Below are 144,179 nucleotides of genomic sequence, written 5' to 3'. Positions count from 1 at the left end.
TGTAAAAGAATGAAACTAGAACATTCTGTAAAACTATATACAAAAATAAACTCAGAATGGATTAAAGACCTAAATATAAGACCAGATCCTGTAAAACTCCTAGATGAAAACAAAGGCAGAACACTCTTTGACATAAATCACAGCAGTATCCTTTTGGATCCATCTCCTAGAGTCATGGAAGTAAAAACAAAAATAAACAAATTGGCCCTACTTAAACTTAAAAGCTTTTGCACAGAGAAGGAAACCATCAGCAAAACAAAAAGATAACCTATGGAATGAGATAAAATATTTGCAGATGATGCAACCAATAAGGGATTAATTTCCAAAGTATATGAACAGCCCATACAGCCAAATATCAAAAAAAAAACAAGCAACCCAATCAAAAAATGGTTAGAAGACCTAAGTAGATATCTCTCCAAAGAAGACATACAGATGGCCAGCAGGCATATGAGAAGATGCTCAACATCATAATTATTAAAGAAATGCAAATCAAAACTACAATGAGGTATCACCTCACACTGGTCAGAATGACCATCATCGAAAAGTCTACAGATCAGAAAGAAGATGGCAGAGTAGAAGATGTGCTCTCACTTCCTCTTGCGAGAACACCTGAATCACAACTAGCTGCTGGACAGTCATCGATAGGAGGACACTAAAACTCACCAGAAAAGATACCCCACATCCAAAGACAACAGAGAAGCCACAGTGAGACGTTAGGAGGGGCGCAATCACAGTAAAATCAAATCCCATGACTGCTAGGTGTGTGACTCACAGACTGGAGAACGCTTATACCACAGAAGCCAACACACTGGATTGAAGGTTCTGAGCCCCCCGTCAGGCTTCCCAACCTGGGGGTCCAGCAACGGTCGGAGGAATTCCTGGAGAATCAGACTTTGAAGTCTAGTGCGATTTGATTGCAGGACTTCAACAGAACTGGGGGAAACAGAGACTCCACTCTTGGAGGGCACACACAAAATAGTGTGTGCATTGAGACCCAGGGGAAGGAGCAGTGACCCCAGGGGAGACTGAGCCAGACCTACCTGCTAGTGTTGGAGGGTCTCCTTCAGAGGCTGGGGGTGGCTGTGGCTCACCGTGGGGACAAGGACACTGACATCAGAAGTTCCGGGAAGTACTCCTTGGCGTGAGCCCTCCCAGAGTCTGCCATTAGCCCCACCAGAGAGCCCAGGTAGTCTCCAGTGTTGGGTTACCTCAGGCCAAACAACCAACAGGGAGAGAACCCAGGCCCATCCATCAGCAGTCAAACAGATTAAAGTTTTACTCAACTCTGCCCACAAGAAAAACAGTCAGCTCTACCCACCACCAATCCCTCCCATCAGGAAACTTGCACAAGCCTCTTAGATAGCCTCATCCACCAGAGGGCAGACAGCAGAAGCAAGAAGAACTACAATCCTGCAGCCTGTAGAACAAAAACCACATTCACAGAAAGATAGACAAGATGAAAAGGCAGAGGGCTATGTACCAGATGAAAGAACAAGATAAAACCCCAGAAAAACAACTAGATGAAGTGGAGATAGGCAACCTTGCAGAAAAAGAATTCAGAATAATGATAGTGAAGATGATCCAGGACCTCGGAAAAAGAATGGAGGCAAAGACCAAGAAGATGCAAGAAATGTTTAACAAAGATCTCGAAGAATTAAAGAACAAACAAACAGAGATGAACAATACAATAAGTGAAATGAAGACTACATTAGAAGGAATCGATAGCAGAATGACTGAGGCAGAAGAACGGATAAGTGACCTGGAAGACAGAATAGTGGAATTCACTGCTGCAGAACAGAATAAAGAAAAAAGAATGAAAAGAAATGAAGACAGCCTAAGAGACCTCTGGGACAACATTAAAAGCAAAACCATTCATATTATAGGGGTCCCAGAAGGAGAAGAGAGAGAGAAAGGACCTGAGAAAATATTTGAAGAGATTATAGTCGAAAACTTCCCTAACATGGGAAAGGAAACAGCCACGCAAGTCTAGGAAGCACAGAGAGTCACATACAGGATAAACCCAAGGAGAAATACACCAAGACACATAGTAATCAAATTGGCAAAAATTAAAGACAAAGAAAACTTATTGAAAGCAGCAAGGGAAAAAAACAACAAATCACATACAAGGGAACTCCCATAAGGTTAACAGCTGATTTCTCAGCAGAAACTCTACAAGCCAGAAGGGAGTGGCATGATATACTTAAAATGATGAAAGGGAAGAACCTACAACCAAGATTACCTGGCAAGGATCTCATTCAGATTCGATGGAGAAATCAAAAGCTTTACAGACAAGCAAAAGCGAAGAGAATTCAGCACCACCAAACCAGCTCTACAACAAATGCTAAAGGAACTTCTCTAAGTGGGAAACACAAGAGAAGAAAAAGACCTACAAAAACAAACCAAAACAATTAAGAAAACGGTCATAGGAACATACATATCGATAAGAACCTTAAATATGAATGTACTAAATGCTCCAACCAAAAGACACAGGCTTGCTGAATGGATACAAAAACAAGACCCATATATATTCTGTCTACAAGAGACCCACTTCAGACCTAGGGACACATAGAGACTGAAAGTGAGGGGATGGAAAAACATATTCCAAGCAAATGAAAATCAAAACAAAGCTGGAGTAGCAATAATCATATCAGATAAAATAGACTTTAAAATAAAGAATGTTACAAGAGACAAGGACACTATATAATGATCAAGGGATCAATCCAAGAAGAAGATATAACAATTATAAATATATATGCACCCAACATAGGAGTACCTCAATACATAAGGCAACTGCTAACAGCTCTAAAAGAGGAAATCAACAGTAACACAATAAGAGTGGGGGACTTTAACACCTCACTTACACCAATGGACAGATCATCCAAAATGAAAATAAATAAGGAAACAGAAAGTTTAAATGACACAATAGACCAGTAGGTTTAATTGATATTTATAGGGCATTCCATCCAAAAACAGCACATTACACTTTCTTCTCAAGTGCACATGGAACATTCTCCAGGATAGATCACATCTTGGGTCACAAATCAAGCCTCAGTAAATTTAAGAAAATTGAAATCCTATCAAGCATCTTTTCTGACCACAACACTATGAGTTTAGAAATGAATTATAGGGAAAAAAACATAAAAAAACACAAACACATGGAGGCTAAACAATACGTTACTAAATAACCAAGAGATCACTGAAGAAATCAAAGAAGAAATCAAAAAACATCTAGAGACAAATGACAATGAAAACACGACAATCCAAAACCTATGGGATGCAGCAAAAGCAGTTCTAAGAGAGAAGTTTATAGCTATACAAGCCTACCTCAAGAAACAAGAAAAATGTCAAACAATCTAACCTTGCACCTAAAGGAACTAGAGAAAGAAGAACAAATAAAATTCAAAGTTAGCAGAAGGAAAGAAATCATAAAGATCAGAGCAGAAATAAATGAAATAGAAACAAAGAAAACAGTAGCAAAGATCAATAAAACTAAAAGCTGGTTCTTTCTGAAGGTAAACAAAATTGATAAACCATTAGCCAAACTCATCAAGAAAAAGAGGGAGAGGACTCAAATCAATAAAATTAGACATGAAAAAGGAGAAGTTACAACAGACACTACAAAAATACAAAGCATCCTAAGAGACTACTATAAGCAACTCTATGCCAATAAAATGGACAACTTGGAAGAAATGGACAAATTCTTAGAAAGGTGTAACCTTCCAAGACTGAACCAGGAATAGAAAATATGAACAGATCAATCACAAGTAATGAAATTAAAACTATGATTAATAATCTTCCAACACACAAAAGTTCCAGAACCGGATGGCTTCACATGTGAATTCTATCAAACATTTAGAGAAGAGCTAACACCCATCCTTCTCAAAGTCTTCCAAAAAATTGCAGAGGAAGGAACACTCCCAAACTCATTCTATGAGGCCACCATCATCCTGATACCAAAACCAGACAAAAATACTACAAAAAAAAGAAAATTACAGGCCAGTATCACTGATGAATATAGATGCAAAAATCCTCAACAGAATACTAGCAAACAGAATCTAACAACACATTAAAAGGATCATACACCATGATCAAGTGGGATTTATTCCAGGGATGCAAGGATTCTTCAATATACGCAAATCAATCAATGTGATACACCATATTAACAAACTGAAGAATAAAAACCATATGATCATCTCAATAGATGCAGAAAAAGCTTTTGACAAAATTCAACACCAATTTATGATAAAAACTCTCCAAAAAGTGGGCATAGAGGGAACCTACCTCAACATAATAAAGGCCATATATGACAAACCCACAGCAAACATCATTCTCAGTAGTGAAAAACTGAAAGTATTTCCTCTAAGATCAGGAAATAGACAAGGATGTCCACCCTCGCCACTATTATTCAACAGAGTATTGGAAGTCCTAACCACAGCAATCAGACAAGAAAAATAAATAAAAGGAATACAGATTGGAAAAGAAGAAGTAAAACTGTCACTATTTGCAGATGACATGATACTGTACGTAGAGAATCCTAACGACACCCCAGAAAACTACTAGAACTAATCAATGAATTTGGTAAAGTTGCAGGATACAAAATTAATGCACAGAAATCTCTTGCAGTCCTATACACTAATGATGAAAAATCTGAAAGAGAAATTAAAGAAACACTCCCGTTTACCACTGCAACAAAAAGAATAAAATACCTAGGAGTAAACTTACCTAGGGAGACAAAACACCTGTATGCAGAAAACTATAAGACACTGATGAAAGAATTTAAAGTTGATACCAACAGATGGTACAATGTTCTTAGATTGGAAGAATCAGTATTGTGAAAATGACTATACTACCCAAAGCAAGCTACAGGTTCAATGCAATCCCTATCAAATTACCAATGGCATTTTTTTACAGGACTAGAACAAAAAATCTTAAAATTTGTATGGAGACAAAAAAGACCCCGAATAGCCAAAGCAGTCTTGTGGGAAAAAGACAGAGCTGGAAGAATCAGACTCCCTGACTTCAGACTATACTCAAAGCTACAGTAATCAAGACAATATGGTACTGGCACAAAAACAGAAACATAGATCAATGCAACAAGATAGAAAGCCGAGAGATAAAACCATGCACCTATGTTTAACTAATCTGTGACAAAGGAGGCAAGGACATACAATGGAGAAAAGGCAGTCTCTTCCATAAGTGGTGCTGGGAAAACTGGACAGCTACATGTAAAAGAATGAAATTAGAACACTCCCTAACACCATACACAAAAGTAAACTCAAAATGGATTAGAGACCTAAATGTAAGACCGGACACTGTAAAACTCTCGGAGGAAAACATAGGAAGAACACTCTTTGACATAAATCATAGCAAGATCTTTTTTGATCCACCTCCTAGAGTAATGGAAATAAAAACAAAAATAAACAAATGGAACCTAATGAAACATAAAACTTTTGCACAGCAAAGGAAACCATAAACAAGACCAAAATACAACCCTCAGAATGGGAGAAAATATTTGCAAACGAATCAATAGACAAAGGATTAATCTCCAAAATATATAAACAGCTCATGCAGCTCAATATTAAAAAAACAAACAACCCAGTCCAAAAATAGACAGAAGACCTAAATAGACATTTCTCCAAAGAAGACATACAGATGGCCAAGAAGCACATCAAAAGCTGCTCAACATCACCACTTATTAGAGAAATGCAAATCAAAACTATAATGAGGTACCACCTCACACCAGTTAGAATGGGTGTCATCAGAAAATCTGCAAACAACAAATGCTGGAGAGGGTGTGGAGAAACGGGAACCCTCTTGCACTGTTGGTGGGAATGTAAATTGATACAGCCCCTATGGAGAACAGTATGGAGGTTCCTTAAAAAACTAAAAATAAAATTACCATATGATCCAGCATTCCCACTACTGGGCATATACCCAGAGAAAACCATAATTCAAAAAGACACCTGCACCCCAATGTTCATTGCAGCACGATTTACAATACCCAGGTCATGGAAGTGACCTAAATGCCCATCAACAGACAAATGGATAAAGAAGATGTGGTATATATATACAATGAAATATTACTCAGCCATAGAAAGAAACAAAATTGCGTCATTTGTTGAGATGCTGATGGATCTAGAGACTGTCATACAGAGTGAAGTAAGTCAGAAAGAGAAAAACAAATATCGTATATTAACGCATATATGTGGAACCTAGAACAATGGTACAGATGAACCAGTTTGCAGGGCAGAAATTGAGATACAGAAGTAGTGAACAAACGTATAGACACCAAGGGGGGAAAGTGGCAGGGGTGGGGGGCAGGGTGGTGGTGTGATGAATTGGGTGATTGGGATTGACATGTATACACTGATGTGTATAAAATGGATGATTAATAAGAACCTGCTGTATAAAAAAATTTTTTTAATTTTAAAAACACTATCAAAACAACAACAACCAAAATATCTACAAATAAAAAATGCTGGAGAGAGTGTGGAGAAAAATGAACCCTCCTACACTGTTGGTGAGAATGTAAATTGGTTCAGCCACTATGGAGATTCCTTAAAAAACTAAAAATAGAGTTACCATATGATCCAACATTCCCATTCCTGGGCATATATATGGAAAAGAGAAAAACTCTACTTTGAAAAGATACATGCACCCCAGTGTTCATACCAGCAATATTTACAATAGCTGAAACATGGAAGCAACTTAGTTGTCCATTGATATGTGAAAGGATAAAGAAGATGTGGTACATATATACAATGGAATACTACTCAGCCATAAAAAAAGAATGGAATAATGCCATTTGCAGCAACATGGATGGACCTAGAGATTATCATACTAAGTGAAGTAAGTCAGACAGAGAAAGTCAAATATATATATTATCACTTATATGTAGAATCTAGAAAAAAAGATACAAATGAACTTATGTACAAAACAGAAATAGTCTCACAGACATAGAAAACAAACTTATGGTTACCAAAGGGAGAGGGGGGTTTGTGGTGGGGAATAAATTAGGAGTTTGGGATTAATAGGTACACACCACTATATATAAAATAGATAGCAATAACCTATTGTATGGCACAATATCGAGTATTACAAGATACACAATATCTTGTAATAACCTATAATGGAAAAGAATCTGAAAAAGAATAGATAGATAGATAGATAGATATAACTGAATCACTTTGCTCTACACCTGAAACTAACACAACATTGTAAATCAGCTATACTTTAATAAAAAGTTGTTGAGGGAAAAAGGACATGTAATATGGACCAAGGTAGAATAAGTGTATGGAAAAAAGAATTAAGTAGGGTCAGGGGTGAGGATGAAGGGACCATTTGTGGGATGGTCATGGAAGGCCTCTCAGATGACGTTGCAGCAGAGACTGACCCCAAGTGCAGGAGGAACCTCCATCAAGTTCAGAAACCCTGAGGGATGAGCCTGCCTGGTGTGTAGGAAGAACAATGTGGAAGCCAGTGTGGCTGGACCAGAGTGGTGGTGGGGAGGGGAAGAAATGAGGTCAGAGGAAAGGTCAATGGCATTGCTAAGACTTAGGCTTTTGCTCTAAGTGAACCAGAAGTCCTAGAGAGTTTTGAGAGGAGAAGTAACCTGTTATCATATGTTTAAAATCATCTTTCTCTGAACGATATTTCTGCCCCCTATTTTTAAGCCTTCTGGGAAATTCCATTGTGTCTCAGTCCACCCCAGACTCTGATTTAATACTTCTTTTTTCTGGGCCACCCAGGCAGAGTTAGGTCTGAGGACCTCAATCCCAAATCCATTTCCCCTGGGCCCACCAGCCTCATATCCTCTCAGTCCACCTTTTGCTCTAGTGGTTGCTGCAGAAATCAGCCACAGAGAGAAGTAACCAGACAGCACCTGCACTCCACATTTTTTCTCATTCTGACCCCACCTTCTCTGTCACAGCCATGTGGGAAGACTGTGAGGACCACACAGCCCTTCTGTCATGCACACTCCTGCCACGGGAGCAGGTTAACATCCCAAGAGACAGGTACCCTTTGACTAATGAGAGACAGAGCCAATGGGTAGATTTTTCCCTCTTCTGAGCCTTGGAAGGACAATAAGATACATTCTGCCTTGCTCCTCCAAGGATCCTTATTGAGACTGCATCCCAATTGTCCACAGTGGTGATCAGCTCAGTAACATATGCTTGGATGTTCTTTCTCTCCTTCACTTTTCACACTTTCCAGTCCCCTACACCTGTTCCCTGAAATCATCTCCACAATAAACTACCTATGTTTAAGCCATGTCTCAGCCTGCTTTGGGGGGAAAAACAGGGTTAAAACATCCCCTCGCCTTTCACCTTCCTTACTCTGCTCCTGCTTCTTCATTCAAAAAGAAAACAAATCAAATAATCTCAGAGTCAGAAAGACCTTTAGAGAACATTCATTTCCACAACTTTTGGTCACAGATAAGGAAACGGAAGTCCAAAGAGATTAATATGCCTCTACTGTAACTTGTCTTTGTGAAAAAGATAAGAGCAAGTGGAAAATCAGAAACAAGTAAGGGACAACAGAGCTTGGCAGACAGTTCCAAACTTAAGAATAAAACCTTTTTAACAGAGAAAAAAGAGAGCTAACCTTGGGCATGGCATAAAAGGAATCGGTGCCTTGGAGTTGAAGTGGAGAAGTAATTTGTACAATTTTGTAATAAATAATAAGTGTTTAAGAATATTCAAAGTTTGTTGTCAGTTGCATCTTTCTGGAGAGTTTAGTTTTTTAGTAAGTTAATCTGTATGTTTTCATTGAGCATTATTTCATTGAGGTTCGCAGTGGTGCTGTGGGAGTCAAAGGGCATTCTGAAATAGCTCCCAGCAGGCTAGAGATCAGGAAATTGAACTTCTAATTATATTTCGGCCATTAATTGATTCTGTGAACCTGAGCAAGTCATTTTCTCTCTCTGGGCTGTGGGTTGGTTCCTCCTTTGTAAAACGACTATTGGTCTTACCACGGAGTCATAGAATGTTGACTTCTGAAGTGGCTTGGAGCTCACCCTCATTTTGCAGGTCCAAAGAAGTGAAGTCATTGAGTTAGAATCAGATCTGGCACTGTAACCCTGGTCTTCCTGGTCCTCAATCTATGATTGAGTTTTGAGATTCTTCACAACCATGAAATCTTGTAATTCCATGATTGAAATATAAGATAGTATTTCTGCTCTGAAGAATCCCATAACCAAGTTGAGGGGACACTTGGCACACGGAAATAGTTATTATAAGACGACAGATGAAATCCCTTAAGCAGAACAACAACCTCCACTTCTTTGGCCACTCAGAGAAGCAAGTTGGCAGGAAAATCGCTGAGATTTGAGCTGATCTTTGAAAAAATGGTTGGATGGAAAAAATCATTATGGATGTAAGAAAGTAGCCAGAGAAAAGTCATGGACCTGGGATCAGCCAGGACAGTGACTGCACCTGTCCAGCAGGAGTGATGGGTGAATGGGGTGGGTGAGGTATGGTCCTGGGAGAGAAGGAGTTTTTGGTGTCGCTCTTCTGTTCCTTGAGGCTGATCTGAAATTATATGTAGTGAGGAGATCTGACTTATTTCAGTCTGTAGCAGAAGGAAGTAAAATATGGAAACTGTGACCAAGATCTCTTGTGGTAATTAAGCAGAGAGTTAAATCTGCTAATTTCTGATTTGTCCTCAAGCAGTTTTATTTTTAAATGACACTTTAAGCATAATTGATACACAGTGTCCCTGGCACCAGGGCTAGTTAGAAAATTCAGTTAGTAGAATAATGAAGAACAATTGACATTTTTTGCTGGTAGCTCTTTGGAAGAGATTGTTTAAATAAGTACAATTATTTAGAAACAGAAATGGGTGAGACCCACTCAGCTTGATAAATTCCTGTTTTAAGTGGGATTGGTAGAAAGGTAAGGGAAAGATTCAGAGTTTCATATTTGACATGGATAATTAGAGAAACGTAATTATTGAAGGACAGTAACAGTTTATATACTTTAAAAATAAAGAAACAAGTGAGGAAACATCAAAACAATAAAATAGAAATCATAAAGCAAAGTGAGAGAAATAAGGCCTAAAATTTATGTGAAGAAATGTAACTAAAATCCCTTATTAGGTGACAAAGACTTTCATCTAAAAAAAATATAGCTAATGTGCTCCATTAACCTAAAACAAAATGACACAAAAGATTGGTAAATATAAAGATAGAGAAAAATCAGCCAAAAATAAAGCAGAAATATATTTTAAGTCAAAAAAGCAAATAAAGAGGCAGAATGACACAGGAGTGGCAATATTGATACTGACTGGAATAAAACAAGTGGGTAAAGTTTTGGATGAAGAGGATTGCTTTATAAAAGGTGTGATCCACAATGAATGCATAATGTACTACAACTAGAACAGAAATATAGAGAGTAAAAGCTATTAGAAGACAAAAACTGGAAAGAAACACAATTGTAGGAAAATTGCCATGCCATATTTTCAGTAAATCATGGAGTCAAAAATAAATAGGATATAAATATGCTTAATAATAGTTTATGTATCAAACTTTGTACTCTACAGATGATATAAGCTTTTCAAATATTCATGGATCACTTATAAAAAATTATTCTACACTGGACCAAAAATTTTTTTAACTCAGTAAATTCAAAAAAGTAAATTTTCTCCTTGTGCAACAAAAACTAGGGTTAGAAATTTTAAAAATAAAAATTTAAACCAAAATCTCACAGCTGTTAAAGCAAACATCCTAAATAATATTAGATATTAGAGAAATTGAATATTTCAAATATAGATTGCATAGAAAATAGGAGCACAAAAATTGTATGTCAAAGTTTATGGCTGAAAGGTGATTAAAATATATCATTTTATGGAAATAGTCAAGCATATGTAACGGTTGAAGGAAGGTGGGTTTGTAATAAATTTTGAATGCAAAAGCAAAAAAAAAAAAGTCCTTAATTCTCAATTCAGACAAATCCATAGCCTTGAAAGCTTTCATCACTTAATGAGGAAGAATGAAGATAAGTTACCTATGAGTTCAGCTAAAATTTTTTTAAAAAACAACAAAATATACTTAAAGAAAGTATGAAGAGGAAAATAAAAAGGAAGCAAAATTGTAAATTAGAAAAATAGTCACACTTGTGAATATATTCAAAAGTTGATTATTTGAAAAAATAAAATGTGTGCCTTTGACAAGCCTATTAAAAAAGGGAAAACAAACAAACTATAAGAAATATATAACAGGTGAGGAACTTTTTAAGCAAGGCTACACCTTGTGCTATGTGTTTAGTGTGAAAATTTCAACAAAATTTACAATTTACTAGAAAAATACAAGTAACCAAAATTATATAGCAAACCAGGTAGAACTGTAAGCATAGAAAGTATTTTTAAACTGTCAAAGTTTTAGGTTGTTAAGTTGTTAAAGAATTATGTCCAAAAGGGGGTTTTTACTGTTTTACAAATAGGCAAAAAAAAAAAAGAAAAAAGAAAGGTCAATGAACAAATATTTGACATGCTATATAAAGTTGCCCATGTCACAGAAAACACTTAAAGCCTCTCAATTTGTATTACACAGCTCATGTAACCCAGTTGCCAAAACCTAATCTGGTGCCTTAAACATCTCAAACTTACAGACAGATATTAATCATAAATACAGATATAACAATCTGAAACAAAGTTCTGTCAAGATCAAATGAGGGTTATTCAAAGAATGTACAGATGGATTGCTATTAGTACCTATTAGTGTAGACTGTGAAGTCTAAGGAGAGTAGTTGAATGACCAGCTCAATAGATTATAGAAGAAAACCAATGAGTCAATGAAGAAATTAAAGGGGAAATCAGAAAATAACTCAAGACAAATGAAAATGGAAACACAACACTCCAAAATCTATGGGATGCAGCAAAAGCAGTTCTAAGAGGGAAGTTTATAGCAATACAGGCCTTCCTCAAGAAATAAGAAAAATCTCAAATAACCTAATCTACCACCTAAAAGAATTAGAAAAAGAATGAACAAAGCCCAACATCAGCAGAAGAAAGGAAATAAAGATCAGAGAGAAAATAACTAAAATACAAATTTAAAAAAATAATAGAAAATATCAAGGAAACCAAGAGCTATTTTTAAATTTTATTTATTTTTATTTATTTACTTATTTATCTGGTTGCACCAGGTCTTAGTTGTGGCAGGTGGGCTCCTTAGTTGCAGCTCACAGGCTCCTTAGTTGAGGCTTACCAGTTCCTTAGTTGCGGCATGTGAACTCTTAGTTGCAGCATGCATGTGGAATTTAGTTCCCTGACCAGGGATCGAACCTGGGCCCCCTACATTGGGAGCATGGAGTCTTAACCACTGTGCCACCAGGGAAGTCCCCCGTAAGAGCTATTTTTTTGAAAAGATAAACAAAACTGATAAACCTTTAGCCAGGCTCACCAAAAAGAAAAGAGAGAGGACCAAAATAAACAAAATAAGAAGTGAAAGAGGATAAATAATAACTGACGCTGCAGAGATACAAAAAAAGAATCATAGGAAAATACTATGAACAGTTACATGCCATCAAATTGGACAACCTAGAAGAAGTGGACAAATTTCTAGAAACATACAGCCTGACAAGACCTAACCAAGAAGAAAGAGACAATTTGAACAGACTGATCACTAGTAGAAAAATTGAATTTGTTATTTAAAAAAAAAAACTTCCAGAAAACAAAAGTCAAGGACCAGATGGCTTCACAGGGGTATTCTACCAAACATATAAAGAAGAAGTAATACCTGTCCTTCTCAAACTATTCCAAAAAGTTGAAGAAGACAGGACACTTCCAAATTCATTCTATGAAGCCACCGTTACCCTGATACCAAAACCAGACAAAGACACTACCAAAAAAAAAAAAAAACAGAAAAATTATAGGCCAATATCTTTGATGAATATAAATGCAAAAATTCTCAACAAAATATTAGCAAACTGAATCCAGCAATATATAAAAAGGATCATACACCATGATCAAGTGAGATTTATTCCAGGGTCACAAGGATGGCTCAACGTTTGCAAATCAATCAATGTGATATACCACGTTAACAAAAGGAAGGAAAAAATCACATGATCTTCTCAGACACAGAAAAAGCATTTCACAAAATTCAATATCTATTCATGGTAAAAACTGTCATCAAAGTGAGTATAGAGGGAACACGTCTTTACATAATAAAGGCAATTTATGACAGACCTACAGCCAGCATCATACTCAGTGGTGAAAAGCTAAAAGCCTTTCCTCTAAATTCAGGAAGAAGACAAGGATCTCCACTCCCACCTCTGATATTTAACATAGTATTGGAAGTCCTAGCCACAGCAATCACACAAGAAAAAGAAATAAAAGTCATCCAAGTAGGGAAGAAGTAAAACTGTCCCTGTTTGCAGATGACATGATACTCTCTATAGAGAACCCTAAAGTCTCCACACAAGAATTATTAGAAGTAATAAGTGAATTCGGCAAGGTAGAAGGATACAAGATTAATATAGAGAATTCTGTTGTGTTTCTATACACTAATAATGAACTATCAGAAAGAGAAAATTTTTTAAAAATCTGTTTAAAATCACATCAACAAAAATAAAATACCTAGGAATAAACTTAACCAAGGAGGTGAAACACCTATACTCTGAAAACTATAAAACATTGATGAAGGAAACTGAAGATGTTACAAAGAAATGGAAAGATATTCTGTGCTCTTGGATTGGAAGAATTAATATTGTTAAAATGACCATACTACCCAAGGCAATCTACAGATTCAATGCAGTCCCTATCAAAATACCCATGCCATTTTTCACAGAACTAGAAAATAATCCTAAAATTCATGTGGAACAACAAAAGACCCCAAATTGGCAAAGCAATCTTGAATAAAAAGAAAAAAGCTGGAGGTATCACCCACCCAGACTTCAACTATACTATAAAGCTACAGTAATCAAAATAACATAGTGCTGGCACAAAAACAGACACATAGATCAATGGAATGGAATAGAAAGCCCAGAAATAATCCCACGCATATATGGTCAGTTAATCCACAACAAAGGAGGCAAGAATATACAACAGGGCTTCCCTGGTGGCGCAGTGGTTGGGAGTCCGCCTGCTGATGCAGGGGACACGGGTTCGTGCCCCGGTCCGGGAGGATCCCACGTGCCGTGGAGCGGCTGGGCCCGTGAGCCATGGCCGCTGAGTCTGTGTGTCCGGAGCCTGTGCTCCGCAACAGGAGGGGCCACGGCAGTGAGAGACCCACGTACCGCCAAAAACAAAACAAAAAACAAACAAACAAAAAAAAAGAATGTACAACAGAGAAAAGACAGCCTCTTCAACAAGTGGTGCCCGGAAAACTGGACAGCTACATGTAAAACAATGAGATTAGAACATTACCTCATACCATATACAAAAATAAACTGAAAATGGATTAAAGACCTCAATGTAAGACCTGAAACCCTAAAACTCCTACAGGAGAACATAGGCAGAATACTCTTTGACATAAATCATAGCAATATTTTTTGATTCTGTCTCCTAAGGCAAAAGAAATACAAGCAAAAATAAACAAATGGGGCCTAATTAAACTTAAGAGTTTTGCACAGCAAAGGAAACCATTGGCAAAACAAAAAGACAACCTACAGAACGGGAGCAAATGATATGACCAACAAGGGATTAATATCCAAAATATGTAAACAGCTCATACTATTCAATATCAAAAGAACAAACAACCCAATCAAAAAATGGACAGAATAGACATTTTTCAAAGAAGACATACAAATGGCTACAGGCACATGAAAAGATGCTCAACGTTGCTAATTGTTAGGGAAAAGTAAATCAAAACAACAAGACATCACCTCACACCTATCAGAATGGCTATCATCAAAAAGTCCACAAATTACAAATGTGGAGAGGATGTGGAGAAAAGGGAACCCTCTACACTGTTGGTGGATATGTAAATTGGTACAGCCACTGTGGAATACAGTATGGAGGTCTCTCAAAGCACTATAAATAGAACCACCATATGATCCAAGAATTCCACTCCTGGGTGTATATCCGAGGAAAACAAAAACATTAATTTGAAAAGATATATGCACCCCAATGTTCATAGCAGCATTATTTACAATAGCCAAGATATGGAAGCAATCTAAATGTCCATCAACAGATCAATGGATAAGAAAGATGTGAGAGAGGGAGAGAGAGAGACAGAGAGATATATACACATACCTACATACATACATATGTACATACATAAACACACACATACACAATGGAACATTACTCAGCCATAAAAAAAGAATGAAATTCTGCCATTTGCAGCAAAGTAGGTAGACCTAGAGAATATTATGCTTAGTGAAATAAGTCAGAGAAAGACAAATACTGTATAATATCACTTATATGTGGAATCTAAAAAATAATACAAATGAATGTGAATGCAAAACAGAAGCAGATTCACATAGAAAACAAACCAGTGCTTATATTGTAGATCAGCTACACTTCAATTAAAAAATAAAATAAAATGTGTGTTATTGTATATAAATTGGAATCATATAGCCTTGGCACCTTCCTTTGGCCAGGGAAATTCCAGGAGAGGGATTCTGCTGTGAGCAGCCAACACTACCTATTTGGGGGAGGACAGCCTCAGTCTTGAAGGGGAGATCTGAGTGGCATACATATTCTCTACATGAGTAAATGTAAAAGATGAAATTATAAAACAAATGGAGTAAAATATTTATAAATAGTCCAAAAATAGGATTGAAAATGACTTTTTTGTGTGATATTTTCCAAATCAGATAAAAAGAGATGTAAAATAACTATTATAACAATAGGTTTTATAAAGGTGGGGAGTGTAAGTGGGAAGAGAAAGCAGTAGGAAAAGCCACCAGCATCACTGTGGTCCAGGTGGGACCTCCCTTGCCTGAAAGGCTGAACATCTGGAGGAATAGATTTTCTTTCCAGTGCTGACAAAGCCCTGACAAATAGAGCATATCAGCTTTGGTTTGCAGCCTGAGCTATTTGCTCCTATGGGACCCTCAGGATTACTTCACATTTGTGTATGGTGGGGAGGGGCTGATTTTCAGTCACCCAGAGGGTCCTGCTTGCTTCAAACTCAACATGCTTGTAAGAAAGCATGGTCTCCAGGGAATATTCTCCCACTGGCTCCTACCTCCCCCAGCAACTTGCACTTCCCTGGCTAACCTCACCCCACATTTGTGTGCCTGTTATAGAAAGTCAAAGCCATAGGAGGTGCTGAACATCCAGCATGGTGGGCTTTTTCTGGACATACCATGTTCTCACTTACTGCTTTGTTCTGAACCCTTGGGAAGGCCGATGGGTGGTTAGAGACTATGATGCTCTAGGAAGGAAGAAGAAACCTTCCGGGTTAATATTATAATATTATAATAATATAATAATAGCAGCCACAGTGACTGTACCAGACACTGTGAGAAGCACTTTCATATATTATCTCACCAAACTTCATAAGTCTCCATTTTACATGTGGAGGAAATGAGGCTTAGAGTGATCAATTGCCCAAGATCACACAGCTGAAAGCACTTTCTTGAGCCACCTGAATGTGAGTGAAGATCTGTCTGATTCCAAAGACCTCAGTGTTTTTGCCAGCTCAGTTCCTCTCAGTGAGGTGGGCTATGGAGACTACAGGCAGGAGACTTAGTGTGCAGCTATTATTACATCAGTGATTCTCAGTCTTGGCTTCGCATTAGATTCACCTAGGGAGTTTCTTAAAATCCCATTGGTTCCAGTGAGAAGCCAAGGTTAAGAACTACTTATTAGAGGCATGCCAAAAATATCCTAGAACACAAAGTTGGTGTCATCTTAAAAGCTAATGTTACCTCCTCCTTATGCTTTAAGGAGATTGCATCATTGGGTGAAACTGTGACTATTTTGAGCATTTTATTTACAACTTTATTTTCATATTAACCTAACAGAAATGGTAACTAAACAAAAACACAGAACCCAGCAGCTTCAGTAAGCTTAGAAACTTTAGGTACTGCAGTGCATCCTCATGTGTGGTGGGGAGTCATAGCTCTGAACAGAGTTAGAAAACCTAGGTTCAAGTTTCAGCCCTGCCACTTACCACCTATGTGATTTGATCTTGAAATTTCTCCTTAATCTGAAGGAAGCCAACTAGATTTTTGAGCAGCAGAATGACATGCTGGGTTGTCCTTTGCTGTGCAAAAGCTTTTAAGTTTAATTAAGTCCCATTCGCTTATTTTTGTTTTTATTTTCATTACTCTAGGCGGTGGGTCATAAAAGATCTTGCTGTGATTTATGTCGAAGAGTTTTTTTTCCTTTGTTTTCCTCTAAGAGTTTTATAGTGTCCAGTCTTGCATTTAGGTCTTTAATCCATTTTGAGTTTATTTTTGTGTATGGTATTAGTGTTCTAACTTCATTCTTTTACATGTAGTTTTCCAGTTTTCCCAGAACCATTTATTGAAGAGGCTGCCTTGTCTCCATTGTATATTCTTGCCTTCTTTGTCATAGATTAGATGACCATAGGTGCGTGGGTTTATCTCTGGGCTTTCTATCCTGTACCATTGATCTATATTTCTGTTTTTGTGCCAGTACCATACTGTCTTGATTACTGTAGCTTTGTAGTATAGTCTGAAGTCAGGGAGCCTGATTCCTCCTGCTCTGTTTTTCTTTCTCAAGATTGCTTTGGCTATTTGGGGTCTTTTGTGTTTCCATACAAATTGTATAATTTTTTGTTCTAATTCTGTGAAAAATGCCATTGGTAATTTGATAGGGATTGCATTGAACCTGAAGATTGCTTTGGGTAGTGTAGTCATTTTTACAATATTGATTCTTCCAATCCAGGAGCATGGTATATCTCTCTATCTGTTTCTGTCATCTTTGATTTCTTTCATCAGTGTTTTATAGTTTTCTGAGTACAGGTTTTTTGCCTCCTTAGGTAGGTTTATTCCTAGGTATCTTATTCTTTTTGTTGTGATGGTAAATGGGATTGTTTCCTTCATTTCTCTTTCTGATCTTTCGTTGTTAGTGTATAGGAATGCAAGAGATTATCCTGCAACCTTACCAAATTCATTGATTAGCTCTAGTAGTTCTCTGGCGGCATCTTTAGGATTTTCTATGTATAGTGTCATGTCATCTGCAAACAGTGACAGTTTTACTTCTTCTTTTCCAATTTGTATTCCTTTTATTTCTTTTTCTTCTCTGATTGCCATGGCTAGGACTTCCAATACTATGTTGAATAATAGTGGCAAGAGTGGACATCCTTGTCTTGTTCCTGATCTTTGAGGAAATTCTTTCAGTTTTTCACCATTGAGAATGATGTTTGCTGTGGGTTTGTCATATATGACCTTTATTATGTTGAGGTAGTTCCCTCTATGCCCACATTCTGGAGAGTTTTTATCATAAATGGGTGTTGAATTTTGCCAAAAGCTTTTTCTGCATCTGTGGAAATGATCATATGGTTTTTATTCTTTAATTTGTTAATATGGTGTATCACATTGATTGTTTTGCGTATACTGAAGAATCCTTGCATACCTGGGATAAATCCCATTTGATCATGGTGTATGATCTTTTTAATGTGTTGCTGGATTCTTTTTGCTAGTATTTTGTTGAGGATTTTTGCGTCTGTGTTCATCAGTGATATTGGTCTATAGTTTTCTTTTTTTGTGACATCTTTGTCTCGTTTTGGTATCAGGGCAATGGCGACCTCATAGAACGAGTTTGGGAGTGTTCCTTCCTCTGCAATTTTTTAGAAGAGTTTGAGGATAGGTGTTAACTCTTCTCTAAATGTTTGATAGAATTTCCCTGTGAAACCATCTGGTCCTGGACTTTTGTTTGTTGGAAGACTTTTAATTACAGTTTCAATTTCATTACTTGTGATTGGTCTGTTTATATTTTCTATTTCTTCCCGGTTCAGTCTTGGAAATTTGTACCCAGATGAATGGATGAAGAAGATGTGGTACATATATATAATGGAATATTATTCAACCATAAAAAGAAATGAAATTGGGTCATTTGTAGAGATGTGGATGGACCTAGAGTCTGTCATACAGAGTGAAGTTAAGTGAGAAAGAGAAAAACAAATATCGTATATATGTGGAATCTAGAAAAATGGTACAGATGAACCTATTTGCAGGGCAGGAATAGAAAGGCAGATGTAGAGAATGGACGTGTGGACACAGCGGGGTAAGGGGAGGGTGGGATGAATTGGGAGATTAGGTTTGACATAAATACACTACCATGTGTAAAATGGATAGCTAGTGGGAACGTGCTGTATAGCACAGGGAGCTCAGCTCGGTGCTCTGTGATGACCTAGATGGGTGGGATGCAGGGGGAGGGAGGAGATATATGTATACATATAGCTGATTCACTTCATTGTACAGCGGAAACTGACACAACATTGTAAAGCAATTATACTCCAATAAGAAAAAAAAAAAGAATGACATGCTGGGATGGAGATGGGGAGCACCTCTTTCCAGAATACCAGAAGGCCGAGGACAAAGATGTTGCTCAAGGGATACCAGGGTATTGATAATTCTGCCTTCACCACCCACTTCCATGAAGTTAAAGTTATGGGAAGCAGTCTGATGTTGATTGTGGCTCAAGAGTTAGGAGAGCCTGTTTTTGTAAGGATTCCTTAAATGGAACCACATATATTGTTAGTCTTAGTTCTTCCAAAATGAAGATGTAAAACCCAAGCCTACCAGAGCAGTGACATAGCAAGAATCTGGTGTGACTTCAGACATCCTAAGGATCCTATCCATCAGGGAAACGGCAGCCAGGTGTCCCATGCGCAGGATTGCCAGATCTGCTTCTGCCCTGTGCAGTCTCCTCATCTCTGGCAAATCAGGACCTTAGATTATCTGACTCAGAGTGGGCATGTGGGGTCTGCCCCAACTCTTACTGCCCTCCTGCTTCTAGATTGACAGAAAAGTACTAGGTGTGAGATGTGAACTGGGAGAAAGGTGGTGCAGTGGGAAGAAATAATCATCTCTTACACACATGGAGGCAGCTTAAGAGCCAGCCAAGAACCTTGTTGCTTCCCCAGTTGCTATGTTCAGGTCCTCCCTTTCAGAGAAAGAATAGTGTTTTGTCTTGCCTACTATCCGTTTTAATCATACAGCCCATTTCCCAATCTTTCCTTCCCAAGCACCAAGCAGGCACATGATTTCTCCCAGATATGGTTCCTTGACATTTGGGAGAAGCAGCGATTTGCTTGTATTCTTTAAGGTTGCTTAACAATTAGACCACAGGAAGCAGGGCGAGGAGCATGGTATTTCACAGGTGGCTCTTTCTTCCCCTATTGCCTTTGTTTCCACCCTCTGTTTCGCCTCATTTTAGTCTTCTTACTCCTCTGTAAAGTTTTGATCTCAGTTTTTATGTTACAGAGGCTTATGTTTGTGCCCATCCTGTTGTAAACAACCTTGAAGCCTTTTTGAAAGTGTAAAAGACATACGTCAGAAGCAAATTTTATCATTTCAGACTTCCACGTCTGTGATAGGAGTGCGGCATACCCCACATCTGGTGTGTGCCAGTGAGGCTCTGAGCTGGGGACACATCCGGAGATTGACTCGCATGGAGGCACCCAAGACACCTGTCAGGCATCTGACAGACCCCTGCCGTGCTAGAGGAGCACGGAAGGATGAGCTGGTCCCCATAACATCATGTCACCCAGCCTCATCTCCAGGGGACAGTGGCCAGGAAGCTTGTTTACTACATTGGGTTGTGCAGAATAGAAATATTAGGGTTTTGATGTTGGATTCTAGCAGCACATTTGTGAAACAACATAAGGTGGAAAGAATAGGAGATTGGGTTAGAGAGACCTGAGTCTGAATCTCAGGCAGGAGAGAGACACAAGATCCATAACCAAGAGAAGAGACCCACAGTACAGCATGTGCTTTCCTCACCACACCAGCAAGCACCCACGCCTCCCTAGATCCCTGCACCCCCTCCCCACCAAACAGAACCTGGCAGGCCCAGCTCGGAGAAGGGCTTAAAGGAGCCAAACAGCCTCCTTAACTGTAGCAGTAGTTGTCAGATCTTACTTTAAATGTCATATAACCATTTTTTACACAGATATAAATTTCTAATTTGGCTTTTTCCTTTACACATTTCTTTGGCATATGTGCTAAGCACATGTTGGGGAAAAAAACTAGTTTAATTCTGATTTTCTTCCTTTAAAATGATCAGCGCTTCACACTCCTTTGCACAATTCATTATGTAAACCAGAAGATTTTTTTTGAGCTCACAGGGCGGGAGGAGGGCAAGTGTGAAGATACAGTTTTTGTGGGTCATTTCAAGTTAGCACCAGCATGAATTCCGTAGTTAGACCTGTTTCCATCCAGGTGACTTCCAGGGCACAGATATTCGGCTAAAGTATCTGAATATCACTGTGCAGCATTTGGAAATGGTTGCAAAGAAGGAAGATGCTACAACATGCTGCTTCAAGGCAGTTGGTTTTTTTCTTTACCTCCTAAAGTTTGAAAGTAGGACTTTGTTTAAGCACACATCTTCCTCTAGGTTTATATTGTTCATTTTAACACCTCTGTGACTGGGATGCATCTTAGGGTCACTGTCAGCCAGACAGCGATCACAGACCACGCAGGCGAGTGTTGGCTGTAGTTGTTCACCTCGTCATCTCTCCGTTTGAGGCACATGCATCATTGGTACTATGCATCTTTAACTGCTATTTTCAAAATTCTTCAAAAAGATTCACTGTGACTCAGCATTGACTCAGAAGGTTGCTGTGTGTGCAGAGGGCATCAAATCAGAACAGCAGGGCAGAAATTTGATATTTCTGGAACAAGTGTTCATCATTGTAAGAATAGTCTCCATTCCATATTCCAGAGCAACAACCAAGTTCTAAATGGGACTAAAGGAAAAAAAACCCTCACAGGGCAGTTGAAACTGGGTTGTGTTTTGTTGCTGAAATGCTTGCAGAAGGATTGACAATTATGTACTGCATGATGTAAGTGAAGGGATGCATGATGAAAGTGTCTGGATAAGTCTAAAGGAGCTCTCTCAATGGTATAGAATAAAAATTGTAAATTTAAGAAAGCATTGTGTTCTAGTGTAATTGGCAGTATTTTTTCTTTCTTACTGGTACATAAAACAATAGTATGTTGCTACTTATGTTTGATAAAATATGGTACTTAAAACAGAAGAGCTAGAATTTCCTTAGATAAGTATTGTATCTATTGCCTGGTTGTTAGCATGAGAAAACTTATAAAATTCACTCCCAGAATCACACGTCTGGCCATAAGCTGACACATCCTCAGATGGTTTCAATGTGAGCAACAAAGATTTCGTGGAATCCTGGAATAAGTAAGCTGTAAAGGAGTCTTGGGGATTCTATGGTCTTACACATGGAGCTGCTGAAGCCCAGAATCCAGAAGCCTCCATTCAGTCACTGGACATTTATCTAATCAAGTGGACCATGAGAATGTGAAGCATGCATGCCCTTTTCCCAGTGCTCCAGGTGGACATTTTGGGCTTAGAAGGGAGGGGAGGAGAGGGCAGAAGTGGGAAGGGATGAGGTTTCAGGTTGGGTGGCTGTTCATTCAGCGCTTACAGGGTTTGTTTTCTATGGACGCCTTCTCAACAATTCCCCTCTCACCTTTCCCTCTCCCTACACCCCCATCTTCTTTCTTTGCTTTTGTCCACTCCTCTCCTTCCTTCCTGCCCTCCTTCTAAACCTTGAGGAGGCAGATTAGTTGGTGTGGGGAAGGGAATGCGGCGTGTATGGAGAAAGCAGCACAAACAGGAGGCCTTGAAGAAACACTTTAAAAACTTAACTGGGGGAATTCCCTGGCGGTCCAGGGGTTAGGACTCCACACTTTCACTGCCAAGGGCCTGGGTTCAATTGCTGTTCGGGGAACTAAGATCCTACAAGCCGTTCAGCACAGCCAAAAAAAAAAAAAGTTAACTGGAAACTTTCATCTCAAGTCCTACTGTACTCTAGAGCAGGAGTTGGCAAACTACAGTCTTCTGCCTCTTTTTGTAAATAAAGTTTTATTGAATCACAGCTACACCTGTTCATTTACATCTTGTCTGTGTCTGCTTTCACATGGCAATAGCTGGATTGGGTGTCCTCAAAGCCCAAAATGTTTACTAGTTTGGTCTAGACAAATGCTTCCCCAAGAGTTTTCTGCAGAATTCTACTTCTGCAAAATGTTAAATAGGTATTGCTGGAAAGAAAGATTCTCAGGTCAAATCATTATGGAAACTCTGCTTTTTAATCAGAGGACTTCTTAGAGCCTTTAATAAGCTAACATGCACTGTGAATTTCTGAGAGGTAGCTGAAGTATACAGCATTTTCCCAAGTTTATTTAGGAACCCTTTTCTTAGAGAGCACCTAATGGGTATAGAGTTCCTCAGGAAACTGGAAAATGACTCTCTAACAGTATCCAAGGTATATTATTAAGTGAAAAATCAAGGTGTATGCATTACCCACCCATCAGTATAAAGAGTGAAAAGGGAAGATGTAGTTAAGTGTTTGCTTGTGAATGTTTCAATCATCTCTTGAAAGATCCGTCATGAACTGGTAACACCATTCAGCTTGAGGTGCCTTGGAACTGGGAGGCAGACTCTTCACTGTATTGATTATCCGCATTTTGATTTTGGGATCATGCCAGTGTACTTCATTACCTAAACAATCAGTCTGTCAATGAACATCATTACATTTTAAAACAAAAATGTAAAATGGTAAACCCTTTGGAAAACAGTTTAGCAGTTTTTAACAAAGTTAAATATACACTTACCATATGTCCCAGCAGTTCTACTCCTAGGTATTTACCCAAGAGAAATGAAAACATATGTCCATGCAAAGACTTGTAAACAAGTGTTCATAGCATCTTTATTTATGATCGTCCGAAACTGGAAACAACCCAAATGTTTATCAGCAAATGAATGAAGATACGAATTGGGGCATAGCCATGTGATGGAATACTACTCAGCAATGAAGAAGGAGAAAACCACTGAGACAGGCAGCAAGTGGATACATTTCACAGAAGTTACACCAAGTGAAAGCCAGACACAAAAGATTCTATCTAAATTCACATATGTGAAAATCTAGAACAGATGAAACAAACCTATAGTGATGGAAATCAGATCGTTGGTTGCCTGGAGTGGGTGTAGGGGAGATCTGACTGCAAAGGGACAGGAGGGAACTTTCTAGAGAGATGGGAATGTTCTATATCTTGATTATGGTAGTGGCTAAACAAGGGTGTACACTTGTCAAAACTCATCCATCTGTACACTTAAAATGTGTGGGTTTTATTGCATATAAATCATACTTTAATAAAGTTAATTTTAAACAGAAAGAAACAAATGTCTCCCTGAATCAGTCCAAAGGGGGCAGTGAAAGAGGAAAGAGTATTTGATAATGAGAAGATAGAGTCAAGTTAGCCCTCCAGGGCGGTTGTAAACAGGATAAGTCTCCATCCTATAGTGCAGGAACCCTGGAGAAATGGAGACAATAGAACACACTCTGCCTGCCCCAGTTCTTTGTTTGCCAGCTGTGGGTTCTGGTCTGGAAACCAGACCAAACTTATTACAGGTCACCTTTGGAACTCATAGTGGAACTTAGAACTCATAGTGTCACGGGTCTGCCCAGATGCAGGGAGAGGGAACATAGATGGTATCTCTAAATGAATGTCAATATGACATTGTAGGAAGAACCTGTGGGGTGAGATATTTTGGTGTAGTCATGTTTGGAAGATATAATCTAGCACAGTAGTAAAATACATAACCTAGTAGCTGGAACATCGTAAGACCAAATAAACAATACCTATCTGAGCATTACTACCACCACCAGCACTGTTACTGCTATCACTTTTACTGTTAATATTATAGGTTACTGCCAGTAAACCTGATGTACCTGTCACTGTTGGTGTTCTGGTGCTTGCCCTTCCCATGGTGGTTGAGAGCCCCAGAACCAAAGCTATTTCCAGGAAATTGTTTAATGGAAACCCAGCTGCTGGCCCAAAACTTCTGCATCGTAATTCACAGTGAGTGAAGGTGGTATCGTCATTGTGAGATGGCTGTGAGTACACAAGCTGTAAATAAAATGAAACCTGGGGGGCAGAGAGCAAAGACAGGCTTCCATATAAAGATGTGTTTGTTATACACCTGCAGCCTCCTGCACAGTGACGCTGCCCCATGGAGCCCCTTCTTCCCAGCTCTCCCATCCCACTCTCCTAGGGAAAGAAGTGTGGCATGAGCTTGGCAAGTCCTTTAATTCACAGTGGGTCCTACCCACACCACAATCATGGACATCTCTGGACTGGCAACCCTCTGTACAACCCCACTGAAGACTAATAGCAGAATTTGGACTTCATCAATTAAAAGGCATTCATTTGGTAGGAGCCCGGGAGAAAATAAAGACCACAAATCCAAAGTGTAAAATCATGAAGTCAGCGTAGAATATTTTCCTAATGGAAAAGGATCTCTGCACCCACCCCTAATCCTCCACTGGCTTATGGTGCTCTCGGGAAGTGGCTGTATTTAGAAGCTGACCCACTTGTTACGGGCTGACTCTGGAGCTGCTGCTTCTCTCTTGCAGTCTGTTTCTGAACCTGGGCTACGCAGTTGGCTCCACATCCATAACCCAGGGAAGAACAACCACCGTTTGAGGTTGTGCTTTACAAATGCAAATTAATTTCACTGCTGGCAGACAGCTCAGATTCCATTTGCTCTTGGCTCACTTTATGTTAAAAAGCTGCATAGCACAGAGAGATCAGCTAGGTGCTTTGTGACCACCTAGAGGGGTGGGATAGGGAGGGTGGGAGGGAGGGAGACGCAAGAGGGAAGGGATATGGGGATATATGTATATGTATAGCTGATCCACTTTGTTATAAAGCAGAAACTAACACACCATTGTAAAGCAATTATACTCCAATAAAGATGTTAAAAAAAAAAGAGGGGATATATGTATATGTATAATTGATTCATTTTGCTGTACAGCAGTAACTAACACAACATTGTAAAACAATTATACTCCAATGAAATTAATTTAAAAAAAAAAAAAAGGTACAGAGGACGAGGAACCCAGCCAGGCCAGAGGGAATTGTTTCCAGAAAAAGCAGCATCTGAAGGAGCCAAGCAGAGCGGAATGAAGCATTGCTGTAGCTCACCTGACATTTTTATTTCAAATTTACTAACTTCCTGGACCATTTTCTGGGTGGCATCTGCACCTATCTTTTCTCCCTTACTATCCTGTGGACGACATGGTCTCCTCCACTGATTCCTCTGCACTCCCTCGGGCAGTACCTTTCAAAAACGTTGGTGATATTGGAATCACCTGGAGGTTTTAGTTAAAAGAAAAAAAAAAAAAAAAACAGGTTGCCTAGCCTGTTCCCTGAGTTTCTGATTCAGTAGGTCTGGAATGGAGACCCAAGAGTCTCTATTTCTAGCAAGTTCCCAGGTGATGCTGATGCTGCTGGTGGTCCATACTTAGAGTAGCTCTTCTGGCGGCATCTATACCTCTATCATGGTACCTGTTATATTCTGCTTTCATTGTTATTTTTACAGGAAAGACTTAGATCACTATTGTCCAGTAGAAATGTGACCTACATATACAATTTTCAATTTTATACTAGCTACATTAATAAAAATGATGAAATTAATTTTAACGGTGTATTTTATTTAACCAAATATATCCAAAATATTATCATTTCAGCATGTAATCAATACCAAAATAAATATTAATGGGATAGTCTACATTTTTTGTACTCAGTTTTCAAAATTACGTATGTATTTTACACTTATAGCATGTTTCAACTTGAACTAACCACACGTGGGGTGCTCAGTAGCCACATGTAGCCAGTGGCTACCATATTGGGCGGTGTAGACTTAGAGCGTGCTTACTGTGTACTAGACAAGGCTATAAACCCTTATATATTAACTCGTTTAATCCTCGCAATCATCCTAAGAGGTAGACAGTGTTATTAATCTCATTTTACAGGTAAGGAAGCTAAGGCGCAGAGAGCTTAAGTAACTTGCCCATGGCCACTGAGCTAGAAAATGGGGACAGCGGGGCTGAAGCTTGGTAGTCTGGCTTCAGGGTCAGTTACATTTCCACAGGGCCCTCCTGCTCACCCACAATGTAGGGAGGAAACATTATCTTTGTGCGTCCCCATAACACAGATCATGCTTAGCTCTGATAGGACACCCAGTAAATGTGTGCTGAATGAATTAAATGAGACAGAGAGGAAGGTTTTGTCAAACATCCAGCCAGTAGGATCAAGTAGCCTCTAACCACCACTGTATGCAAGTGAGTGAGAGGGAATATTTTAAAATTAAATTTGAAGTTGTCTATTCTCAGGTTACTCCCAGGCTAATAGAAAGGTGTGAGAAAATACACAATGACAAGAATAAAGGTCTTACATACTGTCATTTATAATGGCATTCACGATTAGGGTGACTGAAACCAGGAAGTGGTACACTGAGAGAGACTACCCAGAATCGGTGAATCTAAAGGGGTGTCACGTGAAATGGAAAGAGTATGGTGGAGTAAGGCACAGGAAAGCGATGATAAAAAGGAAGAATCGTCATCAGCATTGATTGGATACTGTTTGCTGCAGACCTAGATCCCAGGAAACAGACTATGAGCTGCAGATTTGCATACAACATCTTTTGGAGGGCTTCCCGGGTGGCACAGTGGTTAGGAGTCTGCTTGCCAATGCAGGGGACATGGGTTCGATTCCTGGTCCGGGAGAATCCCACATGCCACAGAGCAACTGGGCCCATGTGCCACAACTACTGAGCCTGTGCTCTGGAGCCCATGAGCCACAACTACTGAAGCCAGCGAGCCACAACTACTGAGGCCCGCACGACTGGAACCCATGCTCCATGGCGGGGGAAGCCACCACAGTGGGAAACCCACGTGCAGCAACAAAGACCCAGTGGAGCCAAAAATAAATTAATTAATTAATTAATGGAAAAAAAAAAACCACCTTTAGGAGAGTAAGGGCATGGAAAGAAGTGGGGCTGTGATGTAGTCACACCAAAGGCCTCAGCCAACCCCAAGGAGAACTCCCAAGCTGGGGTGGTCCTCCCAAATTGAGGCAAGGGGACCAGTCCTTTTAACCCCACATGAACAAGTCACTGGATACAGGTTTCCCAGGAAGGAGGTGTCACCTTGACCTGAGAGCAATTCCTAAAGAGAAACTCGGCTGTGTATCCTCAGCTGCTAACACTCCTAGCAGCGATGGAATGAAGACCTCCTTGTTGGGGGGCAGAGGAGGAATCTGGGTGGTGGACCACAGTGTTCACTATACCAACTCAGTGCAAAATCTAAAGAACCAACAAGAGAGCACCATGGTGAATGGAAGTCATGGGACAGAATCCCAACATAGCCAGCTTGTGTGGGAAACTGATGCAAGGCCATACAATTAGTGAGTTTACACATAGTTCTGTTTGGTTCCAGTGTCTGTGTTCTCTCCATACCTCTCCAGGAAAGAGGAGAGAGGTAAAGAATAGAACTTAAACACCCTTGATTACCAAGTGTCCTGTTTCTAGATCTGTAGTATTCAAACACTGTCTGTTCTAGATTCTAAAATCTGGACTACGTTTGGGGGCCACATTTCCCTGTGTGCCTTGGGTACCTGGCTTGTTGGCTGCAGTGAGGGAGAGAACAGCTAAGGAAATTTCAGTGGCAAGAAACTATCTCCCCTTCTCCCCCTGCCTAGGAGGTAGGGGCAGTTTCCTCTCTCCTACTAAGCAGGGTGTCTACAAAAGACAACATCCCAAGTGGGGCTTTGATGGCGGTCCCCACACCACCCCCAGTATTGACCTGGGGATCGGAGCCTTTGAGAGATGTACCTCAGTTTCGTTCCTGACCTTATTTTCTCGGGTTCAGATCAGAGGCAGGGTTTGAACTGTGTGCCTGGAGTGGAGCTGGACCAGAGTGGAACAGCTTTTGAGAGTCCAATGCAACATAATCACCCACTTGTCCTCTCCAAGGCCTGCTGAAGCTAGGAGTCCTTTGATAAGGTGGTGAGCTCGCTGGGAGCAAAAGTAAGCAAGTGTTACCACTAAAGGGCTTTTGCAGCTGGCAGTGTCCACTGAAAATAGAAAAAGAGAAGGAAGGTATAGAAAAACAGAAATATTATGTGTGTATCATGGGTCCCCCTTGAATGTGTGACCTTGAATAAATCCTTTAACCTCTCTGAACCTCAGTTTTAGAGAATGAGACCCACCTCGCAAAATTTAATGAGTACTAAATTAGTTTGCAGGCGTGAAATACTCACAAATATAATACGCTTAATAAATATATGTTCTTATTCGGAACATTAGCACCCTATAAAGTGGTTCCCACCTGTAGATAAACTTACCTTTTCAGAATTTGCCAGAATTTTCTCTGCCAAGATGCACTTTATTACCCATGGTGGGGAATGGGTAATGACAGCCATCTCCATGGCTGAGACCAGGATGCCAGTTTACCCAAGAAACACAAAGCCACACTCAGCCCTCAGTAGATGTTTGCTGAACATGTGAATGAAGAAATGGATGAATGGTGGAATGATAGTAAGAGGCTTGGGGTTTTCCTCCAGGAAGCCTTCCTGGGTTCCTCCAGCTTTTGTGGGTTCCCTGCTTTCCCTGCAAGCTGCTGCCCATAAAATCTGCTCTATCCAACATAGCCCTGGATTACAGCCCACCTTCCGTTCTCTACTTGTTCTGTGTTCTCATCTCATTGGCTTGATGTGGACAAGATGATTTTATTATTTTTTCCTCCAAAAAACTACCTCCAAGTCCACACTGAACTATTCAGTTACCTAAATTCACAAATTTATAGTCCAAAAGAGAATAATAAAGATGTGGAGGGCGAGTAGCAAGTACCCTTATAATTATATAGGACATGAGTTGAGATTTGTTCTTTTTTATCTCATAGGGTTTTGTGAAGTTTGAGTAAGATGACATATAAAAATTTCTTAGTAGAGTGCCTGGCACATAGTATGTGCTCAATAAATGGAGATTTAGGATTAGTGACAGTATCAGTATTGGTATTGGGGAGAAGGAGGGACGAGGTAGGAGGAAAGCTTTCATCCCCAAGCATGCACAGCCTGGAGGGCTGACTTTCAGAATTCAATTGTGACATCTAACTCGTGCCCCAAACCTAAATTATACATTGTAGTATGGGCATCCTGCCTTGAAATGGGAAATTAGACAGTTTCACAAGGATGCACAACTGTGTTGCCTGAGCCGTTTTGTTCCAGGCAAACTGGAAAAGGTGGTGAACCTTTGGCAACCGAGGAGAGCAGTGCCAGCCAGCCTGCAGCCTGCCCAACAGGACCGGGGCCAGAATACCGAGCAGCCATGGGCTCAGGAGCAGCAGAGCCAGTGCCGGAGACAGCAGGCACTCTTCTTGACGTCAGCCCCTCCCCAGTCGCCCCAGCCTGCCTGCCCCTGCCCCCAGGCACCTTGCCACCGTCCCTGCTACCTCCCTGCCAGCCTCCTCTCTCCTCCTGTCCTCTTCTTTCCTCACAAACTCTTTTGTGAGGAGGGGCACGTGCTGAGAGATGATACTTCAGACTGTTAGCAAGCCCAAGAGAATGTCAGGTCGAAAGCCCCAGTGCCCTTTTTAGGTAAGTGACTCTTAGGCGTGATCAGGCCTGGACTCTTTCTTCTCCTCCTGGCTTTGGAGAATTCTGAGCTGAGGATAGGAAGATGCCCATGTGCTCAGGCAGGTACCTCAGCCTCTTTAGGCAGGACCTGGGACTCCCCAAGGCTTCCTCAGGGTCCGAGAGATCCTATTATAGTTGCTGAGGCGCCCACTGGACCAGACCCCAGGCTGTGGGGCTAAAGGCTCTGGGGGAGTTATTTTATTGGGTTTGTAGGAGCCACAGGTTCGGAGACACCATGGCTGTCTAGGGCACACCGGGCCCTCCATGGGCTGCCCTGCCAGCAGCTGCCCTATACAAGTCCTCCTGTTTGTCCTGCTTCCTTTCTGGTTTCATCCAAACCTCCCGAGAGCACACGCCTTGAGTTAGCAAGCCAAATCTGGGACTTGTCTGTAAAACCCAAATCCTGACAAATGCTCTCACACAACCCGTTAGAACTTTGGAAGGACGGTGAAGGCCGATTTGCTTAGGTAATGAGGAATGGAACTGGCAGTGGCGGGTGTGGTTGTGAGAGGGGTCATGGCAGGGATCTGCAGGAAGCTGGTTTCATCCACCTTAACCTTCTCCTGCCTCCCTGTCTTATGGGGTTTGTGTTCATTTGGACCTATTAATGTTAATCATTAAAACAGGCAAAATGAAAACAAGATGCACACACACACACACACACACACACACACACACAGGACTCACGTTGCTTACTGTATTCTTTTGTTGATGTTGTCTTCAAAATAAACATCTATCATTTTGTGGCAAGGATTCAGCTGCAAATACCTCAAATGCATGGAATTCTCTAAGTCTTCTTTCATCCTCACATCTTTTTCAGAAAACATTATTGTGCTTCTAGTACGAGTCAGACAGTGCACTATGTTCCGGGGCTCCAGATGCTGAAGAAGCTCACGGCCCCAGGGGACTGACCTAAATGTAGCAGAAGCTAAAGCAACAGTTTCCACCTGTTGCATCCAGCCCCTGTGTGGGGCCTCTGTGCCTCTTCGTGTCCTGTTCCCACCCCTGAAAGCACCCTGAAGTTAGGCATTATCTTCCTTACGTACAGTCGGGAGAACAAAGCTGAACTAATCTGCCTGAGGTCCCACGACTAGGAAGTTCCAGAGCCAGAATGGACCTAAATCCCACTGACCCCAGGTTCATCCCTGCCCTCCCACCACGTCCTTGGCTGAAGGGCTGTGTGGGGAGAAGGGCCACGTATGAACGGGAGCAGAGTGCCCTGGGAGCACTGGTCAGGGAGCCACCACTTCTAACTGGACGAATTGAGGAACTATGATCTCGTCAAGACAAGGTGACAGTCAGGTTGGGTTTTTGGAGATGGATACATGGTCACCCAGCAGGAAAGGGGTATGGGCAGAACTTTGATAGGTTGGGTATCCGTCTGTATCCAACACCTCATACCTTTCATGTTTAGACGGTGGGACAGTGTAGCCCCGTGGTAATGATACATAAGCTTTGATTTTCATGCAGCCTGCTTCCTTGGTCAAGAGTGTTTATATTACATGTGTGGCATGTAACATAAACTGAATCCTCAGTTGTAATTTGAACGGGTTAAAAAACTATGTGTTCAAGCTGTCAGTCTCCCTGACGATTTCACCTCCAAACTCCACACTGTGAATGAGAACACTTTAAATGGTGAGAGCCAGAGGGAACATAAACAGATGCAGCAATAGTCATTCCCCTCTCTCTAAGTGGACTCCAAAATGTGTCTGTGGGCACGTGATCTCACACCAGGGTGCTGGGAAAGTTGCCCACAAACCTCCTTCCAGGACCCACCCTTACACTGTCCCTGCTATCTGACCTCCGTGAAACTTTTTTTTAATCTCACAGTAGTTTTGAACTTACAGGAAAATTGCAAAGGTAAAGCAGAGAGCTCCTATATAGCCTGCACCCAGTTCCCTCTGTAATCAGCATCTTACATTACTAGTGTCCACTGTCACAATTAATGAGCTAGTATTGATACATTATTATTAACTGAAGTCCATACTTTATTCACATTTCCTTCATTTTTCCCCAATGTCCTTTTTCTGTTCCAGAACCTCAGCCAGGATTCCACATTATGTTTAGTTGTCATGTCTCCTTAGGTACTTTTGGCTGTGAGTTTCTCAGACTTTCCTTATTTTTGATGACCTTGATGAGGAGTACTGGTCAGCTATTTTGTGGAATGTCCCTCAATTGGGATTTTTCAGATGTTTTTCTTATGGTTAGACTGGGGATATAGGTTTGGGCAAGGAAAGCTACAGAGGTAATGTGCTATCTTTATACCCAGGGTGCATACTATCACCATGACTTGATCACCTGGCTGAGGTAATGTCCGTCAGGTTCTCTCCTGTAAAGCAGGGAACATTTTTATGAGTCTTTTCCATTTAGTTTGGGAGAGTACAAAGCAGTCTGGACTAGTGCATTTGTGTTCTTTCGCATGATGTCAGCGAGATGTTACCTGAATATAAATGATCCTGTTATTTTATTAGAAGCTGAACTGACCTTTTCATCCATCTAATTCTGATTTTCATTGTTGTTTGGAGAAAGTCTTTGAGAGAACATCTTTGGTGTGTAGGTTTGTTCCCCTGTCACAGCTGATTTTCTTCCCTTCTAGAATGGCAGCGCCTTGAAGGAAATGGTCATGTCTTCAATATGTAGGCACCATATACCACATACATAGCATATTGAGCTCATGTCTTCAATATGTGGTCACCTTATGCTAGTCTCCACCTTTATTCCATCTGTGCCCCCAGCCCACAAAGTACATGCGTGCCAGGAGCTTCATGCCACTGCTAGTATGCATTTATTCATTCCTTTCTTTAGGGGAACTTGTAGCTGTAGATTAGAGAAATCATAATGCTGTAGAAAGAGCCTAGAAGTGAGATGTTTCCCTTTCCTTGAGTCTGGGCAGGAGAGGACAGTAAGGGAACCCAGGTCAAGATCAGCCTGTTGAGCTCCAGCACTTAAAAACCCTGATGTTTAAATCCAGAATGGTCACGGAAAGAACTTTAATTTCACTTCGACAAAGATGATATTCAAGTTACTATTACTGCCTAACAAACCACCTCAAAACTTAAAACAACAGTCATCATTTTGCTCGTAAATCTTTAGTTCGGGCAGGGATCCCTTGTCTCTGCTCCACCCAGGCTCGGCTGGGGTAGCTCGAGTGGGGCTGAAGAAGGCTCACTCCCCTGGCTAGCAGGTTGCTGCTGGCTTCGTCTGGAAGTTCAGCTGGGACTGAAGGCCTGGGGCCTCAGCTCCTTTCCACAGGGGCCCCTCGGTGGACAACTCAGACTTCCTCACAGCATGGTGGCTCACTTCTGAGAGTAACACCCAAGAGCAAGGACTAGGAAGAAGTTGTACCATCTTTTATGACCTGGCCTCAGAAGTCACGTAGCATCACTTCAGCCATAGTCACAAACCCACCCAGATTCCAGCGGGTGGAACACAGACCTCACCTTTCAGTAGGAGTGTTGAAGCCACATTTAGAAAAAGAGTAAGCTGGTTGGGGTGTGTTACGGTGGTTATTTTTGGAAATACAAGCTGGCTAGTGATTGATTTAGAAGAGGTTTTTTTTCCAGTTTTATTTAGATATAATTGACATATAACATTGTATTACATCATAATGATTTGCTATGTATGTATATTGTGAAATGATCACCACAACAAGTTTAGTTAACATCAGTCACCTCACATAGGTATAAATTTTTTGTGTGATTAAAACTTTAAGATCTGCTCTCTTAGCAACTTTCAAATATATAATAAGTATTGTGAACTGTAGGCACCATGCTGTGCATTATGCCCAGAGCTTATTTATTGTAACTGGAACTTTGTACATTTTGACCACCTTTTGACCCCCATTTCCCCCACCATCTATTCCCCACCTCTGGTAACCACCAATGTGTTCTCTGTTTCTGTGAGTTTGATTTTTATTTTAGAGTCCACATATAAGTGAGATCATATGGTATTTGCCTTTCTCTGTCTGACTTATGTCAGTTAGCATTAATGCCCTCAAGGTCCATCCACGTTGTTGAAAATGGGAGCATTTCCTTCTTTTTTGTGGCTGAGTAATATTTTTCTCTGTGTGTGTGTGTAATACCACATTTTCTTTATCCATTCATCCATCAGTAGAAACTTAGCTTGTTTCCATGGCTTGGCTATTGTAAATAATGCTGCAGTGAACATGGGGATGCAAATATCTCTTCAAGATAGTGATTTTTGTTTCCTTCAGAAATGTGCTCAGAAGTGGAATTGCTAAATAATATATGAGTTCTATTTTTAATTTTTTGAGAAACCTCCATCCTGGTTTCCATATTGGCTGCACCAACTTACATTTCCGCCAACAGTGCACAAGGGTTTCCTTTTCTCCACATCCTCACTAACACTTGTTATCTCTTATCTTTTTGATAACAGTCATTCTAATGGGTGTGAGGTGATATCTCATTGTGGTTTTGATTTGCATGTCTCTGATGATTAGTGATATTGAGCACCTTTTCATGTACCTGTTGGCCGTCTGGATGTCTTCTTTGGGAAAATATCTATTCAGCACCTCTACCAAGTTTTTAATCAGATTATTTGGGGGTGTTGCTAATTGAGTTGTATGAGTTCTTCTATTTTGGATATTTAGGAAGGTTTCTTATTCTTCAGCAAAGATTTGTTGTGGCTAAGGTGCTGGACTAGATATGGGGAAATATCATTGATCCAGACACAGTCTGTCCTCTGGCAGCTTAGAGTTCAGACACGGAAACAGATATTTAGACATTTAGAGAGATGGGGTCCAAAACAGGGGTAGGCTTAGTGGTTACAGGCACAGAAGGAGGGGCTCCTAACAATGGCTTCAAGGCCCAGGAGGAGTTCTAGTTGGAAAATGCTTGTCCCAAATGGAACTGAATGACTAAGGCAGAGAAGCAAAAGCTGAGGATAAAAGGTGGTGTGGTTACCAAGTGTTTCCGCTTTGGAGGAAATTTTTGTTTTTTAATTGTGGTCATCACAGCCGTTACTATTGTTATATCATTGCCTGTCTTCATAAAGCATTCTCCTGCTCACAGAGGACATTTTCCGGGATCAAAACTTTCTCAGTACCTAGGTTCTGGAGCAGCCAGGGTCAGAGAAACCTGGGTTTAAATCCTGGTACTGCTACATGGTGGCCGTTCTGACCTTAGATGAATGACTTAACTGTATGTTAGCATGGAGATGATGGGAGGACTCACATTTGTCATTCTTCCCAAGTTCCTGCTACCAGGAGAGGACCTGTACAGTGCTTGTCTCTGTGTGCGTGTGTGTGTGAGTACACACGTGCACGAACTCACACATGCGTGCACATGTTTTTGTTAGGAAGCTGTGATCTGTCAGCCTCCCAGAATTGCGACACGAGGTGAGTTCATAGGTGTGTCTGGGGCACTCAGGCCCATCTCGCGTGGTTTTCTTACGCACATGTGTTCTAGAGATTGTATTCTGAGTAATAATTCCCAGTGGAGTCATGGACCTCATCAGCCCAACTCTGAAACCAGTGATCTCCAGACATTTCTGGAACACACCAGGTGATGGCCTCAGCTATCTCTAAGAACTAAGCAGAACCCTCTGTGCTTTAGCCCTGTGACCTGAGGCATGTCCGCAGCAGGACTTGATGGGAGGGAACATTTGGAATGTGGCTGCTTGGAAAGAGGGTAGCAGCAAAGCTATGTACCCAAAACTCCTTTTTTTCTTTGTGGAAAAAAATCTCCCTTTCATAAAGAAGGCCAAGGTCACAGGCATGAGTACCTCTTCCGAGCAGTCACCCAGCTCACCCTAAAGTCAATGATGCATATTTATTTCTGAGTGAGGGAAACCATGCTCTTAGGCATGAGGAGGTTTTTGATCTTTAAAACAAAAGGGATCACTGAAGTACAGAGGATGGAGCATCAGAATACCGGGACCACAGTGATATAAAAAGAACCCTGTGGGTTGGTGCATCATAGTGGGGCTGGCCGGGCAGTGTGTGGCCCAGGGCAAGGATTCCACTTTGTTGGGGCTCAGCCTTCTCACTGTAAAGTGAATTAGATACCAGAGAACCCTAGCGCCCCTTCCAATTAAAAGACAATAATCTTGAAATGAAAAGAGCCTGTTTCCTGGCAAGATGGTATGTTATTGCCCACATAGAAAACAGACTCCCTAATGGTCAGACTTGGTGTACATGGGTTCTCTTTCTTTTTGTCATTGAAACACTGGATGCAGAAGCTAAATTCCCAAGTATTCGATTACTTATTGATGCAAAACAAACCCCACCCAAACGTGGAGTAAGGCAGTAACAATTGTTTATTTTGTTCATGAATGTCCGGGTTGACTGGGCTCAGATAGGTGGCTCTGTCTTGGGGTCTGTGTGGTCGAGGTCCAGTAGTGGCTGGACCAGGCTCATCTCCTGGGCTCCGCCTCTCTCATGCCCAGTGCCTGGATGGGGCTGGAACAGCTGGGGCCCCTCAGGCCTTTCAGTTGCTCTTCACACGGTCTCTCCACATGCTGGCCTCGAGGTGGCTAGACTTTTTACATGGGCCTGAAGGCCCCCAAGAGAAACCTGCAGAGGCTGAATGACTTTTCTTCCCTGGCCTCAGAAACCACGTGGTGTCACTTCTTCCCCATTCTGTTCATCAAGGAGGTCACAAAGGCCAAGCTAGGTTCAGATTCCACCTCTTGGTGGGAGCAGTTTTGGAGAACTTGCAGACCCAGTTTTAAATCACCACACCAAGCATCTGGGATGGCCATGCTGACATCTTGCTTAGTGATGGGGGATGGCTTAGAAGACTTCTCAGACTCCTGTGGTTCTGTCACAGGATTTAGAGGCAATGGAAGAATATCTGGTGGTGGAAACCTAATTTAACTGGGAGGGAAGCTCTACTTAGCAGATATTTTAAATCATAAGGAAAATGAGATAGGATTCTATTTATATGTGCAAGGGAAAATGTATACATGTAATAAATGTGCATGTGTGTAAGCAATTTTAAGATAAAAATTATACAATTAATTTAATTAGTTAAACAATGGTGTGCATGAAATGCCAGGATTGGAAAAAAGGAGAGAATTAAAGCAGGGATGTCCAGCTTTTGTATTGTCCTACTACAAGTTCCCCCTAGTTACTTGCAAAATAAAGTTAATTGACTAACTTGTTAAAAGAACAAAAATGTTAATATAGAGCCCTGAAATGGAGCTAGAAGAAAACAGGTAAGAGGAAAGAAAAGTCAAAAGAGCAGTAATAGAAAATCAATTCCCAAAAGATAGTGGACCATTGCTTTTGAATGTGCAGAGCAGAGCGATGAGTGAACGCAGTTGAGAGTGTGGACTCCGGGGCCTGGCTGCCAGGTTCAAATCGCAGCTTGCCGTTCCTGGCTGTGTGGAAGGAGGCAGCTTCCTGTGCCTCTCTGTGCTGCTTTTCTTCAGTTGCAGTGGGGAACTAATGATAGTACCTGCCTCATCAGGTTGTTATGAGGATTAAATGTGTCAGGACAGGCTCAGCCTTGGAGCAGCATGTGGCATGAAGGAAGCACTCAGTACAGATTAGCCATTTCTCTCTTCACCAAATCCCTCCTCGCATTTGCCAGATGCAAATATCATGCCCAATATGGACTGTGGGCAGCCAACCAAATAAACAGAAGGAGGAAGGCCTTTCCTTCCCTTGGATCCTGGGATCGTGTATGCACTGGAATTCTAGGTAGGGGGAGGCCTTCCTGTGATATCAGGGCACCCATCAATCTGCAAGTTTCCACCCCCTACACTTGTCCTTATTCTGACATGCATTAAAAACATGTTCCACATTTAAAACACGTCAAGTTAGATTTTAGTTATGGTCTCTCCTATATATTTGGAATTAGAGCCTCCAGAGCCTATTATGCAAATCTATGCAAATGATATGCAAAGAGGCGGTAGCCCCAGATTGTGGGGAGGGGAGTGAGCAGGCCAGCACAAAGGGCCTGGAGTGGAAATTTGCATCTGTTAGGGTAGCCCTGTGTTGAAGGCCTTGCACAGTTATTGTGACAGTATGCGCCCTTGCATTCAGTCCTTAACCTTTTGTGCCAGAGAGGAGAGACGATTTCCATAGTGAAGGTGACAGTGGATGTTGAAGGAGGCATTTGGACAGTGCAGTGTTGTAGCAATTTTTATGATACAAATGAAGAGTTGCTCTGAAATAATGGCCATGATCCAGGCTGTGTCCCTAACCAGCTGGGTTCCTGGACAAGTCAGTTCACTCCTTCCGTTGCCCCCTCTGTGAAATGAGGGGATTGAACTAAGTAAGTTACCTCTAGTGCCCTTCTCACTGTGAGAGCTAAATGTCATCCTCCAGGTGAAAGCCCTCTGCACCCAGGATGGCAGTATTCATTCATTATACCAAAGTTTTAAAGCCTAAAGAAGAAAGGGCTGGGAGGTAATTTGCCCTAACAGGCCTCCTAGAGAGAAGAATAACTTCAGGGGATGCTGGCAACTAAAAAGAGCCGCAGCAAGGGCAAACATGTTTACTTCCACTGTTAGTCTTGCAGGAAGCACTCCTGTCATATACTTCCCAGCTGGGAGGATTTTAGCCCCTGAAATGCTCGTGGTGGGAAAGTCAGGGGAATTTCTTTCCCTGAGTATTTTAAGAACCAGGATGCATTAAGCCCTCTGCCTCTAGAGGCTGCAGAAGATCTCCTGGAGGCCAAGCTGCTCCTCTCCCACCCCCGGCCTGTCCCTGGGGTCCGTCAGATCCTCTCTGAAAGCTTTGCGCTGCCCCTGACGCTACTGCCAGAAGGCGGCAGTGTCCTTGGTCTTGGGCCTTGGATTGTATGGGACACATCTGTGCTCCACCCCAGAAATCCTCTGGGCTCTTAATTTTAACTCCAGCAGCCTCCAGCCAGGCACAGGTGTGAGCTGACAGCCCCCGCCCGGGGTGTCTCTGACTCAGCCACTTGGGCCTCGAGGAGGAGGCAGGAGGTGGGGTGGAGCAGTGCTGGGCCGTGGGAAGGAGAGCTGCTGGTGAGAGGCGCTCCTCTCACAGTTTGACATGCGTCTGCTCAGCTCCTCAGAGACCCCCAGTGGATCTGAGTTGCACGCTGATAAACTGCCCTGGGATTGACTTTCCCTGTTTCACTCATCTCATTCCCCCACCGCTGTCCACTACGGTCACTTCCCAAAATAAACCACCTGCACACGAGCCCCAGTGTCCGCCTCTCCTTTTTCAGGAATCGCTAAGGTATGACAGGTATATCAGTCTGGTCAGTCTGCCATACAAAGTCCCACAGGCTGCGGGGCTTAAACAACAAACAGAAAGTTTTCTCCTTCCAGTTCTGGAGACTGGAAGCCCAAGATCCAGGTGCCAGCAGGGTTGGAGTCCCCTGATGCCTCTCTTCTTGGGTTGCAGGTGGCCAACCTTTCATGTGTCCTGCCTGTGTACAGGCATTCCTGGCACCTCTGTGCCCTGAGCTCCTTTTCTTATAAGGATACCAGTCAGATTGGGTTAGGACCTACTCCGACGGCTTCATTTTGCCTTCATCAGCTCTTCAAAGGCCCTGTCTAACGTACAGTCCCATTCTGAGGTGCTAGGGTCAGGGCTTCAACATACGGATTTGAGGGGGATGTGTTCAACACTTACAGTTAACCAGGGTGCTTGTGAGCCAAACAGAGGCTTATAAGAGCATGTCCCTTAAAACCTCAGTAGTCACGACCACCAGCTCTAGGAGTAGATTGTCCCTGTGGTGCTAAAATGCCAGGAAGGAGCTGGAATAACCCTGAACCAGTCAGAGCACAAGCACGTTGTTCCGTCCTCTTCTCCTGCCTCACTGCTGGTGGGCGACCAGGAACGCCTGGGTGTTATATACCCCTTCTGCTACTGAGGGGCTTTGAACACGTTACTTAATCTCCCTCAGCCTCAACTTCCTGCCCCATCAAGTGGTTGTGAGGGTTAAATCGAGAGGGAAAGACGGGGCCAGAGCCGGTGCTCAGCGTTAAACAGATTTTAGGATTGACCCGGAGAAGGAGAAAACACTGTTGGTGTGTGGGCTAGACTATGAATGAAAGTTTAGAGAAACTAGGTCGCTTAGGGCAAAGTGTTGGTCCTGGAAATGTGGGTGCTGCCGTCTCTGCTCAGTCTGCAGTCCCTCAGCCTCCCCCACCCACTAAGTTAGACATGCAGGGTGAGGGGACACTGGTCCTCCCCTAGTTGGAGGAGGCCTCAGTGGTGATCCTTGTTTAAAGGAGTGTCAGGAGGTTTCCTCCTCCTCTCTGCTTCCAGAAACTCACCAGGGCCCCAGATGTCTCCTGTCAGCTTTGCTGACCACCCCAGGCTCCCAGGAATCACTGCCAGGGCCCCTGCTTTGACCATTCATCCTGCTGGAATCTGGTGGGGGAGGGAGGCGACAAGAGAGTTACCAGGCAGAGGCCCATCTCTACCATTGTCTGGGTGGCTAGCAGGGCTGAAGGAAGGGCATGCGAGTGACCAAGCAGGGGGCTCATATGAACAGGGCGAGTGCTCAGGACAGAATCAGGCCTTAGAGGTTTGTCAGGCGCTCCTCGGCAATACGGAGCAGCTCTTCCCAGCCTGTGTGTTGTACGGGGTGGTCAGTCTTCCCGTCTATAATCTGGATAGATCCTGTGTCTCACATTGATATGAGGTGTTATTTTTAAAGATAGGCATATGCTGTTGTGATTAATAAAATCCATGCATATTTAGAAGAGTTTTTAAATGTATAGGTTTTTGTCCTTGTGCATTTTTTCTCAGTGAACTAAAAGCATACACGCTCACCATCACGCAAAGTCCATGATTTCCTTCTAATGCTCAGAAGGGCTCCTCCTCCTCTAAAAGGCTGGACACCACCAGTGGTTTTCCACAGAGTTCAGCCTCATGAGCACATAGGACAAGCAGTTAACACGACAACAACCATACAACCAGCTGGCATTCATGGAATGCACTTCTCCTGCAGGCTCTGTGCTAAGTGCTTAATAGGCACCAGATCTGGTCACCCTCTGAACCCCTGTCCCCTCCTGCCTATCAGTCTCCGATGGCACTGAGACGTCTCTGCCTTGTTTTAGGATTGTTTGTGGATTTGTACGAGCTCACCCAGGGCCAGAGACTGCCATGTTCATTCTTGTGTCTCCAGGGTCAAGGAGGGGCTAGACCCTCCTTAATCGTTTGGTGGGTGGGCCTGAATGAACAGAGGTCTGTCGTTTGTGCCTTTGTCTAGTTCATAAGTGGAAGAGTCAGAAGAGGTGTGGCAGCTGGTCTGCTCTGCCCACCCAAGCCCCGCTCAGTGGCTCAAGGCAGCCCACACAGAGCTGCTGGTGTCCTTGTGGCTGCACTGGCCTTGACTGCTCCCTGGTGCAGAGGGCCAGCAGGCACTCAGAGGCCACAAGGCTTCTTCCATGCCCCTACCCCCAGCCTGTTGTGAGCAGCTGCCCTTGGGCGGAGGGTCATGGCATTTCAGAGCTGTTTGGGAAAGGATGGGCCTGGCTGGTTTAGCCAGCTCTGCTTCCCCTGTGGCTGGGTTCTCTCTGGGACAGGTGCTGGGTGGCACCCACCTGCTGAAGCTTCCCCACATCCCCATGGTCCTGTGTCTGATGGGTGTGGACCTCAGGGATACTCCCGATGTTTCCCTTGAGTTCCCAGGCGTTTCAGTTTCGTGGGTAAGGAAGGCCCAGGGCCAAGCTGCTCCTGGGCATTTCACCTCTCTGCTCTCTGTCTCCCTCGCAAGGCTTCCTCCTGACCTTGGCACTGACTGAAGCACTGGTATTTGCTGCCCAGGAACCATCTCCCAGGGAATCTCTTCAAGTCTTCCCCTCAGGCACCACCCCAGACACCATGGTGACAGCACCCCTCAGTTCTACCACACACTCCTCCGTGGTGGCTGCCCCCTCTTCCACGGTGGCACTGACCCCTCATCCCGACGGACCCTCCTCACAGGCTGCAGCTTCCATGGCAACGACAACGCCCCATCCAAGTGGTCACCCTCCTAAAAACGCCATCTCCACCATCATGGCGACGGCAACCACCCCCCATTCTGAAGGCCCCCTGTCCACAGGGCCACTTCCTGCTGCCGTGGCAACCACGTCCTCCCATTCAGAGGGCCACCCCCCGGGCCAGGCTGTGCCCACCATCCTGCTGACAAAGCCAAGGGATGCTACCAGCCGTCCCCTCACAGCCCCCTCCCAGGCTACCCCACGCAGGCCCCCCAGGCCCCCTGGCTCCTCCCGAAAGGCAGCCAGCAGTTCATCACACCCTGTCCTGCCTGCACCCAGCGGTCACTCCAGAAGGAAGGAAGGCCAGCGGGGACGAAATCAGAGCTCCACGCATCTGGGGCAGAAGCGGCCCCTGGGGAAGATATTTCAGATTTACAAAGGCAACTTCACAGGGTCTGTGGAGCCTGACCCCTCCACCGTCACCCCCAGGAACCCGATCTGGGGTTACTCCTTGTCTCCACAGCCCCAGATAGTGGCCGCAACCTCAGCGCCCAGCAGGACCTCGTGGGTACGACCCAACACGACCCTGGTGTCTGCGGAGGACAAGCCCGGCCTTAACAGAGCAGACCAGGGGGGTGGTCCCACCTTCACCAGCCAAGGAGGGGAGCCGGCCACCACAGCAGCCTCAGGCACCCCCGCCAGTCCACATCCTGCCCCAGTGCCTTCTCAGCACCCCCACGGTGACCCACAGGATGGCCCCAGCCACAGTGACTCCTGGCTTACTGTCACCCCTGCCACCAGCAGACCTCCATCTGCCAGCTCTGGGGTCTTCACGGCCACCATGGGGCCCATTCAGGCTGCCTTCGATGCCAGTGTCTCAGCCCCTTCCAAGGGGCTTCCTCAGGGAACATCCTCAGCCCCGCAGGCCCCGGCCCGCCCCCCCGGGGTTTCAGAAAGCACTGTTTCCCTAGCCAAGGAGGAAGCTGCGGCCACCCCTACGCCCACCATGACTGGCAGGGTGCCCAGTCCTCTCTCCACAGTGGTGTCCACAGCCACAGGAAACTTCCTCAACCGTCTGGTCCCTGCTGGGACCTGGAAGCCTGGAACAGCAGGGAACATCTCCCATGTGGCCGAAGGGGACAAACCCCAGCACAGAGCCACCATCTGCCTGAGCAAGATGGACATCGCCTGGGTGATCCTGGCCATCAGCGTGCCCATCTCCTCCTGCTGTAAGTGCCTCACCCTCTCCCTTCTCCCCCCACCCACCCACCCTAGAATCCCTTTGCCCCACACGTGGGCAGCCCCCACCAAGTGGGCTGCAAACTTCCCAGAATCCTGGGAAAGGAGGTAGTAGAACAAGAATCATGGATTATCCCCACATCTGGTCCTTGGCCGGTCAGGCCATGGCTCACATGCCCACTGATGGTAAATGCACAACTCCCAGGAGCTGTGGAGTCCAATCCGACTCTGCATGTGCAGAAAGAAACACCAAGCTGGGGAGGGGACATGGTTCCCCCAGGACCCCAGAGTTACTGAGCGGCAGGGCTGGGATGTGAGCTCCAAGCACCTGTCTTCCAGCCCAGGGCTCTTGTCGTGACACCACCCTGCCTGCTCTCTCCTGTAGCAACATGGCACCAATACACTGCAGGTTGAAAACTGGTGCTTCCAAACTTACAGGCTCTGAGTAGCAGAGCCCTCGCCTTCCTCCCCACCTCCCTTCCATCGCCCTTCCTGCTGTTCTTCTCCTCTCTCACCTCTTTTCCTCCCCCTCCTCTGTCTTCCCCTGAGAAAGAAGAAAAACTGAAGCTTTGATCTTGCGGGAGTTCTTGTAGCTAAATTGAGGCTTGAGAGTTACATGTGAATGTAGCAGTCCCTCCCCCGTGTTTGGTTTGTTCACGGGTGGTGTGAGCTGATGCTTTGTGGACCTTGTCGTTGTCTTTTGCTCTCACTGGTATGTGGGGAAGGGCTCCCCCACGCCACCAGCACCTCCTTGCTGCTGCCCATCACTCCTTTAATGAAGAGTCGAGGGGATTCCCCACTGACGGCTCCATAAAGAACCTGATGCAATCACTCAGGACCCAGGGTTTCCTTTACGTCTTCCCTGAGTATTCGATTCTCAGTTCTTAGCATTCCTCTGATGGCCCCACAGGAATCCTCACTGTACCCGCCACTCCCCAACCCACACGGCCATCATCCAGGCACCCCCTCAGCCCTTCCAGGGGTGAGAAACCCCCTGTGCTACCCACTCATCAGCCCCTTCTCCTGTGACCCCTTGGGTTGTTTCCAGCTCTCCTGGGGGCCTGAAATTCACCTCTTTGTAATTCCCACTCTTTGGTCCTAACCTGTGCGCTCTGAAACCATACATGAAACAAGTCCATCCACCAACCCCTGAGATACGTGAAATGGCTCTCAAGGGCAGGTTTTCCTTTTCCAAGCTGCTTATCCCTGTTCCATCCAGTCTCTTCATAGGGCCGCCTGGCCCTGGCCCTGGCCCTGCCCCAATCTGCCCCTCTGACAGCCTCCAGTTTACGCCTGCTTCCCCAGAGGGAGCACAGCGTTGCACATGCCCTGCTGTGACAAAGGAGAGCAGGTGGCAGTTGCTCTCTTCTGGACACTTTGGTCACATCCGGGCATCCTGTCCTGCATCAGCTCCGTTGATTGTAATGCTTCGCGTCACACCATGGGCTCAGCCCAATCTCAAGGGGAACGAAGCCCCAGAAGCTTTCCACAGAGGAGGCTGTTAAGCCAGGTCTCCCAGCCTTTCCTGTTGTGGGTCGATCAAACGTCAGCACAGGAGGTGTGTGCCTTTAACATTAAGCTGATGTCTGCTTGGCACTGTACTCTGGCAAGATCCTCTTTAATCTGGAGTCTGGACTCTTTCCAGGAGCCACATCTCTCCCAGCTCCCTGTCTCCTTCTAGTTGATAAGCAAAACAAACTTTCCATGTCAGGGGTAGGCGGCCTACATCTGCTCAAGGCCCCAGTGCAGGAGAAGTGAAAATGTTTGCAGGTTGCATATTTCATTCTTTCATTAAGCAGCTGTATTGTCACTCATGGAAGCACAGAGGTATTCATAAAACTGTAATTGCCCACGTCTAAAACAGAAGAATGATAATGAGAAAATGTAGCGCTGTTAGCCAATAAATTATTAATAATGGTCATATTTGAGAAGTAATCACATTAGAGACAGATTTCTAATTTTCCATTCTTTCCATGTGTCTAGAGGCTCTAGTTTACAAAGGGAGTTCCCATTATTTTGAATCATTCATCCTTAAAACAGACTAACCAGAGGAATAAAACAAAACAGAAAAAGCAAACATACCATACAGGTGGGGAGTAAATCATCAAGTGAAGTGACTTGCCCAGGGTCCCAGTCACACATGAGTCAGCCCAGATCTGGTGGTGGAATCCGTTTGACTCAGCACAGCATTTCCTGAGCGCCCGCTGTGTGCCAAGCACCGTTCCAGCACTAGGGACCTGGAGGTGGCTGCTGTGGCTCCCCACACCCCCGGCTGCCAGAGCCCTCTCCCCACCTGCACCCCCACGGGCCACACCCACCTGCGTTTGCAGCTCTAAAAAGACTTCTCCAGCCCTTTTGCTATGTCTGAGGTTGAGATTAGATCAGGTTTTACTGCAAAGTGGAAAACCCATGGGCTGCCTAAACCATGCATAGTAACATCAGCCAAGACAGGAGCAAGGACACAGCCTGGAACTGCACCGTGAGAATGCTTCTGGCCCTGACAGGAGCCTTCAGCTGCGGGGATAGAGCATATTACTTCATAAAGGAAGATTGCCCCTAGGAACTGCAGCCCCCGCTTCCTTTGGTGTCTGTCTTGCATTTCCACCATCCTCAGGCCACAAGGTTCCAGCCTAGCTGCCTCCACAGACAGCTCCCTGTCCTGTGGGACCATCATTGACCCTGTGAAGGTACTGATGAGAGGGGCATTGAGAAAGGAGACATTTGTCCAGCTTGAGAACACTGTGCTCTTTGGAAGCACAGATGAGTAACTAGCCAGGCTGCTTTCATAGCCTGGCGCCGCTCGAGTCATCAGGCAAGCAGACGTCTTCCAGGGCTAAGGGCCCTTGTATTTCAGACCTTCCCAGAAGCTACATTTATCCTAAAGCAAACTCTCCAGCCCTCAAAGAAGGGTCTCCTTTGCTAGTTTTGCCAGATATTTCAGGCGATCTGTACTGGTAGCACAGTGCATGCATAGATTTCCTCATCTGGCTTTTCAGAGTAGCCCTGGCCCTGGTCCTTCTTTTCTGCATTCAGCAGAAGCCAGGCTTCAGAGGCCGGGGCTGCCAGGCAGGCTGGCAAGTCCCCAGTTTCTGGTGGAAGCAGAGGGTGATCACAGCAAGCCTCAGGCCTGCCCAAGAAGGGGTGTCACCACTTCCACCTGTCCTTCCAGATCGTGACCCCCGCACAGCGGCTGGATGTATACTGTGCCAGGTCTGAGAAATGCTTTGTCTCCTGAGCCACGCTGGAGACAGCCACACACAGTTTCAGATGTGCTGAGAACCGAAATTGATTGGATCCAGGCCACATTTGGCTGGGTCCCGGGAGCCGTGTGGCTCCTGAGCTGGTCTCTGCTGCCACCATCAGGACACACAGCCCACCACCTCCTACTGGAAGCCTCGGCCTGAAGGGGTCCCCGCTCTCAGCTGTCAGTGCTCTGGGTTTTCATCAGGAGGTCAGTTGTGTGGCTCTACCAGGTTCCCTGGCCTGTCCTGCACATGCCACATCCATTCTTGAGAATGTCGTCATTCAGCCTCCTTGAAAGAGATGGGGGTTATATGGGGTAAAAGCAGGAAGCGAGGCCAGCTACGCATGTTGTTCGTCATCAGTCCAAGTTGAGCTGTCCAAAGCAGAGTAGCGCCTCTCGCTGACCCTGGACCTGTGAGCGTCCACGTGCACCTTGCCCAGAGCAGGTTGGCTTCCTTCCAGATGCACAGTAAATGCCGTTGGACCATCAGCACAGTACTCAGAGATAACACATCCTTGTGCCCATATGGCTCTTGGCTATATTACCAGTTGTTCTGTGAATGTTACTGAAAGCTGAATGTATCTGTGTACCTTTTACTCACAGACCCCAATGACTTTGTAGTTATTATATTAAAAAACCTGGGTCCGAAGTGCTTTTCCAGTAAAAAGAATAGAAGAGACTAGAACAGGAAGGAAGTTTGACAAGGAGGTTGTCTCCTTGGGGCTTATGAGCCAATTGAAGGAAGTGGGGAAGCCTTTGGACAAGGCAGGCTTGTCTGGGGGTGTCCCCGAGGTTGGACCAGAGTGCCGTGGCCGCACTCTCACAGCTGTTCCCTGTGCTTCCTGACCAGCGTCCCCTGCAGGAACCTCCTGGAGCTTCCTCAGGCACATCCCTACCCACCAGGCCGGGAAGTCAATGAGCCCCCAAAACTGCTTTCCCCAGGCCCATGGCCTCTGTCCAGCCTGGTCTCCTTCTACATCCTGAGGCCTCCCCTGGCCTCCTCCCCAACCTCCAAAGCGGGGAAATGACTGTCCACAGCTGGGCTGGCACCACTGGACTAATCCCCCTTGAGGGTCTCTGGTTTCTCATCTCCCTAATGAGGGGCCAAACTGAGATGTCAGAGCTCCCTGCCCTCTCTCACTTTCCTAACTTTAAACCCATGTGAATCACTTGAGAGGGAGCCTGGTGTGATAGGAAGCCTCGGCTTGGGAATCAGACACACCTGGACGTAACCCCAGCTCTCCAACTCGTCACCTGTGGGACTTGGACAGGTTAAGCCTTGGGCCAGTGTTTTCTCACCTGTGCAAATAGGACTAGCGTCCGCTGTGTTAATTCAGGGCCTTCAGGAGGCAGATACCAAAACAGAATTAGGCCTGCAAGAGATTTACTGGGGAAACACCTGTGCAGTCTTAAGGAAGGGGCTGGAGGAGGCAGGGAGAGCCTCAGACCGCAGTGCAGGTATGGCACCTGAGGAAGGAGAAGGGGCCAGAGGGATGGGAAGGAAGAGGCTCCCCAGCAGTGCAGTGCAGTCCTAAGGAAGTTTCTGCCAGGTGAGGGTAGTCCTCAGGCTGTTAGGGGAGTCTCCTGTCCTGCAGGAACAGGCCTGCATAATCAGCCACGGCTGGGAGCAGCCCGGGAAGCGTGGCCTCGGCACACACGTGGTGGTGAGTCCAGGGGCCGGTGGCCGGAGCAGTCCCTCGGCTGTGCCCCTGCAGTAAGAAAGCTGAGCAGGCACTCCCAGGGCTGCAGCAGCCTCCCCAAAGGCTTGCTACGTACAGCAGAGCGGATGCATCTGAGGTCCTATCACAGCATCTGCCACGGAGAGGTGCCGGATGAGGGCAGTGGTCAGAGAATGATCATATTCATCTTGTTGTCAGGATTTGCCACGCATTCTCCAGCAGGCCATGGAGAGCACTTTCATCAGGTATTTGAAAAGCAACCTCAGGGTCCTGTACGCTCTCATTTCCATTTCCCATCGCACAACAGGTCCCATCCCTAAAATGAGGCCCCTCCCAGAAACGTCAACACAGTACCTGGGCTCCATCTTCACATCAGCAACCCTCCTCCTTCCCGTCATGCATCTGACAAGCTACAGCTGATTCCCCACTGACATGCCTGGGAAGCCGAGAGAGCTTGCTTCACCCTCACTCCAGTTTCAAAACTGTAGGAAATAGGGATCTCACTGACCTCCTTGAGAGTCTTGACAGCTGCTCCCTTTGGAGAAGCAGAGCAGTTGAAGCTTTCAGTGGCATGGGAGAGGGGTGGCTCACGCCCTGTGTGTGCACGGAGCTGTGCGGTTTACGCAGTGCTTCCACCTGCCTCAGGCACGCCCCATCCAGTGCTCAGGATGAGCTAGGACAATGACCATCAACGTCAGCGTGGCAGAGACCTGGGTTCAAGCTCCAGTAATTAGCTGGGTAACCAGGATCAATTCTGTGAACCTCCGTGAACTGCAGTTGCCTCTTCTGTGAATGGGAAGAGTGCCAGCACCTTCCTCAGGCAGCTATCTTGTGGGTTAAGTCAGACTGTAGAGCACCTGGGAATAGAGTAGAGATTCCATAAGTCTGATTGTACTTTTCTTTCTGGGATGAAAGTTCAGACCCCAAAATAATGAAAGCGCTAAGCCACAGTTGGAGGCCTGGCCTTGAACCACCCAACAGTCGTGCAGTGCAGTTTTTCTTTCAGGATGTCTCTTCAGGGATGATGCTGAGAGAACAAGAAGGAAACTCTTATTAATTAAGCACCAGGCAGGGCGCTCAGCATTTTGCATTCGTGATCTCTAACTCTCCTTACATCCTGGTGGAGTCCATAGTGATCAGCGTGATGAAGTGACACCTAGTGTAACTCACAGCAGAGTCAGACTTGAACCCAGGTCTTTTGGACTCCAAGCCGGTGCTCTCCCTGCAGCTGGGCTGACTTCTGGCATGTAAGCGAAATGGTGTTTGAGAGGCACCAGGAACTCCCTGATAGACATGTAATCAGACCGGGGGCACTAACAACATGGGAGGGGGAGAAAGCTAGGGACAGAACTCCCCATTCTGACCCCCAGCCCTTCCCGCTGGTCCTGCATCCTAAACAGGCCCAGGCCCCGGAGCAGGGGCAGTGTGGGCTCAAAGGGCACTGGACTGGGGCTCAGAGGACCTGGATTCTACAACCTGCGCCCACCTGGGTTAGCAAGGGGGTTCATGAAGCCTAGCCCTCTCCCTGTGGCTTAGGTTTGCCCAGCTTGAATCCCCCTGGGCTGCTTCACCATCCCAGTCCTGGAGCAGGGTGAAAAGTAGTGACCCTGAAGAATAAAGACTCCAGAAAAGGAGAGAGGGGACCTGGGGCCTCGCCCCAGTCCCACCACTCTCTGTGACCTGTGGCAAGTCAGCTGGCTGCTTTGGACCAGTCTTCTCATCTGTAGAACAAGGAGGTGAGCCCTAATCTAGCAGATTTTCAGGCTGACTCTGCAGCCTCCCTCCTCACCCCTTCCTCCTTCAGCCAGTTGAAGAAAGGGCTCTTTGGAAGGAAGGGAGGAAACCCACAAAGCTTGAAGGAATCTCTGCCAGCCGGTCTAAAATTTCTTTTTGCTCAAATATTCAGAAATCGCCTTTCTATTTTTAAAACTTTTTGTGGGGACCTGGAAAAATGGTAACCAAAGTAGAAGTCTTTTTGATCAAAGCAGATTGGCTAGAATGGAAATTTGCCCAGTCTCTTGACTTTGCCTGGAAGCCTTTTCAGGTTGAGATACCAGCAAGGCCAACAGCAGGGAAGAGCTACAGAATTCCCCAGTCAGCCCGCAGGGCTCTCAGTTCTGGGCCCTGAGGTCTCAGCCTGTGTGGATGCCAGCTTTTGCCTCTTCCCCACACCCTGGCGTACACAGGCCCCCAAAGCCAGCCAAGCCTTCGGGCTGCGGTAGACAGAGATAGCCTACACTGCCCCCCGATGGCCATTGCCACCACAGTACCAGCCTTTGTGGGCCGCTCAGCATGGGCCCCCCCCCACTCCCCAATGCCGATGATGGGCACCGCCAGGTTGTTGGATACAGCCCTGCCCAGCCCTGGCCGAGAGTTTCACCCACCCTGTGGGCTCTGGTGATGGGAGCCTGGGCAGGAGGTGCCCAGTCTTCATTTACCGGCTTCTCCCCAAGAAGGCTCCTGTCATCCTGGTCATTGCATCAGCTGTTCCCCTGTGTGACCCTGGACAGGCCACCCCACCCTCCGACCTCGGAAGCCTTCCCTGTCAGCATGTCCAAGCCACTCTGTTCATACCTGGTTCATCAGCAACATCCAAACGTGCTGCTTCCTCCCGGGGCCCCCGAGTCTCCGAGACTGAACAGTGTGGCACATCGAGCTGTGTGGAGGCGCATGAGGCCCGCCTGTGCAGTGCGGACTCCACATCAGCGTTTGGCTTGTCTTTGTGAGGCAGAATCGTCGATGGTTGAGAGCATGGACTTGGGAGTCCAGATGTCTGGGTTTGCTCTTGGGCAAGTCACTTCACCTCTCTGAGTCTCCGTTTTCCTTTCTGTAAAATGGGGACCTCATGGAGTTACGTAGAGGATTAAATGAATTACTGTTTCTAAAGTGCTTGGAGCCTCCTGCACATAAATGCTATAAGACTGTTAGCAGCTATTTGTTTTTGACGATGATGATGAGGCCAGAGCAGCTGTTTTATCAGGGTCCAAGACCTCTGCCCAGAGATTTGCTCTGTGAACCTCTGCCCTCTGTGGAAGTCAAGGCTTATTTTGTAAAATTTCCTGGGCTCTTCCCGTCTCTCTGCCGTGCTCTCACTCTGACTGAGAACGCTCCTTATCAGTCCCATGGTGCAACGTGGTGCACGCATGCCATTCCCTGCAGCCAAGCTCCGGGGAGCCCTCCCAGCGAGAGAGCAAGGCCTTTCCTTGGAGCAAACTCACTGGGTGGCACTGCAGCATGCACAAGTATCCAAAATTGCATCCACGCCTCTTGCCCCTGAGCCTATGGAGGCAGCCTCTGAGCATCGCTCTGGCCTCACCTCCCACCTCACTCTCCCACACCCACCCCACTCCAGCCATGCGACTCTTTCCTCACACACAGGCAGCTTGTCCCCACCTCAGGCCCTTTGCACGTGCTGTTCCCTCCACCTGGGACACACTGCCCCTGTTCCACCCATGGCCAGCTTCTTCCCCAATTCCAGTCTCAGCTGTAAGGTCACTGCTCAGGCAAGCCTTTCACGATGGAGCCTCTCCCCCAGCTACCCCCTGCTGTCTCTCTCACTTTGCCACGTTTTCTTTTCTTTGAACAGTTGTCTTGTATATTGTTTGACCCCCGTGCACCCCTCCATCCACATGCTAGGCGGGAAGCTTATGAAAGCAGGGCAGTCTTGTCTTTCTCTTCTCACCCTCTCTCCCCAGCACCCTGCACAAAGCAGGTGCTCAGCATTTATAGATATTTGTTGAGCAGATGAACAAACGAATCAACGAGCAGGGCAAGTGGCTGGATGTGTAACCGTCATGGCCTGCCTGGCCCTGCTTGCCACCCTCCCGCTCTCTAACACGGACTCTCTCAACAGCCGTCTTGCTGACCGTGTGCTGCCTGCGGAAGAAGAAGAAGCCGGCCAACCCCGAGAACAGCCTGAGCTACTGGAACAACGCCATCACCATGGACTACTTCAGCAAGCACGCCGTGGAGCTTCCCAGGGAGATCCAGTCCCTTGAAACCTCTGAGGTAACGAGCCCCAAACCAGGGGCTGCCCTGGGGAGGGCTGCCGCTGTGGGAAGAGCACAGGCTCCAAAGAGAGCAGAGAAGCTGCCTGCCTGTTAGTGGCTCACTCCTCCGAGCAGCGTGGCCCCAGAGGCTGTGAGCCCGCCCAGCCCTGCCAAGTGGGCATCTGCATTAGCGAGAATCCCCGGGGGCCTTCTGCTCACGTTGAAGTTTGAGAAGAATGGTTCTTGGGACTTGGGGTTTCTGGGAACAAGTCAACGACTGTTCACTGAGGATCACTGGGGGCAGGCACTCTCTGGGGACTGTGAAGGTGAAAGCTTGCTCTCAAGGGGCCCAGGATCCAAGATTTTGGGTGAGGTACAAACCCCGACATCATTCAAAGCAAACTAGGGGGGCTACAGGGAGAGGTACAGAGCTGTGGAACCCAGTGGAGAAAAGCTTCACAGTGCAGGTGCTGGAAGGGTGAGTATTTGCCTGAATCCCCCGGCCGGCCAGTGAGAGAGCTGCACTTTGACCCAGGTCTCTCTGACTGAAGACCTCTTTCCACTCCCACCGGAAGACAGGGCAGAGGCCAGGGTGCGGCTGGAAAGGTAGATGGATTAGGCACGGCCTTGGGTGGGGTTGAATGGAGTTTGTGCTTTCGTCTTGGGCAGCGGAGGGTCATTGAAAGTTTTGCGCTTTTTGTGAACTAGTTGTAGAAAGATTGTGCTGATGGTCTGGTAAGGGCACGTCGTCAGTGAAGGTATAAGGAGGAAAGGAAGGGTAGTTTAGTGGATGGATGAATGGATGAGAGGACAGACAGACACACAAAAAATAAGTAGGTCACCTGGGATACAGTTGAGATGGCCCTGGAGAAGGATGGCAGACGTCTGAGTAAAGGCAGGGGTAGCTGAGAGCTTCTGGAGGAACCGTCCCCTCTCATCCCTCCAGCAGCCAGATGAGCATTTATAAACAGGCATGTGATCACATCACTCCTGTGCTCAGAACCCTTCAGTAGCTTCCCATTGCTGGTGAGTTAAAGTTCAAAGTCTGCTCAGGGCCTGCCAGGTGGACCAGTCCCCGCCCAACTATCCAGCCTCATGTGACGCCCTCTCCCTCTTGTTTGCTAAGCTCTGGCCGCATTGCATTTCTTTTCATTCCCTTACAGCACCAAGTTACATCCCACTCCAGGGCTGTGCATGAGCTGTTCCCTCTCCTGGCATGTCTTCTGTCCCTCCCTGGCACCCCCTTCGCTGTTCACCTCAGTGACTCCTACCCACCACTCAGGGCCCAGCCCAACCGTCACTTCCTCAGAGAGGCCTTCCCTGTCTCCAGGCTGGGTTCACTCTCCTGTCATATGGTCTCAGCTCCTGTGCTTTTCCATCGTGGCACTTATCAGGGTTGTCATTGTGCAGCTACTGGTCTGACATTATAGGTAGAATGTCCTTCCCCCACTGGAATAACCAGTTATCCCCACATTGCTGATGCCAAGGGCCATTCTGGGCACTCATTCTACTCCATCTACCAGCAGCATCGGCACAGTCGGTCGTTTCCTCCTCAAAATGTTTCTCCGCTGGCATCTGGGCCCCATCCCGTCCTGCTCTCCCCACCCACCCGCAGCTCCTCCTCAGTCTCCGTCGTTGGCCCCTGTCTTGCCCCGACCTCCAGTCACGGGAGGGCGCACGCTCAGTGCTCCCACACTGCTTCTCTTCTCTTTCCTCTCAGCTCCATGCCTTTAAATCCCATTCCTCACTGTGACTACCAAGTTCTGCCCTAGCCTGGCCGTCTCCCCTGAGCTCCAGACCCGTGTGCCCAGCTACAGGCATCTCCCAGCCAACAGCCCGAGACTGAACTCTCGGCTTCTCCCTCCTGCCCCGACGCCCAGAAGGCCCCCTGCTGTTTCTCATTATTAGATGGCACCGCGGCCGCCTTCTCCTCTCGCACATCCCACCTCGCGTCTGTCTGCGGCCCTGCTGGTTCTTCCTCCACGTGAGCAGGGCTCACCACTTGCACTGCGACCCCTCGTCCAGGCTGCCATCATCCCTCGAATCGTGGATTGCTGCCATCGCTCTGCAAACAGCTCTCCCCGCTACTAGCTACCCACCACGGTCTGTCCTAAACAGAGCAGCCAGATGATCTTTCCAAGGCAGGACCTCCCGTCAGCCACGGCTCCCACGCTTCACAGGGGCCCTGTTCACACTTTGGACAGAATCCAGATTCCTCTTAGCAGGCGTTTCTCGGGCTGGCCCTGCCCCACCTCCTCCCCCTCTGCCAGAGAGCACATGCCCCAGCCCAAGAGTGAGCTCGTGCTGGCACCTGAAATGCTCTTCTCCTGACTGCCTCCACCCCTCACTTCCTCCAGGCCTCTGCCGCAATGCCACCTCCTCAGGGAGGCCTTCCCTGACTGCTCTCCCCATCCCTGTTTTGAGCACTTCTCACTGCCTGGCATTGCACCCTTCTCTCTCTGTTGACTGGTGTGCATCCATCTCACCTACTACGACATAAGCTGCCTGAGGGCAGGAGGGTCGTTTGCTCTGTTCACTGCCCTATACCCAGCTCCACGAACAGTGCCCAGCACATGGTAGGTACTCTGTAAATGGTTGTCACATGAGTGAACTTTACTCACGATTTACCCATGACCCAGCCCAAAGCCTGACACACAGTGGACGCTCAGTAAGAAGCTTTAGCTGAAGGGCAAACAGGGACAGGCCTCACAACGGCGTTGACCTTTAGTGTGGCCAGGGTGCAATTTGGTGGCAGAAGTGTTCCTGAGAACTGTTACAGTGAGTGAAAAAATAGGTAACTTGGACAGGGGGCTGGCCCACTTTGAGCGTGGGCCATGCACCCTGGATCCTAAACTCCTCATATGCTCTTTACAAATTGGTAAATGAAAACCAAAGCTAGAGGACGGTGCCGGTGAGTGTACTGTCACAAGTACCCTGCTTGCAGAGGCCGCAGTCAGGACCCCAGGGTCAGGAGGCTGCAGCGGCACCAGCGGCAGGAAGCTCTGCCAGCTTTAGAGTGGGTTTCTCACCCTCCCCTCCCAGCCAGCCCCCTCCCCTCGTTCTGCTGTATTCTCAGTAACAGCAGCTGTCCCCTCCCTGGGTACAGAGGCCCTGCCGCCCACCCACAGAGCGACCACAGTCACAGGACCATGAGCTCACTGCCGGGCTGCCAGTGTTGGAGGCTGCCAAGTGCTTTGCCTAAGCAAGTTTCCCCGGTGCCCTGCTCCCCTTCTGGGCTGATGAAAGCCACAAAACAGAATCTGGGCTGTATGGGCAGAGCTGTGATGCCCAGAGGCGCCTGGAAACTTTTCCATGCTTTCTCTTCTTTTTCCCTCCCCTCCTTCTGTTTTCTTCTTTCCTGCCTTAGTTATTTTCTACATAACTTTCTCTTTTCTACGCAGAGTAACTTCTCCCACGTGGTTCACCCTTGAATGCTTGCGTTGTGAGAACTGTAAAGCCGCAAGCCAGATCTCAGGCTCCAAAATTCCTGTCCGCAGCTCAACCCCAAAGCCCAGTGGAGAAAGAGGATTTCTGTCCCCTCCCTGACATGCTGCCCTGTTCTCCTTACTTAGACGGCTGGTCCCACATCCACCCTTTGGATGGGCGCACAGCTGATTCCAGACAGTGAAGGAAATTCTTGTCTTCTGAAAAGACATTTACAACAAATGACCTTTCTTCCTGTCTCTCCTTATTACCCATAAAGTAATACGTACTTGTCAAAAATAACATGTTTTGTTTAAAAATAAACTTCAGAGTATTAATCGTGGCTTCTTAAAACAAAGCCATTTCTAAGCTGGTCTGGCCTAAACCGGTTACATCTAGGCCTGCTGCTGAGTCTTTGCCCTGAAATAGCCTGCAGGCTCTGAGGCTTCAGTTGTGTAGAATTGGAACAAACTATGGCTTTTTTCTCTACATTAACACCTGGGCCTGAGTCTGAGAACAGCCATTTTGTGGCCCCCAAGTGCTTGCAGTCCTTGGTAGCTGCAGCCAAAGCCATTCAGATGACCCGAGCAGATTGTCTGTTTCTAGGCTTTTCCACTCCTGAGGCTGTGTAGGCGACTGAATTTTTCACTCACCACCTATTGTGCAGTCACACAGAGATTCAGATCCCTTCAGCTCAGCACATCTAGTGCTACAAGAAATGGGCCGAGAATTCTGACCAGGCTATGGGAGGATTCGGGAGGGTAGAATTAGCCTTGGAGGCTCTGACAGGTGGGTGGCAGGAGAAGAAGGAGGTGGGCAAGCACAGGGTGCGTTCAGGAAAGAAAAGTGGCGAGGCCTCCCAGAGGTCTGTGAGAAAGAGGCAGGAAGGAGAGTCTGGGGCCCAAGTGGCAGCCTGAGGTGGAGGTGATTCAGGAAGCAGGAAGTCTTCTTTGGAAGCTGCTATAAAAGTCTGAAAAAAGAGCAGAAAGGGCTCTGTACCCCAGCATCAGCAGGGAGGATGGTGAAAAATGGTTGTGGTGGGGAGTGAAATAGGTGAAGGGGATTAAGAGGAACAAACCTCCAGTTATCTAATAAATAAGCCTCAGGGATGGAACGTACACCATGAGGAATATGGTCGATAATATTGTAATTACTTTGTATGAGGACACACGGTTATTAGACTTATCGTGGTGACCATTTCATAATGTGTGTAAATGTCAAATCACTATGTAGTATACCTGAAACTCACATAATATTGTTATGTTGACTATATTTCAATAACTTTTTTAATGTTTACCAAGCACGCCCAAGGGGAAGTAAACGTCCCCGTGGGTACGTTTCTTTAAGAATGGCCACCTGATAACCCCCACCCAGCTCATGCCATCTGCTCCCTCTGTCCCCCAGGACCAGCTCTCGGAGCCCCGCTCCCCAGCCAACGGTGACTACAGAGACACCGGGATGGTCCTCGTTAACCCCTTCTGCCAAGAAACTCTGTTTGTGGGAAACGATCAAGTGTCGGAAATCTAACTGCAGCAGCCCTCGCTTTGCCAGTCCCTACCTTTCGGCTCTAAATTATCAATATACAAATATATATTATAAATATAATCTTTGTGTAACCCTGACTTGATGAGAAACATTTTCAGCTTTTTTTTCCTAAGAATTGTCAACATCTTTTTTATAAGTGTGGTTTAAAAAAAAAAAACTTGACAGAACAATCCGTGGCTTTATAAAATAAAGGTATTTATAAGCAAAGCAGTTGCATTGATTGCTTCTCTTCATAACTGTCCTTGAGCATGTAGGGGGTCCCAGCAGCCCCAGGCAGGTGAGGGGAGAGACCGACTTGTACAAGTTAATGTTAAAACGGCCAAGTGCACGGCCTCTGAGGCTTCTTAAAGCTCTGGTTCCTCTCGATTCAATGTGAGGGACCCATTTCCGCCCCCTCCTCCAGCGACGGAGCTGGGCCGCCACCTAGAGGGACACCGGCGGACAAGGAAGAGGGAGCACCTCATCCTCCCGGGTGCCCGGAGCCTCGCGACGGCACAGTTGGGATTTGGACGCAAGCAGGAGCTGGAGATCGCGGAGGCATCCTCAGGCCACGCCCCCTGACAGCCCACACAGGGAGCGTCCAGGCAGGACTGCTTTCCCGGGCGACAGAAGGCTCCCCTCCAAGCACATCCCTGCATCCTCCCACCAACCACAAATGCATTAGACAGCGTGCCTTCTCTGGAGAGGGTTTGGATGCGGATCCCAGCCCCGGAGCTTCAGAACGCTTGCTCTTCTCCAAGGATCCAACGTTTTGGGGTTCACCTTCGTTTTCTCAAAAGACCATCACATCACACCGCTGAGGAACGTGTTTGTGGAAGAAACCTTGGTGTGTGGAGTTGTAATTTTCTAAACCTTCCTCCCAGGATCTTAAAATAACGATTGCCAAAGCAGATGGCTCGGGAGGAAGATGTCATTGTATTCTTGTTCAGCCCTGCAGGCCTGCCTGGGGGTCACGGGGACGTCTCCCCTCACTGCTCTTTCCATCGGTGGTCACCTGCTGCCCCGTGGGCCCACGGCCAACAGGGGTCGGACCCCCAGAGATGTGAGAGGGGCTTCCAGAGATGGCTGCTTCTCCATTTTATCCCTACTGTATAGTGGCTGGGAGAGAAGATAACTGCTTTGACCTTCCTTTCTCTAAAAGAAAAATAGTTTGATAGTATATTTTGAATATAGATGTTCTTATAGTCAGATTGGGACCTGAACTTGAATGTTGAGTCATATGTTCGTGTTATTGCTGTGGTCTCTTTATCATAACTTTTTCCTTTCTTCCTACATTTTCCTTTAAAAAAAAAAAAAAAGATGGCCTTCAAAAGTGTGTGTTCTCAATGTCCTGTGAACCTACTTAACATGAGTTTGGTGATTGTCTGTCTTCAAAGACTCTTCAGCCCACAAAGAAGCAGGTTATGTGTTGCTCTGAGATTCATTTCCCAGCGTGTTGCTGTCTGATCTTTCAACCTTATCATAATATTTCTGTCAGTGATTGCATTTAAAATATCAATGTGTGTGTGTATACAGAGAAAGAAATCTGTTTGAAAAGTAAAATTTATATATAATATATGTAATCAGAGATACATATGTTATATATACATATGTGGGATGTATGACTTATTTTTCCTTATCCACAGAATTCAGCTACCATGTATATATAAATAAACTTATTTTATTAGCCAGAGGATTAAGTTGCTAATACATTTTGCATTCTTTTCATTTTTAAATAACTTTTAAGTCTTCCTTCAGTACCAACACTACCTGTCCATCTGTATTTTTTAATCTGTTTTAACAGTAAGTTGGATTTTTATCAGAGTGATGAGCTAATAGCCATTTATCATTTGATAAAAAATTCTTTAGAAACATGTTTGGGATTTCTCCTCCCAAAAGTCATTTGTCTTCAGGTCTTTGGAGACACTGGTGTCAAGACACACCCTCCTCCCCTTCCCTGGGCTCAGGACTGTATTGTAAATATCTTTGGTCAGAGAAATCTGAAGTTAACCTCGCCACTGAGTGTCACCATTCTGTAGAGTAACAGTGCCTAAACACGGCACCTTTGTAAACAATGTAATTAGTGGCTTGAGCTCTTCATTTAGCCTTGGATGATGCATCCTAGAATTCCTGCAGCTCCTGGGACCCATCAGCATCACCTGTTTTAAGAGGATGTTATTATAACACAGACTAATGGGCGCCACGGGCCTTCGGGGTGCACCAGAGGTGGTGTTCTCAGCGAGAAAGCCACATCTAAATAAACAAGGGGCACTGCCAGCCTTTACTTGATCAAGTTGGTTCCTTAATCTGATAATCATATAACCAACATTGATATTTATAAAGTACCTTCCATGTCATTTCAAACAGAAAAAGTAGAAGGAAGAAAGAAAAAGGGAGGAGCACATAGAATATTCCAGAATATTTAACTCTGCCTGTGTGACATTGGGAGGTACCCTGTTTTCTGGGTTTAGGGAGACAGAGGGGGTCCTAGATAAGTCACTAGACTAGGAGTCAGAAGAGGCCTTCTCATCCCAGCTCTGCCACCTCCTGGACAGGGGACCTTGGGTGAGTCACAGCAGCTCTCAGGTTGTCATCACACAAGGGAGAATAGGTGATCATAGGACATGTGAAGATGCTTCTGGAGTTGTGCACTGTGCAGCCCAAATGTCAGTGCATGTCAACCCTGAACCTACCTCCTAAGGTCGAATTGAGAACTCAGTGAAGTAAAGCATGGAAATCTGCCCAGCACTGGATGGATTCAGCTGACCCCTTCCCCTTCTCTCCTCAAGGTACATTCCCACATTACAGGATCTGGGGTAAATATCCAGCTCTGGGTTTTGGATACTTCATTTCTCTAGGGTTAAACTTAAATGCAGTGGGTTTTAGTCCATTTTGTTATCCTGGGGGCTGCAAGATCCTTTCTGGATACTGAGGGCATGAGTTAAAGTCTAGAGGGTGTCATCCAATCCTAACTTGGAGCACCCTTAAAGATCTTACCAGAAAACCTCTTTGTTTTTATTTACTAGTTTTCTGGCAGTTGGGGAAACAGAGGTGTGGGGAACATCTGGAGCACAGTAGGTGGCTGACATGTGTGGGACCTGAATTTGCCCACGGTCCCTTGTCTAGTGCATGAGAGAGTTAAGAGCCCAGGCCAGTGCATGGAAAATAAGGTCCAGAGAGGTGAAGCAGTGTGGCCAAGGTCAAGCAGCTGATGAATACAGTGCGGGGGGGAGGGGGCAGGAAGGTGCCAGCGAGGGACCTGAAGCTGCTGCCGGGACTGAGGGAGGGGGCGTGAAGGAAGCAACAGGCTTACTTTGTTTCTCTGGAGTCCCTGGGGCTGCCTCCCACCAAGGCTGGTTCACAGCCATCTGCAGGCACACCTCCACAGTCACACACGCAACACAGATAAGGCTGGAGATCCCTGACATCAGCCCTGGAACACCTGGAGACAGTCCTGGCTCAGCCACTCGCTGCACTTGTGATCTAAGGTCTCTGAGCCTCAGTTTACTTATCTGTGAAGTGGGGCTGCTGGGTGCCTGCCTTGCCCTCTCAGGTAGCGAAATACACAAGCCCAGATGAGCCACCTTCACAGCCTGCACTGATCCAGCCTCCCCACTACCCGCAGAAAAATCTAGGAGGACATGTACACAGCCTGCACATGACCCTGCGGAGAACGCCTGAGGGCCTCTCTGCACACAGCCCTGGGGGGCCGTTTCCCTTTCAGCTTGGTGAATGGTGGAAACTCATGGAAAACAGCAGACAAAGCAGCCCTGGCACAGGGAAGCTGCCAGAGAGGCCAAGTCACGGGGACGCTGGGGCTGGAAACCAAAAGCCACTGGGCTCTGCAAACCCACCAGGCACAGCAGAGGCAGAAGGGGCGATGAGCACAAGGCGAGTGGTGGTGGAAGCGCCCGCGGGGGCCAGCTCCAGCATGCCGCTTCAGCGGCACAAGGCACCCTTCAGGGGAGCACAGTCATCATCCTCCCTGGATAGCCTCCCAGCCTCCAGGACTATTGCCGTGGGTGGTCTTGCCCGAACACCCAGGGTCTATGTAGGGATGACACCCAGTGGGTGCACAGGTGGTCTGGGTGCCCGCGTGACCCGCCGGGCCCTGGGCATCAGCAGCGTCTTCCTGCAGGGCCTGCGGAGCTCAGGCCTGGCCACGGCACCCGCTCCAGGCCTGGAGAGGGACCTCAGTGCCGTCGAGGACCTGGGGGGTTGCCTGGTGGAATACATGGCCAAGGTGCACGCCCTTGAGAAAATCAGCCAGGAGTTGGAGGCACAGCTGCGGATGCACCTGGACAGCAAGGCCACGCGCTCGGAGAGCTGCAGTGCCCTCCGGGCCTCATGGACCAGCAGCTGCCAGCAGGTGAGTGCCTGGGAGAGGATGCTGACAGCTGCCTGCTGCACCTCTGGAGGGTCATTATCAGAGAGCAAGGGTGCCGAGGCAGGGGGCAGGGAAGTGAGTGGTCTGAGGCCAGAGAGACTGACCCTAACCCCTTACGCTTCCATGCTAAAACCGTTAATGACGATAACAAGAATAACAGGGCCCACAATTTACTGAGGTGTACTCGGGGCCAAGCCCACGCCAGGCCCTGTGCAGGCACTATCTCCTCTAGGGTTCAAAGCAATGCTGTGCAGAGGCTCATTCACTGATTGCAATCTTAGATGAAAAAACTGAGGCGCAAAGAAGTTATGTGCCCAAAATCACACAGCCAGTCGGGAGATGGAGCTGAGATTTGAACCTGAATTTTTCCAGGTCCAAAGCTTGCATTTGTCCCATCAGCCTGGGCTGACTCTGTAACCTTTGTGTTAAGAACGGGTTTTTACAGCCATCGTCAAATGGAATACCACTGAATGGATGTGGCATTAAAAACAATAGCTATTTGTAGTTTTTTAAGGAACCTCCGTACTGATCTCCATAGTGGCTGTACCAATTCACATTCCCACCAGCAGTGCAAGAGTGTTCCCTTTTCTCCACACCCTCTCCAGCATTTACTGTTTCTAGATCTTTTGATGATGGCCATTCTGACTGGTGTGAGATCAGCTGGGTGCTTTGTGACCGCCTGGAGGGGTGGGATAGGGAGGGTAGGAGGGAGGGAGACGCCAAGAGGGAAGAGATATGGGAACATATGTATATGTATAACTGATTCACTTTGTTATAAAGCAGAAACTAACACACCATTGTAAAGCAATTATACTCCAATAAAGATGTAAAACAAACAAACAAAAAAAAAAAACAATAGCTAAATGGAGGTGTGTTCCTGTATCCATTTATACAGGGCTGTCCCGTAGAAATCTGAGCCATGCAGGTAATTGACAAGTTTACTACCCACAGTAATAAAAGTAAAAAAAAAAACAGGTGAGGTTAATATTACTATATATTATTTAACTCAAAATATTTTAAATGTTATTTCAACATGTAATCAATATAAAAATATTAATGAGCTCGTTTACATTCAAAGAGAACTTCTGCAATGATGGAAATGTCCTATATACTCACTGTCTAGTCTGGTAGCCACCAGCCACCTCTGGCTATTGAGCACTTGACCTGTGGCTAATGAGACTGAGGAGTTAACATTTTTCTTTCATTTTCATTCATTTAAATTTAAATAGCCACATGTGGCCAGTGGCTACCTTATTGGCCAGGGCAGGGCACAGAGGTTTCCTCTCTGTCCCTTACTTGGTCAGGACCTGCTCTCCAGGGTGCTAAGCTCATCTGTCACATCTGCCTGCAGCCTGTGGTTCTGACGCTGGGACCGCAGCCAGCTTTGTACAGCTCACCTGTCTCTTTGTGGGTGGCTGGCTTCTCTCCTCCCCCGCTCCCACAAATGCTGGCCTTGGCATCCCTCTGAGCTAAATCAGCCTCTAGCCCAGCCAGGAACTGCCAGCTCAGACCCTTCGCACCCTGGGGCACCCAGCACGCAGCCCACGGGGGGAGCTCACGGACCTTCATTTGTGTGTGGCTGGGTGATGCTGGGCACACAGACTCAGGGGCTCCCCACTTGCCCCTCCTGCCTCCCACTTCACCCCAGGATGCTTCTCCGCCACCACCAGCTGGTGCCTAGCTGACAGCACAGTACGCATGACACCCAACACTGTCCTCTTGGCTTTTCCCCAGAGCTGCTGTTCTGCTTGCATCCATCTATGCTGTGAGGAGAACCATCTTAGAGCAGTCCGGGGCCTTAAAGCTGGCAAATCTCAGACAGCCATTCCTCCAGGATTCTCTCCAACAGTGCTGATTCCAAATATTTGTATCCTGTAAACCACCAGAACGCCCCTATTCCAATATTTCGATATTGGAATATTCCAATATTTCAGCATTTGCCAGACAATTTCTTGCACTCAGATGTCACACTGACTTTTCACAAGAGGTCAGGCATCCCACTTTCTAGGTCAAAATGTATGACCACAAAACCTAGTCCATACTCAACAGAGACTGACTTGGTCTGGCTCCAGAGGTTTGGGCAACTTACCCAACTTCTTTGAGCCTCAGTTTCCTTATCTGTAAAATGGGTATAATAACGCTGTGGGTATTCCAGCAAGTCCATATAGATAAATAAGTTGCATAGGTCCTGCCTGCAGGTAGGCTACAGATTAGAGAGGTGCACAGTGAGAGCAGTACAGGCACAGTGCTGTGGGCTGGATGCCAAGACAGTCAGCCCCCGAATGGGGGTCATTTTCCTTTCAGGTGACTCTAAGTGAGATTCTAGGTATGAATACAGAGTTCTCTTTTTCCTCTTTTATAAAACATGGACTTGAAGATACAGTTAGAACAACCTATAAAGTGGAGTTATTTCTGTATCACACAGCCCAGTCCTCCAGCCATGTTTAGCTCTGTTCCATCAAAGAGAAAAGAAAATTCTACATATCTGAGATAGACACACGATTTCTTTTCTGTTGCTGTTGCAAAACGGACCCACATTTGGCTCTAAGATGGCTTTGCTGATACCTGCTCTCCAACCCGTATTCTCCACCCCATCACCAGAATGCTCGTTTGGACATGCGCGATTTGACTGCATTATGTCCCTGCCCCAAACCCTCTGGGCTCCTCCTAACCAACAGGACACAATCCACAGCCCGGGGCTCAGTCCACAAGGCCCTTCGGAAGCCACCTCCATCCTAGCCACACTACCCACCTGGGAGGCCGTGAACACACCACATGCCCTCGACCTGGCTACTCCTCTGAGCTGCTTTCCTGCTCCTTCTGTGATCGCTTGGCAGCCTGCACATACATCCACTGCGGCAGCTACCATGTTGTCCTGTGTCATTTGCGTGTCTAGACCCTCACAGTCCAGGATCACTTAGACAAATAGAAAGGGCACAAGCTGGGGGTCAGGGGAACCTGCATTTGGCTGTTTGTTGGCTCTGCTACCTACTAGCTGGGTGGCTTTGCATCAGTTACTTAACTTCTCTGAACTTGTTTCCTCATTTGCAATTTGGGGATCACTTTATATGCTACACGGGGCTGTTAGGGGGTTAACTGAATGTAATGTATTTAGTAAAATCAGTGACTAACAGCCTAGAAATACATTCCTGGCACTACGGATACCTAGAGCCACGTACACAATCGATGCTCAATGATGAGCGGGACCTCCCTTCAAATCCTGGTTCTGCCACTCACATGGACCACCCGCTCATCTGCTCCATGTCTCCCTTTCCCCGTCTTTGAAATGGACGAACACCTCACCAGTAGAATGGGCCGCTATGAGCATGAAATGAAATAAGATGTGAAAAGGGGCTGTGCACGTGCAGTGTGGCATCCTCAGTCAGAGCACTTGCCCCCGGGGGCTGGGCCTCTGGCCAAGGGCTTGCTGTTGGAGCCATGGCTCCCTTCAGGGCCTTATTAGCAGGACTCCTTCCCCCCCACCACCAACAGTGTCCTCTCGTCACCCAAGAACCTGGGGAGACAGCTCCCTCCTAAGCCCTCTCTGTCCCCAAATGGTAGGCCCAACTTCTGGGCACTGAGAAACAACACCCTTCCCACTGAGGGGCAGGCCCCACTGCCTCCCTGCCCTGGAAGGACCCAACACCCCCCCAGGCCCTCTCCCCGTTCCCGGCCTAGAGCTCAGCCCCCCGCACCTCCACAGCCCATTTATTTCTGGAAGGGCCGCCTCCTCCTCACGGAGTCTCAGAGGCAGCCACACGTGCTGGCGGTTGCTGGGATCCAGAAGCCGAAAACTCTTGTTCCTCTGCCCTCACTTGGACTTCTTGGCCTGGAGCTTCCTGCCCATCTTTCCAAACACCTGCCCCCGCATTCCTTACCCTTCACAACGCTCCCTTACCCTCGCCCCTTGGAAGCCCATTTTCCTCCACCTGCAACCACCTCCCCGCCCTTGTGCACCCAGCAGAACTCCTCACCCTTCAATCCAGTTCAGTGGCACCTCTACTGTGAAGCCCTCCCTGACCTTTGACTCCTCAGGACCAGCACTGTGCTTGAGGCCTGGGATCAAGCTCTCAGTTACTGAGCCCTGAAGGGGCTGAATGGTGGTTGGGCACCTAGAGAGACACGTCACCTCCTCCTTAGCCTGGGCCCCTAACAAAATCCAACAGGGACCTCTGTCTCCCAAGAGCAGGTTGGGCTGGAAGTCCATTTCAGCGGCACATTCTCAAACCAGGCTGCAGGAGCCATGGGGAAGTTCAGAACAAGTGACAAGCATGATTTCCTTTTATGTCCAACACTTCTGTAGCTGTTTGTGAAAAGAGAACAAAAGGTTGGAAGGGGACAGGGCAGTGTTAACTGAGAGCTCCCAGAGCCTTTCTGGGAAGGGGCCTCTCCCACCCCCACCAAGAGCTTTCACCCACCAACCATGAGGAGACAAAGGCACATATTCAGAAAAACAAAGGTGAGAGGGGGAAAGAGAGAGATTGTTGCCACTGTGGGAAAAGCCACAGCATGGAAAGCAGCCCAGAACGGGGACTCAGGGGTTCACACCATAGCAGGGTCGGGAAAGCAGCCTGAGGAAATTGTCTCCATCCTCTTTCACTGTATAGGTTTGTGAGCCTTGGAAGAACTAGGGTCAGAGTCAGGGCCAGCTTCACGGGTATGGGCCGAGTACAGCCCTATGGAACCTGAGCTCTGAAGGACCCCAAAGTTGGGATTTAAGACTCAGTAGCCACCATCTTGAAACTCTCACTAGCTGTATCTTTAAATCTGTATTTTGTAAGTGAACTCCAATGGCATGATGAAGCGTGTGTCAGGAACTTGGAGTCTTGGCTCAAACAGGGTCCCTGTCTCCCTGGGACAGCCAGGTCCCAAGACCCCTGGAAACCCAAGGCCTCATCTGACCTTCCCCGCCTTGCCCCACCCCCAGCAGAGGCCTGGTCACAGAGGCGGGGAGGGTCAGGGTGGCATGTTGGATGGGGCAGATCCAGGGCTGGCAGCACCATGGTGCACTCAGCAGGCAACTGACAGGGAAAGGGTGAGCCTCTTGGCCTACACTAGATCCAGATGCCTACAGAGTAGCACTGAGGTTCAGTACTCTTGGGGGTCTCCTGTCCCCCATGGATTAGGGTGGCCAGTCTATAGGAAAGGGAGATGCCTGGCTGGACTTCCCCATCCCTGGCCAGGGCCTGGCACCTCAGTCCAGTGGCTGGCAGGAAGGGTAATCCCTTAGTAGTGGGCTACACTGTGCCCCAAATCATGTGGCACAGCCCCCTGGGTGCCTTTGAGGGTTGCACCTGCCCCTTGACTATCCCTATGCTCAAGGGATTGCAAGATTAAACAGCAAAAATGACCATGATAGGTCAAGAGAAAAACCAGGAAGAAAGGAAAATTTTAGTACCTTTAAAGGCCCCCTTTCTCCTGCTTTTTGAACACGGAGCTCTATATTTTCATTTTGTACTGAGACCCACAAATTATGGAGCTGGTCCTAGTTAGAGTTAAATGTATATGAAGTTCCTTTTCAAGTCCAAATCTCTCTCTCTCTGTGACTCAGCTCTGTTAGACCCTCTCAGCTATTGATACTTCTACTAAGCAGTAAAAACGGAAGAATTCCCAGGTGGTGGCCACAGAGGCCAAGGAGGACCTGGGCACCAGCCCACTGCTCGGGCAAAAGGTGGTCCTTTCCCTCTCTGGCTTTGCTGAGTGCTCTGACTTTTCTTGCCAAGTGAATAATACTGATAATAAGCTCTGGCAGCAACATCAGGCCCTTTCATCCTCAAACAGGTCAAACACAAGGTTGGAATTAGCAGCCTCCCTTCCTCGGAGCTGCAGATAAAAGGAGAATGGGGACAGAGGAGGTGCAGCCACAGAGTCTCAAAGCACACGGAGCGGGCGGAGGCCAGGTCCGCGGAGATGCTGCCTGGGAAAGAAAAGGGAACGTGGCGGCTTAAATCTCCATCGAATTTAGGGGTCTCCATGGGAGAAACCAGTGGCTTACACCTCCAACAGCAGAGGCTGTCAGCTGGAGTACAGGAGAAATCAAAATTATTGAAAGGCAAGAGGATTAGAATTTTAAATGGGCCTGATCTGAATATTTTCCCTGCTCTCACAGTCCCACTTTCTGTCCCTTGCAGAGAAAGAGACCCCATACTCTGGGGATCTACCCATTTGGGGAAATAGCTGGAAACTTAGGCAATCTAGGTCTGGGCCAGGTTTCTCTCCCCACAGCACTTGTGGTCCTAGCAGGTTTTTAAATAAAAGATACGAGAAAAATCCTCCCCTCTGAATAAAATGAAAGGCAACAGGGTCATTGTTGTGATTCACAACCTGGTGTCCCTGAAAGGGGGAGGGAGAAAGAACTGAGCAGTTTTAGAGCCTGCAAAAGCTTGAATGCATTTACCCAAGACAAACCACGCAGTCTACTGCTCAAGAAATACAATTTCTTTAGTGAGAGGAGGCCAGTAAGATAGTTACTCTGTTAGCCGGTCTATAAGGGACACTGAAGTATCATTAGAAATGTAACCATACAGAGAAAAATATATTGAGAATTCCTCTGAGGGAGAGTGCTGTGTAAGACTGAAAAAATCCTCCGACGGAGCAGGGGAGGGGAAGGAGGCTTGAGGCTCTTGACTGAGTAATACAGGTGGTCAGTAAGCTGCTTTCTAAGAAAGGTGGTTTCCTGGGGGCTCTTGTTTTTGCTGCATAGAGTGTCTGGGAGGGAGCAGAATTGCTAAAGAAATTAGGGGAGAGACTGAGTCCTGTTACTCGGGGCCTCTGTGCCCTTCCCATACGCGGAGCTCAGCCACTCTTAAATCTCTTAAGATCTGTTAAAATATGAGGTCCGTGTTGAGGAAAGGGACAGAGGAATCTAGATAATTAAAAACAGAGGGTGTGCTGCAAAGACTGGGGATTATGAAACCAGAGAGCCCTGAGGTCAAACTCAGGCCTCACATGACCTCGAGGCAAGTTCTTCCTTGATCTCTGCATCTTGATACCTCATCTGGATAATGAGGATGTTTGGAGCCTTTCTTGAATCATAAATTGTCTCTGAGAAGAAAACACTAGTGCCCTTCCTGCAGAAATTAAAAAGAAAGGGATGTGTACTATCTCTACTACTACGGAACATTGGTCAGAGGTAGTAGTCAATGCGATCAGAGAAGAGAAAGTGATCGGAAAGCACCAAGAACTGGAACAAAAAAGGGAAAATGCTGGTCTTTCTGGAGAGCCCAAAAGGTTCCATGTGACAATTTTACAACAAACAATAATATGATTTTAGTAAAGTAGCAGGTTATAAAAAGAAATAAAGATCAATGCCCCTCATATCTATAAACAACAAAAAAGGATATAATGGAAGAGAAAATCTCATTTATGATAGCAAAAAATAAAATGAAATACCTTTAAATAAACTTAACACATGTCTGGGACTCCCCTGGTGGTCCAGTGGTAAAAACTCCGCCTTCCAATGCAGGGGATGTGGGTTCGATCCCTGGTCAGGGAACTAAGATCCCACATGCCACGGGGCAACTAAGCCCACACTCTACAACTACTGAGCTCGCATGCCTCAACTGAAGGGCCCGCATGCCACAACTACAGAGTCCACGGACCCTGAACCCCTTGCACAACAACTAGAGAGAGAAAACCCACATGCAACAACTAGAGAAAAGCCCACACGCTACAACTAGAGAGAAGTCTGCATGCCACAATGAGGAGCCCACGCCACAGCTGAGACCCAATGCAGCCAAAAAAAAAAAAGAAGAAAATAAATGGGACTTCCCTGGTCAGGCAGTGGTCAAGAATCTGCCTGCCAATGCAGGGGACATGGGTTCGAGCCCTGGTCTGAGAAGATCCCACATGCCATGGAGCAACTAAGCCCATGCGCCACAACTACTGAGCCTGCATGCCACAACTACTGAAGCCCACGTGCCTAGAGCCCGTGCTCTGCAACAAGAGAAGCCACCACAATGAGAAGCCCACACACCACAACAAAGAGTAACCCCCACTCACTGCAACTAGAGAAAGCCCTTGCCCAGCAACGAAGACACAATGCAGCCAAATAAATAAATAAATTTTTTAAAAAAGAAAAGAAATGAATAAAATGAATAAATATTTTTTAAAATGTCCAAAATCTATATGAGACTACAATAAAACCCTCCTGAAAGATACAAATGGAAAGAAATACCATGTGCTCAAATATAAAGACTCAATAGTATAAAGATGTCAGTTCTCTGTATTAATTTATAAATTTAAGGCAATCCTAATTTTTAAAATACCACAGTTGTTTTTTCTTAGCAGTAGATGGGCTTATCATAAACTTCATTTTTAAGAACAAAAAGGCAAGAAGAGCCAAGAAGAAAAACTAAAAAAAGAAGAGCAAGGGGAAGGGAAAGCACTCCCAGATAATAAAACATACTAGAAAGTCTCGATCATTAAAGCATTAAAGTACATGAGGGATAGGAAGGCCAATGGAACTTAAAACAAAATTTAAAAGTAGGACCCACTGTATATGGAAATTTAGTATTGTTAAAGGCAGCGTCTGAAACCAATGGAGGACTTTTCAGCAAGTGGTATTCAGGAAACTGGATAGTCATAAGGAAAATAATAAAATAGGATCCATCCCTCACTGTATTCTAGGATCAATTCTAAATGCATCCTAGATTTAAATGTAAAAGAGGAAGCCGTGGGGCTTCCCTGGTGGCACAGTGGTTAAGAATCTGCCTGCCAATGCAGGGGACATGGTCCGAGCCCTGGTCCGGGAAGATCCCACGTGCCGCGGAGCAACTAAGCCCATGCGCCACAACTACTGAAGCCCCGACGCCTAGAGCCCGTGCTCTGCAACAACAGAAGCCACTGCAATGAGAAGACTGTGCACCACAATGAAGAGTAGCCCCCGCTCACTGCAGCTAGAGAAAGTCCGCGTGCAGCAGCGAAGACCCAGTGCAGCCAAAAATAAATAAATTAATAAAAAGAAAAAGAGGAAGCCATACAAAGCTAAATTCCTTTATAACTTGGCTGTGGGAACATTCGTTCTTGATACAATTCAAAATCTAAAAGCAATTTATTGATTTTTTAAAATACTGATGAATTTGATTACCAAAATTTTTTTAAATTTTACATTGCCATATAACACCATAAGCAAAACTGAAAGATATATGGCAAACTAAAAAAGAAGTATTTGCAACTTAGAATATAAAGTGTTAATATCCCTATTCTATAAACAGCATTTAAAATTTGAGGTTTAAAAAAAAAAGCTAGCAACACTCTCATTTTTAAATAAGCTAGAGATATAAAGAGACATTTGAAATTAAAATTAAATGAAAATGGTTCTTAACCATACAAAAGTTTGCTCAACTTCACTCATGATAGAGAAATACAAAAATAAAACAAAACCTACCTGAGATACCATTTTCACCTATCAGATTGGCAAAACTCCACAACTATGTCAATCTATTTTGTTGGTGAAGCTCCAGGGAAGTTCAGACAGTACTGATGGGAATAGAAAATGTTGCAACCACTTGTAGGAAGAATTCGGCAATTTCTAGACAAATTTATATGCATTTATGTATATTGAATTTGATCCAGCAATCCCACTTCTAAGAATCTCTCCCAATGACACATTGGCAAAAACGTGAACAAGAAGTATGCATAAGGGCTTCCCTGGTGGCGCAGTGGTTGAGAGTCCGCCTGCTGATGCAGGGGACACGGGTTCGTGCCCTGGTCCAGGAAGATCCCACATGCCGCGGAGCGGCTGGGCCCATGAGCCATGGCCGCTAAGCCTGCGCATCCAGAGCCTGTGCTCCGCAACGGGAGAGGCCACAACAGTGAGAGGCCTGCGTACCGCAAAAAAAAATAAAAAAGAAGTATGCATAAGACTATTTATTTCAATCCTACGAATAATGGCAAAAGACAGGAAACAACCCAAATACCTATCAATAGGGGACTAGTTGAATATGCAATGATAAATCCACAAAAGGTATGAGGAATAGCTCTGTAACTATTATGGAATGATCACTTCAAGGATATATTGTTGAGTTAAAAAGCAAGGTGGAGAGAATATGTATGTCATTCTACCACTTACCTAAGAAAGAGGAAGGGATATAAGTCCCTTCATGTCATACATATTTGCTTATAATGGAAAAAAATACGATAATGTTTTTAAATGATCACTTACAGGAGGAGGGTAGAGGGAAAAGGAACAGACACTAGAGTTGTTTTAACTTATCTTTTTATGTGGAGATGACTTTGGAACCATGCAAATATTTTACAGAATTACAAACAAAATTAAGTCTTAAAAGGAATACCCTAAAAATCAAAAAGAAAAGGAAACAAATGAATCCAACAATGTATCAGATTTATGGTATAATTACCCAGAGAAGAAATATTCCAAGTGACTTTTAAAATCACAGTAATTTGACTGTACATCCCTAAGGGGGATACAAAAGAGTACTGCTAAAAGAATCTTAAATCATTTCAGACATCATGTTGTCGGTGATAGGTTGGTATTATTGTGACCCTGTGGGGGGTGGGGGGATGTGGGTGCGTGTACTGTGAGATAAAGCAAAAGAGTAACTATATATTTGAGTCATTGAGAACTAAGACTTTTAGTGTAGGTGAAAGGAGACACAGTTATAAGGTTGATAAAGTTTAGTGACAATTCTTTAGTCCTGAATTTGAATTGGAATTATCAGTATAAAACCATGGTGTATGTCAACATAAAATTAATATATACCCATTTCCTAGCTCTGGTCAGTGAAAAGACCTAGAAACAATGTCCAACGCAGCAGTACTGAGCATTTTCAGCCTCAGATTTTGGTCTCTAACCACCATCTTTCACTACAAGAACAGAAGCTCCTTAGAGAAATGGCTAGATCCAGGTTTGGGGGCAGGAAATGTACAAGATGAGTCTGAGAACCCAAGAAAAGTATAAAGAACTACTAGAGTCACATTAAAGGACTTAAGAGCCAATTTGAATAAGCTCCCACTAATCAAAGATGTCTAAGGGTCAATAGGAATATTAACTACAATAGATTGAGACATATCAAATATGGTTAAATCTATGAGCTCAGTATTAAATCCCTCCCTGCCAAATCCCACTAATTTGTTACCTTGGAGTCTGCTGGGGAACCAACTCACTTTTTGGAAACTGGTAGATAATGAGAAAGAACCAGGCATTCTTCCTGTCTTTCCTATAAGACCTGTAGGTACATCATGGTTTAAAAAAAAAAAAAAAAGAAGACAGGAAGTGTCTTTTTGTAAAAGTATTACAGCTAAAAAAAAAAAAAGTGATTATTAATTTTATTTATGTGTATCACTAAAAATAATTCTTAAAACAGAATTTGAATGTCACCACTTTGCAACCATAATAAAATAATGGATCTAGGCAATAACAATCATCAAATAGCTACTAATCTCACAAAAAGAGAGACCAGCAGACGTGCACCTCGTGGTGGAGTTCACACCACCACCTGTGAAGTAGTCTTGCCAAAAAAAAAAGAAAAGAAAATTACAAGGGATTAAGCCTCAAGATAGAACTACCAGTTTACAGGAAATACAAAAGGTCAGATGAACATGTTAATTGACACCATGGGGATGAAATCAGCAAATCCTGACTCGGGGAAACTACAGGGCTAAACAGCCAATTTTTTCAACAAGCAAAAATTGTGAGGGGAAAAAAGAGAGATGGGTGGGAGGAGGGGGTATCTATAAATTTAAAGAGATTAAACTGACATATCAACCCATTAACCCATTGAAATGGACATTATTTGGACCACTATTCAAGGAAACTGTTAAAAAATACATCAGATAATTGAGGAAAGAGGCACTGGATATTTGATGATATTGAGGAATTGTTATTAACTTTTAGGCGCTATGTTATTTTTAGCTTTGTAGAAGTTATGTAGTTTTCTTAAAGCATCTTCATAATTTAGCAATACCATACTGAAATATCTGAAGAAGAAATAATATGATAGCTAGGATTTGTTTAAAATAATCTGGGGTGGGGGCTTCCCTGGTGGCGCAGTGGTTGAGAGTCCGCCTGCCGACGCAGGGCACACGGGTTAGTGCCCCGGTCCGGGAAGATCCCACATGCCACGGAGCTGCTGGGCCCGTGAGCCATGGCCGCTGAGCCTGCGCGTCCGGAGGCTGTGCTCCGCAACGGGAGAGGCCACAACAGTGAGAGGCCTGCGTACTGCAAAAAAAATAAAAATAAAAAGTAAATAAAATAAAATAAAATAAATAAAATAATCTGGGGTGGGAAGGAAATGTGAGGGGATATTGGTGAAAATAGGCCATGCATTTATAATCGTTGAAGCTGGTTATGGTTATATGGGGGTCCATTATACCATTCTTTCTTTTTATATATGTTTGAAATTTTCATAATAAAAATGAAGATAGAATATCTACCTCCTAGAATTGGTCCATAGGTATTAAATGAAATAATGTATATTAATTGCTGGGTGCATAAGCAATACCCAGTTAAAGTTTGTGGAATTGAATAAACAAGAAGATAGAGACATTGAGTGGGTAACAACATAAACAACTGTGTTTATATACATGAATTCATCAGTGGTTCAAACCACAGACACTGCAGGAGTTTAGAGAATGAGTGGGGTACTAACCAGCCCTCAGAGGTGCCCCAGGAAATGGAGATGAAATGTGAGACCCAACGAACCTGCCAGAAGCTCGGCATAGACCAAGTTGGGAGTCAGGACCAGGCATGACCGTCTGCAGGGCAATCTGCATGTGGGGTTGACTCCCCAGCTGTCAAAGGGAAAGTCTGCACTGGACACTTTGTTAAAATCAGCAAGACAGGTTTTATTCAGACTACAGCAGTAGGGAGAGAGACTTCAGAATAGAACTGAGAACACTGAAGGAGGTTGAGGGAGGGTGGTCTAGGTAATTTGGCCATCCGTGTTTGCTACCTGGCGCTTATCCAGAGGAGAAACACACTTCTAATATCTTTATGACACGAGCAAATTGGAGGAAGTGCCCCCCAAAGTTAGCATCATACCCTCCTACAGGAACCCAGATATTTGCATTTCACAGGTCCTGGAGGAAACATTCTGGGTTGTTGGAGATTCATATCTTGAAGGAGTAGAGAAAGCATTTACAGTTCCAAGTTTCCTAAAGCAATCGTCTAAGAAAAGGTAGGTCAGGAGCCTCTTGTCAGGTTTTGGCTGGAACAGTAAATTCTTTTGGCAGCCTAAGCTTTCTCAGGCAGGCATTTCAAGAGGGCTGGGGTCATCCTAGGGACATGGCCTGGAGCAAATGGAAGCCATGCTAGCATCTGGTCAGGTCTCCTAGTGGAGGGATGGGGTGGCTGGAGGGTACCGTGCAGTTTTCAGGTCTCACCTCCAAGCGCCAAGCTCTCCCGGTCTGTACCCCACCTCCCTCAGCTCTCTATTCCAAGAGTGTTACACCACAGAGCACAAAAGGCAGCCCACAGGGGCTGGGCAGTGAGGGCTGAATACAGAACCAGGCAGGCTCAAGGTTTCAAATCAGAACCCTGAAGAGAAATACTAGAAACAGGCCGAATGCTCCATAGGCTAAATAATGCAGCAGAATCCTCTGCAGTTGTAAGAAAGGAACAAGGAAGCTCGCTGTGTACTGATGGGTAGCTAGCACCAATCTATATTTTTTTGAATAAAAAGGCAGGCTGCAAAACCTATGTGTGCTATGCCACTGTTTGTGTTTAATAAAAAAAAGGAAGGAAGGAAGGGAGGGAGGGAGGGAGGGAGGGAAGGAGGGTGGGAAGGAGGAAGGAAGCAAGGTGGGAGGGCAGACCCTCTCTGGAGCACACACAAAGTGGTGGCAATGGATGCTTCTAGTGTGGGGCTGGGTGACTGGAGACAGAGGCAGAAGTAGACTTACTTTGGACTCCTGCACTGTTAGAATGTTTTATCTTAAAAGAAAATGAAGTTATAAATAAAACTCCTGCCAGTGACTTGTCACTGAGGGCCAGGGAGGGGAGTGGGTATTCCGGCCAGGTCCAGGGCTGCTGAAGTCCCCACAGGCTCACAGAAGTACAACCAGGTGGGAGGAGGAAGTCTTCTCCACAGCCTCCTCTCAAGACAAAACCCCTACAAAGTTCAAGAGCCGTGTACAAGAGCAATAGGAAGGACCTCCTCCTGGCCTGTACTCTCCAGAAGAACTAAGTTAAAACTTAACCCAGGCAAGTGCCGAGGACACACGTGGTGCCTCTGTACGGGGAGTTATTCAAAGAATGGCTGAACCCAGCAGAATGCAATCCAGGGCCCCCGGCGTTGCCCCAGAGGGTTTATGCTGATCCACTGAAGTTGAGGACTCAATTTAGGAAAATAAAACCTAGTTTATTGTTGTCTGGCTGGGGAAAAGCACATAAAGATTCATTTATCTGGCTGTAAACGAGCTGGTAGAGCTGAGTGTCACAAATGCATTATTCAGGAGAAATGAAAAGTTATTTCAGCCACTATAAGTAAGTAATGAAAAGCAGTGCGCAGGGAGTGGAAAACTCCATCACAAAACCGACCTGCTATCAGAAAACTGGTAATTTTTACTTATTTATTTCAGGGACCAGTGAATAACCATCTAAATAAGTCTTAGGGGAAACAAAACACTACAGCCTGGAGAGAGAAATGAAGTTAGAAAGTCCCCCTCTCAGCAGATTCTGGGCAAAGTTACACTGGAGGCAAAGAACCCTCACCCTCCTCCTCTGCCCAACCCCCACCCCCCACCCCCATCCCAGAGCACCCGAGGCCCTGCCCTCACTCGCCCTCCCTGGCTGCCCAGAGCACAAGGCCTCACCACCAGCCTTTAATTGTGTCACCTCTTCATCTCCCACCCCTCCTGGTAAGGGCCTGATCTCGGGTGGCCTCGGCCTGCAGTGGCTTGAAGCAGGATTTCTGTTCCCAGCCAGAGATTGAAGTCAGGCCTCGGCAGTGAGAGTGCTGAATCCTGGCCACTAGACCACCAGGGAGAGTGGCCAGTGACAAGGCCCTGGCCCGTCAGCCTTGTAGAAATGAATTTTCATCAAGAGACGGAAAGTAGTGAAACAAGTAATGTGTTTATCAGGAGTAAAAAGAGTACGTGTGAATTGACTCACCTGGGCGGGCTCAGAGCGAGAGTCGTGCCCTCGTGCTACTTCAAATCACTTTTTTTTTTTTTTTGTGGTACGTGGGCCTCTCACTGTTGCGGCCTCTCCCGTTGCGGAGCACAGGCTCCGGACGCGCAGGCTCAGAGGCCATGGCTCATGGGCCCAGCCACTCCGCGGCATGTGGGATTTCCCTGGGCCGGGGCACGAACTCGTGTCCCCTGCATCGGCAGGCGGACTCTCAACCACTGCGCCACCAGGGAAGCCCTTGAATCACTTGTATGGGACATTTCTTCCGGGTTTCCTCTGGCCAATCATCTTGCTTTGCCTGGCTCTGAGTCCGTATCTGGTATATCTGGTGTAACTCAGCGTCCTCCCCTGTGTGAGGACGCATCTCTTAGCCAAGATGGATTCTAGTGAAGAGGCCTATGGGTAGGTTGAGATCACCTACTACGGGATGATGCCCCCTCCCCTTTTGGTCCCCGAGGAGTCTTTCTGCGCATGTGTAGTCAGGAAGTTTTCCCGGACCTCAGAATGAGGGACATGTGGTCTCTTTGTCTCTTATCTGGGAAGGGCTCAGCTCCTCTTCCCTCCTGCTGTTGTCTTCATCGTGGAGTGTTTGTCCACAGGGGACCAACTCCAGCGGCTCAGCCTGGGGCCCATCCATCTCCTGCCTCAGGCCCGCTGCTCCAGCCTGCTCCCAGCCACTCTGAGGAGGAAGTTTATCTGATAAATGAATTGACTGTTACTTGGGGAGGGATGTGTCTCTTAACTCACTAGCACTGGTTCATGTACAGAATGAAGGTGGAAACAGCTTTTAGCCCATCGGTGGCTGTGAGGTATGAATGAGACAAGGGAGTAAAGTTCCTGGCCCTGGCCCCGAGGAGCACTGCCTGCAGAGCGAATTGCTCCTGGTGGGATTTCAGTGCCCACAGGTGACTGGGAGGGAGCCAGGAGGCCCCCAGCACACCCCGGGCTAGGCAGGCCAGTCACTCACTGCAGAGGGCAAACCTCCAATTCTGGGGGCTCTACCCAGGTCCCAGCCACCCTCTGGAGCAGGCACAGGTGCCCTTGGGGCTCTGCACGGTTCCCTCCAGTGTCTCCTAGCAGAATCCTGCTCTCTGATAAGACCCATGGAGATGAGCTGTGCGCACTGTCACTATGAGCCGCTGGCCTCCGGTACGACCCTCATTTCTGCATGACACCTGCAAGTATTAACAGGAACTTTTACTCACTGCCTCAATGAATTCTCTCGACAATGTCTGTGTCGCCCAGGAAGATGGGGGAATGCCCACTGGATCAGTCTGCGAGGGCCGCCTAACAGAGTAACACAGACTGGGTGATACTGCAAGGCTTAAACTACAGAAACTTATTTTCTCACAGTCCTGGAGGCTGGAAGTCTGAGATCAAGGTGTCTGCAGCATTGTTCCCTTTGAGGCTTCACTCCTTGCCTTATAGGTGGCCATCTTCTTCCTGTGTCTTCTTGTGGTCTTCCCTCTACACCCGTGTCCAAATTTGCTTGTCTTATAAAGACACCAGTCATATCAGACTACAGTGACCTCATTTTAACTTACCTCTTTAAAGGCCCTCTCCCCAAATGCAGTCACATTCTGAGGTACTAGGGGTTAGGACTTCAACATGTTAACTGGGATAGGGGACACACTGCAGGCCATAACACCCATTTTATAGACAAAGAAACTGAGGCCCACAGAGATTAAGTTCCTCATTGAGTTAGTGTCCCAGCCAGGACTAACTCAGTATGTTGTCTGTCCCCCAAAACTTATGAAAAGCCTCCTGTTAATCTCATTTGAAAGACCCCAGACCCTAAAGGGTAAACGGGCCAGGGATGGCTTGAGTGCCCACTGCTTGAGAAGATAGAGTCGTGGTCAGCCAGGACCATTCTCTGAGAGGAGTTTAAACTCTGAGATAAGCCTCCTTTTTCTCCATTTCTCTGCCTCTTTCAATTTGGGAGAAACTGCCAGAAACAGTGATTGATCCTTACCCAAACTCACTCTAACTGGAACTAATGGCTTTAGCGAGGATGTGTGAGGCTGGGCGCCTTCCAGCTGTCACACCGCTCGTACTGGGACTTGAAAGTTTAATGGCTTGGCTGTCAAGAATGGTGCAGCCCCCTAGGGATTTCTGTTTTCCTTTTTCAGTGATTTTTAATTCTCAGAAAAATGTGCTGAGCAGTCGGCCCTGGAGGCAGAACCTCTCTCTCTGAGCAGAGCTGAGGAACTCCCCGTGGTGCAGCTCCGCATGGGCAGCGGGCGCCTGCGTGGGGTGGTAGGAGTGCCCCTCAGAAAACGCGCATCTACACCACAGGTTCCCACAGACTGCTGGGCTGGGGCCCCGGTCCCCTGCGGGGGTGATCGTCTCCCACCACACCTAGATCCACGAGCCCCTTGAAGAGCTGAGGGGTCTTCCTGGGAGGTGAGAGGCCACACCCAGTGGGAGGCCCCCAGTGCTGACCCCCAAGGGCCTGGATCTGGGAGTGAGGCAGCCACCTGTTACAGCCACGCAGACCACCAAGAGCACACGGCTATGGGGACAAAGTCAGGTTTATCACTTGCTGCAGCAGGAGAGAAACTCTGGGGGAACCTGGGACGTCTCAGGAAGAGGGATTGGAAGGGGCTTGTTGTGAGGTTTGGGCCTGTACTGGGCAATCTGGGGGAAGTTAAGAGTAAGGACTTGTTCTGCATTTGATGCTGTCAGGAACCGGGGACTCTTGGACGACTGGGTAGCTTACAGTTTGTACCCAGTGGACAGGAGTGAAGCAGGCCTAGAGCCGTCATGGGTAAACAGCAGTCCCTCACGGAGCTGGCTGGAAGGCGCGTGTTGAGTCTGTGTGGCTGCAGAGCGTCCTTGCCTCTCCGTTCAGATGCAGTCACGGCATGGTCTTGTCTCTGTGCCCTCCCACCAGGATCACAGAGTACCTGTCTGCTGGTCGCTGATACTCTGTGAGCATTCGTGTGCAGGCGACAGTGCCGTGGCCCAGCTGTTAGCCACCGCTGCCCGCTGTCAGGGCCAGGGATTTGCTTCCTCCAGCCAGACTGGGCTTCCTGAGCCCCGTCCTCAGCGGCAGGAGGGAGGGCTCGGGACAGAGCTGGTGCGTCAGGGTCTCTGCCTCACAGTGGCTACGCAGGGCTCTCCAGGCTGGGACCGAGGTGCAGTTTCTTTGGGAAGCAGGACCCACTCTGACCTCAGAAAAGCTGGATCCCACACTCCTGCCTGTGTCACCTTCTCCCCTGGGAGTCAGTCGCATGCCTCTGCGGTAAATGAGGAGAACAGTGACTGAGAAGGGCAGCATGGTGCCCTCAGACAGAGCCACCAGCTTTGTCCTTCCCCCATGGGAGGACCTTACCTCAAGTTGAGGGGGGTAATCCCTATTTCATAGAACTGCTGTGAGGATTCTGGCAGGTAATGCAGGGGAACTAGAAAGTAAGCTTCCAGAGGGCAGGAACTTGGCCTCTCTATTCCCTGATCTTTCTCTGGCGCCCTGGACAGTGCCTGGCACATAGTAGATGCACAACAAATAGTGATTAAATCAACAAAGACATGCCCAGAAAAGTAATTAGTTAATAAGAGGTTTTCTATTTCTATTATATTTGTTTTCTAGGGCTGCCATAACAAAGTATCGCAGGGACTTCCCTGGTGGTCCAGTGGTTAAGACTCCACACTTCCACTGCAGGGCGTGTGGGAACTAAGATCCTGGCTGGGAACTAAGATCCCACGTGCCGTGTGGTGCGGCCAAAATAATAATTTTTAAACAGAAACAAAGTATCACAAACTGTGTGGCTTAAACAACAGAACTTGATTCTCTCCTAGTCCTGGAGGCTGGAAGTTGGAAGTCTAGGTGTCAGTAGGGTTGGTTCCTCCTGAGGGTTCTGAGGGAGAATCTGCTCCAGGCTTCTCTTCTACCTTCTGATGGAGGCCACATCCTTGGCATTCCTTAGCTTGTAGATGTATTAGTTCAGTCTCCACCTTCCTTCTCCCTGTGTGTCAGTGTCCAAATTTCCCTGTTATAAGGACATCAACTCACATTGGCCTAGGGTCCACCCTAATGACCTCATCTCCACTTGATTACATCTGCAAAAATCTTATTTCCAAATCAGGTTGCATTTACAGGTATTCAGTAGGGGTTAGGACTTTAACATATCTTTTGGGTGGTACACAGTTCCACCCATAACAATAGCTATTGTTTTCATCATCTTATAGTCCTGATTTCCAACATTTTATCCTATTTCCTCAAATGCCATTTTGAAGGTTCCAGAAATGCGAATATTTCTGCACCTAATCCACCTCACCCTCACTTCCTTTTGCACTTGAAATCAGATCCCAAATCCTATGAAACCACACAGAGCTTGGGGTTCAGAAAGGAAAACCATGGTACAGACAGCCATGGTACAGAGAGCCCGAGAGACTACTATTCATATAGTTGAAACAGTAAATGCTACTAAGTTGCTGTGTGATCTTGGACAAGTTACTCCACCTCTCTGAACCTCAGTTTCCTTAACTGTTAAATGAAGAGATTGGGTCAAACTGACATCTCCTTGCAGACACACAGGGAATAGGCCAGATTCCCTTTCATAACTCCTTCGAGCAGCTGGTCACTTTACCACACTCTCCATGGGCATGAAGATTCCAAATACAGCTGACTCCCATGTCTGTCTTCACTTTGTGCTGCTAACTGGCTGCGTGCCCTGAGGCAAACCCCTTTCTCTCCAAGATTCCTCACCTATAAAATGAGAGGGTGGAATTCTCTGCTCTCCCAAGCCTTGACCCTAGGCCTTTCTGTCACAGTTCCTTGTTATTCCCAAGCAGTGGAGGATGTCTAAGGGAAGAAACTGCCCTCCCATGAGCCCAGTTACCTAATCTGTCATGACTCTGCTAGTTGGCCAGCTGGGATAGGAACGTTCAGTACGTGTTGGCTGCCTCCTTCATTTTCAAGGATCAGGTGGTGGCCTGTGCCCCAGCATTAATGAAGCAGTTTTATTGAACCCCCCACACACACACCTGCCAGAATATATCTCAGGCCTTGCTGTCAGTGAAGGGAGACATTGTTAGTCAGAGGGTTACTGAGAGAGCCCAGAGCCCACACCTGATCTGAGATCACAAAAACCCAGATTAAATGTAACCAACAGACACCTGGAATTTCTGACTTAAACAGTGCCCAGCATCATGCCTGACCTAAAGGTGGTACCAGATATAAGTGAACCCCCTTTCCTGTTCTCCAACATGCTCCCATGGCCCACTGCTGTCATTCATCACCAAAAGCAGAGGTATAGTCCGACAGGTCCTGAATCTAACCCCTGGCACAATGCCAGGTGCACGGAAAGCATGGGAGGGAGGGAGGGAGGAAGACAGACAGAGACAGTGCATCACAGTGATTCCTGACACAAGCTACAGAGTCCAAAAGAACTGCATTCAAATTCTGACTTTGCCATTGACTGGATTTGTGACCTAAAACAAATTTCTTAGCCTCTATGAATTTCAACGTTCTCATCTGTAAAATATGAATAATAATATTTACTCTACAGGATTGTCATGGGAATTAAATAATTCACTTAGAGCACTTGGCTTAGCGTCTGGCTGGGCAAGCACTAGATAAACTGTGGTAGTAACTGATGTCACTGTTTGCAGTGGTTAAAATGATAATAACTGCTTGGATTGCAAGGCCCTCCTATTATTACCATCTGCTCAGCCAACTCCGCAGTACCCCAGGGAGGAGGAATTAGCAGTTGCACAGGGGCAATCAGAGATGAACCCTTGGTGTTTGGGACGCATCTCACCTTGTGGCAGAAATCCAAGAGTGGCCTTCAGGCCAAATCAGAGTGGTGGAGGAGCCCCAGGTGGCTGCCTCTGACTGGGTTCCCTTGGCAAGTGGCGCCACCTTCTGGCTGCTCCGGGAACTGTCTTGCATCCCTAGTCACCCAGCAGCAAAACGTGGTTTGTACCAAGTTCTGGATGCCTAGAATCATCCCTTGCCTGCCAGAGCCACCCTGATCCGGTGAGGCCAGCCACGCACTTCATGCCGCCCCGCATTCATTTCAGAATTTCCACGACAGCTCCCAATTTCCTGAGGTTTCTACATCAACCATAAAATTGCACTTTACCCTGAGACTTTGCATACGTTATTCAGCAAGTCTTATTCTCTCCTGCTGCCATTTGTGGTGGGAGAAACCACCCCCTCCTTTTCTCTTTCAGTTGCATTTTCTGTGGCTTTGGGTTTTAGGTGAGAGCTTGAGTTTGGAGTAGGGGTCCTGAGTCTCACCTAGTCTCAGCTCACCAAAGGTTTTGCCTGGGTCCCTAATCTCTCCACCTTCAGCTTCTGCATCTACAAAAGGACAGAGATAATTACACCTGCCATCATGGCCCCCACTCTTTTGAAATTTAAGGAGAATAACACGAGTGGGAAAAGCCTCTGTCAGTGTCAGAGATTAGGCTGCAGCTCCTCAGCCTGTGGGTGTAATTAGTGTCACAGGTAACACCAGGATCTTAGTGATGTTGATGCGAGCTGGCCCCGCCTCCTTCCTCACCAGCAGGCTCGACAGTGTAACCTTTGTCATGGTGGCTGCTGTGGAGCTGGCACAGAATTCCTTTTTATTCTGTTCATTCCTCAGGCATTGATGGGTTGACTCTGCACCAGGCACTATGGAATTCAGATATTAAAGAGTCAAAATTCTTGGCCTCCAGGACCTGGAGATCCAAGAGGGACGAGGAGTAAATAAATGAATCCACACATTGTTCAGAGCCTGTCGTACGCCAAGCACAGCGTTACGCGTGCGATGGATGTCAACTGTGTGTTGAACAGGAGGGACTCACGAGGTCCACTTACAAAATCAGCTTTGGTTTGAAAGGAATTTCTTCCAAGGTCCCTTTCAACGTGTTCAGTGTGAGATAAATACTGTCTCCTGCCCGTGGCTGAGAACATGGATGGTCTCAGGATTTTTCTGATCACTTATAAGTAATTAAAAATTCTGTGCTCGTTCTAAGTCACAAAACACTGTCTCAATCCAGTAAACAGCACAGCTAGTCAACTATTATTCAACCTGTGGACCCTCGTTCTCCCCTCCAAGGTGGGGACCAGTGTTCTCCCACCCCCACTCCCCCTGCTGTTTCTAACGCAGCCAGAGTGTAAGCAGGAAGGAAGGCGTGGAAAGGAGGGCAGCAAAGTCCTTTCCAGATATGCTGCTCTAAGGTGGCTTCCCAGCGTCTGGGTCTGGCTGTAGTTCAAACCAGATTCCTTCTCCTGGGGACATTTTCATGAGCTCTGCTGAGACCCCCGCTCCCCCGCCGGACCAGCCACTCCTCGGCTGGGGCCCCATGGCCTCCCCCACCCCACAGGTGCCCTCTCGCCAGGACCCCGCTCTGCGGATCCCAGGCCGCCATGCCTGTCGCGGGTTCCGCCTTTGCTACCGGGGCGGGTGCACCCTTGGGCACTGAAAGAGGGGTGAGTGGCTTCCCCATCTGGGCTCAAGCAATTTAACATTCTGCTACACATGCACATCTTTTAATCGTCTTGCTACTCTGGGGAGAAAGTTTCCTCATCCCCATTCTACAAACAGGGACTTCTTTTAGAGCACACACATCCCCAACTAACCAAGACAGGGTTTGAAGTCCCGCGTCTCTGGTCAAGGCCCACGGTCCTCCCATGAGTGCTCGCTGCGGTCGCTAAAGAGAGAAGGGCCTGGTCTTCCCTGGTGGCGCAGTGGTTGAGAGTCTGCCTGCCGATGCAGGGGACACGGGTTTGTGCCCCGGTCCGGGAGGATCCCACATGCCACGGAGCAGCTGGGCCCGTGAGCCATGGCTGCTGAGCCTGTGTGTCCGGAGCCTGTGCTCCACAACAGGAGAGGCCACAACAGTGAGAGGCCCGAGTACCGCAAAAAAAAAAAAAGAGAGAGAGAAGGGCCTGCTGTGAGGCCTGGGGTCGGCTGTCACGCCTCTCTGTGCCTTGGTTCTTCACCTTGCATGATCTCCGAGAGCCCTTTGCATTCTAAAACTGCGTCGTGGTATTTCTAAGTTGAGGCTTCCTGAAAGCTGACGGCAGAGAAGTCTACAGGGCCTCACCCCCAGCGTGGAAGGCAGCCCGGCAACTCAGCGCTCTACTTCCTGCTCTAATGCCCTGCGTCTCCTACAGGCCTATACCTTAAGCAAGCGTGGGGGAGAGAGACACCATTTAACTGGTGCTGGCGTTCTGCTCCCTCAGTGAGGATGTGCCCTGTGCCCAAGAGGTGGAAGGCGTGAATTTGCTTCCTCTTCAGACAGGCTCATTTCCCACGGGTCCCTCCTGGTGTGAGGGATATGCCTTGCTGAACATGATAGGTGTTTCAAGAGAGGAGCTTTCCAGATAGCATGACTCCTCTTTTAAGTCAACTGTTTCATATGAAGAAAAACCCCGTCTGTGCTGGATGTATTGACTGTGGGTCCCCCAGATGGCACCCTCCTAAGGGATTTCCAAGGATAATTTCCAAGAACATGCACTGGCCGTGTTCTCCTAACACCTTGCTTTGGCGCCGTCTGTAGGACTGCAGAGCACAGCCGCGCACAGTACCCTGCATGTTCTCTGCTGCGTCCCCCTAGATCCTCACAGCCTCTCTGTGGAGTAGCAGAACTAGTGTTATTACCCCCTTTTACAGAGGTGGAAACTGAGGCTCAGAGATGAGAAATCCGTGTCTAGTGATAACCAGAGCCAAGACTGGAACTCGGTTTCCTGTTCCAAGTCTAATACTTTGAGTTCTGTCCCCTCTTTCTTGCTGATGTTCACACAAGAATGAGTGAGCATTTCTCTCCCTTCCCTAATTGTCTCCCTATCCAATCCCATTCCTGGACACGGTGTCCAAACCCACCTTCCTGTACTTCAACCAGCCTCGGGCGTGGGAAGTGGGGTGGAGTCTCAGGCAAAGGAAAAGTGAGGATTCTTCTAGAGTTCTTTCAGTAGACTGTTAGCCCCACACCCACCCTGCCAATCTACTGACCGGTCTATTCTACACCGTCGTAATAAGTTGAGGTTATGTGTCCACATAACAAATAAATTGAGGTTATTTGTCCCCTTCATTAAATTAGCCTGGGTTAATTAAATTAAATTAGCAGACACAGGCTCAGGGGTAAAGCATATTAATTCCTGATTGCCCTTAAGTGTCCCTTAAGTTCCAGTGAAGGGTAACAAAGGTAACGTTTATTGAGCACTTACTATATGCCAGGATTTGTTCTGAGGTTCTTGCATATCCTAACTCATTTGACCTCACATCAGCTTTATGAGGCCCATACTTTTATGACCCCCTTTTTAAAGAAGAGGAAACTCACAGACATAGAAAACAAATTTATGATTACCAAAAGGGAAGGGGAGAGGGAGGGATAAATTAAGAGTTTGGGATTAACATATACACACTAATATATATAAAATAGATAACCAACAAGGACCTACTGTATAGCACAGGGAACTCTACTCAATATTTTGTAATAACCTATAAGGGAAAAAAAATCTGAAAAAGAATATATGTATATACACACATAACTGAACAACTGTGCTGTACACCTGAAACTAACACATTGTAAATCAACTATACTTCGATAAAAAAATAAAATTAAAAAAATAAAATAAAGATGAGGAAACAGGCACAGAACAGTTAAATAACTTTTGCAAGGTCACACAGCTAGGAGATGACAGAGACAAGACTTTCAGCTTGGGTAGTTTGATTCCAGAGCCTGTGTGCCCAGCAACCCTCTAGATGGATGACAGCTCGCAGCATCCTGACCCTGGAGAGCTTCTGGGATGAGAAGTACACTTGTCTTAGATGGATTCCCAAGAGGCAGACCCCAAGTCTAGGACTCTACCAGGTGGCATATTATGGAGGTGTCCCCGGGAAGCCTGTGAGGGAGGAGGGAGCAAGCAAACCATCTCAGGCCAAGGGCCAGCTTCAGGGCAACTCAGGAGGGGAAGTTCCACCTCAGAGTTGTCCCAACCCCAAGCAGGGGGCTTTCACACCCCATGCCTGTCAGTCATTCCCAGAGTACTCGCCCAGGGAACTGAAAAGTGGGCTCTGCTGGCCGGAGGGCACTGCTCCAAAAAAAGCCCCGACAGCGGACCCCGGGAAGTGAAAGCACAGGGAACCCACAGGCGCAAAATGGGTGGAAAAAACAATCCGAGGGGATGTGGCCGAGCGCTGACAGTGTCTGCTCTAGCAGCCGCACCTGAAATAGGGAAGAGGAGTTCGCAATCCGGTTTAAGCCTCAACAAGGCGTATTTCTGAGCAACACAAATTCCTCCGATGTTGGCAAGCGCCCAGGAAACAAATCTTGTCAGAGGGTAGTCGAGGATAACTATTTCTGCAGGGCCTCCTCCCGGTAAACACAAAGTGCCTCTCTGAGCTCACGTGACCGTGGCCATGTCCACGGGGCCGGCCCACACCTCTGCAGCCACCTCCCAGCCCCAGCACACGCCGCGCTGCTCCGCCCCATCTTCATGCGCGCTGCCCAGAAGCCTCTTCTGGAGCTCTAGAGGTCCCTCTGCGCTCCACCTAGTGGTCTCCCACCACCGCTGACCTGCCTTCTCCATCCAACTGTTCCAGCCACTCTTGCTCTACATGATAGGGGCCTAGGGCATGCCAGTCACTGCACTGATTTTCGTTCCCTCGTTTTGTGACGTTATCTCATTCTTCTTAATCATGAAATATGTCAAACACATATAAAGGGGTGCCCAACATCCAAAAGTGTCCACCTTAATGTTATTTGCTACAGACCTCTTTTAAAAACACAAAATCAAAGATTCCAGATACAACTGAAACACCCTTTGTGCTGCTCCGTCCTGATTCCATTCCCCTCCCCAGAGGCCACCACTGCTTTACATTTGGCACTTATCATTCCCAAAAGTGTTGTTTCAATTTTACTATATATGTATATAAATCCTTTATAGGATTGTTTTGCATGATTTTAAACTTTATATTCAATTGTATTACACTGTGTATTAGTCAGGGTTCTCCAGAAAAACAGAACCAACAGGATGTTTCTAGAGAGAGAGAGATTTATTTTAAGGAATTGGCTCACACTATAATGAGGCTAGAAGTCCAAAATCAAGGTGCCCGCAGGTTGGAGATCCAGGGAAGAGCTGTTGTTCCAGGTCAAGTCCAAAGGCCATCTGCCGGTTCTGGGGACCTCAGTTCAGAATAGTTTAGAATAGTTTGTTCTATTCAGGCCTTCAGCTGACTGGATGAGTCCCCGCCAACGTTGTGGAAGACAAGCCACTTTACTCAGAGCCACCAATTCAAATGTTAATCTCATCCAGAGTAATGTTTGACCAAATCTCTGGGCACCATGGCCCAGCCAAATTAACACATAAAATTAACCATCACACACTACTTCCTTCAGCAACTTGCTTTCTTCACTCCTCATTTTGATTTTGAGATTTATCCATGTTTATACATAGAGCATTTCATTGTATTTATACCATAGGTTATGAATTTTTCTGCTGATGGATAGAGGTTGCTTTCGGTTTCACTATCACAAACAGGAGGGGCATGAACCTTCTCGTGCACACATGGGAGAGTCCCCCTAGGTCCGAGGTGGGCAAACTATAGGCAGAAATCTAACCAGGCGCCTGCTTTTGTAAATAAAGTTTGACTGGAACACAGTCACACCCGTTCATGTACCAATTGTCTAAGGCTGCTTTCATACTCCCAAGCAGAGATGTGTAGTTGCAACAAAGACCACAAAACCTAAAGTATTTCCTCCCTGGCCCACTATAGAAAGAGTTTCTGGGAATTCCTTGGTTGTCCAGTGGTTAGGGCTCTGCACTCTCACTGCAGAGGGCCCAGGTTCAATCCCTGGTTGGGGAACTAAGATCTCACAAGCTTCGTGACGTGACCAAAATTAAAAAAAAAAAAAAGAGTTTCTTCCCCGGCTCCAGGTCGGTACCTAGGAGCAGAATGGGCTGTGCCCATCACCAGCTTTTATACGGCATTGTCAAATGGCTCTCCAAAGCGGCCGCACCAATTTACCCTCCCGGAAACAGTGTGTGAGATCCCCACTTTCTTCACATCCTCACCTCCCAAAGGTTTGCCAGTCTGATACTTGTGAACTGGTTTCTCACCCTTATTTCACGTTTGGCTCTTTAAACACATATCACTTATTCATTCAACAAACGTCTATTAAGGGATCATTGTGTGCCTGGTACTATCAAGATAAAGCTGCCTCTTTTACAAGAGAAAACACTGAGCTACTTAGTATGAGAATCACAGCTCAAACATGGTGGTAAGGCAAGATGGTTGCGTGTGGGTATTGCAGGCATGCCCTGGAGAGGGTAGCACCATGAACATAAAATCAAACAGCGGACATTGTTCTGCAGGCCTGAGGATGCTCAGCTGGAAAATAAAACAATAATTTGGCTCTCTGCCCACAGCTTCTAACAGGGGCACCTCCATCGCAATTCTTAGTAGAAAGGACCTATATTTCACACTGGCTTCAGTAGAGTTGCTGAGTAATTAAACTGGTTTTCAGTCTTCTCTTTTGACCTTAGAAAATAAAACATCTGCAATTATAAGAGAAAGACTGAGTGTGAGAAGAAACTGTCCATAATTTATACAGCAAGACATTCAGCTTTATTGTTTAAAGTTACCAAGATAGCCAATAAATAAAGGAAAAGGGAGGTGGAGTGTGAGTGAGCTAAATCTTCATTTGTCCGCCAGGAAGTCAATAAATAATGCCTGTGGCTGACAACTCAAACAATCAAGAAGTTTGTAGAAATATGGGGCAAGCTCTGGACAAGTGAACAGCTGGGGACTAGGACATGGGGAGAGAAAAATGTGGGAAAGGGAACGCTTTTCTTTACAAGCCTTTATAAGCATCTCTTTTTAGTATTGTTTAATTTTTTAAACCAATGTATGTATTGCTTTGATAATTTTTAAATTGAAATACAAGAAGTACAAAAGAGAGCATCTGAAATAATTATAGATGAAGTGATATGTATGTAATAACCTCAGAGATAGGAGTAGAGGTCAGTGGGAATAGAGATTTTTTTAAAAATTAGCCGTGAGATTGTCATTGTTGAAGTAAGGAGGTGAGTCTCTCTCTACCTTTATATGTAGTTTGATGGAGTTGAAATTTCCCACAATAAAAAGTGTTTTTGAAAAAAGAAAAAAAGAGCAATGAGCTGTGTCAGACTGATACAGATTAAAATCAGCTGGGCCACTTAGTTCTGGGGGCAAGTTCCTGAACTCTCTGGGCCTCAGTTTCCCCATCTGTATAATGGAAATTATACAGATGCACCCATTCTGAGGGCAGAGGTGAGAGACTGACTGTACCTGTCTCAGGGACACACATATTAGTGGTGGGGAAAGACAGAAAAATATCAGAATAAAGTCTAACATGGCAACTACAGTGATCGAGGTATACCCACACGGAATATGGGAAGTACAGAGGATGACCAGGGCAGCCTGAGTTGGTTTTTTTAAATTTATTTTATGGAAGTATAATTGATTTACAATGTTGTGTTAATTCCTGAGCTGGGTTTTGAAGGATGGGTAGGAGTTCACCTGGCAGATAAGGAAAGCATAGAGGCTGGATGGCCTAGTTAGGTCATGACACACAGAGGTAGCAACATGAGTCAAGGTCTGGAAGCTGGAGAGGCCCATGTCTGTTCAGAAAAACAGTTCAGCCTATAGCAGGGGAGAGAAAAAGAGATAAAGCCAGTGAAGAGCAGGGCCGAGTTGTGAGGGTTTATTCAAGAGCACACCCCTGAATAAATTCAAATTGCATCTTAGTAAGTTCATTCCAGTAGAAAGGGGAATGAGAAGTTGGAAAGCAGTTGCTCCAAATCTAGGAAGCAAAGGGAGACAGAGAGACAGAGATATCACAGGGGAGACCAGCTGGCTGCCCAGACAGAGCCTCCCAGGGTTACTGTATCTTGATGTGCCTGGTGCTCAACACTCAGATTTTATTAGGGCATGTGTAGAAAATTAGGCCCTGAAGGGCCAGGTCATGACACATACACCCAGGCTTACATACTGGTGTACCGTGGCAGTTAAACTCTTTAGTGCCCAAAGCAAGCCCTCCTATATCCAGCCAAGGTAGCTGCAGGCAGGATGCTGTGAGCCCAGAGCCAGAACTTGTGGGAACAGGATGAGGGAGGCCTCCGCAGAAGGTGAAGCCTAGGGGACTTTGTCCCCCTCGAGACAGAGGGCAGCCTCTAGGGACCAGGTCCTCCTGATCGCCCAGCACTGTGAACACCAGCACCCACCAGCTCTGGCCTCTCACTCCATAATCCTCTGACCTCTCACTCCATACTCCTCTGACCTCTCCTACTAAGACCTTCTTCCCTCAGCCAGAGCGCAGCGTGATGATGAGGTCAAGGGTTACATGCAGTACAACTCAGAAGTGCCCACCATCCTGAACTTGCCCGGAAGACCCGACCTTAGCCCTCAGTGTGCCTGATTCTCCCGGGACCCACAGTGGCTGTGACTGTGCTTGGGGGGAGCTGTCTGGGACATGGCCCCCTCTCCACGACCTGATGACACGTCCCCTAACTCCACTTGCAGGTGCAACCTTAACTCACTGCGTGGGCTTCGTGTTTTCCATCTTCAGGTAACATCAGGTTGAACCAGAAAAGAGACGATTGGGGCTCGAAGCAAGGCTGGATAAGGGACAGGAATGGAGTGAAGTTCATCAGTGTGGGGAATTGATATGTTCTGATTTGGGAGTGAAGGGGAGGGAGGTACCAAAGGTGATTCTCAGGTTGGAGCTAGGTAAGAACCTGGGTGTCCCTGGAGGGTCTCCCCTTCCTGGTTGTCCATGAAGAAGCAGCACTATTTCTGGGCTCATTAATCCAACTGTATGTCCTGTACCAGACACTGTGCTGGGGATGAACAACAGCAGGACAGAAAGGCAGTGCCTGGCCTCAAGGAGTTTATGTTCTGGCAGCAGATACAGAGATAACAACTAATAAACCAATAAACAAAAATTGGTAATAATTACAAGCTGTGCTAAGTGTTTTAAAGAAAGTGAGCAAGGCAGAGAGGGACAGAGAGGAAGGAGGTCCTACCTTAGGCAGGGTGATCAGGATGAGGGAGCCACCCAAACACAGGAGAGGGGAGAGCCGTCCAGGCAGAGGAGTCCACACGTGCTTAAGCCTCAAGACAGGAGAGAGGCCCGCGTGGTCCACAAAGACCCGGCACCAGCAGGGTGGAGCCTGTGAGCAGTGGGAAGATTGACACACATGCAGGGCCTTGAGGGCTGCTGTCAGAAGCTTGGATTTTATCTTTAGCACAAGAAACACCTCAGAAGAGTTTTAATTTAATTTAATCAGAGTGACATCATCTGATGTGAAGAGTTGAAGAAAATCACTCTGGAAGCAGGATGAAGAATGGACTCAAGCAGGAGAGGACAGAGGATTAAGAGGATGTTGCCATGGGGTCGGAGGGCGTGATGGGGGTGTGCAGCAGGGTGACATCAGTGGAGATGTGAGAAGTAGATGGATTTGAGATACATTGGGGCAGGGGGGGGATTGACTAACCTTGGTGTTGGATTAGATGTGGGAGATGAGAGAAAGCACGATGTCAAGACTCCCTGGTTTCTGTTAGTACTGTTTACTGACATGGAGCTGGGAGCGGGGGGGGGGGGGGGGGGTTTGCTTTTAGAGGGCAAAAATTCCATTTTGGCCACGTTAAGTTTGAGACATCTGAGCCAAGTAGAGAAGATGTCAAGGAGAGAATGGTACTCAAGCCTGGAGTAGAAAGGAAGGTTCTGAGCTAGAGATATAAATGCAGAAGTCATCCGCACATACATTTCAAGCCATGTGAATGGATCAGATAACTCAGTGATTAAAGAAAAAATGCCCCAGGACCCAGTCCTGAGAACTCTAGCATTTAGAGGTCAGACAAGGGAGACAGACTTCATGCAGGAGGAAGCCGAAAGATGGCCAACAAAGTAGGAAGAGCAGGGGAGAGTGGTTCATGGAAGCCAAGAGAGGAAAGTGTGCCGCATGACGAACGTAGCGGCACGTCAGGATGAGCACAGAGAGGCAACCGGCTGGCTGGTGACAAGCTGGCCTTCACCATCCTGGTGAAGATGCAGTAAGAGTAGGGTATAGGGACAGATGATGATTTCTTGTTCATTTATTGCTGGAAGCAAGTCATGCTGAGCATTCATCCTAAACTTGAAAGTCAAACAAATGTGAAAAGTGTTCTCTTGCATCTGCCAGTGCACCAGCTGAGTCTCATTTCCCAGGGCCCAGTCTTACCCACCTCCACCCACCTCCTCCCTCACCTGCAGCTCTGGTTGCTGGGATGCCAATATCATTAAATCCAAATAAAGCTCTAATTATACCCTTGGGCCCAAATGATAACCCTTTTGAAAATGCTGCTCATCCTTGCCTTTTTGAAACAGAATGAAAGTAAAATCCCTCACCTGCCACCACCAGCTCCATTTATTTCTATAACTGCATCCGCAGTGAGAATGGCAGTAGGAAAGGGTAAAATCCTCCTCATCGTAGTACCAGGGACCAGGGCTTTGCAAATGACTATGGATGGAAAAACTGAAAGAAAAATAACATGAAGCCACTAGATAGAACTCTTCATTCAGCCAACTGTGCATCCAGAAAAAGCAGAGTGGGGACAGTGCCAGACCACACATACCCAGCAGACTCCCTCAACAATCACTGAACAACTGCTCTGTCCTAAGACGAATAACAACAATGAAGATGGCTACCATTCGTGCTTACTCTGCTCCAGGCATTCAGCCAGTGCTTCCCATGCATCGGCTCATTTGTTTCTCACAACTATCCCAGGGGGCAGGGAGGGGCATTATCCACATTCTACGGATGAGGAAACTGAATCTTAGAGTCACTTATCCCGTAACTGGCCCAAATTGGTGAGGGAGGAGCTGGGGTCAAGAATAGGCTAATGTGGTCATTGCCTGCATACTGTTTACGCTGTAGGATGATTCAAGGAGGGAGGTAGGGAGACAGCTAGGGCCCATGTGCAGCCAGTAGCTCTGGCTAAAAGCCTAGGGGCCATCCTCAATTCCTCTCCCTCACTCTCCCCATGACTACTCCATCCCCACCATCCCTCAACCGCCCTAGTCAAAGCCACCATCACCTCCCCTGGATGAGTGCAGGAACCCCCTAGCCGGGCCCTTGGCATGGCCCCCTGTGTCCCACAGGAGTCAGGGGTATCCACTTACCACGCAGGTTATCCCTGTGCCTGCTCAAATCCTTCCATTGGCATCCCAGCAAATGCCACTTCCTTCCCACTCTTCCCAAGGCCTTCCCCCCAGGATCTGGTCTTTGCCTGCCTTTCTAACCGCATCCCCTACCATAGCTGCTGATTCCCCAAAACCAGCACAGAGCCTGGCACAGAGGAAATAATAATCACGTGCTGAAGACATGAAGGCAGTAATGGATGAGCGAATAAAGAAGCTTCGTAGAGGAAGCCACGTTCGAGAGGAGCGTTAAAGTGGGGAAGGGTTTCTCAGGTGGCCAGGGCCAGGGAGTGTCAGGTGGTAAGACCAGGTGTTCTAGGCAGAGGCAACGGCGTGGGTCAGGACAGCAAGGAGGTCCGGGAGCAGCCTGGGGGAGGCCTGAGCAGGACCGGAGGCAGGTCTGTGCAAAGCAAAGGCTGTCAAAGTCGAGTGTGCATCGTAAGCCCCTGGAAAGCATGTTAAAACACACATCATTAGGACCCACTCCAGAGATTCTGGCTCAGACATCTGAGGTAGGGTCTGAGAATGTGCATTTCTCACAAGTTTCAGGTGGCGCTGATGCTGCCGGTCCAGGAACCACACTTTGAGAACCACTGGTGTAAAGTGTGCTAAGGAAGCGTCCACGTGGAGGCGCAAAGGAAGACAACTCCAGGGAAGTCAGATGAGGGGGCTGCCGGCCAAGCCCGCAGCACCTTGAGCCTCCACAGCCGGTGGGCAGCGCCCCTCCCTGCACCGTCCCTCACAGAACACACCTCTGCCCCCCATGACCTCTGACTGCCATTCCCCTGCCGTTCAACCCCAGCTACTCTCATCCACAGCATTTTAGGCTTTGAAGGTGAATTTTGTTTCTGGCTCCAGCGAAATTAATGGGTCCTAATCCCTTAAAACTGGCTAATCTCACATAGAGATTTGCACTGCTGCTGCCATGACAGTGCCTCTTTTCAACAGAAGACCTGGTGCTAAGTTACATAGCCTTGATGGTAGGAGTCCCAGCTCTGTTTGGGCAGAAGGACAGAAAGGAGAAGATGTCATCTGCTGGTGTCCACAGCACACCATGCGCAAGCTGCTAGCCTGCCCTCCCTTAAATCTGCCCTTGAGTGCAAATGTTACATCAGTTTATACTTTTCTCCTACTAGAAAAGTGGGCAGGAGTGGTCCCAGGGTCATGGGTAAGTATGTTTGTGTTCACAGCATCGGTCGGGGACTGTACATTCGGTATTTTTATCACCTTCTCCCCTGGAAAGAAAAGGTGATCAGAGAAGTGAGGTTAATTTGCATCCACTTCAGCCATAAATCCAAGAGGACCAGATAGCTAATGTACATCTCTCGAAGTTTTAAACACAAGTGCCCTCTCCTCTCTTGGGCCCGACAGCAAAGTTCGCAGCCGCAGAAGCCCCCTGGGCCTTCAGAGGCGGACCGCAGATCTGCCTCAGCTCTCCTCAGCTGACAAGGCTCGGAAATGAAAGCTCAGGGACTTGGAGTGGGAGACGGTTTGGTTTGATTGGTTAGCGTCCTCACACCCAGTAGGGAAGATGCCTCTTTGTCTTTGTGATGCAGCCCAAATAGGAAACAGGAGTCCTGACTGTTCTATGTTACAGCAAAGACAGAAAACAGTCCTCCACAACAGAGTCTCTCTTGATTCTGATGTGCCTTTCAGTTTCCAAAACAGAGGACAAAGATATGCACACTTTCAAGTCACATTAACCTGGTTTGGCCTTCTGGCTCTGCCACATTCCAGCTATGCGATTTGGGCAATTATCATATGCTCTCTGAGCCTAGGCATCCTCATCCCTAAAATGACATTAGCGTTAGAGGAGGGCCGTGAGCATTTAGTGTAGTCATGAATTGAGTATTGGGTGGAAGGTGGGGGACAGTCAGTGAGCTGGGATCTGTATAACAATTGGCTCTCCATGGATGAAACGCTCTGCTTTATGGTGTTCTCCAATTTCCCTAGTGTAGCTACTCTCACCACAGCTGACATCAAGCTACCAGCATGAATTCAGAGTTGGGAAGAGATGCATTGTAGGACAGTGTTACATAGTGTTCCCACCTGTCGACTGAAGAAAAACACACAACTTAAAAGTTGAGAGTTAAGTTTTATTAGGGAACCTTACTGAGGACTATAGCCCCAGAGACAGCCTCCCAAATAGCTCTGAGGAACTGCTCAGAAGAGGTAAGGTAAGAGGCAGGATATATTGGAGGTTTTTGCTGGAAAACAACATATGGTCGAACATCAAAAGATTACTGCTAATCACAAGAAACTGACATCTCAAGTTAATTTTAGTGCTTTCCTATATAAAGGAAGATGCAGAGTCTGGGCTCATTGAAATTATTTCTTCAATATGCATCTTAACTCTCTGGGGCCAATATCCAAAGCACAGAAGACTTCCTGTTTTTCTCCACCCTGAGTTCTCTGGGTGCACCATGGGGCTGGGGGCAGCTGCAGGGGCTAATGGCCTGGTCCTTCTGGAATGGTGGGCAATATTCTTTGTTTACTGGAATGGCAAGCAATGTTCCCTGTCCACAATCATTACAGATACAATAGAAGCAAATAACCTCAAAAGCAGAGATGGCCGTCAAACATAGTAAAACAATTAGGAAGTGATGAGTAGTCATTACCTTTGTATTTTGAGTATTTGTTACCTTTGTTTTTAGTATAATTTATGTAATTGTAAGTTCACATAATTAAAATTTTCTTGGTGGCTGTGTTTAACAACCGGCTCACGAAACTCCTGAAATATTTATTTAACAGTCTGTCCTGGCAAGCAGGTACAAGCCAGTACAAGCCAGCTCCAGCATGTGGGTGGGCCACACCTGTAGGCAGTAAATCCAGCTTCTCTCCCTCTTCCTTTCCTGTCCTCAGTCCCAGGGAAGGTTTCATGGTTTTCCCAGGTATAGAGACAAAGATGGTCCCTGTCCACTGCAGGCACCACACTTACTTTTGGCCTTGGCCACCATCCCAGTCCTCTGCCTGTGCTACACCTCAGCCAGCGTCCCAGCCCTGGACCCGCCGCCTGGCTCTTTCCCGGCTGGGGGTGCTGAGCCACCCCTGACACCCAGAGGACGTGGCCTCTGTGGGGCTGAGGGCCGCGGGAGGACAGAGGAAGGCTCTCTACGCTCAGCAATGGCCTGGAGGTCTATTTTAGGATCCAGTCTGTGGAGATGGGGAAGCACGGCCAGCAAACTGTGCTTTGGCAAGTCAGGGCCTATAATTAGCCTCCACTTGAGGGTCGAATAAACCCTTGGTTGTTACTAAACAACAGTGAAAGCAGGAACCTCCAGCTTCCCTGAGCCCAGAGCTGCCCAGCCTCCTTGGACAGACATTGGACAGAACCTCCCCATCTGCTGGGCAGCATCCAAAGTGTCCCAGGCAGCATCCTGTCCTCAACCCCAAGTAAGGAGAAGCAAGTACAGAGCCCTGGCCTCGCCACCCATCAGCCTGTATCTCCTACTGACTCCTGCACCGTTGCTCCCGGCAGCCTCTTACTTATGAAGAGTCTGTAGTCCGCTGGGCAGATGTCACCGATTCACACACAGGGGACAGTTGCTGCTGGGCGGAGCAAATCCCAAGTCAAAAGGCAGCACATGCAAGCGCTAGTGTGTTTGTTCTGGACGGTGGGACATAGGTGACTGCATCCCCAGGCATCTTTCTGCTTTTCCAGAATTGTGTGCCTCTGAATATGGTACACGTATATCCCCCCACGCCCCAGGGTTGGGTTTTGTTTTCTACTTTTTCTGTCCACCCGCTGCATGTTTTCAAAGCAGAAACAAAACAGAGCTGTACCCACGTGAAGACTTTAAGCCTCAAGCTCCCTCACTTGCACGTCCCCCTTTGTATTAGTAATTTTTTATTCTTTTTCTTAAAGGCAGTCTCCCAACTTGTACAAGCTCCAAGCCCACATCTGCCCGCATCTGGCCCTGCATGGCCACCTACTCTAGAGCACTTTGGAAGCCATCATGTCTGCAGCTGGGGTTTTTGAGCCCATGGTCTGGACACCTGCTATGACTCAAGGTCCCGTGCTAGGGTGGAATATTTGCCATGGGCCCCACTGTGAGAAAACGAGCAGGGTAATTGCCCTGGGCTGCAAATTCATCATCTGCAAAATGGCATCACGGAGCATCCAAAGACAAGGAAAGGGGGCTCCTAAATGTGGGTGCAGCAGCGTGTGAAGGAGGACAAATAGAGGGCTGGGTCAGAGCAGCCAAAGCCAGTCCTCAGAGGCCTCACATAGCCAGAGCCTTTGAATTAACTATATTCAACGATATTAACTCTATATTCTTTTTTTTTTTTTTTTTTTTGGCTGTGTTGGGTCTTCGTTTCTACGCGAGGACTTTCTCTAGTTGCGGCGAGCGGGGGCCACCCTTCATCGCGGTGCACGGGCCTCTCACTGTTGCGGCCGCTCTTGTCGCGGAGCACAGGCTCCAGACGCGCAGGCTCAGTAGTTGTGGCTCACGGGCTCAGTTGCTCCGCGCCATGTGGGATCCTCCCAGACTAGGGCTCGAATCTGTGTCCCCTGCATTGGCTGGCAGATTCTCAACCACTGTGCCACCAGGGAAGCCCCATTTTCTGTATTCTTGATGCTGTGGCAGCTGGGGCCTCATTGACAGGGAGAGACCGCCCCATTGTAAGGCTAGTGAATCCTAGAGATAGGAACCACTTACCTGTGAGAGTGCCTTTGAGATGCAAACCAACCCATCCTGAGTCATTACCCCAACCTGCCTCCCCTTGCTGGGGCTCACACTCCAAGAGGCAATATTCCTCTGCTCTGACCACCCAGGGCTGGGTACCAGACAACAAGGGACCACCCCTATAGCCCAGAGACCACTGAAATTATTCAAACCTGCTGTGCCCATTCCTTCCCATGAAAACCACAATAAAGCCTTTTGCCCATGCTTTCCCCTCTCCCCTTCTGCTTCCTGACCAACCCTGGTTCTTCTCTGTATTGCCCTACATGGTATGGCTGCCCCCTCCTCTTGGGAACTGTGAGTAACAAATGATCTTTGCAATGTCAGTTGTCTCCTGATCTGTTGGCCTCTCCATACCAGAATAAAAACAAAATCCCGGGTACATCTTAAAACACCCTTCTTGGGGGCTTCCAGAAAATGATCTCCAGACCTGGGACAGGGGAAGACTGGGAATGGCTCACCCATGGTCACACAATTCATTCATGCAGGCATTCACTCAACAGGTGTTGATGGAATGTCCACCACAACCAGAGCTTGGAGACACAGCAATGAACAAGGAGTTGACCCTGGGAAGGGCCACTTCAGCACAGTGGGATGAGGGCTTTGCTGGGGAAACCGAGGGAGCACAGGCGTGGACCAAGTCCCAGATCTGGGTGGAAGGGATGGAGCTCCCCTGTTCCAGTAGGGTCATCCTGTGCTGTTTGTCCACTTCATTGAATTTCCCACCAGCAACCTCATCTTCTCTCTGCTGCAGCCCTGCCCTGACGCACACTGGGGAGCAGGCAACTGGGGTCTCCCCCTCCCTGGTCCTTCTCATCTTACTCCGGTCTCTGACCTCTGGTGCCGGAAGTCCTCCACCAAGTCAGCGAAGAACTTCCAACTCATTTACTTTCAAGGGCATAGGACTGATAAGAGCTTAAAACAGTGATTTGCAACCTTCTTTTTTTTTTCAGTTTTATGTATTTTTATTAAACATAATTTACATATAGTAAAATACACAAATCTTAATGGTACATCTTAACAAATTGTTACCTATTATACATCAGTGTAATCACCAGATCCAGATATGGAACATCTTTATCACTCCAGAAAGTTTCCTCAGATTTGCATCCTTATTTTTTTTTTTTTTTTAACATCTTTATTGGGGTATAATTACTTTACAATGGTGTGTTAGTTTCTGCTTTATAACAAAGTGAATCAGTTATACATAAACATATGTTCCCATATCTCTTCCCTCTTGCGTCTCCCTCCCTCCCACCCTCCCTATCCCACCCCTCCAGGCTGTCACAGAGCACCGAGCCAATATCCCTGTGCCATGCGGCTGCTTCCCACTAGCTATCTACCTTACTACGTTTGTTAGTGTGTATATGTCCATGACTCTCTCTCGCCCCGTCACAGCTCACCCTTCCCCCTCCCCATAACCTCAAGTCCATTCTCTAGGAGGTCTGCGTCTTTATTCCTGCCTTAACCCTAGGTTCTTCATGACATTTTTTTCCTCTTAAATTCCATATATATGTGTTAGCATACTGTATTTGTCTTTTTCTTTCTGACTTACTTCACTGTGTATGACAGACTCTAGGTCTATCCACCTCATTACAAATAGCTCAATTTCGTTTCTTTTTATGGCTGAGTAATATTCCATTGTATATATGTGCCACATCTTCTTTATCCATTCATCCGATGATGGGCACTTAGGTTGTTTCCATCTCCGGGCTATTGTAAATAGAGCTGCGATGAACATTTTGGTACATGACTCTTTTTGAATTATGGTTTTCTCAGGGTATATGCCCAGTAGTGGGATTGCTGGGTCATATGGTAGTTCTATTTGTAGTTTTTTAAGGAACCTCCATACTGTTCTCCATAGTGGCTGAACCAATTCACATTCCCACCAGCAGTGCAAGAGGGTTCCCTTTTCTCCACACCCTCTCCAGCATTTATTGTTTCTAGATTTTTTGATGATGGCCATTCTGACTGGTGTGAGATGATATCTCATTGTAGTTTTGATTTGCATTTCTCTAATGATTAATGATGTTGAGCATTCTTTCATGTGTTTGTTGGCAGTCTGTATATCTTCTTTGGAGAAATGTCTATTTAGGTCTTCTGCCCATTTTTGGATTGCATCCTTATTTTAAAGTAACAGTTAGTTTATCCCCCATCCCAAGCAGCAGATTATCCGAAAGCCAATATGTAAAAAATATATTTATTTTAAAAAGAAGTTTCTCAGGTTAAGAAGATGACTATCCTCCCAATCCCCACCTGTGGGGAACCCTGAGGGGTGCTGAGGGCCAAGTTTGAAAAATCATTCTTCCCCATGAAACCCCCGAACTGTGTGTACAATATTTATGAACATACATAAGCTGTATGTACAATGTTTATGTTCACATGTATGTTCTGAGAGTGGACAGAATTCTAGAGCTGAGCTGTCCAGTTCTGGAGCCACCTGTGGCCACCTGCGGCTATTTAAATGTAAATTAGTTAAGATTAAATAAAAGTAAATGTTCAGTTCTTCAGTTGCCTTTGCTACATTTTGAGTGTTCAGTAGCCACGTGTGGCCACTGTGCTGGACCACACAGTGCAGATCAGTTCCATCATCACCGAAAGTTCTATTGGGTAGCAGCGGTCCAGAGATTTCATCAGCTTCCCAAAGGCATCCATGACCAGAAAATGTTAAGAGACACTAAGTCAAGCCAGTGAAACTTCATTTAAGGAGCCAGAAATTTCACTGGAGAGCCGAAAGCTCATCATTGTGACAGAGGCCACAGACAAGTCTGCCTTGAACAATCTTTTTGCTCCAAAAATCCAACCCTAAAAGCTCTTAGAAGACACCAAGATTTTACGCTTTAGTGTCTATCTTGCCCCCTCTTTCTTAGAGAGGGACACTTGAATTCTAAAAATATTTGCCATGAGAAAGTGCTCTCAGCGTCCCAGAGCCTCCGTGCCCAGCGCGAGGCACCATTTGAAGTAGGAAGACATCACAGTGACCTTGTCCTTTGATGTGTGGTCGTTCTAGGTGGGCGAGGCAGTCCTGGAAAACGCACGGCTCATGCTGCAGACGGAGAATATCCAGGCGGGCGCTGACGACTTTAAGGAGAGGTAACGCTCCACAGCCGAGGGGACAGTCCCTCCGTGCCCCAGACTCCTGGGCCACTCGGGTAATGCGGCCCCCGAGTCTGCAGCATGCACCCCAGCCTCGTGGAAGGCTGGGTGGGGTAACAGCATCCCCAGGAGAATCCGGAGCCAAGAATATCTGGTTCAAACCCTCCTTGTAGACACAAGTAGGTCCCAAGGCCTCAGAGATTTTGCCAGTGTCACTTGGCTTAGAGCAGAGGTCTCAAAACCTAGTGTTCATGAGAATCACCTGAGGGACTGATAGAAAACGCAGATTGCTGTGCCCACCCTCAGAGTTTCAGATTCAATAGGCCTCAGGCGGGACCTAAAACTTACATTTCTACCCAGTTCCCAATGATGCTGATCCTGCTGGTACTGGGACCAAATTTTGAGAACTACTGGTTTGGAGCAATGCTTCTCAATCCTGGCTGCATATGAGAATTACCTGGGCACTTAAAACTGCCAGTGCACAAGCCCCACAGACATTAGTGGGGGTGGGTCCTGGCCTCTGTATTTTTAAAGTTCACCAGGCTTTCCTGATGTCCATCCAGCCTTGAGAACCACCACTTTGGAGTCTAATAGTGTTTCCTATAATGTGGCTGATGAAGATCACTTTAAGTGGTATAAAGATAAACATTTTAATTTTAATAGTCATGTATTTATTTATTTATAAATTTATCTATTTATTTATTTATTTTTGGCTGCACTGGGTCTTTGTTGCTGCACACGGGCTTTCTCTAGTTGTGGTGAGCGGGGACTACTCTTTGTTGCAGTGCACGGGCTTCTCATTGTGGTGGCTTCTCTTGTTCCGGAGCACAGGCTCTAGGCGCATGGGCTTCAATAGTTGTGGCACAAGGGCTCAATAGTTGTGGCGCACGGGCTTAGTTGCTCTGTGGCATGTGGGATCTTCCCAGACGGGGAATCGAACCCGTGTCCCCTGCATCGGCAGGCAGACTCTCAACCACTACACCACCAGGGAAGCCCCATATATTTATTTTTATAGTTACCTTCTGTTTATGGCCCATGAAACTGTTTTTCCACTACAGTACTACCATTTATAGTGGCAATTTTAAAATTATTTAATATAAAGAGCTTCTAAAGTTTATTGATTTAAGATTTACTCTTTAAGTACATGAAGTTAAGGAACAACATAAAGTAAATAATGATACAGAAGATACACATTTAGTGCAAAATCGTGTAGGTGAGTGGGGTTTGCAAAACACTGGCCTAATGGAGAAGCAAAATGAAGATGCCTTTTTATGGATGAACGCAGTGATTTTGAGAATATTTTGAGGGGAAGGTATCCTGGGAGTTGAGCAAATGTGTGGATGATGGGATTGTTATTCCCTAAATTAGCAAAGATGAAGAGGAAAGGCATATAGTTAGGAGTCTATGGGGAAGACCATGATCCCATGGCCATTCTTATCTTAGGAATAAGAAGGGTGTTGTGATGAAAAAGAGAATCTCCACCATCTCCTCAGATCCCCAGTCATTTCCTTTCTTTGAGACCAAGCTTCTCCACCTGCTAAAAGGCCTCCATTCACGCCACTCTGGAGTCAACCAGCCAGGGTTGCCGTCTTGCTCAGCACTGGTAGCCAAGGTCAGAGGCGCACAAAGAAGTGCAGCCATCATCCTGCCACTGACAACTCTCTGCATGATTAAAGACAGAGGCCAACTGGGACTTCCCTGGTGGTCCAGTGGTTAAGACTCCACACTCTCAATGCAGGGGGCCCAGGTTCGATCCCTGGTCAGGGAACTAGAGCCTGCATGCTGTGACTAAAAGATCTCGCAGGCCACAACTAAAAAGATTCCGCATGCCACAACTAAAAAAGATCTTGCATGCTGCAACTAAAGATCCCATGTGCCACAACTAAGACCTGGCACAGCCAAATAGATAAATAAATATTAAGAAAAAAAAAAGATGCCAACAGACATTGAACTATTCACACTAAATTTAAGGTAGAATTTAATTAAGTGTGATTAAGGTAGCATCTGACTGAAATGTTTTTCACTCATTCATTCATTTATTCCTTTTGGCATGAATTCATTCATTCGTTTATTCATTCATACATACCTTTGTCCTGCCATTCAACAGAGTAGAATGTCAACTCACCGAAAGCCGGGGCTTGGTCTATTTTGTGCCCCAGTGTATCACCAGCACCTAAAAGAGTGCCAGCACAAGATAGATGCTAAAAAAATATTTATCAAATGAGTTAATGAATGAATTCAACAAATGTTTGAATGTCCGCTTTGTGCCAGGCTCCTTGCCAGGTGCTGGGAGTGAAGTGAATCAGGCATGGTTCCTGACCTCAGTGAGCCCACAGATTAGTGGCAAAGACAGAGGGTGAACAGACAGTGATTACTGAGCAGATGTGCCATCACTGAGATGAGCCCAGATGAGGGGACTCATTTAGCCTGGTTACGGAGTGTTGACAAGAGATGATGCCTGATTTGGGTCCTAAACTCATGTAGAAGTTGAACAGGCAGATAAAGTAGGCATGACTTTCCAGGCAGAGGGGACAGTGTGTGCAAAGGCAGGAGGACATTAGAAGACATGGTGCATTAGTGGAATCCCAAGCACCCCAGGATAACTGGGGCATATAGAGTGAATGAAGGGGAGACAGATCCTGGAGGACCATGCCCGCCATTCCAAAGGGCTTGAAATTATCTGAGAACAGAGGAGACCCATAGAAGGGGTTCGAGCAGTGGTTCATCATGACCAGATTTTAGCTTTAAAGGAAGATTTGTAGGGTGGAGAGGACAGGCAGGCAAATGAGCAGGAAACAATGGGAGTGAAGGGTTTCGACTGATGGAGAGGTAAGGTCTGGATTGGGAAGTAAGTTGAGATCAGATTATTGAGGATGACACTTAAGGCATCTGAGCAGAGGAGTGACTCCATGTGGTTAAGGAGAGTCACTCTGGAGGCAATGCTGTGGGCCTGGGAAGACAACAGGAGGCGTAGTTCAGGGCCTGCCTGGGATGGTAGCAATGGGCAGACTTGAGGGGTGGGTTGAAGAACTAACCGGCTGGATTTGAAAATTATCTACATAGACAGCCTGAAAAGAGAAGGTTAAAGGTAAGTTCCAGACTTTGAACTTGGGTAATTTAGAATGTGATTCTTTGAATGAAATAGAAAATTGGGGAGGGAACGCTTACCTAAAATTCAGGGTTTGACAATAAGTTTGGTTTTGAGGAAGCTGAGTAGAGCTGATGGTGGAGGAGCCAAGCAGAAATGATGGGACGCCATAGACAATGTTGTGTTAGAGTGGCCTGCAGGTCAAGGCAAGACAGCTCTGGGTGTCATGAGCACCCAGGGGTTCTAACCGAAGCACCATTCAAAATGGGGCAGTGAAAAAAAAGCTAAAAGTGTAACAGCAGCCTTGGGGGATATCACAGAGTTATCCCTCAGAGGACTGCCAAGAAAACGGGCTGTAGGAGACCAGAACCTCCAGTCATGCTGAATGGATCATGTGCTGAAAGGGACCAGGCTCCCTGGAGAGGTGAGCAAAATAGGACTCCAGAGGCACGTGGGGGATTCTTCCAGCTTGGGTCAAAAGAGACCAGTGGTTGAGAGTCCGCCTGCCGATGCAGGGGACACGGGTTTGTGCCCCAGTCCGGGAAGATCCCACATGCCACCGGGTGGCTGCGCTCGTGAGCCATGGCCGTTGAGCCTGCGCGTCGGGAGCCTGTGCTCCGCAACGGGAGAGGCCACAACAGTGAGAGGCCCGCGTACCGCAAAAAATAAAAATAAAAAAAATAAATAAAAAAAAAGAGACTAATCCCCGTCATATGAGTGGGTTTCCATTTCAGCTGGAAGGATAGGACTTGTTTACAAAAGAACTAAATGTTAATAAGAATGCAGTCCTTCAAAAAGAATAAATTTGGATAGAAAATCTAATTCCACATATAGAGCACAGAAAAACGCTTCAGAAACCAGCCCCCAAGTGCTGATTCAAATGTACAGGTCCAACTCTGAGGGAAGTCTCTGGTGGTATGCCACCACTGAGGACTCTGTCCTCAGTCCCTTCATTTACTATTTTTAACTGCAAGGTGCTTGAAAGCAGGCGTGGCAAATGGCAGATGATAGAAAGCCAGTTGGGGTGGTGAAGAGTAGAATGACAGAATCACGATTCTGATCCCAATACGTTGGAACAATGGACCAATGACATTGAAAGAGGATAAACAGAAACTCCGATTCCTGGGTTCAAATACCAGTTGCACCCAGGAGGACAGGGAAATTGGGCTGAAAGTAGCTTTTGTGAAAAATGTTCAGGATGTCTACTTGGCAGAGACTCAATATTAGTTAGCAGCAAATACAGCTAATCAAAATGAAATGAACGAACATACAAACAAACAAACCCCACAATACAAATCTTAGAATCGGTGATGAATAGAATTAAAGGGTTTAAACAAAGGAGCAGACAGTCCCACAAGACCCTGAAGTAATCAGGTAACATCTGGAGTTTTGCATTTCATTCTCTGTATCACATTTTAAGAAGGACACAGACCAATTGGAGCATTTCAAGTCATTCCAAACATATATCTTAAACCTGCTGCTGCAAAAACAAAAATGAAAGGATCATAGTCCCTGCCCTCGATAATGACGAATATGAAAACCCATTTGTATGAAATATGGAGGAAGGAAGTAGGAATGCTTAACCTGAGGACAAAAAGTCTTGCAGGGGTGTAGGGGATGGAGATGGGGGACAAGAGAGTGACATAAGAGAGTGTCTCCAAATATTTGTAGGACTGCCAGTGGAAGGATTAGACTGACTTTGTGTGTTCCAGTGGGTGGAACTCAGACTCTTTCAGGAATAGAGACTAGAGCTCTTGAAGGAAGCAATCTGCAATAGTTACAGCTGTCTAAAAATGGTATGATGGCCTTGGGAGATGATGAGGTCCCCGTTGCTGGAAGTATTGAAGCAGAGCCTGCGTGATCACCTATCAAAAATGCCATCAGGGATTGTCATCAGGCAGGAGTTTGGATAGTTGAACAAGAAATTCCTTTAAAATTCTAAGACCTTGAGAGGCTTTCTGAAACGAGAGGTGTGAGATTTCTCCCTTCTGTGGATGGATGAAGGTAAGGTGTGAAATTTGGCTGAGTGGAAGGCCGTAGAAGAAAGGAGTGCCACTGGGAGAAACTGCCAAAGATGTTGGGTAGTTGTTAGAAAAAAGGCCCTGTGCAAACCAGAGATTGAAACAACGCAGAGGGGGCAGTTTCAGACTTGTGTCTGCGTGTATATGTGTGCCTGTGTGCGTCTGCATATTTCGTATGCAAATCCAGGTTTCTGGTTTCTCAAGAGAAGGGAATACCCCTTCCCACGCTGCAGTGATGGGGAGGGCTGGGCAGCAGCACCGTTTTAGGTGAAGCATGTGCTGTCCTACACGTGTCAATCCCCACCTCTATGCTGTTGCCCAGACCTGGCCCTCATCCCTCATCTACATTCCCCACTTGGTCCCTGAAGGCATTTGGGTTTGCAGCCACGGTCCTGAAATTTTACCTGGGCTTTGGGGGAGAGGAACCATGCACGTTCTTCATTTGGGGATCACCAGCACACAGCCTGGGACTTAGCAGATTCTCAGTAATGTTCGTTAAAGGATCCCCAGGTGAAAAGGATGACAGATCAGCATAATGATGACAACACTGGTCCCCTTACCTGGATCTGACCTCTTGGAGAAGCTTTCCCTAGAGCTCTGTGCTTCCAGTGCCCCATGAGGATGGCACCTAATTAATCCCTGTGCCCTGTTATCAGAAGTTGGCTGCAATCGCTTTCATTTTAATAAATCAACAGGCAGCAATTGCATTAACAGTGTCCTCAAACCCATTGGAACAGTGACTTTTAACATTCATTGCTTAAGTATCCCATAATTGGTCTGTTGGTCACATTTATAATCTGATTATTTTTCTTTGGGGTCACCCAGCTCTGCTGATTGAGTTCCTTTACCTACAGATATGAAAATGAGCAGCCATTTCGAAAGGCGGCGGAAGAGGAAATTAACTCTCTGTATAAAGTCATTGATGAAGCGAATTCGACAAAAAAGGATCTGGAGAGTCAAATAGAAAGCCTGAAAGAAGAACTTGGCTTTCTGTCAAGGAGCTATGAAGAGGTAGGTGGGGGCCCTCACCTGTCGGGCTGAGCTTCACAACACAGGTGACGCTCCACGTCACTTGCCCAGGGCTGCAGGCAAAATGCCAGTAAAATATTCCCAACTTCTTGTAATGGGTGAGGTTACCCTGAGTTTCAAACTCAAATGGCTTCAGGGACCAGGCCGGTACATAAATGGGGAGGCAGCAGGTCCAAGCAGTAGTGAGTGATGGAACGTGTGTTGAATTGGAGGGAGCATCCCCTAAGCTTTCTAGTTCAGATTTTTTTTTCAACACTGTACTGGACAAACAAAATAACTCCGAGAGTAGACCCAGGCTGTGGTTTAGTCACAATCAGTGAAATTAGGTTAGATCGTTGAGTGACAGGACTGAAGGGGACCGCCTGTGGTGATGTTGTCCAGTGTCCTGCAGACCTGCAGTGATTCTAAACAACCTCACACCGGTCAAGATCCAAACAGTGCTTGCAGTTGGAAAAAGTCAAAACCCATTTAACCATGTTCACATTGGGAAGCTCCTTCTTTTGTCCAACTGTAAGCTAACCAGGAATCAATAAGCCCACTTCCTCCTGTCCTCAGCTCCATAGTTTGTCACCACTCTCTAAAGGTAACGCTTTAAAAACTCCACAGTTATCTTTAAATCTCTTTCCGCCTCCTCTGACTTTATGAAATTCATAAATTTCATCTTGCTGCTATTGCTTACTCTGTGTTGTTATTTTGTTATTTATTTATTTTGATCTTTGCTTTGGGTGGGCATGGGTTTGTGAAGAGTAGCCTAAGAAATGCATCCTGGGGAAAAGAGAATATAGAGCCCATGCTGGGAAGAGGACCAGGGACTTTGCCTGTCTTTGTGAAGCCCCATGTTTGGCAGCAGCAAAATGAGAAGCAAAGTATTGCCCACAGAGCTGGGCTTCAGCTGGCTAGAATTCTGTGTCTTTTCTTTCTCCTCTGGAACTCACTGAGGTATATGTTGTCATTTTCAGGATGTGAAAATGCTATACAAACAGCTGGCAGGGTCTGAGCTGGAACAATTGGATGTTCCCATTGGCACTGGGCTGGATGACATCCTTGAGACGATCAGAATTCACTGGGAGAGAGATGTCGAGAAGAAGTGGGCGGAAGCAGGAGCCTTGCTCCAAGCTAAGGTAAGAGGCAGGACCAGCATCCTCACTCTGCCCTCTGCAGAAGGAGGCCAAGCAAAGATGAGTAGCAGCCAACATGCAAAAGAAGAAAAGCAACAATTTCAATCTCGTTAGACAGAAAAGAAATGCAATTTAAAACAAAGCTTTTTGTTTACCTGTCTAAATGCAGAAAAAGTTTAAAATGGTAATACTCAGTGCTGGCAAGCATGTGGAAATGTGGGTGCTCTCCTGAGTTGTTGGGGAGCACAAACCCATGTGACATCTTTGAGGAAGGGATTTGATGACATGTACCAAGAATCATAAAATGCTCCTGCCTACCACTTGAATAATCTAGACCCCATCCTGAAGATATAACTGAAAATACAGATAAAGTGTACATCCAGCTATACCCACTGAAGCCTTCATTATTATAAGGGTGAAAAAAATTGGGAAGAAAACTGGATAAATATTTAATAACAGGAGAAAGACTAAGCCACAGCCTAACCATGCAATAAAATATCAGGCAGTTATTAGAAATGGTATTTATGAAGCATTTATAGCAATATGGAAACTGCTCAGGCAATAAGGTAAAATGGGGAGAAAAAAGAGAGTACAGATTGGTATGTACCAGGGGTCAGCAAACTTGTTCTGTAAAGGACAAGATAGTAAATATTGAGGCTTCCTGGACAAGATGGTCTCTGTTGCAATACTCAGCTCTGCCACTGTGGTGTGAAAGCTGCTGTGGACAGAAGGTAACCAGTGAGCATGGCTGTGTTCCAATAAAACTTTATTTACAGAAACAGGAGGTGGGCTGGATTTGACCTTCGGGCTGCAGTTGCCAACCCCTGCTATTCACAGTAGGTAAAGCATTCAAACAAAGAAACTAGGCATCAGGAAAAGGTCAGAACACAGTTTCTTGTACTTCAATTATACCTTAATAAAGCTGTGAAGAAAAGGTCTCCCTTAAAAAAAAATCAGAAAGAAAACTCTAAACTGTAAAAGTATTAGCATTAGCAGTGGTTATCTTTAAGTGTGGGACCCATTTCATGTTGTGATGTTTTTTCTTTCTTGTTTCCGAGTTTTTCTTAAGTTTTTTTTAAAGTAGTATGAATTATATTCATGGAGGGAAAGCATCTTTTATTAAACCTCATAAATAAGAAAGGAATTAACCAGAAAATAGAATGCACAGGGTTTGTTCTTCCCTTCCCCTTCTCCCACCCATTCATGATTCTGGAATTCTGAGGCAGAGGATTGAAAGAGCAGAAGAGGAAGGAAAGCATGAAGGAAGCGGGAAAAATAAAGTAGAATTTGAAAGAAGGCAAGAGGGCTGCTCCTGATTTCTCAGTGCCCATTGAGTGGGTCGCAATCCTGACTGCACAACAAAATTATTTCGGTGCACTTTCAAAGACACCCAGGCCCAAGACCAATTAAATCAGAAGGAGGAGAGGGACTTCATGGTTTTTAAGCTCACTGATGATTCTAATACACAGTAAAGTTTGGGAACCACAAGAGTTGATAAAAACTCCCAAAAGAAAACCGGGAGGACCTTTTCTGCTCTTTCTTCTCCCAGCCCTCCTCAACCCCTGCCCCCCAAGTATCAACAGGAAACTTCCCGGCAGAGTCTTCACAAGTCTGGATCCCCCAATGTTCTCCAGCCCAGAAAACATCTTCCACTCCCCAATTCTCCACCCCTTACCCCTTTTCAAAAGCTCTTCTTTCTAACCTTCAAATCCTAGGGCCAGGTCACTACAAACAATTTCCACGGTAAATAGTGCCTAGTCACTCCATGAAATACAGTCACCATAACCAGTGAGAGGCAAAACCACACAAAGAGAAAGTGAAACCAAAGCAGATACATGGTTTGGGTCCATTGCTTCTTAGGGGACTCATGAATATTTATAATTAATGACCTTAGAGACCATCAACCCCACTCCCTCATTTTAGAGGTGAGGAAACTGAGACCCAGAGAGGGCAGTTGATGTCCTGAAGTTGTACAGCTGGTTGGAACACCACAGTTCAGCTCTCCTGGCTCTTGATCCAGGGATTTTTTTCTCTGCATTAGGCTGTTGGCTCTGCCTCCAAAGCTAAATCACAGTGGCCCACGAATTTGCAGACTTGTTTCTGTCCCAACCCTCCTGGGGTCTACACCACACCATAGTGATTATCTCTTTGGGAAAGGGTGGAGGAGTATGGTAATTAACAGAAATTAATCCTGCGTAGTGTGAAAAAGAAAAAAAAACTTCATTATTATTCACCCCTCACCCTCTTGAGAATCATCACCAGCCCAACAGTCATTCAAACATTAATTCTGAACAGATTCATTAGTGTGTTTTTTAACAGAGTAATCTGAAAGCTAGTCTCAGAGAAAACAGACAGTACTTGTTTCAGTTTGGCCGATGCTCCCTGGGCCTCTTGCAGAGAGGCGGAGCTCAGAAAATATTTGCAGAATGAGTGAATTCCTCTAATCATCAACAGAGATCAGAACTGACAGCCAGAAGTCCTCCAATAAATAGTTTTGTCAATTGCCGTCATGCCCTCGGGGGCTGACTTTTGTCCAGCCTGAACATCTCTTGTAGGTTTCTTGGCTGCAAAGCACAAATGTGAAACGGTTTAGCACACACTGCTTTCTAAACATTCTGCAGAGAGAATACAGACATGTATTTAATTACCTCTCAGCTTGGAGAGGCTAAAAATTAATTGACATTATTAATTTGTCTTCATTTAAGTTCCTCCAGAAACTGATGCTGAGACAAATATTGAAGTGTAGGTGGTTTCTTTGGAAGTTGCAGGAAGCAGAGAAGCAAACAAACAAAGAACACTGTTATCCAACCAGCTCCCACTGGGGGAGACTGGAGCATCCCCATGGGGGCCTGGGGAACGGTACAGAATACAGGAGAGGAGAGAGGCGAGGAAGCTGGGGTAGTAATACCCTCTCCCCTCAGTCATCTGCCGTCTGCTAGCGGAGTGACCTTTCAAAGACTTCAGAGAGAGCTCCCAGGGAGAGGTACGGAATCTGACAGAGAGAAGGAAGCTGGGGAGAACTAACATGTAGTGGCCCAAGGAGTCAAGGTGGATGCCATCAGCATCTGCTATCACTTTCCTGCCAACTCTTTTTATTCCTTAATCGGTAAAAGCTTATAACACCAGGTTCTCTCCAGCCACGGTGTTATAGATGTCGGGAACCTCAGTGGTCCAGTCTTTGGAGCTTCTCAGGTTGCATGATTCAGTGACTGGGAGATCACAGTGGTCCAGAGAATTTCCAGAGTGTTTTAAAGTCTGGCCCTTCCTTTTCTGTTTGATGTGGTTACCCAACTCAGGGTATTTGGGGATACTTCGAGAACCTCCAACAGCATGCCTCCACACTTCCTCCTGGCTAGCCATGGAACACACTTCCCAGTGTGCAACTGACAGACCTTAAAAAGACCACCTTGGGGAATACTGAAGGGTCACTATTATTCACCTGTTTCCTGGATTCATGTGCTGAGACAATTCCACTCTGTAGAGCGACAAACAAAAGAGAGAGTCCTGAGTGCAAGTATTCTGTACACTGACGTTGGCTAGATTAAGATTTCTCAGTGCCCTTCTTTCCTAAAACTTGCGGAACTTACGGATACATCGAAATCATCTGTCAGTCATTGTTACAAGACCTAGAATTAAAAAATAAAACTGATAACCATGTGAGGCCATTTGTGCTGGCTAGACCTCTGACATCCTTTCTGCTCATTCAATTCTCACAACAGCCTCAAAAGCAGGAACTCTTGTTATTCCCATTTCACAGATGTGTTTTCTGCTACCAGGAAGGAAGAAAGGGAGGGAAGGAAGGAGGAGAGAGAGCCAGGAGCTTCTAGTTTCCCTGCAGCCAGGCTGCTTGTACTAAGTTTTTCTTTCACAAATGCAAACATTTCAAGCATCATATCATCAACAGGAAAATGAAGTTCCAGATAGCCAAAAAGACACTTTCAAAAATATTATGCAGGGCTTCCCTGGTGGCGCAGTGGTTGAGAGTCCGCCTGCCGATTCAGGGGACGCGGGTTTGTGCCCTGGTCTGGGAGGATACCACGTCCCGCGGAGTGGCTGGGCCCGTGAGCCATGGCCGCTGAGCCTGCGCGTCCGGAGCCTGTGCTCCGCAACGGGAGAGGCCACAACAGTGAGAGGCCCGCGTACCGCAAAAAAAAAAAAAAAAATTATTCAGTTATAGTCTTTCATGTCCATGTCAGTCCATCACGATACATATAATCCCATGTTTCTTCCAACTGACCTTTTCCTTACAGTGTGCGGTCCTCCTGGAAACGGGGCCACCCTGAAGGCTAAGGGCTCCCAAAGTTTCAGAATTAGGCTGCTTAGGGTTCAAAAGGTTGACCTACCCCACTTCAGTTTTCCCTTGATGGGATTGGAGGCCCTCCCCTCAATTCCCAGAAGCCAAATCTCTGTCCCTTGTTCACTGCAGCTGGGTGACGTGCACAGTAACCAAAGGCTTATTCAATCACCAGCGTGAGCTGGAGGGGGGTGGGTGGCAGCTCCTATGAGTCCCTCGGGGCCAGGAACTCCACAACAAGTAGATTGCTCCATGCTCCCTGCCCTGACAGTAGGTCACACTTGCGTCAGATCAGTTTAAGGTATTTGTGGTCAGAAACTTTATCTGAGCTATAACCATCATGCCTCAAACAGTCAGGATGACAGATTGTGGAGATGGTTAAGAATGAAGAGAGGTGAAGAGGTGGAAATGAATTGCGAGGTTTCCGGTTATTGATAGTCTTAGAGCTGCAGGAGGCACCAGACAGTGCCCTCTAATGGAAATCTCTGCAGTGATGAGGCTGTCCTGTAATCTGTGCAGAGTGCAGTGTGGCAGCTCAGCCACGTGTGGTTACTGAGTGCTTGAAATGTGCCTGATACACCTGAGAAACTGAATTCTTAATGTTATTTAATGTTTATGACTTCTTACATAAATATCTACATGTGGCTAGTGGCTACCATACTGGACAGCATAGGTCTAGATCTACCCATGAGAGACTAGAAGACTTGGGTAACATGTCACCATGTCATCCGTATTCACAAACAATAACTTGCTCTGTGAGGGCAAGTATTTTATACAGGCTGCTGTGTCTATGGCTTTTCTTTGCTTGCTTTTACCAAGAAGATTCAGTATTTTCTAGGATATATGAAATTAGATTAAATGGATTTCTGGCACTCAACTGTCCCTTGCTCTAGGCTCCAAGACAGCCTAGTATGGTCCTGCCATGATAGCCAATTGGGAGAGTTCCTTTGAGATAGCAAAACGCTGAGAGCATCTGTAATCTAGGGGTCCCTGTGTGCTGATGAGTTTGCTATAATCTCAATGGCTCTTCTGTGAAATAAGCACTGGCTTATTCCTCCTGGTGCGCTCACAGCAAGCACTGAAGATGAGTCACCTAGCATTTCTAAACCTCAAAATACGTCACAGAGCGAGTTTTGCGAAAGGGCCCCAGCTTGCTTTTATTTCTTTTTTTATTTATGCATTTTAATATCTAATACCTTCACTTGGTTCAAAATTCAAAATGATATACAGTGAAAAGTGTCATCCCACCCATGTCCCAGCCACCCAGTCTTTGTTGTAGGGTCAGTCAATGTTTTCCTTTTCCCACGTGCCCTTTCAGAGACATTTTATGCAGGTACAAGAAACGATGTATATATTTTCTCTTTTAACACAATTAGTAGCATTCAGAACATATTGTTTTTAGCTGCACAATATTGTACCACAGGGGGCAGCAAACTATGGCCCACAAGCCAAGTCTGACCTGCTGCCTGTTTTTCACAAATAAAGGTTTATTGGAACATAGCCATGCCCATCATTTACATATTGTCTATGGCTGCATTTGCATTACACCAGCAGAGTTGAATAGTTGCAACAGAGACCCTATGGCCTGCTAAGCCTAAAACATTTACTATCTGGCCCTTTGCAGAAAAAGTTGCCAACCCTTGTTCCAGCTAACAGGTATCCCAGGGTTTCTTTAACCTGTGCCCTGCTGATGAATGGTGGCTTCCAATCTTTAAGCTATTATAAATAAGACTAGTCACTGACTTTGTATGTCCCTCATTTCCCAATATAGAAATGTATCCGCTGGATAAATTTATAGACATGGAATTGCTGGGGCAAAAATTATGTGCATCAGTAATTTTGATAAACATTGCCAAATTATCCTCTGTAAAGGTTATAACAATTTATATTCTCATCAGAAATGTTTGAGCGTGTCCATTCCCTGCATCTTCATTGATACTGTGAGTTCTCACAGTTTGTGATCACTTTGTGATCTTTGCCAATATTATAGGTAAAAAATGGTTTTTCAGTATACTTTTATCTTGCATTTGTCATATTATGAGGAAGGTGGAACATCCTGTTACATGCTGAATTTCATCCATATTTGCTTTTGTGTGTACTATCAGATCATATCTTTTGCCCATTTTTATTAGGTCTGGGATTCTTTTTTACTGGTTTGTAGTGGCTCTTTGTAAATTAGAGAAATTAGTCCTCTCTCCGTGATATAAGTTGCAAATATCTTCCCAGTTTGTCACTTGTCTTTTTTTTTTTTTTGGCCACAGCACGAGGTTTGCAGGATCCTAATTCCCTGACCAGGGATTGAACCCAGGCCCTGGCATTGGAAGCTCAGAGTCCTAACCACTGGGACACCAGGGAACTCCCTGTCACTTGTCTTTTTACTTAATTTATGGTAGTTCCAGCTGGCTTTCAAAACATATTGTTAGCCCGTAAGGAAGTGTTAGTATAGCTGTGTGCTACGGTGGTCTGCCCCAGCTGGTGTGGCTGGGGGCAGGAAGGTAGGGTAACAGACTAGGGAAAATAAAGAGACTGTCTCATCAAGGGGGCACTGCCAGTCCTTTACCCCACTACCCAGCACAGCCACATGCGGGGGGAGCCCAGGTCCTCATCTCCTATATTGCATTTTCAACCCCACGACTGGTCAACACCCATCCACCATTGCATCCTCATCCTCATACCTTCCACCAAGGAATCTTCACTCACTCATTCACACTCCATTTGTCAACCGCAAACCAAGCTGCAGGCCCCAGGCTTGGTGCTGTGGACACAACGTCCCTGGCTTCAATTCTTGCTCATCTGCAGCCACTAATTCTGACTATCTCAAAGCTGTCTTAGATATTTCTTAACAGTAACTCTTTCCCAGGAAAAGCGTAGGGATCTTACTTCGAAACTAGGAGATCTGCAAAGATAAAACAACCCAAATCCCTGAGAAATTAAGGTAAGGTGGCTCGTATCCAACACCTAGTCTCCTGGCAGGGACAGAGCAGAGGCGAGCCTTCTTAGGGATGGAATGATCTCCATGAACCCGAACAAAAATGCTGTCACTTAGACTTCTCCAATAATTACTTGCAGATGAAGAATATATTTTTCTCCTCAGAATACCCCTCCTTGCTGAGCCCCTTCTGCCTCGTTCATCGGCTGGGGGTGCTCACTCACGACCAATAGGGCAGCAAGTCTGCCAAGCCACACGCTCCTCTGTGTTTCCTTTGGCAGCTTCAACCGAGGCTGGGAATTGGTCCTACACCCTAAAGAGATACGCTTCAACAGCCAAGCAGCTCTCATGTAAGTTTAAGGAGAGACATGGCTCAGCCTAGCCAGGCCAGCTCTTCTGCCAGTGTTGATGTCTCACCGAGTGAGACATGCACTTCTTTTTAATTCCCACTAAGGAGGACCCATGTCTCTGGTGAAGACTGGATGGTATCCAGCTTTCTCCCAAGTGAATCCTACACCTGGCTGGGGTAGTTCAGGTGTGTGTGTGCTGCCTATCAAAATCTATCCTCAGCTAAATAACATTTATATGACACTGGGTGACTGGAAAGTGCCTTATAATCATTACAATAATGACAGCCGATCCTCCTAATGAAAAGGAGGTTTAATTCCATTCCTGGTAGATCTTCCTCTTCCGCAGTCCCAAGCCTGCACCTGAAACACGTTGTAGACTTCCAAGAAACATCGTTGGGCATGTTCCAGGGGTAAAAACCATGTTAGGTGCACGGGGGTGTTGAGGGGTGAGTAAGAAGTTGTTCCTGCGCACAAGGTGCCACAGTCTAGTGTGAGGTTGGCTGGGGTGCAGGTGGGAGACAACGGACAGAAAGACCACACCAGGCAGAGTGAGCTGTGCTGGGAAAGCAGGGCCAGCAGTGCATTTATTGAGGGTTTACAGAGCGCCCGACAGTGTCCTGAGCACTTGACAGGTCTGTTCTCATTTCATCTTCCCAACCCGAGATGAGTATTGTGATTTTATCCATTTTATAGAGGAGGAAACTGAGGCACAGAGAGGTTAGGTAAATCACACAGTTAGACCATGGCAGAGCTGGGATTCAAACCACATGTTCTGACTATAGAATCAACACTCTTAACTGCTTCTCTGACCCAGACAGACCTCATGGAGTGGGCGGACCTTGATTCATCCTCTTTTTTAAGGATGAGCACAAGTGACGTCTTGTATGAGGTTGGGAGGGCTTTGTCTTGAGGGACCAAAAGGTTAGGCCAGACTTCTTTCCAGACCACAAATCTGTGCCTTCCCTGTGGATAAGCTTCCTCTGTCATGCAAGATCGGGAACCCCTTTTTCCCCAAGGAGCCCACTGCTTTCCCTTTCTCCATGAAAGTGACCATAATGAGGTCCGTGTGATCCTGTGAGATCTGAGAAGTTTAAGAGCAAGGCCGTTAGCTGTGCTCTGCAGCAGAGCAATACTCTCATAAAGCTGTCCCCCAGCTGCAAAAAACAGAGAGCTTGTGACTTGCTGGAACCCACACAGCAACTGCTCGGGGAAAGGCAGGCTGCACACGTCCACCCTTGAGGGCTCAGCCTGGACACGTGTTCTGCTAAGAACACACCAGCATCGTTGCTCTCCACATTCTGCCCCCCGCAAACTCTCACTCTCCCCTCACACCACAAAGTGGCCATTTTTTCCAATCGCCAAGGGTGTTTTGGGGAATGGCAACGCTAATCAGCCAAATGGGTGGGGTGTGGAGATGCCTCTTTTCCCCTCCATTTGGAGACCCTCCAATTCTTCATTCTGACTTACTCAACAGCCTGCTGCTCTTTGTCTGTCACATCCATCCTTCATGGGCAACATTGTGCCAATTTTTAAATTTTAATTTGAAAATTTTTACCATATTTCAAAATGCCAACATGCTTTCCTGCCCCAGAAACACAGCTGGAGTGCAAACCTGGGTGGCTCAGCTCGTGCGTCGTGGAGCCCAGAATTCAAGTTGGTTTGCAAGCCTGGGAACCAACATATCTGAACCTCAGCACACATCCCAGCAATGGCACTGAATGACAGATCAATCCTCCCTTCCCATGCTCAGGAGCTAGAACCACACACCTCCTATTTGGTCTGTGAGGAGAAATCTGTAGGCATTGGGTTGAAATGGAAACAGGAGTTATTATAATAACGAGAAAACATAAATCTAAAAAGCCATTGGAGAAGAACATGTAATACTTTTAGGTGAGTTAAAACAGTTAACTGTCCCCAGATGAAGGGCAAGTATCATTTGTGGCAAGCTGATTTGAGAAGGTCTGGGACGTGATATAAAACAAAACTGAAACCCACAGTGATCAAATTAATTTCTTTTTCTCTTTCCATCTTAATTTAAAAATGGTGCAAGAAATTTTCCATTTGGTGCTGGGGCATCATTAACACTTCTCTTATACTTATTAATTTTGACTTTCAACAAAGAGAAAGCCAGCTTTGAGACTCAGCAGCTTGGCAAGCAACATTTGCTAGAATATAATACAGTGGTTGCTTTAATTTTATTGATTTTTTTTTCAGTTATCTTTTATCTATGGCAAATAATACAGTTTTATCAGTTTCTGTAGCAATCTAGAACTTTGCTTCCATGAACCAGGCATCACGTGGAAGTTTTAAATGCAGATTCCTGGGGCCCACTCAGGATCTCCTGAATCAGAATCTGCATTTTCACAAGGTCCCCCAGATGATGCTGACACACTTTAAAATCTGAGAACTTAACTGTAGTTTACATTTTAAAGACATTTATTTACAAAGAAAAAGTGAATTGGTTCAAATAAAAACAGTTTGAATTAGTATGCAGATATATGACAAACCATGCTGGTTGTCCAAGAATATTTGGGAAACACTTGGGTACAGCATTTTGCCAATAAAACTAAGACCTGGGGATTCATCTCTCCAGAGACCAGTGTGTGCCACTGAACTACCGAGTACATTATCTGGGTCGAGAGGAGAGACAGTTCATTCAGTGCCAGGGCTATGGCCTTGGCCAGCAGCTTTACCCCAGACCTGCCCACCAAGGCTTTAAAACATGCCTCCGTGGGACTGGACTTCTCCTCATGCCTGGCTCTTACCCATCCTGTGCTGGTGATGTTTCCCAGCTGCTCTCTGCAAGGAAATGTAAACATATGTTTTCATGTGCCAGTCAAATTCATAACACTACCTAAAAGGTAACATGAAAGTTTTTGTTGATGTTTTCTTTATGCAATTTTAGAAATAACACACTTTAAGATAAAATACTTTGCTCTTCCATTTGCATCTATAGCTTCAGTGTGACTTGCTATTTCTTGCGAAATCCACCAGCCATTTTTATAATTCTATCATCAACAATAGTGTCACAAAGTCAGATTACAGAAAAATGCTTGATTATTAATATCTGGTTAAGCAAATAGTCACTCACATCAATGATGAATGAGGATAGCTCTGCTATGAATTTTGGTTAATATTTGGATGAGTTCATTCATCAGCATTGTGAGTGACTTCTTTGTGAATCACATGATAATTTTCAGACACTGGAAGAATAGTCCCTCTAATTTTTGTTCCATTCCCAGTACAATAGCTACAGACATGACCCACTTTTAAGTTTAATCTGCATTATTAACATTTTCTGCATCCCTTTCTTAAATCTGGACAATCAACAAAACAATAATTCAACCCCTGATTTGTAGTGTTTGCCAGTTTCCATGGTGTAAATACTCTCACCATGGTTGATTTCAAACTACTAACATGATGTAAATGAACACAAAGTTGGGAAGAGATGTGCAGGAGCACAGCATTATGTGTTATTTCTACCACGCAAGTACCATTGATGTAAATTACCTCAGTAGCATAGATAATGATAAAATGCAAAATAATTAGCCAGTGATGTATTTATTACCCTTTTTCATATAACTTATTTGATTGTAACTTGATATAATCTAATTTTGAATGATGGCTACATAACCACCAGATCACAAAATTCCTGAAACTTTAACACTTGGCTTTTGTGAGCTTTTAGGAGCCAGCTTCAGCTCACGGCTGCCCCTGGCCACTCTGACTCCATTTGTCTGCCAGGGTACCCCTCTCCCACACAGCCCATCTGGCCAGGCCCCGGCCCCAGAGGGAGGAAGAAAAACCGGGCTACTGATCACAGGACTTGGTGAACCATGAGGGTATTTTAGAGGGATCTACCTTCTCTTTGAGGGAGACAGCTCTAATTTGGAGGGTCTTAAGTTGAGGCATTGGTGGAATCAGCAGCATTAAGTACTGGTTGTTAAGAGCACAGCACTGGGGTTGGCTGCTGGGCTTGAATCGCAGCTCTGACCCTCAGGGCCTTATGCTCCTTTTTTTTTTATTTTTTAAAATTTATTTCTTTTTGGCTATATTGGGTCTTCATTGCTGCACGCGGGCTTTCTCTAGTTGCGGCGAGCAGGGGCTACTCTTCATTGCGGTACGTGGGCTTCTCATTGCGGTGGCTTCTCTTTTTGCAGAGCACGGGTTCTAGCTGCCCAGGCTCAGAAACTGTGGTGCTCCATCTTAGTTGCTCCGCGGCATGTGGGATCTTCCCGGACCAAGGCTCGAACCCGTGTCCCCTGCATCGGCAGGCAGACTCTCAACCACTGCGCCACCAGGGAAGTCCGGGCCATTTGATCCTGAATAAATAGCTCAATCTCTCTGTGCCTCAGTTTCCTCATGTGAAATGGAAATAACAATGACACTTGCTCCACAGGGTTGTAAAGATTAAATGATATATGGACTTAAAGCAGTTAAGGGAATTCCCTGGTGGTCTGGTGGTTATGACTCTGCTCTTTCACCACTGGAGAGCTAAGATCCCACAGGCCACATAGCACAGCCCCCCCAAAAAATAAAAAGCAGTTAACAAAGTGGCACAAAATGCTCAATATATATTAGTTATCATTAGTAGTATTCAACTCATAGTGGCTTTCTACAAACTCATTTGTTGGGTACTACATTCCTTGTTACACATAGAAAATATATATAGCCAATATTTGCATGATTTTAAGGTTCCAAAAGCCTCCACATGCATAACCTGATGGGAGCCTCATGGTGATCCCAGGAGGCAGTCATCATATGATTATCGTTCCCCACTCAATGTCATCTACGGGCGGAATGATGGCCCAGAGACACACAGCCACGGGCCAACCAGTCAGAGCAGGGTCCACGGGTTATGTTCTCCTTCAGCTGCTCCCAAGCCTTTAATGGACATTTTTGTTGAGCTCTTTATAGCCCCCAAACAGCAAGAACTGGCAGAACTACTACTGAGATGTGAGCCTTTTGACTTGGAATTTCTTAGCCAGTGAGTTAGGCTGGACTATTTGCACATAATTCTGTAAATAAGTATTCATATGTGGTAAAGATAGCAAATTCAGAAAGCCAGTAACTTAGGAGAGAAAGCAGTTTATTTTCTCCTACATTACTGCCTTGTAGACATTTTATCAGACTGCACTGAAGATAAATGAGGGAGAGCTCTCATGTTTTCCCTTTTCCCTAGCAAAGAGGAGTAATCAGAATATGTCCATCTTGCTCTGGGGAGAAGGTTCAAAGCACAGACCTTCCCCCTAAATTCACAGTGTGGTCAGATGGGTTTTTACAGGGAAACAGGGACTATCAGGTCAAATTTGTTCACTCCTTGTTTGAGGAAGGTGTGGGGCAATTGGAGCACTGGAAGGGGTTACAAATTCCCAACGTTTATCAAAATTACAAATGCCTACTTTTTTTGGTAGGGGGCCGTATTGGGTCTTCGTTGCTGCACGCGGGCTTTCTCTAGTTGCGGCGAGCAGGGGCTACTCTTCATTGCGGTGCGTGGGCTTCTCACTGCGGTGGCTTCTCTTGTTGTGGAGCACAGGCTCTAGGCTCGTGGGCTTCAGTAGTTGCAGCACACAAGCTCAGTAGTTGTGGCTCACAGGCTTAGTTGCTCCATGGCATGTGGGATCTTCCTGGACCAGGGCTCAAATCTGTGTCCCCTGCATTGCAGGCAGATTCTTAACTACTGAGCCCCCAGGGAAGTCCACAAATGCCTACGTTTTTGATTCAGCAGTTCCACTACAGGAATTTACCCCTCAGAGATCCTCCCATGTATGGAAAATGAGGGACTGCATCATTGTTCATAATAGGCCAAGACTGGAAACAAGCTAAGTGTCCATCAGTGGGGAACTTCCAAATAATCATAGTACTTCCAAGCAAGGCATTACCATGCAGCCCTTAAAAAAAATTTAAGTGATCTATATATACTGCTATAGAATAATTTCTAAAAATATGTTAAGTACCAAAGCAAGGAGGGATGCTCATACGCATTTATTATAAATATATGAAATATTTCTGGAAGGAGATATGAGAAACTAGAAACAGGAGAACAAAGTAAGTAGGGCACAGGAAGAAAAGGAGACTTTCTACTATATATCCTTTAGAAAATCTTTTGAGTTTTATTCCATTTGTATGCATTATATGTTCAAACTAAATAAATGTTGGAATACAAGCTGGTGTGGGTGCCGATAGAAAAAGAGCGACTTTCAAATCAAATGGCTGTTTCCTCTGAGTTAGAGGCTGCGGAGTGGTGACTGGAGAAGGTAAGACGGAAGGACGGGTTCAGGCCCTGGTTCCCCCTGCTCACCCTTGCCTCTCCACAGCAACAGACGGAGGTGGCCCGCAGGGCCCAGACCCAGGAAGAGAAGCTGGCTGCTGCCCTCAGGGTGGAGGTGCACAACACTTCCTGCCAAATCCAGAGCCTGCAGGCTGAGACGGAATCCTTACGGGCCCTGGTGAGTGGACCAGGAAGAGCCTTGGCCTTTCCTGCGTGAAGTTTTACTCTCAACTGTCTAACTGTAGTCATATGGGTTTCCCATCTCACAGCACATGAGTTCTGAGGCCTGCAAAGGATCAACCGATACCAAATGACAAATGTAGTAGACACAGTTAGTGCCCCAGTGAAATCCCCTTCACCAGGCTGCTGCCATGACTGTTGGCTGCTGACGCCACAGATGCCCAGAGACTTGCCCTCTGCCAAAAAGAAGACCTGGCCTAGGATGGTAGGCATGCCCCCCCGGTCCTCAGCCATTGGCCAATGACTGACTGACAGTGGGGTTTAAAAGCCCAGTCCACTTGCTTCAAAGTGGACTCTGCTCTGTGTTGTAATCCACACTCCAGAGCTTTCCAAGGGATCAGGCTGTAGCCACAGTCCAGCCAAGACCACCTCCTGGCTTAACACTTTACATTGCCCTGAACTGCTTTCCTTCTCCCCCTTTTCCTGAAAGGAACTCCTTAATTATTGGCATGTACCAGGATCCCTGTGTCTGGCTCTGCTTCTGGGGAACCCAAGCAAAACTAGTAAGCTAGTTAGCTCTTCAGACTCGCTGTGGTTTGTGGACGGATCTCTTGCATTATTAATTATTATTATTAGTTAAAATGATTATTAATAATACAGTAATCCACCTTCTGATCTCTGGGATGGACTGAAGTTCTGTTAGGGTCAAGCACGGCTCCTCCTGGATGCCTCCAGGGGGCCATGTGTACTGAATCAAACCACAGGTGTTCGTACACACCAGAGTGCACGAAGGGGTTGGGTTGTATAATCCCTGTGCAGCTGAGGTAGTCTGGACGTCACTGAGGCCCAAGAAGCCCCTCTCTCCCAACAGCCTCAAGTCCTGGGCTATTTGGGTACCCATTCTTCCACCACCACCCCCGCATACACCTCATCTCAGTATTGCCACCCATGACAGCTCCATCACAAACCACCAGCCCCACCTCCTGCTTTAGCCACAGCCTGCCACCAAGTTAGCTCAAGTATTTGCTCTAGTTGGTTCCCCTCAGAAACAATTTTTCCTCTGCCTACTGCCAAGATCATCCCATCACCCCCAGTTCCCTTCCTTCAAAGGTCTTCAGTTCACTTGGTCCGTTGTCCTCGGCAACAAGGTCACATGGTGCCCAGTCAGCTCAGGGAAGATGCTCAGTCTTGCTACAACAGGACACACGTCTCATTGCTCCACTTTTCTCCGAGTCATCCTCTGATGGGATCTGGGTCAGTGCAAGGGGGTGTGAGGAAAGGATCTGAGGTGAGAAAGATCAGGAAACTACAGCCTAAATCACTGCTACTTTAACTAAAAAGTTGTCTGAAAGAGATTGCGTTGTTCAGTGTTATGTGGATTTTATGCTAATCAGTTTTATTCACCTGCCATAACCCTTGATAAACATCCTAATGTTGGGAATGCAGTTGCTTTAGACACAGTTAAGAGGTTGCCATTTCTCCCCCAGAGGTCCTTGTGGCTGCCAAAATTGCCACTCTTCTGGTGATAGAAAGTTCCAGGCAAAAGGTGAGGGATGTATCCTCAAGCCACATCATCAAAAACAAAGCCTGGAGAAATTGCAGCCTAAGTAGCTGGTGCACATCACCCAGCTCGTATTGCACACACATGTATTGGGAGCCTACTACGTGCTGAGCCCTCCCTTAGACTTGGGAGAGGCCATCAAGAATTATATGTTTCCTGTCTTCTAAACGCTCATCACCTGATTGGTAAAAGAAAACCAGTACACAAATGACAGAACAAAGCAGGGGTACTTCCTGTGTTCCCCAGAGTGGATGCTCCAGCAGTCTCCATCCACACACGCCCCCAGCCCGCCCTTACCTCTGCCCCTTGGCAGATGCTGTCACCAGCACTGTTCTGCAGAGAAGATGAATGTCCTCCAACTTGAGGTCTCCGGCTTCCATTTCCCACCTCAAAATATCTCTGAAGCTTTATCCACCCTCTCCTCCCTTCGATAGACTCCACCTGTCTCCTGTTGCACCATCTGGGCCATTCCTCTATCTACTGTCCCCTCTCTCCTGCTTTATCAGTGTCCCCACCCCCTGGAATTGCCTGTGGGTAAAATAGAAAGTCTTCCTTTGCCAGACCTTCCAATACCACCCGACTCGGGCTTCATTTTAATGCCCAGAACTCATCCTTTGCTTTCCTACACTTGAGCCCTTGGATATGTTCTCCCATGTCTAGAAGGAGACTCCTCCCCCGACTCTGCCTCCTCTACCTGCTCCTGTCATCCACACCCTGGGCACAGGTGAGGTGGAGCTCACCAAAGTGCCACACCCACTGTGAAGCCTAGACCCTGACTCCAGAGCTGGGGTGATCCCTCCCACCTGCCACCCACTCACACTCAAAGCCCCTGGTTCATGTGGTTATATCAGCTCATGCACTGAACTCACATTAACTCCTGGAGGGTAGGGTCCATGTCTAATTAGTTTTATGTCCCCAAACCACTTGGTACAGTGCCCAAAACACAATTTCTTCAAAGTGATAGAAACAGTAATAAGAGCATGCTTACCTGCAATCTCTCATCAGAGCTTCACGGAAACATTAAGTAGGGTAGACTGTGACTGCATCCCATTTTGCCGAAGAGAAAACTGTGGTTCAGGGATTTGCCCACTAACACGAGTCATAAGTAGAGAGGCAGAGCTCTCTGGCTCTATCATGCACTAGACGGTGGCTGTCCTGTGGAGTTCGGGACGGGCACTCAGACCCTGGAGTCTTGAATCCTGGCTCCTCTACTCACTAGCTGTGTGACCTCCCGAAGATGCCGTTTTCTCCCTTGTACAGTGAGGATCTATTTTGGTTATCACATCCATCTGCTGTGTTAGTGGCTTAGGACAACAGGAAATCATTTGTTCCTTTATTCAGCAATTTAGGGAGCACTCGGCAGAGATGGCTTTTCTCCATGCCATGTGGCATCTGCTGGGGCTGGAACGTCCAAGAATGGCTGCTTCAGCTCACATGCCCAATGCCTCAGCTCTGCATCTCTTTTTCTCTCTCCACGTGGTCTCTGCACATACCTGGCTTTGACTTCCTCGTATCATGGCAGTCTTACATTGTTGGACCTGGCATCTGGCTTCCCTCAGAGGGTGCGCACAGAAAGTACCAGGCCTCTTTAACACCTGGGCTTGAAAGTCCCCGAATATCATTTATGCAGCATTCTGTTGGTCAAAGCAGTCACAGACCAGCCCAGATTCCACAGGAATCTGCCTCTTGATGAGACAGTGGCAAAATCACGGAGAGAAAGTGCAGGTGGGATGGAGATCATTGTTGCAGCTGCCTTTGGAAATGTGATCAACCACTGAACCATCATAGAATTTTCCTCATAAAGTCATTGGCATGATTAACTAGATAATGCAGGTCAAGCCCTTAGCACCATGCCCGGCACAGAGTCAATAAGTGGTATCTGTTATTAATTATCATTATAAAATTATTATTATAACCTCTAGTATAGTAGCCCCAAGTTGGCAGCATCTGATCACCACACCTAAACCCCGTGGTCCTGACTATTGGAACAAATAGGACAAGAACTCACCCCCCAACCAGAAGATGGAGCAGTGACGTGCTGGCTGGGCTCGGAACCCAGGATGGGCTGCCTCTGTCCCCTGTGGCTCTAGTAGATAAGAGTTCTGGTCGCTGGGCCTTGCAGGCAAGGTCAGGAACACAGATGAGCCAGAACAGGTAGCACACACGTGTATGGCTTTCCAACATGGCAGAGTTCATCCAGCCATCCTGCTACCCTCAGTCACAGCAACCTGTGCACACACAGGCCCTCAAAGCTATGTAAGCCTCAGACAGCCGAGCTGGTGACATTTTCAGCTCCTTTGCCAACAAGGCACTGTTTATAGCGGCAGCCAGGCATCAATAATGGTGTCTGAGGGCCCCTGAGCTCTGTGTTCAGTCAACTCAGACCAGGAATGGAATTCAGTCCAGAAATCACAGAAGGTCACTATTTTACTTTCCGGAGGGCTTAGCAATTTAAGGAAGTCCCTTCAGATCTCTAGAGACAAGAGTAAGCATGCTTTTGTGATCTCAGTTTGCTTGCTGGTGCTGTGTCGTGAGTGGGCCAGGGCAGGAGACCCACAGCATGGCTGATCATAGAGACTCAAGCACAGGCATCTCTGTGAGAACCAGGTCAAGATGTCAGGGACATAGGTGCAGAAGCTTGACTTGGACTCTAAGGGTCTAATGGAAAAGACGTGGCACCTCTGATAGGTGTTCCCATGAACCACCTTGGGCAGTGGGTCCTAAGTCTTCAGCGAAAAACCCCAAGCCACATGGAAAAGTCACCACGTACACAGGGCAAAAACTATAGACAGGTGATCCAAACCTGATTCCATGAAAAGTTTTTCCAAATCACAGATGTTACAGGTCCAATGTCAACAACCACCACTCACAAACCAAGTAGTTCCCTGATAAACAAAGGGAGAAAACCCAGAGAGGTTGGAACGAATGATTCTCAAAGTCCAGGTGACCATTTCTGCATCCTCACTGCCATGGAGGGGTTTTCAGATCTCACCAGCAAAATAATAACCAGACCAGACACTGATCTAGATTTATTTCCACTAATCACATTTTGCCACCTGTAGACATACCTAGGATGGGAATCTGACTCAACTTCCTCATATCCTATGGAATTGGGAAGATTTAAATGAGATAATATGGTGGCCTCTGCTTAACAGCAGCCATGATTCAAGATGACATCATGACCAAGAGTCTTCTATTTCAGCCACAGTGGTCAAAAAGGGTATAGAAACTTGTTTCATCAAGACTTGACTCAGTCCAATTTAGAAAGGTATTTATTTGTTTCTTATGCGTTATATAAAATAAAAAGCCAGATGCTAAATTATAGAACTACATAATTACTACTACTAAAAGATGTTAAAGAGAGGGGCATACCATTTTTTTATTGGTCAGCCCTACAATTTGCAGGGCTTGGTATATGGAAAGATGAGAAGAAAGTTTCAGTCTAGTGGGGAGACAGATAGGGCAATAAGTGCACCATAATAAAAGTGCTGTCACTTGGGCAACACACACACACACACCTATTCTGTGCCAGGCCCTGTCCTGTCGCTGGGGTTACAGAGACTAGGTTCCTGCTCTCAAAGAGCTCAGCATCTGCTAGAGCAGACATGCCCCTAAGAAGCTCAGCCCGCTATGATAAGTTCAAGGGCATGCATGTGCTTGGGTAGCTGTGAAACCCAGAGGAGGGACACCCTAACCCAGCCTGGTGGTGGCAGAGGCAAGAGGGCATCAGGGAAGTCTTCCTAGGAGATGTAACCCCTGAGCTTGGACGTGGGGTGAATAGGAGTCAGCCAGGTGAGGAGAAGGGGAGATACAAGCCCAGATTTGGACTTTAGACAGCACACTGTGGCTGCTGTGGGGGGATACAGAGGGAGAGGAACCACAGGCAGGGAGATGAGCTAGGAGGCCATGGAGGTTACCCCAGGTGAGAGGTGATAAGAATCGATCTGGGGCATTGGTGGCTGGACAAGAGGGGGCACGTATGGGAAAATGTTTCTGAATGTACAAGAGGTAGGACTCAGTGATGACTGAATTTGGGAGGGAAGCAGGATCAGGGCCATATCTTTCCCCGGTTTCTAGCTCATGTGGGTTCACCAGCGGGAGCACAGGAGAGGAGGGGCCAGCAGGTTCCAAAGGAAGCCGACGGCTCCATTTTGGACACCTTGATTTGAATAGGGCCCATGGCCTGCATATATTTCCAGTAAGAACCTCAGTACCGAGTCTGCTTGGGGCAGAGATCTGTGCTGGGCGCATCAACGCAGGAGTCATCCACAGAGATGACCAAGCTGCGAGTGGAGTGAGACCAACCTGCACAGCACAGCTCAGGGAGAGGAGGGGGCGAATGGGCAGCAAGGGGCAGAGGAACTAGCAAGATGTGCTACTAAAACACTAAAAAACCACAGTGAGTGTGTAGAGGCCAGAGACATTCGTTCTGACTGTGGGAATCTGGGAGGAATGCAGGAGGAGACTGCGTTCCAGCTGGACGGTGGGTGGTGGTTCACCAAGAAAAACCACCTGCAAACTGCCTCGTGTGTGTGTGTGTGTGTGTGTGTGTGTGTGTGTGTGTGTGTGTGTGTGTGTGAATCTCTCTCTCTCTCTCTCTCTCTCTCTCACTTGTCCTCTCTTGTTCTCTCTCACACTCATCTGCCTCTTCTCTCATCATTCTCTCTCATCCGGCTCTCCAGTTCCTGTCTCTCTCCCCCTCCTTCTTCCTCTTCTCCCTCCCCACCTCCACCCCTGTTGGAAGGATCAGTGAATCAGACTAAGCAAGACTCTGGCCTCCCCAGGAGGATTCATTACTTCCCCACTGAGCCACGTCAGCCTGTCAAGGTCATCGTCCTGGGAGAAACAGAAAGACCAGGCCGATGCCAGCCCCTCCCACTGCTCTGCCCATCTCCCTCTTCCAAGGTCCTGCCCATCGGCCTTGGGTCTGGACCGTATTCCCTCTCTTGTAGAAACGAGGCCTGGAGAACACCTTGCACGATGCCAAGCACTGGCACGACATCGAGCTGCAGAACCTGGGCGCCGTGGTCAGCAGGCTGGAGGCGGAGCTCAGGGAGATGCGCACAGAGGCGGAGCAGCAGCTGCAGGCCCGCGAGCACCTGCTGGCACACAAGTGCCAGATGCAGCGGGACGTGGCGTCCTACCATGCGCTGCTGGACCGCGAGGAGAGCAGGTGCGTCTGCTCGGCTTTGTTAGGAAAGGAGTAGATACTCTTGGGTTTAAACTAGACACTTTTTCAAACACTGTAGAAGTAATTAGTGTACAAAGGAGAAATCACCTCCCAAACTTCCCAACACCCAGCCCCACTCCCACAGCCTGTGTCCTTCCAGGATTTTTCTATTCATATATATGCAAATATATAGACAAAAATATATTATGTACTTATGTATGTATACGTATATGTGTGGATGTTTGTATGCATTCATAGATGCAGATATACAGCCACACACCACAGACATACCTATATGTGATCATGCATACTTCCTACCATACATGGTGGCAGTTAGGAACGCTTTCAGCTGCCTGTAATAAAACCTAATTAGTGTAGCTATAAACTAATGCTCCTGAAACTTTAATATGCACTCAAAACATGCCAAGCCTGGGCACCTTTTTAAAATGCAGATTCTATTTCCGAAGGTCTGAGGTGGGGCCTGAAACTCTGCATTTCTGACAAAACTCTCAGGTGACATCTATACTGCTGGTCCACAGACCACACTTTGAGCAGCAAGGGCATAAACCATGTTTACCTAAGAGTTCCAGAAATGAGGTAGGCCAGGCTGCTCCGTGATGTCAGTCAGGTCCCAAGCTCATTTCATCCCTCTGATACACCATCCCTGTCTTCATCTTTGTCACCCCCAATTGCCAAATGCCTACCACAGCTCCAGACATCATAACCAGACATCATGCATGGCCAGAAAAGGGGAGGCAAGAGGAAACAGCAGAAAGGCTTTTCCCTGCATGGCTCACTCCTTTTTTCAGTGAAGGAAAAATGTTTCGGGGAGGCTCCAACAGACTTTCCCTTCTATCTCACATGACCAGACCTACCTGCAAGGGATGCTGGGAAAGCAACTATTTAGCTTTTCCAGCCTCCATACTGGAGAGAGGCAACAGGTTGGGAATGGCATGTATAAGTCTATGTATATATATGTGTGTATGTGGTATATATACATATATGTATACACATATATGTGTATACACATACATATGTAGTCTTTTTTTAATGGGTAAGGTTTCCTGTGGCATATGCATGAGTCTTGGGGCTTAGCTTCCTTGCCAGCTTTTTAAGGAAACTGAAGCCTTTATCACAATTCTGTATCGTCATATTGCCCTCCAAGGTCCCTTCTGTGGCATACATTGAATGAGGAAGAGAATACATAGTAGAATAGCAGCTCTAAGAGACAACTTATCAATTACGTAGTACAACCCCTCCTGATTCCAGAGAGAATAAGAAGGCCAGAGCAGAAAAGGATTTGCCAGTGATCAAAATAGGAGGAAGAGGCAGAGCTGGACCAGAGCCTAGGTCTCCTGGGTCTCCAGTGTGCTCTGTACCATCCCTTTCTCAGAATGCAAGAGGGCCACATGGAAGCAACCTAACCCTTGCTCTTTCAGACAAAAACATGTCATCCAGCTCCTTTCCAGCTGTCTTTTTATTAGACTGATTTCTGTTGATTATAAAAGCTAGATGTTTGTAACAAAGCAAATTTTTTCAGATGCCTATGAATATCTGACTACACAAAATCGTATTAAACAAATCCAAAAAGTAACAAGATAGACTGAATTTACTTCAAGAATATAAGGACTCCATCCAGTGAGTGCCTGCTATGTGCCAGCACAGTCTTAAGCTCTATGTTATCGTCATTTCTCCACAAAACCCTGCCAGAACTACATCATTATCCCCACTTTACAGCCAGGAAACAAAACCTCAGAGAGCTTCAATCATTTGCCCAAGGTCACACAGCTAATTACCATGGAGGTGGGATTTGAAAGCCAAACTGTCTTGTTCCAAAGGCCAAATTCTTTCCGTGAGACTTTCGTATAATTCTGTTGTGATTTCTTTACTAATTTTCATCATCCATTGCTTGTCTCACTCAAATGTGTTTTTTGGGTTTTGTTTGTTTGTTTCAGCTAATGGAGAAACACCCTCTTTTCATGAAGAAGATGCTACCTTCCTCACCGAGTGACCAGCAAAGTTCCTTGAGGAGTCCCCACCCCCTCACACCCCACAACCCGCATCTTCCCTCACCCTCCCCACCCCCATCCCAAGCTGGATTCCCTGCTGGATTCCCCAGCTGGCTCAGCTTGAGCTGAAAAGCTTCCTGGAAGTGGAGAGTGTCCTGCTGCCTGAATTCAAATAGTCTGTAGCTTGAGCAACCTCCCTTGCCCCTCTCCAAATAAATGCTTCGTGTGTGGCTTCCAGTCTGCCCACCTTGTTCAATCCACTGTCGGATGGAGATGGATATCACTTTACCTGCCTGGCCTTTCCTCATGGGGCCATTCTTAAAGGCTTCTGGAAGGGTCCCTGAGCGTGACGCCATCTTCCTTGTTGTTCAAGGGTCAGCTGCCCTTGGGTTTATCAACATAAATGTGCCTCTTGGGCAAGAGTTGTGCTCATGGCAGGCAAGATTGCCACCACTGGAGGCAAAAACAACGTTCTTGCTACAGAGGGGGTCTGTGTGTATCATAACCACAGGCATCACCAAGTATTTGGGTGTCTTTAACGTGCTCTTCGTGGGTGGTAATGCACAGACACATCCACTTCACTGCTGTTGTCAGAGCACTTCTCGATCAGCTTAAATGGAGCTTCAGTTTAAATCTGTGGGGGATGAATTAGGCTGTGGTTGCCTACACTTGCAGCCTCAGAATATACTTCAAGGGTCCTTCCCCAGCCCTCTCAGGGCCCAGGCCAGCCAAATATAGTTCATGAATCCGCCACATACCCAGCCAAGACTCCCCGGCCTTCTGATTAAAACTGAAACCACCACCTGTGTCCTAGCGCAGTCTCGCATGCCTCCAAAACCACACACACGCAGCCCAGACTTAATTTCTCAATTCTTCCCCCAAGCTTCTGTCAGTCCACCTGTCACACAGAATTGCAGACCAAAATATCCAAGCTGAATCTCTGTCCTCATGTAAGCTGCTAATCCAGACAGAACGATGTGTCCAATATGGGCACATTGGAAGACACCCTCCCTCAGTACCTGGGCTTCCGAATAGCTAAGGCCGACATAAACAAATGAAATCTTATTTACCCTTAAGAAAGCTGGAAAGAGAAGCAAGGCAAGACATTAGGTCTCCCGGTTGAAATTGCTCCAGCTGCTTTCCCTTTTTGGCTTCCAGGATCAAAGAAATTGTAATAATAAGTCCCGTGGGCAGGACAGCTATTTACAGTTTGTATGGCACCTTCGCACAATTCCCTCTGTTGTCTGAGGCACAGAAATCATCAAGACACCACCTAATGCTGCATTTCAGCAAAGCTGCATTTCAGCAAAGCACCAATCCCCTCTGCAGCTGCACACTCAGGGGTGCCCACGACTGAAACACTGGGCACCAGGGCCTCCCCAGAAGAGAGAGTGTGCGCCTGGCTATATCAAATGCCCATTCACTGAGGTCTGTTTCTTTTCTTTCTTGCTTGTTACAGTGAATTTTTGCCCCCCAGCCAAGACCTGAATCCCTAACCTAAACACAGCTGGAGGGCCTCAGAAGGAGGTACTTCTGTGTCTGAATGGCTGTGCATTTTCCAGAACCTGGAAGCTGTCTCAGCCACGGGAGGAAGGGGAGAATGGATTTGCACACCCTCCTGAGTTTCCACCAGACGCACGCTGTGCCGGGCCGCACACACTCGGTCTCCTTGGCTCCGTAATCTCAAAGAGCAGCTGCCTTAAACCATTAAGTTAATCATCCTTTGGCAGGGAGAGCCCAGCAGACTGGTGCTTCCAGTTCTCAGCACAGTTTCTTGCTGTTTCTAATGAGGCTTCATTAACAGGTAAGAAAAGGCACTGCTGACCCCCTGACTCCTCTGGGGCCTCATTTAACTCAGACTCCCTCTTACAACATCCAGTACAATTACACGCTGGCGGCAGTTCACTGACAGGTGGCAGGGAGGATGCTGCTTGTGCTGGTCTCAAGGACAGAGTGTTTGTTCTGGGGCAGACCAGAGAAGGGCTCCCGACGGACTCCTCTGAAAGCGCAGACAGGCTCTATCTCCAGACGAGGTAACGAATTCCACTGGCCTCTGGCCTGGCTCCTGGAGCACAGTGTAAACTCCCACTGAGATTGCTAGAACATCCACTGGATTTCAGACCAAAGTCCTTAAGTCTCACCTTCATTATCATCTATGACACTTCCAAGCACCTGCTGGTGCCCAGACATTTTGTTGCACTTTGGGGATCCCAGTAAAAAGAAGAGACAGTTTCTGCGCTGGTGGGTTTACAATCTCTTTGAGGAGTTCACATGTGCACATAAGAGGAGAAACAAAGCAAAGCAGGCAGAGCAGCACATTACACTTCGCACAACCCCTTCACATAAAATTCAGATTATCGTAGGAAACATGAACATAGACATTCAGATCTGATCTCTGTTGGTTTCGGTAAGATGATTCAACAGGAATCATCAAGCACCATGCTGGTCTCTGATTATCTCCAAATAGCACACAAATATTTTTTCCAGATTTATTAAGATAAAATTGACATACAACACTGTATAAGTTTAAGGTATACAGAATGATGATTTGATATATTGTGAAATGACTACCACAATAAGTTAACATCCATTATCTTAAATAGAGAGCAAAAATATTTTTCTTCCTTGTGATGAGAACCCTTAGGATTCACTCTCATTTTTTTTTTTTTTTTTTGCGATACGCAGGCCTCTCACTGCTGTGGCCTCTCCCGTTGCGGAGCACAGGCTCCGGACGCGCAGGCTCAGCGGCCATGGCTCATGGGCCCAGCCGCTCCACAGCATGTGGGATCTTCCCAGACCGGGGCACGAACCCGCGTCCCCTGCATCGGCAGGCGGACTCTCAACCACTGCGCCACCAGGGAAGCCCAGGATTCATTCTCTTAATAACTTTCATCTGTACCATACAGCAGTGTTAACTATAGTCATCATGCTAACTATAACATCATGTATGTTACGTCCCTAGTACTTATTTATCATACACTAGAAGTTTATACCTTTTGACCACCTTCATCCAATTTCCCCTCCCCCTACCCCCTACCTCTGGTAACCACAAATCTGATCTCTTTTTCCATGAGTTGTTTTTTTTTTTTTAAGGTGTCACACATAAGTGAGATCATACAGTATTTGTCGTTCCGTGTCTGACTTACTTCACTTGGTATAACGCATTCGAATTCCATCCATGTTATCACAAATAGCAAGATTTCGTTCTTTCTAATGGCTGAATAATATTCACTGTGTGTATGTGTGTGCATGTGTGTGTGTGTAGGTATGTGTGTGTGTAATCTCACAACTTCTTTATCCATTATCCATCAATGGACACTTAGGTTGTTTCCATACCTTGGCTTTAGTAAGTAATGATGCTATGAACATGGGGGTGCAGATATCTCTTTCACATAGTGTTTTCATTTCCTTTGGATATAGTCCCAGAAGTGGAAATGCTGGATGATGTGGCAGTTCTATTTTTAATTTTTTGAGGAAACTCCACACTGTTTTCCATAGCGATGGTACCAATTTACAATCCTACAAGGGTTCCCTTTTCTCCACATCCTCTCCAGCATTTGCTATCTTTTGTCTTTTTGATGCTAACCATTTTAACAGGCATGAGGTGACATACTGTGATTTTGATTTACATTTTCCTAATGATTAGTGATGTTGAGCATCTTTTCACTTACCTGTTGGCCATTCATATATCTTCTTTGGAAAAATGTTTGCATGCCCTTTGCCCATTTTTTAATTGGGTTATTTGGTTTTTTTGTTATTGAGTTGTGTGAGTTCCTTATTATAATTTGGATGTTAACCCCTTATCAGATGTATAGTTTGCAAATATTTTTTCCCAATCCGTAGGTTGTCTTTTCTTTTGTTGATTGTTTCTTCTGCTGCACAGAAGCTTTTCAGTTTGATGTAGTCCCACTTGTTTACTTTTTATTTTGTTTCTTGTACTTTAGGTGTCATCCAAAAAATCATTTGTCAAGACCCATGTCAAAGAGCTTTTTTCCTATGTTTTCTTTGAGGACTTTTATGGGTTTCCATCTTGCATTTAAGTCTTTAATCCATTTTGAGTTAATTTGTGTGAGTGGTGTAAGATAAGAATCCAGTTTCATTGTTTTATGTGTGAATATCCAATTTTGCCAGTTACTGAAGAGACTGTGTTTTCTTCATTGAGTATTTTTGGCTCCCTTGTCAAATACTAGTTGACCATATATGTGTGGGTTTATTTCTGGGCTCTCAGTTCTGTTCCATTGGTCTATGTGGCTGTTTTATGCCAATATCATACTGTTTTGATTACTATAGCTTGAAATCGGGAAGTGTGATGCCTCCCACTTTGTTCTTCTTTCTCAGGATTGTTTTCACTATTCAGGATTTTTGTGGTTCCATGTAAATTTTAGAAGTGTTTTTTCTACTTCTGTAAAAAATGCCATTGGAATCTTGATAGGAATTGCATTGAATTTCTAAATGGCTTTGAGTAGTATAGATATTTTAACAATATTAATTCTTCTAATCCATGAACACAGAATGCCTTTCCATTTCTTTGTGTCTTCTTTGATTTCTCTCATCAGTGTCTTATAGTTTTCACTGTAGAGATTTTTCACCTCCCTGGTTAAATGTATTCCTAAGTATTTTATTGTTTTTGATGCTATCGTGCTATAGATATCCTTTCATAAACACATAATCTTTTTGTTTTGAGAAATGGTAAAAGAGGATGGTGCCTCTTTGGGGCAATTCTAGCATCTTATCTGGGGTTGCTGGACTTAGAAAATAAAAATACAAGGTGCCCAGTTGAATCTGAATTTCAGATAAATAATTTTTAATAGAAGTATGTCCCACATATTGTCTGAGACATATGTCTACTAAAAAGTTATCTGGCAGCCCTAATCATATCAGACAGAAACACTCCATACTTCATATCCCTGGACCTCAAATAATACATGAAGTTTTGTCCAGCATTTCTAGCTTGGATATTCCAACACACAAGAAGAGGAAGGGGTGACCCAGGCCATGTCCTTGCCCAATCTTGATTGAAAACTCCGACTCCTGACACAATAGCACAGGCAGGTCCAGTCATGTTCAAGAAATTAATCTGCTAGATGAGTGATGAAATAAAGCAAACTATTTTCTCCGCGGAAGCGACTGGCTTAATTAGATCATATAGACTGGTTATTTTGAACAATAGATTGAGCAGGAACCAGAGTAGATCCCAGCATAGATGTGCCGTGCTGCAGAGTCAACAAAAAACCCCATTATCCTGGTCATACACAAGAGGAAATTTTCTCCAGCTCCTCCTGAGAGTGAAAAGTAATTCACACCACAGGGAGTCAAGCTTTCAGTGTAGTTCTAGGATTGGACACAAAACCCATGTTGCATTTTAGGGGAAGGCATTTTGCAAAGTGGGTGAGCAACAAACTACATAATTTCTTTGGACAAGTCATAGATACTTTGTTGGCTTGTTTTGTTTTGTTTTGTTTTGTGCAGCGAAATTTCTTATTGAAGGCCTGAACAGGAAAAATGTATAAACAAGGTTCACAATTTTAAACTAAAAAGCACACTTGGCAAAAAAGCGTACAAGTTGTTGCTAACCAGTGGTGCTCTGGGTGCTTTAAGAGGGAATCACAGGATGGGGGTGGTGGGGGGCGGGTGGCAGGAATCAATAGACTAGTGGTAGGTTCAGCACCTCATCATTTAGCTACTGGTGACCAAGAGAAAAGAGGTAAGAGAAACATATAGGGTCATACACTGTCCTGGGAAAGTTAAAGAGTGGTTTTACACATTATTTTGGGAATTCAGTCTTAGCAGTTTACCTGAGCAACCATCATGCTCAGTAGTGGAAAACTCACTGCAAGATTAAATCCTCTTCCTCAATAACCATTTATGCAGCCCTGTTACATGTCACCATGGTAGGTGCCAAGGATACAGAGATGTACAAAATGTGGACCTGCCTTCAAATAACCTAGATCAGCACTGTCCAATAGAAACAGAATGCAAGCCACATATGTCATTTAAAATTTTCTAATAGTCACATTTTTAAAAGGGAGTGGGGGACAGGTGTATATATGTCAAACTAATTCTGATAACATTTTACTTAATCTCATTATATCCAAAATCCTATCATTTCAGCATGCAATTTATTAATTAGAAATTTTGCATTCTTTTGGGGTACTAAATCTTCTAATCTGGCTTATATTTTAGCCTCTAGTCCATCTCAATTTGGATACTAAATTTTCATCAGAAGTACTTGATCTGTATTTAGCTCTCATAAAATTTATAGTTGAAAAAGTATATTTACAAATCCAAGTTATTCCAAACATACTTAAAAGTTTTCCAGTAAGTGAATTGAGGACCAAAAAATTGTTTTCCTTTGATGTTTACAACTATATTGACCACCTATATTCATCTTTTTCAGAAGAGTTCATGTAACTTTGAAGCAAAAGCATGTTAATTTCAAAACCACACCTGCCCAAGTTGAGTAAATCCACTCACTCTTGTGTCCAATTATTAATATCATGTTTAAGGAGGTATTACATAAATTGCAAAATCAATTCTAAATCTATAAATATCAAAAATGAAACATGTTTCAAATTTTTCTTATAAGTTTTACAGGACAAATATTCCATACTGTTTCAATTTTTAAATTAAAATTTTAATTAAAATTAAACAACATTTTAGTTTGCAAGGCAGAAATAAAGACACAGATGTAAAGAACAAGATGGACATCAGATGGACATCAAGGGGGAAGGGGGGGTGGGATGAACTGGGAGATTGGGATTGACATATATACACTAATATGTATAAAACAGATAACTAATGAGAACCTGCTGTATGTATAGCACAGGGAACTCCACTTCGCTGTACAGTAAAAACAAACACAACATTGTAAAACAACTATATCCCAATTTAAAAGAATTTTTTTTTTTAAATTTCAGTTCCTCAGCCACACTAGCCATATTTCAAGAGCTCAATAGCCACACATGGATGGTGGCTACCATATTGGACAGTGAAGATTAAAGCTGAGTAGAGGTGGGTGGGATGTACAATGGGCTTAACCATGAAAACAACTGAGGTCATACTTGCAAGCTTATTTGTGAGAAGTCCTGCTTTCACTTCCCCAATTATGTCGGAAGTGCCTGGCAGGAGGATATCCCATAGTATCCTAAGTGAGTATAAATTGCGTGGCTGCCATTCCAACAGTTTTGCAGCCTTCCTCCAGGTAATCCTTCTATTCCACTGCACTGCTTCTCATAAGCAGCTCTTTTGGAAGGAGTTCCCCTAGCAGAGCGCTTGGCCTCCTGTGACATAGGTCTTTCATTTTATGTGCATCCCTCTCCTTTCTTTGACCTCTTGGAAGGGGTAATGAATCAAGAGAGGCTCACATGACCTCACATCTAGCTCCCACTTGCTCAGCTGAACCATTCTGCCAGTTCCCTCTCCCTCATCGCGACTTTCTCTCCAAGGTCCCACAGCCTCTCCCTCAGTCTAGCTACATCAGGACTTACCACCAACCACTTCGGTTCCTCAGACAGATGTGAACCCCACATCTGGGCTGAATTCATATTCTTTTCTCGGCCCTGTGCAAATCAGGGTATGTGACCAGGCATCTGTTTCAATGTCCCCAGATATTTCCTAAGTTTTAAGAAACTCCTGAACTGTCCATTTTAGTTAGGGGGGCTAATCTCCCCAGAGCACAAAAGGGACCTCTAGGGAACAGGGCAGTCCAACTCCACAGGGTCTCAGCTGGACCCAGCCTGAGTGCCCTAATACATACTATGTTCATAGGAGTTAAGGCATCATTGATTATAAAATGCACCATTACTGGATGTAACCCTAAGAAATAAAACCACCCCAAATGAAGTCTACTAGGACACCCCTGATAAAGCTGAGACACTAAAGGCCTCAGTTTATGGGTAAATGAGAATATACAGAAAAGAAATAGCAATGCGGAGAGGGGGAAGATGGCGGAAGAGTAAGACGCAGAGATCACCTTCCTCCCCACAGATACATCAGAAATACACCTACACGTGGAACAACTCCTACAGAACACCTACTGAATGCTGGCAGAAGACCTCAGACCTCCCAAAAGGCAAGAAACTCCCCACGTACCTGGGTACGGCAAAAGAAAAAAGAATAAACAGAGACAAAAGGATAGGGACGGGACCTGCACCAGTGGGAGGGAGCTGTGAAGGAGGAAATGTTTCCACACACTAGGAAGCCCCTTCGCGTGCGCGGAGACTGCGGGAGGCGGAGCGGGGGGGAGCTTCGGGCCGCGGAGCAGAGCACAGCAACAGGGGTGCGGAGGGCAAATCGGAGAGATTCCCGCACAGAGGATTGGGGCCGACCGACACTCACCAGCCCGACAGGCTTGTCTGCTCACCCGCCAGTGCGGGCGGGGCTGGGAGCTGAGGCTCGGGTTTCAGTCGGAGCGCAGGGAGAGGACCGGGGTTGGCGGCGTGAACACAGCCTGCAGGGGTTAGTGCGCCACGGCTAGCCGGCAGGGAGTCTGGGGAAAAGTCTGGAGCTGCCGAAGAGGCAAGAGACTTTTTCTTCCCTCTTTGTTTCCTGGTGCGCGAGAAGAGGGGATTAAGAACGCTGCTTAAAGGAGCTCCAGAGACGGGCGCGAGCCGCGGCTAACATCGCGGACCCCAGAGATGGGCATGAGACGCTAAGGCTGCTGCTGCCGTCACCAAAAAGGCTGTGTGCGAGCACAGGTCACTCTCCACACCTCCCTTCCAGGGAGCCTGTGCAGCCCGCCACTGCCAGGGTCCCGGGATCCAGGGACAACTTCCGCGGGAGAACGCACGGCGCGCCTCAGGCTGGTGCAATGTCACGCCGGCCTCTGCCGCCGCAGGCTCGCCCTGCACTCCGTACCCCTCCCTCCCCCCGGCCTGAGTGAGCCAGAGCCCCCAAATCAGCGGCTCCTTTAACCCCGTCCTGTCTGAGCGAAGAACAGACGCCCTCCGGCGACCTACACGCAGAGGCGGGGCAAGATCCAAAGCTGAACCCTGGGAGCTGTGCTAACAAAGAAGAGAAAGGGAAATCTGTCCCAGCAGCCTCAGGAGCAGTGGATTAAATCTCCACAATCAACTTGATGTACCCTGCATCTGTGGAACACATGAATAGACAACGAATCATCCCAAATTGAGGAGGTGGACTTTGAGAGCAAGATTTATTATTTTTTCCCCGTTTCCTCTTTGTGTGAGTCTGTATGTGTATGCTTCTGTGTGAGATTTTGTCTGTATAGCTTTGCTTTCACCATTTGTCCTAGGGTTCCATCCGTCTTTTTTTTTTTTTTAACTTTTAAAAATATTTTTTTCTTAATAATTATTGTTTTATTTTAATAGCTTTATTTTATTTTTTTTTATCCTCTTTCTTTCTACTTTTTCTCCTTTTATTCTGAGCCGTGTGGATGAAAGGCTCTTGGTGCTGCAGCCAGCAGTCAGAGCTGTGCCTCTGAGGTGGGAGAGCCAACTTCAGGACACTGGAAAACAAGAGACCTCCCAGCTCAATGTAACATCAAACGGCGAAAATCTCCCAGAGATCTCCATCTCAACACCAACACCCAGCTTCACTCGACCAGCAAGCTACAGTGCTGCACACCCTATGCCAAACAACTAGCAACACAGCAACACAACCCCACCCATTAGCTGAGAGGTTGCCTAAAATCATAATAAGTCCACAGACACCCCAAAACACACCACCTGACGTGGACCTGCCCACCAGAAAGACAAGATCCAGCCTCATCCACTAGAACACAGGCACTAGTGCCCTCCACCAGGAAGCCTACACAACCCACTGAACCAACTTTAGCCACTGCGGACAGACACCAAAAACAACGGGAACTATGAACCTGCAGCCTGCAAAAAGGAGACCCCAAACACAGTAAGATAAGTAAAATGAGAAGACAGAAAAACACACAGCAGATGAAGGAGCAAGATAAAAACCCACCAGACCTAACAACTGAAGAGGAAATAGGCAGTCTACCTGAAAAAGAATTCAGAATGATAATAAAGATGATCCAAAATCTTGGAAATAGAATAGACAAAATGCAAGAAACATTTAACAAGGACCTAGAAGAACTAAAGATGAAACAAACAATGATGAACAATGCAATAAATGAAATGAAAAATACTCTAGATGGGATCAATAGCAGAATAACTGAGGCAGAAGAACGGATAAGTGACCTGGAAGATAAAATAGTGGAAATAACTACTGCAGAGCAGAAAAAAGAATGAAAACTACTGAGGAAAATCTCAGAGACCGCTGGGACAACATTAAATGCACCAACATTCGAATTATAGGGGTTCCAGAAGAAGAAGAGAAAAAGAAAGGGACTGAGAAAATATTTGAAGCGAGTATAGTTGAAAACTTCCCTAATGTGGAAAAAGAAATAGTTAATCAAGTCCACCAAGCACAGAGAGTCCCATACAGGATAAATTCAAGGAGAAACATGCCATGACACATATTAATCAAACTGCCAAAAATGAAATACAAAGAAAACATATTAAAAGCAGCAAGGGAAAAACAACAAATAACACACAAGGGAATCCCCATAAGGTTAACAGCTGATCTTTCAGCAGAAACTCTTCAAGCCAGAAAGGACTGGCAGGACATATTTAAAGTGATGAAGGAGAAAAACCTACAACCAAGATTACTCAACCCAGCAAGGATCTCATTCAGATTTGATGGAGAAATTAAAACCTTTACAGACAAGCAAAAGCTGAGAGAGTTCAGCACCACCAAACCAGCTTTACAACAAATGCTAAAGGAACTTCTCTAGGCAGGAAACACAAGAGAAGGAAAAGACCTATAATAAAACCCCAAACAATTAAGAAAATGGGAACAAGGACATACATATCGATAATTACCTTAAATGTAGATGGATTAAATGCTCCCACCAAAAGACACAGACTGGCTGAATGGATACAAAAACAAGACCCATATATATGCTGTCTACAAGAGACCCACTTCAGACCTAGAGACACATATAGACTGAAAGTGAGGGTATGGAAAAAGGTATTCCATGCAAATGTAAACCAAAATAAAGCTGGAGTAGCTATTCTCATATCAGACAAAATAGACTTTAAAATAAAGACTATTAGAAGAGACAAAGAAGGACACTACATAATGATCAAGGATCGATCCAAGAAGAAGATATAACAATTGTAAATATTTATGCACCCAACATAGGAGCACCTCAATACATAAGGCAATGGACAGATCATCCAAAATGAAAGTAAATGAGGAAACACAAGTTTTAAATGATACATGAAACAAGATGGACTTAATTGATATTTATAGGACATTCCATCCAAAAACAACAGAATACACATTCTTCTCAAGTGCTCATGGAACATTCTCCAGGATAGATCATATCTTGGGTCACAAATCAAGCCTTGGTAAATCTTAGAAAATTGAAATTTTATCAAGTAACTTTTCCGACCACAACGCTATGAGACTAAATATCAATTACAGGAAAAGATCTGTAAAATATACAAACACATGGAGGCTAAACAATACACACTAGTTAATAACGAAGTGATCACTGAAGAAACCAAAAGGAAATCAAAAAATACCTAGAAACAAATGACAATGGAGACACGACAACCCAAAACCTATGGGATGCAACAAAAGCAATTCTAAGAGGGAAGTTTATAGCAATACAATCCTACCTTAAGAAACAGGAAACATCTCGATTAAACAACCTAACCTTGCACCTAAAGCAGTTAGAGAAAGAAGAACAAAAAAAAACCCCCAAAATTAGCAGAAGGAAAGAAATCATGAAGATCAGGTCAGAAATAAATGAAAAAGAAATGAAGGAAACAATAGCAAAGATCAATAAAACTAAAAGCTGGTTCTTTGAGAAGATAAGCAAAATTGATAAACCATTAGCCAGACCCATCAAGAAAAACAGGGAGAAGACTCAAATCAATAGAATTAGAAATGAAAAAGGGGAAGTAACAACTGACACTGCAGAAATACAAAAGATCATGAGAGAGTACTACAAGCAACTCTATGCCAATGAAATGGACAAATTCTTAGAAATGCACAACCTGACAAGACTGAATCAGGAAGAAATAGAAAATATGAACAGACCAATCACAAGCACTGAAATTGAAACTGTGATTAAAAATCTTCCAACAAACAAAAGCCCAGGACCAGATGGCTTCACAGGCGAATTCTATCAAACATTTAGAGAAGAGCT

The 144,179-nt window shown here is 45.9% G+C and overlaps 2 protein-coding genes and 1 non-coding gene across 3 annotated transcripts; all 3 read left to right on the top strand.

Annotated features, from left to right (window-relative positions):
• Nucleotides 1-40,686: 40,686 nt before the first annotated feature.
• On the top strand, nucleotides 40,687-57,767 carry TMEM108 (transmembrane protein 108). The gene is made up of 4 exons (XM_073803647.1): nucleotides 40,687-40,693; nucleotides 42,248-43,681; nucleotides 52,468-52,622; nucleotides 57,431-57,767. Exons 1-4 carry the CDS (start codon nucleotides 40,687-40,689, stop codon nucleotides 57,551-57,553), a joined length of 1,719 nt encoding a protein of 572 aa, XP_073659748.1. The 3' UTR covers nucleotides 57,554-57,767.
• A 3,663-nt stretch (nucleotides 57,768-61,430) lies between these two features.
• On the top strand, nucleotides 61,431-132,215 carry BFSP2 (beaded filament structural protein 2). The gene is made up of 7 exons (XM_004321021.4): nucleotides 61,431-61,919; nucleotides 101,884-101,966; nucleotides 107,933-108,089; nucleotides 109,067-109,228; nucleotides 123,116-123,247; nucleotides 129,763-129,983; nucleotides 131,936-132,215. The coding sequence occupies exons 1-7, from the start codon at nucleotides 61,431-61,433 to the stop codon at nucleotides 131,937-131,939; spliced, it is 1,248 nt and encodes a 415-aa protein (XP_004321069.1). The 3' UTR covers nucleotides 131,940-132,215.
• TRNAE-CUC (transfer RNA glutamic acid (anticodon CUC)) lies at nucleotides 88,760-88,832 on the top strand. Its single transcript has one exon. It is a non-coding gene; the product is annotated as a tRNA-Glu (tRNA).
• Nucleotides 132,216-144,179: the final 11,964 nt, after the last annotated feature.

The sequence above is a fragment of the Tursiops truncatus genome, chromosome 4 (genome assembly GCF_011762595.2).
Source record: "Tursiops truncatus isolate mTurTru1 chromosome 4, mTurTru1.mat.Y, whole genome shotgun sequence".
Taxonomy (NCBI): Eukaryota; Metazoa; Chordata; class Mammalia; order Artiodactyla; family Delphinidae; genus Tursiops; species Tursiops truncatus.
The sequence above is the reverse complement of the archived record's forward strand: the minus strand, read 5'-3'. Positions and strand labels throughout refer to the sequence as shown.

What these genes read in the sequence shown, in the direction of transcription:
- TMEM108 (XM_073803647.1), top strand. An exon ending in CGTGCCCATCTCCTCCTGCT is followed by an intron (nt 43,682 to 52,467) that starts GTAAGTGCCTCA and finishes CTCTCTCAACAG; the next exon opens with CCGTCTTGCTGACCGTGTGC. An exon ending in AGTCCCTTGAAACCTCTGAG is followed by an intron (nt 52,623 to 57,430) that starts GTAACGAGCCCC and finishes TCTGTCCCCCAG; the next exon opens with GACCAGCTCTCGGAGCCCCG.
- BFSP2 (XM_004321021.4), top strand. Translation starts at nt 61,431, where the DNA reads ATGAGCACAAGGCGAGTGGTGGTGGAAGCGCCCGCGGGGGCCAGCTCC. An exon ending in GCTGACGACTTTAAGGAGAG is followed by an intron (nt 101,967 to 107,932) that starts GTAACGCTCCAC and finishes CTTTACCTACAG; the next exon opens with ATATGAAAATGAGCAGCCAT. An exon ending in GAGCCTTGCTCCAAGCTAAG is followed by an intron (nt 109,229 to 123,115) that starts GTAAGAGGCAGG and finishes GCCTCTCCACAG; the next exon opens with CAACAGACGGAGGTGGCCCG.